General features: G+C 47.7%; 14 protein-coding genes and 4 pseudogenes across 26 annotated transcripts; 8 read left to right on the top strand and 10 right to left on the bottom strand.

Moving 5' to 3' along the window:
* Positions 1 to 372, top strand: part of LOC120645031 — a 6,759-nt pseudogene extending 6,387 nt beyond the window's left edge.
* A 94-nt stretch (positions 373 to 466) lies between these two features.
* LOC120645034 lies at positions 467 to 2,604 on the bottom strand. Of its 2 annotated transcripts, XM_039921794.1 has the most exons (3): positions 2,069 to 2,556; positions 1,061 to 1,143; positions 467 to 868 (listed from the first exon to the last, which is right to left on the bottom strand). In XM_039921794.1, exons 1-3 carry the CDS (start codon positions 2,103 to 2,105, stop codon positions 563 to 565), a joined length of 426 nt encoding a protein of 141 aa, XP_039777728.1. In that variant the 5' UTR covers positions 2,106 to 2,556; the 3' UTR covers positions 467 to 562. The 2 variants fall into 2 exon arrangements, with proteins under 2 accessions (XP_039777728.1, XP_039777721.1); XM_039921787.1 differs by having other exon boundaries at positions 1,061 to 2,604.
* A 4,649-nt stretch (positions 2,605 to 7,253) lies between these two features.
* LOC120645014 (probable CCR4-associated factor 1 homolog 7) lies at positions 7,254 to 8,468 on the bottom strand. The gene has a single exon (XM_039921760.1). It carries the CDS (start codon positions 8,315 to 8,317, stop codon positions 7,448 to 7,450), a length of 870 nt encoding a protein of 289 aa, XP_039777694.1. The 5' UTR covers positions 8,318 to 8,468; the 3' UTR covers positions 7,254 to 7,447.
* Positions 8,469 to 9,077: 609 nt separating this feature from the next.
* LOC120645007 (diphosphomevalonate decarboxylase MVD2, peroxisomal-like) lies at positions 9,078 to 12,865 on the bottom strand. The gene is made up of 10 exons (XM_039921751.1): positions 12,476 to 12,865; positions 12,133 to 12,331; positions 11,198 to 11,261; positions 10,972 to 11,035; positions 10,786 to 10,866; positions 10,604 to 10,690; positions 10,332 to 10,489; positions 10,200 to 10,248; positions 9,607 to 9,728; positions 9,078 to 9,518 (listed from the first exon to the last, which is right to left on the bottom strand). Exons 1-10 carry the CDS (start codon positions 12,689 to 12,691, stop codon positions 9,296 to 9,298), a joined length of 1,263 nt encoding a protein of 420 aa, XP_039777685.1. The 5' UTR covers positions 12,692 to 12,865; the 3' UTR covers positions 9,078 to 9,295.
* A 4,478-nt stretch (positions 12,866 to 17,343) lies between these two features.
* On the bottom strand, positions 17,344 to 18,837 carry LOC120644996 (annotated as a pseudogene).
* Positions 18,838 to 19,584: 747 nt separating this feature from the next.
* On the top strand, positions 19,585 to 25,020 carry LOC120644974 (DEAD-box ATP-dependent RNA helicase 1). 3 transcript variants are annotated; one of them, XR_005664033.1, is made up of 10 exons: positions 19,652 to 19,891; positions 20,350 to 20,584; positions 20,725 to 20,979; positions 21,516 to 21,667; positions 21,886 to 22,063; positions 22,193 to 22,380; positions 22,843 to 23,047; positions 23,490 to 23,595; positions 23,707 to 23,873; positions 24,569 to 25,020. XR_005664033.1 is itself a non-coding variant. In XM_039921719.1 (9 exons), the coding sequence occupies exons 1-9, from the start codon at positions 19,755 to 19,757 to the stop codon at positions 23,811 to 23,813; spliced, it is 1,563 nt and encodes a 520-aa protein (XP_039777653.1). In that variant the 5' UTR covers positions 19,585 to 19,754; the 3' UTR covers positions 23,814 to 24,112. The 3 variants fall into 3 exon arrangements, 2 of the variants coding, with proteins under 2 accessions (XP_039777653.1, XP_039777657.1); XM_039921719.1 differs by lacking the exon at positions 24,569 to 25,020 and having other exon boundaries at positions 19,585 to 19,891; positions 23,707 to 24,112; XM_039921723.1 differs by lacking the exons at positions 19,652 to 19,891; positions 24,569 to 25,020 and adding an exon at positions 20,151 to 20,270 and having other exon boundaries at positions 23,707 to 24,112.
* A 920-nt stretch (positions 25,021 to 25,940) lies between these two features.
* LOC120644989 (transcription factor LRL3-like) lies at positions 25,941 to 30,025 on the bottom strand. The gene is made up of 7 exons (XM_039921735.1): positions 29,477 to 30,025; positions 29,303 to 29,383; positions 28,963 to 29,142; positions 28,568 to 28,633; positions 27,619 to 27,684; positions 27,435 to 27,503; positions 25,941 to 26,665 (listed from the first exon to the last, which is right to left on the bottom strand). Exons 1-7 carry the CDS (start codon positions 29,846 to 29,848, stop codon positions 26,291 to 26,293), a joined length of 1,209 nt encoding a protein of 402 aa, XP_039777669.1. The 5' UTR covers positions 29,849 to 30,025; the 3' UTR covers positions 25,941 to 26,290.
* An 8,401-nt stretch (positions 30,026 to 38,426) lies between these two features.
* Positions 38,427 to 40,940, bottom strand: LOC120656474 (annotated as a pseudogene).
* Positions 40,941 to 56,211: 15,271 nt separating this feature from the next.
* Positions 56,212 to 57,845, bottom strand: LOC120644970 (protein POLAR LOCALIZATION DURING ASYMMETRIC DIVISION AND REDISTRIBUTION-like). Its single transcript, XM_039921710.1, has 3 exons — positions 57,436 to 57,845; positions 56,885 to 57,321; positions 56,212 to 56,803 (listed from the first exon to the last, which is right to left on the bottom strand). The coding sequence occupies exons 1-3, from the start codon at positions 57,791 to 57,793 to the stop codon at positions 56,423 to 56,425; spliced, it is 1,176 nt and encodes a 391-aa protein (XP_039777644.1). The 5' UTR covers positions 57,794 to 57,845; the 3' UTR covers positions 56,212 to 56,422.
* A 1,181-nt stretch (positions 57,846 to 59,026) lies between these two features.
* On the bottom strand, positions 59,027 to 65,432 carry LOC120644961 (ubiquitin carboxyl-terminal hydrolase 36-like). The gene is made up of 12 exons (XM_039921704.1): positions 65,000 to 65,432; positions 64,477 to 64,591; positions 63,917 to 64,027; positions 63,626 to 63,798; positions 63,199 to 63,525; positions 62,965 to 63,090; positions 61,216 to 62,313; positions 60,952 to 61,110; positions 60,731 to 60,826; positions 59,919 to 60,549; positions 59,707 to 59,800; positions 59,027 to 59,358 (listed from the first exon to the last, which is right to left on the bottom strand). Exons 1-12 carry the CDS (start codon positions 65,255 to 65,257, stop codon positions 59,196 to 59,198), a joined length of 3,351 nt encoding a protein of 1,116 aa, XP_039777638.1. The 5' UTR covers positions 65,258 to 65,432; the 3' UTR covers positions 59,027 to 59,195.
* Positions 65,433 to 65,951: 519 nt separating this feature from the next.
* Positions 65,952 to 66,305, top strand: LOC120656466 (classical arabinogalactan protein 4-like). Its single transcript, XM_039934563.1, has one exon. The coding sequence runs from the start codon at positions 65,952 to 65,954 to the stop codon at positions 66,303 to 66,305; it is 354 nt and encodes a 117-aa protein (XP_039790497.1).
* A 4,895-nt stretch (positions 66,306 to 71,200) lies between these two features.
* Positions 71,201 to 81,324, top strand: LOC120644893 (formin-like protein 7). Of its 9 annotated transcripts, XM_039921652.1 has the most exons (19): positions 71,254 to 72,493; positions 73,150 to 73,850; positions 74,026 to 74,244; positions 74,325 to 74,498; positions 74,532 to 76,414; positions 76,506 to 76,626; positions 76,723 to 76,794; positions 77,091 to 77,189; positions 77,321 to 77,362; positions 78,025 to 78,105; positions 78,222 to 78,272; positions 78,415 to 78,496; positions 79,047 to 79,141; positions 79,531 to 79,602; positions 79,675 to 79,791; positions 80,058 to 80,126; positions 80,216 to 80,282; positions 80,623 to 80,904; positions 81,020 to 81,324. In XM_039921652.1, exons 1-18 carry the CDS (start codon positions 72,421 to 72,423, stop codon positions 80,793 to 80,795), a joined length of 4,191 nt encoding a protein of 1,396 aa, XP_039777586.1. In that variant the 5' UTR covers positions 71,254 to 72,420; the 3' UTR covers positions 80,796 to 80,904; positions 81,020 to 81,324. The 9 variants fall into 9 exon arrangements, with proteins under 9 accessions (XP_039777611.1, XP_039777591.1, XP_039777573.1 ...); XM_039921677.1 differs by having other exon boundaries at positions 71,201 to 71,798; positions 74,030 to 74,244; positions 74,325 to 76,414; positions 81,020 to 81,205; XM_039921657.1 differs by having other exon boundaries at positions 71,201 to 71,798; positions 74,325 to 76,414; positions 81,020 to 81,205.
* A 368-nt stretch (positions 81,325 to 81,692) lies between these two features.
* On the top strand, positions 81,693 to 85,870 carry LOC120644951 (leucine aminopeptidase 2, chloroplastic-like). Its single transcript, XM_039921694.1, has 10 exons — positions 81,693 to 82,267; positions 82,583 to 83,000; positions 83,100 to 83,294; positions 83,383 to 83,608; positions 83,735 to 83,861; positions 83,955 to 84,050; positions 84,213 to 84,290; positions 84,814 to 84,874; positions 84,991 to 85,178; positions 85,372 to 85,870. Exons 1-10 carry the CDS (start codon positions 82,010 to 82,012, stop codon positions 85,498 to 85,500), a joined length of 1,776 nt encoding a protein of 591 aa, XP_039777628.1. The 5' UTR covers positions 81,693 to 82,009; the 3' UTR covers positions 85,501 to 85,870.
* A 438-nt stretch (positions 85,871 to 86,308) lies between these two features.
* On the top strand, positions 86,309 to 91,996 carry LOC120644882 (cytochrome c oxidase copper chaperone 1-like). Of its 2 annotated transcripts, none has more exons than XM_039921630.1 (2): positions 86,309 to 87,190; positions 88,249 to 91,985. In XM_039921630.1, the coding sequence occupies exon 2, from the start codon at positions 88,279 to 88,281 to the stop codon at positions 88,519 to 88,521; it is 243 nt and encodes an 80-aa protein (XP_039777564.1). In that variant the 5' UTR covers positions 86,309 to 87,190; positions 88,249 to 88,278; the 3' UTR covers positions 88,522 to 91,985. The 2 variants fall into 2 exon arrangements, 1 of the variants encoding a protein (XP_039777564.1); XR_005663973.1 differs by lacking the exon at positions 86,309 to 87,190 and having other exon boundaries at positions 88,249 to 88,651; positions 88,757 to 91,996.
* On the bottom strand, positions 91,961 to 98,676 carry LOC120644870 (serine carboxypeptidase 24-like). The gene is made up of 9 exons (XM_039921607.1): positions 97,901 to 98,676; positions 94,035 to 94,142; positions 93,861 to 93,956; positions 93,633 to 93,725; positions 93,416 to 93,501; positions 92,904 to 93,301; positions 92,679 to 92,774; positions 92,479 to 92,584; positions 91,961 to 92,384 (listed from the first exon to the last, which is right to left on the bottom strand). The coding sequence occupies exons 1-9, from the start codon at positions 98,193 to 98,195 to the stop codon at positions 92,241 to 92,243; spliced, it is 1,422 nt and encodes a 473-aa protein (XP_039777541.1). The 5' UTR covers positions 98,196 to 98,676; the 3' UTR covers positions 91,961 to 92,240.
* Positions 98,677 to 108,990: 10,314 nt separating this feature from the next.
* Positions 108,991 to 112,347, top strand: LOC120657993 (annotated as a pseudogene).
* A 4,935-nt stretch (positions 112,348 to 117,282) lies between these two features.
* Positions 117,283 to 118,519, bottom strand: LOC120644860 (protein CDI-like). Its single transcript, XM_039921596.1, has one exon. It carries the CDS (start codon positions 118,418 to 118,420, stop codon positions 117,605 to 117,607), a length of 816 nt encoding a protein of 271 aa, XP_039777530.1. The 5' UTR covers positions 118,421 to 118,519; the 3' UTR covers positions 117,283 to 117,604.
* Positions 118,520 to 119,297: 778 nt separating this feature from the next.
* On the top strand, positions 119,298 to 121,211 carry LOC120644850 (anthocyanin 5-aromatic acyltransferase-like). Its single transcript, XM_039921586.1, has one exon. It carries the CDS (start codon positions 119,562 to 119,564, stop codon positions 120,960 to 120,962), a length of 1,401 nt encoding a protein of 466 aa, XP_039777520.1. The 5' UTR covers positions 119,298 to 119,561; the 3' UTR covers positions 120,963 to 121,211.
* The last annotated feature ends 16,814 nt before the right edge of the window (positions 121,212 to 138,025 follow it).

Genomic DNA, 138,025 nt, shown 5'->3' with positions numbered 1-138,025 from the left:
GTTCTGTGATGCAAGAACACGGCTTGCTAACTTGTTTCTTACCCCCTCTATCCGCAAAAAGCTGGGCAGCTGCATTGCATGTAACATCTGCCGATAAAATGTTTGAGCTGTTCTGGTTCTGTTAGAATTTTCCACAGATCAGGCCCCAGAATCTTGCTCTCACTTTCAGGATGGCTTTGAGCAAAGTGAATAAGCAGATTTGTTGTTCCTTCTCAGAAGTACCTTACAAGTTTGTAGAGTTACAGGGAAAATAGATGAGGCAGAAAAGTATAAACGTTTTTTTATGTAGCATTTGTTTCATTTTTCAATGATGTATTTGGAAATCAACTTTGATACATAATTTTGCATGGATTTTATTTATCTGTTCTTTCATGCCTTAGTTTGGAGGATCGAAATTTAGCACTCCATGCCTTTAGTGATGCATCCAGGTAATTACATATATACAGGTGAGATTGCGCCAACTGAATTTTGCAAAGCCTGGGGAACAATCAAAGTTCCTGATAACCTGGTGTGAAGTACATAGGTTTTATGAATCTGGCGTTAATACCAATTTCATATTACATTAATTCAGGGACCACACGGTGCCCTGTACAAGCTGATCGATTGCCAAAGAGTGAGCATGAGAATCATGAGTTGTGCGCCGAGCGAATCCATGCTTTGATGAGGTGTGCTGGTGAAGAGTCTCTGCCGAACGATGGATGTGAGAATGCGGACAGTTTTGAGCTGATCGCAGGAGACTAGCACATTGAAGTTTAGCTGCCTTCCCAGTGAACTCTTTGCATAACTTGTCTTGACAGGCATAATAGTATGAACACCCAGAATGCATCCTCAAGAAAAATACATAAGACAGGTACACCGCCAGGCATACCTGCAAAACATGGAAGATCACACGATCCAAATATATGTTAGGTAAACTTCTAAGGTTTGAATAATTTACTTTGTAAGCTCTCTCGATAAGCTGGCAAAAGGCAGTGGCTAAGGGGAACAATATTAGCCACATCAGAATATATGGTGATCAACATAACAAGCTGAGGCTAAGCAAAAACTAAAATAATCTAACCTTTAAAGCCCACCAACTCCAGCCTGGATGCAAGCTAGTTTTAAGCTGAACCTGTTGTCTCCCAGAAAACGATGTACTGGAATCTGCAACATTTTAGGAACATGAAGAATATTTTCTCCACATGATAAAGATCCTCTATTGGACAATAACTATTTCAATGAGTAAAAGTAATAAACATGCTAAAGAACCAGGTGAAATCAGAGGGTATGAGGATCAATCTCAACAATCAATCCACAAGAGGGGCCTGTAAAAACCAAAGCAATTGACAGTCTAATATGAAACGAAAAAAGAAACAAAGTAGCAGGAATGCATCCAACAATGAAATTATCCTTAAGGTGATCTAATTATTCAGCCATTACCATTAGTAAAAAAATGAATCAAATGCAATACACATATCTACTGTCCCAATCGAAGTGAGTTTCTTTTTTTTTTTTTGCGATAAGGGAAACATCTCATTGAAAGGAACAAATCCCAGTACAAGTGCATCCCTTTTGCAGAAAGACCCCTACAGAATATAAAATTAGAACAAAGCCCTTCTTCTTCCTCAAATGAGGCAGCCTGTTCATCTCGTCGAGCTCCATCCCTGGGCTCCAGAGCTCACCACCACCATCGTCACCACAAATCCCGACGAAGAAGCTGACACCAACGGCCTTCAAGCTTCCCAATATCACCCCTTCTCTCCACTTCCTGTGAGGACCAGAACCCAGATCCAGCGCACGGAAGGAGATGAACAGCAGCTTGGGCACCTCCAGCAGACCCCACGGCCAGCCGAAGATGAAGCTGGCGCTCGCTCCACGGAGGAGCAGAAGCCCAGCAAGAAATCCGCCGCCGGCCCCGAAGACGCCGACCCGGAATAAAGAGCCCACGAGGGAGCACAGGAGATCGTTCCCCATCGCACAGAGGAAGACCACAAATCCGCCGCCAGTGACGAACGCACCGACGCGGAAGAAGAAGCCCCAAGGGGAGCACAAAAGTCCCTTCCCCATCGCACAGAGGAAGAACACTAACCTTCCCCTCCGCCCGTCGACGCCGTCGCCGTCGCCATCAACGGGGAAAGGAGGGAACAAAAGCCTCACCACATCGATGGTGGGGAACCTTATTCGCCGGCGAGCCGACGCCGTCGTCGACTCCGGCAACCCTAGCTCCGCCATCAAAAGACGGCGAGCACAACCTAGGCGTAGATACAAAGAAGCTACCCTATACACGTCCGGCGCCGATTCCGCGGCCTCCTCCCTCTCCGGCGCCTTCCGGGCCGCCGGAGACGAAGCAGGCCGGCGGAATCGCGCCAGAAGAGCTGCTCCGCCTCTCTGTCGCCGTTTCCCCTCACACTCGCCTTTTCCCCTCACACTTTACTGTAGACGGATAGGATAAGGCCGAGAGGAAGCAATTAGCTCGTTTCGCTGGGATGATGAGTTGGGGGAGGACGCCGAGTCGACGACAAAGGAGACGGACCGCAATCGAAGTGAGTTTCTGAAGAGCAAGTGAACATGCATCAGCATCTATAGCTCAGGACATTTTTATCATGATCCAGAGTATCATGGAGAAACGTGGCCAAGAAGAATATAAACTGCTGATACTTATGTTCTGCACATAGTTTCTTTTTTTCCCTTTCTTTTCTTTTCTTTTTATTTTATCGTTTCAATAAGGGCTTCTGCATATAGTTTGAAAGAATAGCTCCAAGAAATATGTACACTCAAACATTTGAAAAGTTCCCATAGTACTCATGGAAGGATACATTTACAGAGACAGAAAGTCCAACAGTCAATTGGCGGCACTAGGCACTAGCGTCAGATTTTACAAACAGATTCTACAAGGCCTCAGCAAACAATGGGACAAAATGATGTGTACAAGTGTGAGTTTTCAAGGCTGCTATTGGAATACCAAATTATGTTAGCTTCATCTGATGTGAAAACAGCGTTTGAAAGTAAGAAGGCGATTTTTGCTGTTTTGACCGCGAAACCGTTGGGCTTCTCTAAAATGATCACGATACGTTGGGCTTCTCTAAAATGACCACGAATCCATTGCCCCATACGCTAGAATGACCAAATTTAAGTTTTTCATTTTTTTAATGTTTTGTTAATTTTTCTCCACATGAACTGACCAAACTACCCTCCACTCAAATAAACGTTATCTCTCTGCTGCGAGACTCCTCTGCTGCCGACAAAAAAAAAACTCCTGCACCCCCGACGCCGCCGCCTTCCTCCGGATGGCGGCGTCTCCGGCGCCGGCGCCGCCAGGTCCCACGACGGCCGCCGCCCCTCCCGCAACGACAAGCGCCGCCGCCCCTCCCGCAACGACCGATTCCGCCGCCCCGCTCGCGACTACGGGCGCCGCCGCCCCGCTCGCCGCGACGGCCGGCGCTCCCGCGATGGCCGGAACCGGGCGGCGCGAGGAGGCCGCCGTGGAGGAGGAGCGGGAGCGGTGGGATCCGGCCTGCGATGGAGCGGAGGCCGATCCGGGCGCAGCTCCCGGCCCGCCCCCTGCTGCTTGGGGTACCGCCGCCCCCCTGCTGCTTGGGCAAGCACCGCCCCCCTGCTGCTTGGGCTGCTGCCGCCCCTCCTGGTTGGGCCGACGCCGCCCCTCCTGCTCGAGCAGCCCCTCCCGGCAGCAGGCGCTCCTGCTTCCGAGCAGCCTCCCATCTGTGAAAGGTAAAATTCTAGTATTGTTGTGTTTGGGCAGAGGAAGGGATCAGATGTCGAACCAATTACCTTATGCGACCATTATATTATTGTGCAGGCTTGCATTGTCAAGTGGATCAGATGTCGAACCAATTATTGAGAATGCCTTTGAGGTAATTGATTGGGATGCTTTAGAAATTATCGAATCCCTTGATGTGGAAGGGAGGTTGCAAGTTGCTAGTGATGAGCAATTGTACAATGCTTTGGGTTTCGAAGCTCAGGATGAAATGACAGGGAGGGGTAGGATGGCTGCGCCTACAATTCCACATATAGATATTGATGATGGTGCAGCCATTCCTGTGGATGATAACATACCAGATGACAGGGTGATTAACTATGACTCAGATAATCCTGAGTTCAAACTAGGTGCATTGTTTCCCTCAATGGAAAAGTTTAGGCTTGCAGTAAGGCAATATGCCATGAATCAGGAATTTGAGTTGCATGTAGCAAAAACCACTCCCGTCAGATATGATGGATACTGTATGGGCTCCGATGATTGTACTTGGCATGTGCATGGACGACCTGAAACAAAGGGTGGACAAACTATCATTGTAATGTTTTTTTCTTTAGCTTCTCCTTTGTTATATTACTTTGTCAAATATGATGGTCCTTTGTTATATTACTTTGTCAAATATGATGGTCCTTTGTTATATTACTTTGTCAAATATGATGGTCCTTGTAGTTACTGATGGTGATTGTTTTAATGTAGGTGGCGGGATGGCATGAGGGTCATAGTTGTACATCTAGCATGAGGAGGAAGACAACTACTCCTAGTGCGAAGTGGGTTGCTTCAAAGGCAATTATTATCCTTAAGCAAACTCCTGATATGGGACCACGGGACATGCAAATCAAGCTGCAGGACGATCATAACTGTGTCATTGGATATGACACAGTTTGGCGTGGTTTGCAAAAGGCTTTTAAGGACTTATATGGCAGCTGGGAAGAGAGTTTTGGGCTACTCTATAATTGGAAAGCTGAGGTAATGAAAAGGATGCCAGGCAGTGTCATTGAAGTTGATGTGGAGGTAAAAGATGGTCTACCTTACTTTCGTAGATTCTTTTGTGCACTTGCTCCTTGCATTGAGGGTTTCCTGGAAGGATGTAGGCCTTATCTTGCCATAGACTCTACTGCCCTATCAGGGAGATGGAGTGGACACTTAGCTTCAGCCTGTAGTGTGGATGGCCATAATTGGATGTATCCTGTTGCATATGGGTTCATTGATTCTGAAAATGAAGATAATTGGACGTGGTTCATGATACATTTGCACAAGGCTATAGGAGATCTTCCACTACTTGCTATCGCTAGTGATGCTTGCAAAAGTTTAGCAAATGCTATCAAGTATGTTTTCCCAATGGCTGAACATAGAGAGTGCTTCAAACATCTTATGGACAATTACAAGAAAAGGCCTTTTCCAAACAAAGAACATATGTATCCGGCCGCCCGGTCATATAGGAAAGAAGTGCATGACCATCACATTTCTATAGTGAAAGCTCATGCTGATGCAAAGGTCTTTCTGGAGACATATCACACCCTCAAATGGATGAGAAGTGCATTCAATCCGGCCATCAAGTGTGATTATGTCACCAGCAACATAGCTGAGGTTTTTAACAAGTGGATTAAAGGTATCAAAGATTTGCCACATGAGCTTGCTGACCAGTTGAGGGAGATGATAATGGTCCTATGGCATAAGAGGAGAAAGATTGCACAAAGGATACAAGGTAAGATACTACCAGCTGTCCTACATATCTTGAGGGCACAAACTAGGGGTCTTGCTCACTTGAATGTTGTACAAGGTGATCATTATGCTGCACAAGTAGTTGACATGACAAGTACTAATGTGAGACATGTTGTGAAAGCTTACTTACATGAGTGTTCATGTGAGGAATGGCAACACACTGGTAAACCATGTCAACATGCTTTAGCTCTTATAACACAACAACCCACTAGAGATGTGCAGATGGAGAACTTTGTGAATGAATACTACTCAGTGGAAAGGTTCAAGAATGCATACAAGAGATTAATAGAACCACTTCCTGACAGATCACAATGGGTGAAAGTTGACCTAGAACTTGAAATTGGTGCACCACTTGGTAGAAGAAGTGTTGGCCGGCAGAGGAAGAATAGAATCAAAGGTGCTCTTGAAGGTGGTAGTGGTGGTAAGAAGAAGACCGAGAAATTGGTATGTAATTATGAAGGAATGAAGACCGAGAAAGAAAAGAAACGGATTAAAGGCCCCACAACTTGCAGAAATTGTGGCCTGTTGGGACATAGAGCTAGTAGCTACAAATGTGAGCTAAATGGAACCAAGAAAAGGCAAGTGATTTTTATTTTGTATATTGGACCTAATAATTATTTACTTGGAGCTAAAACTTGTTGACTTGATGGCTGCAGGAAGAGACAACCGAGGAAGAACACTACTAAAAATTGGTTCCCTCCTCAACCTTCATCAACTAGGTAACAACCTAACATTGTTTTCTTCAAAAAAATGTTGTCATAAAAAATTGTTGTAACCGTATCATGTATATGTAGTACACTTGGTGTGGAGATGGGAGAAGGAAGTTCATCTCAGCTCCCAAACAGGAGGCCTGCTCGAAAATTGGCTCCAAAGAAGAACAAAAATGCATCAGTTCCATCAAGTGTTGAGTGTTGAATGTTAAATGTTGTTTGAAATGTTTTATGTTGAACCAAATGTTGGATGTTGAATGTATGAACTTGCTGTTGAATGTTGAACTACTTGTTGAATGTTGAATATGAGAATTGTTGTTTCAATATGAGAATTAACTGTTCAAATGAATCTACTTGTTGTTGAGTGTTTTTTTTTCTTTTTTCCTTGCTGCAACTCCCTGCTGAATTTTTTCGGGTGATTTTTTTCCGGTCCCAGGAGCGCCGGATAGGTTCCTGGCATTTTTTGCCGGTCGTGGGAGCCTACCAGAGCGCCGCGGCATTTTCCCCCGGTCCCTGGCGCGTACCAGGAGCGCCGGTCTGTTCCTGGGCTGCTCCTGGGCGCCTGGAGGTATAACAGGGATAGTTTGGTCTTTTCTCGTGGCTAAATACTTCCAAAAAACAGTAAATAATTTAAAACAGCAGCTGTGGTCATTTTAACAGACAAGGCAACGGATTCGTGGTCATTTTAGAGAAGCCCAACATATCATGGTCATTTTAGAGAAGCCCAACGGTTTCGCGGTCAAAACAGCAAAAATCTCAAGAAGGCGATACAGAATTACTGAAACCAGAAATTGATGCATTCATAGGGTCATCGAATTTACTATACTTTTATAAATGCTTAGATATAATGTAATATTACACTATCATTATTTTTAAGACCGCCAACTTCTCATGTAAAGGGTATATTGACAATAGAGCAACATGTTGATTATTTTCCCATTAAGATAAAGAAAACAAAATTGGACTAATGTGATTGTGGCAATGCAAGTGTCATGGCTTAAGTCTCAAAGGCGATCTTTTACTACTTTTCAGTTAGTATAGTACTATCTTGCTAGGAGAAAAAGAAAAAATGGAGAGCAAAAGCCGAAAGAGAAATAACTATTTCAACGAGCAACTTAAGAACACTACACTGGGATTACATCCAAATGAGGTGGAACTGAGTGAGACAGAATTGGTCTTAATTGAGCCCTCTTGCACACTTGCCACCTTTTCTGTCCTAAATCAATCCATTCACATAGCTAAAATTCAAACAGAATGCCATCCCTCAATGTGCACTAACACCATTCTCTGCATTGAGCCCATACAGCACGCCTGCGTATTTCTCTGTTGAACCAGCGAAGAATGAATCCCTGAGCTTCCAGAACGCACAGGACGTGACCAGGCTATCAGACCCGGCCTGGTGGGACTCCCCCACACGCTCCACGTCGAGCAGTTCCGCGAGCTTGTTCAGCCCCCCGTGCAGGCTGTTGCAGAACTTCATGAGGTGCTTGATGTCGTACACGGTTGGGAAATATATCTTCATGAGTTTGAAGAACCCGGCTTGCGTGTCTGGGAGACTGTTGCAAGTGAGGATCTTGAGGAGGTACCCAAAGTCGTATCCCGCGTGGAAGGTAACCCAGTATACCGAATCGTTGAGCACGACGCCGGATGACATGAGGAGCTCCGCGAACCGGCGCGCATCGACGCCGCGCTCGGCATTTCGGCGGAAGTCGATGCCGCTGCGACGGAGCAGCTCGATGGAGTCGGATGCGAAGATGTCGCGCGCGTCGTCGAACTCGCGGAAGTTGAACTGCCAGACGCAGCGGCGGCGGCCGGCACCGAGGGCCGGCAGCTCGCCGCGCGGGCCTGAGAAGGTGAGGCCGAGCTGGATGAGGTGGAGCATGTCGACGTTGGCCTTGAGGGTGGCGTAGTTGTAGTCCGCCGGGGAGCGGAAGGCGCCGACGGGGCGGCAGACAATGCCCGGGAACTCCGTGTCCATCGCGACGAAAGGGAACTCGTCGACGATGTCACGAATCAGGGCGAACTCCTCCTCGAGGTTGTCCGCCCACACCTCCCGGATCTCCACCGACTCGTCGTCGTCGCCGATGCCGTCGGGCTTGGGGATCACGGCGGCTGGGGGATCTGACATTGCCATGCCAAATCTCCGATCGAAAATCTATGGCTTCTAGGGTTTGGTCGGATTGGGGAATGGAATGGGTTGGGCGAAAGGCTCGAGAAGGAGGGTGCGAAGCCTCTGGATTTTTAGAGGGAGGTGGGTTGGTAGGTGTGGTAGCCAGGAGGCGACCATACGGCAATACTCCCTCCGTCCCGAAAGACCCTTTTTCTTTGACTCTCAGAAACAACTGCATTTGACAGCTCGCCTTATTCAAAAATTTTATGTATATTATAAAATAAATAAAATATTATTAAAATATCATTAGTGATGTAATAAGTCATAACAAAAGTGATAATATTTGTAAAAAAAATTAAATAAGACGAGCAGTCCAACGCAGTTTCTAAGAGTCAAAGAAGGACGGTCTTTTTGGGACGGAGAGAGTACCTCTATGACATGTCAACGGCTCAGATTAACATCCACATTAAATGTGCGATTCTCGACAGTTCTCACTCTTCCTCCCAAAATTCAAATTTTCCAACCCAGAATTCAAATTTTCCGACCCAGAATATTAAACTGTCCAAATAAGATGGCACCAAAATTGAAACCTGTTTATCGTGACCATGGCATGTCGAGTGGGAGCTGAGCTCCCGTAGATTTGTTACCACCACATCTGCCGGACGCCAGGAACCTGTTACTGCTGGCTGGCGGACGGCGCCGGACCTCATCGTCAAGCACCCAATGGATAGTACATGATACGATGTAGGCATTACCATTCTCTTAAAAAGATGTTTCAGCAACATTCTAGCTTAACAGGGAGACTTTATTCCACGTGTTATTGAAACTTGCTGAAAACAGCTAGTTATGCCCTTCACCTTACAGCAACAACAGACACCAGGGCCAAATGGATTGTACATGATGATACGATGTACAGTCTTACAAATTACAGTAGGATATGTCTAATTGACAGCATGAAAGCCGACCGATACACGAGGCTAATGCATCAAACACGTAATCTAATTACACCCCTTTTGGAAGTCCGGTGACTGAATCGATCAGTGCTTGGTTTTCATCGGCAATAACCTTTGGGCCAGATCCAAGCCTGCTACAGATGAAGTAGCTAACGTCGCCCTTGAATTTCTGATCCGGTATCTTCACCTCTGGAGGTGCAGGAAGGGCGTCTACGTCTTCAATGGAATGCAATCCAGCATCACCTAGAATTGATTTATCGCCAACCAAATAGCTGCAAGATCATGTTGATCAGACATACCCATAGAGCTCCACAATACGGTCAGTACCATCAGATTTTATCATGAGATTATCAAACATACCTGCTCAAATCCTTGTCTTGCGGAGGGAAATAGTACAGGAGCTTCTGGAGGAGAAGTGTTGCAGTTTTACGGTTTGGTGCAATAAGGACCGCATTAGGCCCAGCATCGAAGGTGTAGGCAACCTGCCATTGGAAATTCTCAACCGGAGTTAGAGGTCTACAGTTAAAAGGTCTTCTATGTCCACTCATAAAAAGTCTTGGTATCACATCAAATGCACCGGCCAAAAACCACTGTCTGGCAGAATGGATGAAATTCATTATCAGAAACCATAAGTACGATTTTTCAAACAAAAAAAAACACAAGTACTATAAATAGCCAGTACTCATCAAAAGGGCTGGAATGAAAAAAAAAACTGTCTTTGGGCTTAGGTACTTCCAACTTTAGATGACAAACTGGTAGATATCAAGTCCTAATTTCAAAAACTGTTGCCTTGCAAAGTTAATAACAACATAAGTGATACCAGCAACACATGTTTTAGACGATTTGTTCTACTCGAGCAATATCCACTAGGGTAGAATAGCAAAACCAGGTAGAACACATAAGTACTGAGAAGATAAGAGACAACAGATATTCAAGAATAATAAAAAAAAAACCTGTGGGGTTCCTTGTGAGTGGTTCCACTTCTCCACTAGGCTAATTATCCTGCAGTTGATTCGGACAAAAATTCTTACTTCTGGGATTTCAGTTGTAACAGAATTCCAAGCCAATACGCTGCTAAAACATACCGGTGAGATGTATCATTCATATAGAAGATGGGAGGGCTCGTGTCCAAGCATACAGCATGAAACTGGTTGCTATCTGCACAAGTTAATTTGGCAAAGGAATCAAAGTCTCGATTCTTAATAGCCTCTTCCATTTTCAACACCCGGCTTGGCACTACAGTCTGAAACACGTGAACAACCAGTACAGTGCACAGTGAGAACTGGAAAATAACTTACATCGAAATATCCAAACAATAAAAAGTTCAACCAAAATTCAGTTTAGAATGAAAAATCACCTGGGCCCTGTACTGCAAGAGGGGACTCGTTACAACACTATCTCGCATCCCACTGGTGCTACTGGTTTCCTTTTGCTTTGAACTGACCTAATGCCACAAATGAATGTGTCAGCAATTGAAGATAACAGATAGAGTACAATGAGGGGAAAATACACAGGTCATGTGGGATAGAGATCATATACCACTGCAATAATAATAACAAGATCATTCCAATGTGTTTCATCAGCAAGCTGCACGGCCAAACTGTCACTTCCATCATCTTTCTGCAAGCAAAGAATCAGGCCCCACTCAGTCATTATTGAATATTGAATAGGGAAAACATCCATTTAACCAGGGCAATTTTCTGGCAAAACCATATGATTACTCACCTTTCCCATACACCATTTCACAAATCCACCAAATAAACTGCGGCATGCACTCCCAGATCCCTGCCTGAATGAAGTTTGCCAAGGATAAGTACCGATTTGCAAGACCCACGAGTTATTAGCATACTGATTGGCAAACCAAATACAATCCTTGCAATATGTCATGAAAAGAACAAGTACGAGCAAGAAAATGGTGGATCTTGATGTTGTATCAATAACATGAACAGACCTTGCTATTGATGAAAGTTCTCCATAATCTTCTTTCACATTCATCAGCTTTCCAAGGGTGAAAACTGCAGCAGTAGTCCAATAACAAATGCTTATGCTACAATACATGATATGCAAAAACATGTGGAAATCTTTATGGGAAACTAAGAAATACTCCCTCCATCCCAAATTATTAGTTGTTTTGACTTTTATAGATTCATGAATTTTGCTATGCATCTAGACATAATATATATGTAGATGCATAGAAAAAGTTATGAACCTAGAGAAGCCAAAACGACTAATTATTTGGGACGGAGGGAGTAGTGTACTATTATTTGGCCTTGGATAGAACTACTGAATTTCAAGCTACAAACAACAGAACTGATCATTCCTAGCTTTTACCAGTAACAAAGAACAAGGCCAGGGACCAAGAATTAGTACTATTCAAATAGGACAATGTCCATGTGGGGCAGCATAACAGCACCCATAAATATAATTTACTAATTTTTCATACTTCTAATGAAAATAGAGAAAAAAACTACATTGATAATCCCAAATAAAAGCAGTGCATTAGACTATTGATAATCCAAACAAAAGTAACTTTGAAAGTTAACGGATCGATTTCAGTTATAAAGCCTGAAGATGGCACTAAAAAGAGAATAATATGTCAAAAAGAAATTTAAAGAAAAAACTCCATCCACTCCTAAATAGGTTGTTCTGAGGTCTCTGCAGTCACAATTGCCAACTTGAGCTCCAAATTCACAAAAAAACAATAGTCAGATCGGCCACATGACAACAGTACTGGTAAAATTGCAGTAAACATACTTTTCACAATTTACTGGTTTGAAGTTCCAATACAATACCCAACAAACAACCACTAAGAAATAGCCTTCAATGCGAACTTAATTTTGAGAACATGGAGAGGAGAGACTATCATGGTAGCAGAAGAGGCGTTACCGAGACAAGCGAAGCCAGCAGCCGAAGAGGCTAAACCAGCAGCGGTGGGGAAGTTGTTGTAGGAGGCTATGTGGACGTGCAAGTTCTCCCAGTCCTCTTTCTTGATCTTGATCCCCTTCTTCTCATCCTCAAACTCACAGGCCCGCTTTCTGATCTCTCTCAGGCAGCTCTGAAACCTTCCTCCTGACAGCGAGATCTCCTGCTCAATTCCAAACCAGAAGCCAAAGTAAGCAGGAAGGCTCCACTATTAGTAAGTGTCCAGAGTAGCACATACAACAAAAGACTGGACTGTTTTTTTTATGAATGAACAAACAACTGAGGAGGTGGACTCGCAGTGACACACCTTGCCGTTAAGCCACATGCGGTCGGAGGGGAATGAGGGGCTGACGGCGACGGTGGTGGTGGCGGAGAGGTGGTCGGGGTCGAGCGTGACGCTGATGCTGTCGTTGACGGGGAGAATGAGGGCCTCGTCGCGCTTCCCCCAGTACTTGATCACCGCGATGTTGGTCGGCGACCGCCCCGTTGCCATGAGCACCCACTGCCCCTCCGGCGCCGCCATTGGATCCCTTGCCTCGCGCCGCTACACCTGGGGCTCGATGGAGATGAGATCGGACCGGAGGGGTGTCCGCGCGTGGTCCCGGTCGGCGGAGTCTGCGAGGTGCGGAAGCGGATGGCACTGGGCTGTGCCTGTCAACGAGCCGCGCGCGATCTATAAAGAAAATTGCCTGTCGCCCCCTCAACTATATCCGAGTCTGATAGAAAATATAGAATATTGCCATAAAAAGAAAGAAAATATAGAATATTCTCGACAGTCGACCCGATCGGAGTCGAGCCTGAAGGCAGCAGGCTCAGGCTCAGATCTCAAGCTCAGCTCCAGAGAAAAAGGCTCGCGAAGGCTCAAGCTTGGCTCGATAGCAGTCAAGCTTCCCAAAGAAAACGCAAAATTCTAAAACAAGTTATCACCAGATGAGAATCATGGCATCTCCAAAGACACTGGACGCCTCCGGATTGTGATTGGGAGTGGCTTCAGACGCAAATAGCTTACGGGTATTGATCACTAAAGCTGACATTTTTTACTTCATGCCTGACAATTTTTATTATGAATCTTCATTGACTATGTTTGCAACTAACACCAGTGGTTTTCTCTCACAACAAATCAGCAACAGTCAATAATATTTGGGAAAATTGGTTTCATAGCATCAAAAGATCACCGTTTTCGAAAAATACCACTGAAAGAACGCCGTTACATAAAATACCACTGAAAGAATCATTCCGTTCCGAAAAATACCATTCCGTTAACTTTTGTAATGAACCAGTCATTTTGCTGTCCATAGGACTAAGTGAAATGTCTCTTTTACCCTCGTCTTCTTCCTCTGCTCTTCCTTCGTCCTCCCGCGAGCACACATCCGCCCGCACAGGGACTTCGCCCGTCCATGGAGGAGATGGTGTCCGCGCACGGGCTCCACAACTGGGCGGCGCCCGGCGTGGTACCTCAAGATCAACGGCAATGGCAAGCAGCAGCACCTATCGTGGATGGCTTTGTGGACCTGCTCCTGGGCCTTGCATCCTCCGATACTTCTGCGGAGACAAGCACAAGCAGCAGCAGTAGCAGGCTGGCAGCGCGTCCGCTGGCAGCCGCTGCACACCTGCACCACCAGCACGAGCACGAACACAGCGGCCACTACCACCAGTGCCGCTGGCGATGCCGCTTAGCCGCTATTGTTGCTGCTATAGCTAGCTGTGACGAGCACAGGCCAACGGTGCGTGGCGTGGGCAGGGGTGGGCGGAGCGGCGAGCGGAGCCGGGCAGGTTAGCAGGAGCGGGCGGATACGTGCTCGTGGAAGGAAGAAGGAAGAGTAAGGGAAGAAGATGAGGGTAAAACAGATATTTTAGTTTGTCCAATAAAAAGAATGGTGATCGGTTCATTGCAAAAGTTAACGGAATGGTATTTTTCGAAACGGAATGATTCTTTCAATGGTATTTTACGTAACAGAGATCTTTTGATGGTATTTTTCAGAAACGATGATCTTTCGATGCTATGAAACCAATTTTTCCATAATATTTTCTCTCATAGCAAAGCAAATCAACACCTGCAACCAAGCACAGCCAGCCAAATAAAGTAATTATGTTGCAAAATGCAATCAATACTGTCAGGTGTCATGTAAAATATGAAGATTCCTGATAAAACCTTCCATCAAACGATTTTCTCGGTTAGCTCTGTACACCTGCCTACTCTGAATAAAACCCTCCATCGAAATCTCCCATATCTTATAGTACATCATGTGACAACTTATTATATTGATGGTCAGGCCACTTGAACTATTGTAACATACAGGCTACTGTAGTAATGGAACCCAAAAGGCACCAGCATGTAAGTTTCACACCAATAATTGGCACAGAAATAAGAACATGTCCAAATAAGAATGTCATTCCAATTCCAGCCAAACTGAAAAGATTACAACATAAAGAGAGTTTTTCTGTAGGTTAAAATGAAACACACACAACTTTTCCCATAGGCTTTCTAATGAACATTCTCATCAGGACCGGACAAACTAACCACCTCCAGTGATTCTGACATGGAACAATCTCACAGCAAGACATGATTTGTGAAGAAACAAACAATCTAACAAAAAGGTAGCAGCTTTTGTGGCCTGACCCCAATCATTTAATCATACAAGGATAAAAACGAAACACGGAGCACCATAGAACTCCGCATGAAGCCATGAACAAGATACACCGCTGCACGTCTTAGCTCTCCCTGCCGCCGCCGGCGACGGTGAGGGTGACAGGCTCCTCTTCAGCACTGCGGCTGCTGAATATGGCGAATTCGGCAGACCTGGAGCCGCAGGATTGCAAGAACATTTTATAGCTCGGCTCCTCTTCAGCGCTGAGGCTGAATATTGCTTACCTGTTTGGCATCGTCATGTTTTGAAACATTTAGAGCCAAAATGCCAATGGTATCAGCGATCCCCCGTAATCTTGAGGTCGCTTGTTCATCTTACACGCGCGAGATCGTTGCAGAGTAGTTTGCAGCTTTCCCTCCTTGCTATACTTGAGACCAAACGTGGTCATGTCAAGCACACGGCGGCGGGGCTGGTCGCTGCGCGGATGGTCGTCGTCGTCCTTTTGAAACAGGAACTCGACGAGACAGAACTTGCTGCGACCCATGTAGACAAGCTTGGCACCCAGATGCAGCTCTGGATTCTTGCGGAACAGCTTCTCCTTGCCGATCTTCCAGGATGGCGGTCTAGTGAACTCAGCGGCGATGGGCGCGACGTCGCAGGAGCAGAGGTGCCCAGGGCTGCCCATCTCGCCGCAGAGGCCAACCCATGCTTCCAGCTCGGCGTCGAAGTAGGCCTGGCCACTGAAAGGCAGCAGCCAATCCCCGTGGCGTCTCCACTCGAGCCGCTCCGCATCCAAGGAGAAGGTCCCGGAGCGGTGGCTCCGGAGGGACGCGGCGGACACGAAGAGGGTGCGGCCGTCAGGATGCAGCGCGTAGCAGGTGACCTGGCTGGCGTAGAACGGGGACCGCGCCTCAATGGCAGCCCAGGACCACGGCGCCTTGCTGCCGCACGGCGGCTGGTCGCCGAGGTACACGGCATCGGTGTCTGTGAACGCCAGGAGCTTGCCGGCGGCGGAGGCGAAGGAGGGCAACCCGTACTGCCTGTAGGAGAAGGGCCACGGGCAGAGTGACAGGGCCAGCGTGCTGGCGTCGAAGGCCGGGATGGCAGGGCTGGCTTCTCCAGGCTGCATGGCGAAGATCTTGGCGCCGTGCGAAACGAAGTTGCGCTCGCTCGCGTACTCTGCGGCCTCCGCTTCGATGCGGGCGACCGGCGGCTCCGTGAAGCGCTCCGGCGGCAGGTCATCGTCAGCGCCTGCGTCGTCAGGTTCGAACGCGTCGACGTCCAGCCTGCGAACGCTGTAGCCCCTCTCCCAGTCGTCCAGCAGCAGGTAGAGGTGCTGCTTATTACTAGTACACTGCAGCGCCGGCCGCTTGGCGCCGCCGCCGCCGCCGCCGCGCTCATCCGAGCTCTTGCGCTTCGTCGGCGGCATACCGTGTCTACCTCTGATGTTCTCCTGATCCCTTTCTGTGCGGCGTGCGCCCGATGGATTCATCTTGCGTAATGGCTCCTCGTTATAAATAAATCGTATGTGAGGGCGATGAATTCATATCGGAATCGGAAGGTTAAAGCAAAAACATCCGATTCATAGAGTCCGACTCTGGAATCCCCTTGAACTCGGATAGACAAATCCGATTCGTAGTTGACCCCTCGTCGACTCCAAGGCCGCGGCGTTTGCTGGAGCTGCACGTGCCTTAGTTCATGTCCAGTGTGTGCACGTGCTCACGAACATCGAGCAGGCTTGGCTCGAGTGGAGCCTCCCTCGACTTCGATACAACAACGAGATCGAGCCGATCGCTCGAGTGGAGCCTGAAGCCAAGGCTCAAGCTCAGCTCCGCAGGAAACGCTCTTGTGGCTAGGCTTGGCTCGTTACTCGTTAGCAGTCGGATGGAGAAGATGGAGTTGCCCGTTGATTCCAACAACCACCAACTTGCCGTGAGGGTGGGAGCTGATGGGCACGTGCTCTAGGTGATGATGGGACTCGAGGCCAACAGAGGTGGTTGCGAGGAAAGACGGCAAGCGACACATGGGGGTGGTAAAAATTCAAGGGCCGAGCTCTATTTTATATAATTTTAAATTAAATAATTTAAAAAAAATTAGACTGTGAAGAGACCACTAGGATTGTGACTCATTACCACAACTAGCTACACATGGGTTCAGCGGAATTACCTCATGGTATATCCCAAGAACAAGCAGTTAATTTTTTTAAGGCTGATTGTGCACGTTATTACCATGGTAGCCTGTTACTCTTTTCTGCAAAGACAGTACTCCTACAGTCCTACTATCACCCCTTCTGCACTGAAATAAAAGTTCATGTTGCGGTTTCACGCAGATAGAACATGCACACACACTGACAGTAACTGAATACCTTGGATGTTTGAGACTCCCTATTGCTCCGAACCTCTGATTTATTAGCAATTAGCATCAGAAGATCAGATCAGTATCATCAAGACCATGCACTTGGTAAGTAGTATACTGATTAATTCAACAAAACTTGGCCGTAGTGAACCAATAATGTGGAATGCGCCACACTAATATCGACTACCAGTCTAGTGAACCAAAACTAGTAAGTGCTGCAGGATCTGAGCAGGGTTTCAGAAACCGTCCGGGAACCGCCGGTTTCCGGGATTTTTTCCCGTTTCCGGTCCGGTCCGAGACAGTAAACCGGGTCCGGTTTTTTATATTTTAGGCTTCTAAATCCAAAAATACAAAAGTAAATTTTTTGTGCTACTGTTCCGGTTCTGAACAATACCACCGGTTTTTTAAACCCTGGATCTGAGGCACTCAAGTATTAGAGGATGCGACACCAATCCACACAACTTCGTTCAACGTCCACGGGTGACCGGGAAGTCTTGCTCGTTCGGCCGGCACCACCGGAAACTTGCCGCCATGATCCAGCTCGGATCGACCAGGAACTTGCTGTTGTCCCGCGCCCACCGCGCCTTCTCAGTCCCTGGATCCTTGGCGACAACATGGGTAACCGTGGCGTCGGCGTTGGCTGCGCAGACGCCACCCAGCCGCTCGGTCAACTTCCACATGGGGTGGTCGCCAGCGAAGTCCTCGAGGGGGATCACCCGGCTGAACGCCACCGTGCAGCCGCGCAGCACCTCGCGCCGCACCGCCCTGATCACCTCCCTGACTTCCGAGCAGTGGCCGTCGAGGACCGAGTCGAAGAACCCCCGGTGGACGCGCTTCAGGACCTCCAGCATGACGGCCAGCGAGCCATCGCGTTCCCTCTCGTCCCGCCGTACCTCCGCCAGCGAGTTGACGTCGTAGCCGAACTGGCGGCAGGAGGAGGCGAAGTAGAGGTATCTGTTCACCAGGATCAGGTTCTCCTGGTGGTCCGGCCAGACATGATCCGAATCGTCGAGGATCACCACCGCGACGGCCTCGGCGCCCGGGACGACGTCGAGGCTCTTCATGTCCCGCCGGGTCGACTCCTCGCTCGACACGATCCTGGCGCCGAAGTAGACGCCGTCCGGGTCCAGCTGCTTGACGGCCGCCCTCGCGTACTCCTGGCCGCCGAGGGTGTAGACGTACATCTCGAACATGGCGCTCGCCTGCTCCAGGAAGCCTCGCGCGAACGGGCGCAGCTTGGTGAGCACGGGAACGCCATAGGTGTCCAATCGGAAGAGCCCCATGCCGGGGTCACCCGTGGTGTTCGACGCGAATCCGTTGCGCTCCTCCATGGGGGAGAAATCGTCGAGCCCCGTCGAGTTGAGCAGCGTGTGATCCAGGTCTAGGATGAGGGTCAGCTTCCTCGTGCGCAGGAGGGTCTCCAGGTTGGTCGCGCGCGGGATGCTCGTCGTCGCCGAAGCCGGAACCGCCGGGCCCTCCTGGATCTTCCCAATGACGCCTCCTCCCGCGCCCCCGTCCTTCACCCCGCCCAGGAAGGAGAGCCCGCGGCGACTCTGGGTCTGGGGGCGCCTCCTTCCGCGTCCTCCTCCTTGGCCCCGCACCGGGAGCAGAGCCCGCGGACGAATCCGGGGTGCGGGGGGCAGCGCGCGTCGCCGTTGTCGTTCCGCCCTTGCTTGATCTTGCTCTTGCGGCGGCGGCCGCGGGATCGTCGTCTTCCCATCGGGGCGGCGGCGGACGAGGAGGTGGGGATCCGGAAGGCGGTTGGTGGGGTCTGTTCGAAATCGAAACGCCAAAATGAAATGCAGCGGCCGTGCCGTTGCCCGTTGCCGCTGCCTTCTCCTCCCTCCCCGGACTCCAGTGGAAAGAAGCCGAAGCCGAAGCCGCAGGCCGCAGCCCATCAACTCTCTCAGTTTTGCAGCTGAGGCACAATATAATGCAGCCCAACCCACCCTAGTCCTTCCGCACGGTGGCCGCGATGCCGTTCAGTCAGTGGCCGCGCCGTGTACGTGCCCGAGCCCCGAGGAGTGTCTACTAATTGCCTGAATGCTTTACAAATTACTAGGAGCCCTGAAAGTCCGGAACCGGTTCCTCTACAGTACTGCAGAGGGACTCGGTGCCACCGACCCGTGGGTTCCATGGTTCAACCTTTCTGCTTTCACATGAAAGTCCTGAGTTTGGAAAAACCTTTTTTTAAGTGTCTAGGAGTACCGTTTGTATCTTTTTTTTTATCTCGTTCCGTTGTAAATTAGCATAACAGTTTTTTTGTAAAGGAGCCAACGACTGTTTGTAAATTCAGATTCAGAATAGTTTCTTTGTTCATCTAGGGCACAAAAAGGTAGGCCGCAGCAGGCAACGGCTGGGCCGGGGACGTGGGGGTCAAAGCTTTTAAAATGTACGGCTCAAATCTCATTGTGGCTGGCCCAACAAAATGCAGCCCAACCCCTAAAAAACCAGAATGCAGCCCAACCCATTCCACCTCCGTGACGCGCCCTAGTTTGCCGGGTCCTCGCCGTCGCAGCCACCCCCCCCCCCCCCCCCCCCCCCCCCCCCCGCGCCGCCTCGCATCACCAGTGCTCCTCGCCGGCTTCAGCTCCTCCGCGAATTTATCACATCACCTGAGGGCTGAGGCGACTTCTGTTGCTGATGGTGGCCATGGCGAGGAAGGATGACGAAGAGGGGCCCGCGGACCGCGTGCCGCACCTGCCGTGGATGCGGTGCCCCGTCGACATCGACGCCTTCTCCGGCTGCCCCGTCGCGCAGCTTCCCCGCCTCGACCCCAGGTGCGCTCTCGATGCCCCCTCGTTTTCCTTGTGATCACTTGAAACAGGCGATTCGTTAGTTTGGTTGCTTGCTGCTAGGAGTAGAACTAACTATGTGGTTTTAGTTTTGATTTTTGCTGTCTCTAAGTGGGTGGGGGCAGTTACAGTGCGGATGCTATTTAGTTTTCACTCTCGTGGAGTTAGGAGTAGGATTGTCTTGGAATTTAGCTTGCCTTGCTTGGTTGCTCGCAGAAACTGTTGAACTGGATGGTGGTTGCTGCTTCTGCAATTTGTTAGGCTCGAGGTTCTAGTTCCAACTAGGTTGTCTTAGCAAAGCTTGGTGTTAATCCGCCCAGTGGCTAGCTTGTGTCACTGTGCTTAGCATTTTGGTTCCTTCGATGTAAGTTGTCAAATGCATTTTCAGTGCAGTTAATTTATCAAGCTAGGGAAGTGTCTGACGGGTATGCTTACCATTGTAGATTAGCAGAGGCTTTGCGGAGAATGGGAATTGAATCATTTTTTCCAGTTCAAGAAGCAGCTTGGGTGGAAACGATTGGTCCTGGTGCTTTTGAGAGGGATATCTGTATTAACTCCCCAACTGGATCTGGCAAAACTCTAGCTTATGCCCTACCTATTGTGCAAATGCTCTCCACACGGAAAGTAAGGTGCCTACGTGCTTTGGTTGTGCTTCCTACACGGGATTTAGCCTTGCAGGTTGGTGCATTTTTTTTTGTTTACCTTTTTGGAATTTATTTCTCCTAATCCATAGCGCCCACATTTGAGTCTGACATTTATTCATTTCATATCAGGCCAAAACAAATGAAAGTTTTTTTCTGTTTTTAATTCAATTGCAGGTTAAAGAGGTTTTTGATGCTATTGCTCCTGTTGTGGGTTTGTCGGTAGGTTCAGCAGTTGGCCAATCGTCAATAGCGGATGAAGTTTCCAATCTTGTCATGAAGCCCAAACAAGAGCTTTACCCAACTATTGATGAAGAATATGTTAAAATGGAACCACAGACTAAAGTTGATATATTGGTGGCAACACCTGGAAGACTGATGGATCACATTAACATGACAAACGGTTTCAGCCTGGAGCATCTTCAGTACCTGGTAGGCTCATTGGTAACTTTGTCGCATAACTCTTTTTACATCTCCATAGTGCTTGGCATGCTTACGTTGTCGATAGTTTTTGTTTTCTCTGAATCTAATGTCCTTCTCCTTCATGGAATTGTCTTTTTAAGCCTTGAAAGGTCACTGTAGTTTGTGTGTGCTTTGTAGACTGTACACTAAAATATGTGAATGGAACACACCAGGTAGATGTTTAGTGAGATTATGCCTTGGAATTGAATTTCGACCAGAATGTTTGCAGTTTGCTTTGTGCCTGGTTTATATCCATGTATATGGTGATGTGTATGATATAATGGCATCGATGCATCATTATTCTGGGCCAATTTGTGGCAACACAGAACTACCAGATTCACCACTTTAGATCTTTACTACATAATTTGACATATGGAATTGTAGTGTTTGTGTCTAAACATACAAACTTTTGCTTAAGCGTTTTTAGACTGCTTTAGCCTTGTCATGTCTGTGTACTTTTCCAACTTTCTAGCACCTGATATTTCATTTATTATGTTGGGATTCAGGTCATTGATGAAACAGATAGGATGTTAAGAGAGGCTTACCAATCCTGGTTGCCAACAGTGATCCAACTTACACTCTCAATTGGCAAAGATCATTCCTGGCACGACACTGATGGGAAAACTCTACTTCATCCATTGACTACTATTAGAAGATCGTAATTCCTATTACTAATTACATTCTCGTGCAGTTTCCTCCTTTAGTAAAGGTCACATTGTATATTCATATTATCATTCCCCTCTTTTATTAAGGTTAACCAATTTGCCCATATTCTCCGTACTTTGCATTCTTGTCGTTCCCTACCATATTAACAGTTTAATACAGGGCTATATATTTTGTTTGAGGATTTAATTAATCTGCTCTGTACCCATGTAGAGGTGTTGAGCGTGGGTTTAAAGGTAAATGCTATCCAAGATTAGCAAAGATAGTTTTGTCTGCTACACTGACTCAAGATCCTAGCAAGCTTTCTCAACTCGAGTTGCACCACCCCTTATTGTTGAATAGTGGGAAGAAGCGTTACAGAATTCCTACAAAACTTGAATCCTACAAACTGGTCTCTCCCTCCCTCCCTCCCTCTGTAGCACCTTTTATCTTAGATCAACAGTTTTGTGTCGTTCAAGTGTAAAAGTACCATTGGAAACTCTTTGTGCATACTCATATTTGTTCAATGATGTAATTGCAGATTTGTACATCAAACTTAAAGCCACTATCACTCATTGTTCTTCTCCAAGAGCTGCAAGGGAACAAGTGCTTAGTTTTTACCTCATCTGTAGAATCAAGCCACAGGCTAAGCACGTTGCTGGGATTTTTTGAAGACTTGCCCTTTAAATTTAGTGAATATTCACGCTTGCAGCGAGAATCTACTCGAAGGTAAGCTATCTAAATTACAATTGTTTAACTTGGTAAATCAAAGTTCTTCTTTTGGTTGAGTTTTGGGTGATTAGCCATATCAAGATTAACAAGAAAAGAATGTCTCTACTTGGATCTGCCTTACTAAAGTGCTGAGGTCATAATCTTTGGTTTACATGAATGAGAATTTAGAAAACAGTTACTTTGAAAGTATGTGATCTAGTGATGATAGGATTAGAGAATGTTACAATGAAGTAGCTCATCCCCAACTTGAGACATTAATGGTTATGGGATTTTATGGCCATGGTCTATGCCTATGTGGTAGGTTAAATTAGGAATAGGTCATACAGTAGGAATAGGTGATGAGTTTTCTCTCTATATATAAATTAGGGTAGATATCAAGTTTGTTTCTATACTAGTCGAGATTGGTAACTTAAGTGACCGATATGATGCCATTATATTAATTGAATTTCTCTCTTGCAGGAAGACACTGGAGGCCTTCAAGGGAGGGGAAATCGATGTTCTAATAGGTACTGATAGAATGGCTCGTGGAATACATATTGATGGTTTAAGATATGTTATCAATTATGATATGCCACCATATGTGAAAACATACATACATCGAGCGGGTCGGACTGCAAGAGCAGGGGAGTCTGGTTCCTGCTTCACCTTTTTAAGAAAACATGAGGTATTGCTCTGCCTAGCGATAATAGGTAGCTTTCCCAATGCCTGTGTATGCATGATTGTATTGTGAAAAGGTTGCAATCTCATTAACTGTATGGCTGTACCGTTGGGGTTAAGACTCATGAACTGCGAGCTGAGTATTTGTTGTCTTGTTGAGCAGCTGGATGTTTGTTTGGCATATGATTTGGTGTGGAAAGTTGTTATAGGGACACTGCTTAGTACTGACTACTGAGCACTGAGGCCTCCTGACTTGTGTTAGAAATTAAGAATGCATAAAGCACTTTGATGTCCTTTCCAAAGTGAAATATAACTATGTGCACTACTAGATGCCTCCATTTTATTACCAGACATGCACCCAACTGGATCATACCCAGAGCAGTTGCAATATGAATATACTTTGTGAATTTTTAATTTCTATTCCAGTTGCTGAGCCAAATGTTTTGTAGGTTAAAACTTTTGACAAAATGCTGAAGAAGGCTGACAATGCTAGCTGCAGTCTTCATTCATTGCCTGAGGAATCAATAGAAACACTTCGTCCAGTTTTCTCCATAGGTGAGATAATGGTCCTGTAATTAGGATGTGCTGGTCTTTTGTTACTTCTCACCTATGATTTTAACACTCCATTCATTCTAACTATTGTCATCTTCTTGTTTGGTTCAAAAGCTCTGAAAAAACTGGAAGAGTCTCTGGAATCAGAAGCAGCAAAGAAATCTAATCCAGGAGATAAAATCCCAAGTGGTTCTAAACGAAAGAGAACAAACCAGAAGTGAAGCAATAGATTAGCTTAAGTTCTGAAGTATTGATGTCGCATCTGCATTTGCTACAGAGATGTGAGATCTACTCTCTGAGATGTCATGCAGTTTTTCTAAAGGACCATTATATTTGTTTTTCTATGTTCAGTGTAATGTTGGTGAATTGTCCTTACGGGGAAAAAGAGAGCCATGAGGCGATTTCCCAGTTAGAAGACAGGCTAGAATGGTGCATCATAAACCTGTAATTTGAAGTGCGCTTAACTTTGATTAATCAAATTTGAGACTGAGCCTTGGTAATTCTGAGTTGGACTTGAAAATTTGAGCCAAATCTTTATTCTACTATTCAACTTGTTAATATATCCAAACTTTACATCATATACGAGTCCTTTTCTGCTTCCTTGATTTCTATGCATCTCTTATGAGGTTACATTCCAGCCATTTTGTTCTCCACTAACAAGAGATGGTTATGTATGGTACTTACATTCCAGGTTGTGGCCATTATTGGCTGTAGACATTCGCTTGTGAATGTTCAAGGCTGGGATTTTCCTATATCTAAAAAAAAGGTTCCAGCCATTCTGATCAGAATTCAGAACAAAATAATATCCCACATCTTTATCATACTTATCTAGTAGTCTCCACTGCCATATTTTGTTATTCAGATTTGAGAATGAATTTTGAAGGATCCTCTGGGCAGAAGCTCTGATGTTCTTAAGAGTATAGTAGTAATTTCAGAAGCATATTTATTTACTGATTTACTACTTTTCTTTTGGCAGCCAGCAGGACTTCTTATAACTGGTTCGTCTATCATTATGGATACCCAAAGTAAGACGGATGATTTCATATGTTTGCTGTGCATTCCTCTGTCCTACCTCAGGGCAACTTTCGCCATGCCTTCAACTGGCCGATCCATTTTGATGAATGGTACAGTAAATTTCTCGGTCATGGACAGTTGGAAAAGCATCCTTCTTCCCTTCTGTGGTGTTCATCATTCACTGTGCATTTATGGCTGGAAGGAGGCCACCCCAAAGAAAAAGTTGGGTACCTTCACATCAATGTATCGGCACTCGTAACCTTTCAGTTATGCTTTACACTTGGAATATTCCTTTCTGTCTTTGTCGATAAAACGGTTTTTACTCAATTATTTAGTGCCATTGATCGGGAAATGTCAAACTAGCATATCACTCGGCTGAACACCCCATTTCCTTCTCTCCAACTTTCAACGTGATTTTTTTTGTCTGTCTTGGTAACAATGGGAGATCACATCTGCATCCCTTTTTTTTTTTTGCAATGTCTTTGTGGTCCAGTTTTAGACTGCCTACCCTTCGGTTGCCCTTGTTCCCTAGAGCTGTCAATGGGAGTTGTTGTAAAGCATGATCAAAGATGCTCTTCATTTACTTCACCAACGTGGGTGCATCTCCTTACCAGGATCCTGCTGTTATCAGGTAAATATATGCCCATGATCCTCTCGTCTCCATTTGTTTACTCGGAGCCAGCCCATCGCGGCGTGCGAATTGAAGGCAGGGAGGGAATATTGCCACTTAGTAGCCTGCACGCACGCCCTTCTCGGATCATCCAACCGTGTTTTCGCCTGCGCTGCAATCATTAACGCTGCATCATCACATTTGTAGGAGGTGGTTAGGGGAAAAACTAGCTGTGGATAGGATACAGGATGCTCCCCAGTCCCCAGAGAAATTTTAAGCTCGAGTTGTGCTTGGTTTCTTGGTGCCCGCAACTGATGCGTCTGTGTCTGCAGATAGAGGATTACGGTACATCCTTCGCAGAGTGCTATTTCATGAATATTTTCAGACTGTTCAGACCATTGGGCGCTCGCAAACACTTGCTTTGCACCGTTCCTCTGTAAATAGTCATGCGCTGCAAAATAAGCACCTTATCTGCCCTCCCATCTATACTATTACATCAGGGAAGACTTATAGTATGTGCTTAGCTTTAAGGTACACTCTCTATATCTAAGGTTATCTGGTGGTCCGAAAAGCGCCTAATTTCAGCAGTGGAGAGGAGACTTTGCAGCTCATCTGTAATGTCTCTGCCCTGTTCTATCTCATAATCTTTCATTTTGTTGACCAGCTTTGCACTTGATGCCGCCCGGACACCCAGTTGATAATTTTGTTCGCGGGATGGGATATGAATACGATCCTTTGGACCAATAATTTGGATTCCTCCTCACCTCCACCTAACAAGAGACACGACAGCTCCACGACAAATTTTGCAGAAAAAGAAAGCTAGGGATTAGAGGAGGAGCTCACAGCCCAGAAAAGGAGAGGTAAAGAGACCAGAAAAGCTATTTCGCAAGAACATGAAAAGACAGAGCTAAAGGTGGCATGATTCAACATCATTTCTTATAATATAAACAAACAAAAGGAGGGCAGGAAAGGTGGAGGGAAAAGGCCTGCTGCACCATTTCACAATTCCACCCCTACAAGACCACGCTTTTGAGCACACAACCTCCTGACAAGTCAAGAACACTGCCTCTGCCTTCACTGTTTACTGCCGGCACCAGCGTCCTTGACGGTCCGGGAGTCATCGCCGCCGGCGCCGTTCATCAATGGAGGCGACGCAGGGTTGCCGCCTTCATGCGCAGGGCCTCTAGCACTGCCCATTGAGCCAATGGAGGGGCGGGATAGGAGGGACGACGATGTGGCAGAGGAGATGGCCGAGGCTAGAGAGATGGGCATCAGGCAGAGCCCCTTGCCCTGCAGGTACTGCATGGCGGTGCCCATGTCCTCCTCCATCAACCTGGCAACTTGTTGCTCCGTCACCTTCAGGCTGCCGCCGCCATTTTCACCATTGCCACCGCCGTTAGCACCATTGCCATCTCCGCTGTCGCTCATACCGTTCCCATTCCCATTACCCTGCAACAAGGATTTGAATTTGATGCGATGGCAATTTGGCTGATGCACAAGATTATAAAAACTGACGGGCATTTCGTCAGTCAAGATGATAAAAATAACCATGGACATTTTGTCAAATTTCACTCGGTTGACCTTATAGCAGCCGGGAAATTTTTCAGGAGTTGGGGATTCTCCGAAGTGGGCTAGTAGCCTATGCGGCTTAAACGCCTGGTCAGTACCTTGTAATCACTTTTCAGGCGTGTTTTTCCTTTTTGGCTCGAGTCTATCAACAAAGATTCCAACATACCTTTTCCGATGTGTTGGCCACTAATGCTTGATCAGTTCCTTAAGCAAAGTTATGGCACACATTTCTTTTTGATTTTGTGCAATTCTGCAACCATGCTGTTTGGTTTTAGTACATCTTTTTCGTGACTTTTAGCCCTCGAATGCCAAAGGTAGGATTGGAAATTTTTATATTGATATCCTATTATTTAGACTTAATCATGGATCAACTTTAGACTGGCATAAACAATTTTCGATGGGTTAAACTATTCTCAAATGGTTCGGAATGCCAACTTTAAAGATGACGAAATATTTGGACCTAACCAACGGTCAAAAGGATAACACTTTCCCTGATTGCTTTATGCCCCAGTGAACATCATTAGAGCATTTCAGGGTTCAACATACATGTCCCACATTTATTAGTTAGCCTCTGGCTTTGTATCAATTGGGGCCGTTGCTGGCACTTTAGTTTTCAAAAAATAACAATATATGACAAAACCATAGGTACCTCTGATGACATGTTAGCAACTAGAGGGCCGACCCCTGCAGCTCCACCCAATCGGCTCATGCTAAGAACCTGCAGCAATGAGAAACATTTGGGGAGGACAAGTTTTGTCCAGTGCCCAGATTTTGAGCTGAATTTTGAAAGCCACCCCACAGTAACCTAGCTAGGTGTAGCAAAGCAGAAATACCTTGACTTGGAGCTGGAGGAACTTCACATAATCAATGATCTCATCAAGCATCGATGCCTTGTCGGTCTGCAAACAAAATTCCAAATGATCACTTCAGCGACAGTGATCTATGTCCATTCTGGTGTTTGTGCTGTCTGTGTAAGCTCTATCGACTAAGACACGACGAGTGATGTTTTTATTCCAAAGGGCAGCAAAAGAGAATTCGTCATGATACTCTAACAGTGACTGCAAGTTGTGCCGAAAAGGATCTCAGATGTGCCAATAGAAGCTCCATCGTGGCACGTGATGTTCGTGGGGAACAGGAGCTGGAGTGTTTAGACAATGCTTATGTCTCCAGCTTTGGTGTTTTGCAGCTGTCGCTTAGTTCAAGCAAGGTATGTCTCGGAGTTCATGTATATCTCTGCATTTTATACCAAAGCCTAGCTAGTTAACCTGCCATAACCCTCATAGGAATCTTGTGGCTTCCAGTGATCAACATTCCCCCAGATAATGTCATGTAATAGTTTTGCGGTCTTACTGGCAGTAGATTTTTACTACTGCTAGTGCTAGACCATCTTTTTTTTAAAAAAATAAAGTGCTAGACCATCTTTAGAAGCTACTAATTACTAAAACACATCCTCCAATGGAGGTCCGACACGTGTGGAATCAGCCAAGCAGTGAACGAAGTGGGCAAATGCACAATATGCCCCAACTACCAAGTTTTCTATTCTTTAATGCACTTTTTATTTTACCAATGTTACTATAACAAGTCAAGATAGTGTATCAGCTAAAGACTGAATTTAAGGAAAAAACGTACTCCTACTGTCCTACATCACACCACAGCGTAAAAAAGAAACGAGTGCAACCTCACCACATCTCAAGGAAAGTTTCCTGCTACTTTGTTCAAAATAAAGGGTAAAAGGAGAAAAAGAGGGGAGAAAAGAAAAGATAGGGAAAAAAATTGGTCTACCTTGTTGGCGTTAGGGACCAGCTCCTGCAGCGCCTTCATCCTCTCAGCTATCCTCTCCCTCCGGAGCTGCAACAAACGCATGGCGAGAATGAGCAAGAAGACACAAAGGAGATGCACAAGCTGAAGTATGAAAGTGATCGGCAGACCCATACAATTCATCCTACTGTTCATCTCTAATTCTCTTCTGTATCTCAGTATCTGAACACTGAAACCAAAATTTGTGGCCAAATTTCGCAGCTTAAATTGGAGCAAGCGACAGTGAAATTGAGGTCTGTGATAGGTCAAACTAGCGTCCGAGAATTGTGGAGCTCCAGGCACAACGCAGGAGTAGTACAGTGATGCAGGCATTAAAAAATGGAGAGGGAGAAGGGAAAGGTGGTGGGAGAGTGGCGTACACGTTCGGCGATGCTGTGAGGATCAGTCGCTTGTCCCCTCCTCGCCCGCAGGCGCTGCTGGCGCGGCGGCGCAGCCCCTCCGCCCGGCGACGCTCCAGCTGCCGGAGCGCCCGCCGGTGCCGACCCGCCGCCACCCGCGGCCGCGCCTCCTCCGAAGCTCTGCGCCGGCACTGATCCGCCCTTTGACCACACGAGGATAGAAGACACGGGTTTCTCAGTCCAATTGATCAGCCAAGAAAAAACAAACTTGCCAGCAAAATGAAGAACTGAAATTCTAGTAGCAGAAGCAAAGCGATTGTTGGATAATAGTATAATTGAGAGTGCAAACGTGCTGATGAACCTGCCCAAACTGCGGCTGCACGGCGGCGGCGCCATGCATCCCGGCGGCTCCGAATCCGTTGTACAGTGCCTGGTCGCCACCCTACAAAACATGAAAACCATGTCAGCGACGGGGCAAAACGAAAGTTCTCCAGGAGGCAATCAAGCAGAGCGGAGCAGAATAATAAAATTTTACAGCGGCATTGGGGGACTTGAAGGCGGCGTCCATGTCCTCCCTCCCCCGGTCGGTGAACAGCGGCAGCGGCAGGAACCCCGCGGCGCCGCCGTCCTCCCCGCCGGCGGCGAGGCCGTGCAGGTCGCTGAGGTGGAGCATGACGGGCTTGTCCACCCCGCCGCCGCCGATCTGGTGGTGGCGGAGCCGCGAGGCGAGGAGCGCGGACTCGTCGAACGCGGCGTCCTCGGAGGCCCCCGCGGCGGGGAGCTCCCAGGGGGACTTGCCGGAGCCGAGCTCGGACCACGCGGCCGGCAGCGTGGACAGCATCTGGTCGAAGAAGTCGTCCTGCCCGCCTCCACCTACGCCCTGCATTTCGCGGCCGCTCGGCTGCATGGGCAGGGGTGGCGAACCGGCGTCTGGTGAGGCGCGCGGTTCCTTACTTGGCAAGAGCTTGTTGCAGCGAGAGAGAGGATGGTAATGGCGGCGAGGAAGGGGAGCGAGCGAGCGAGAGGAAAGAAAGGCGTTCGTTGGGCTCGGAAAGGAGAGGGGGCGTGTAGCGTGCGGGGTTTTATAATCGCGCTTTACGTGGCCGGCCAAATAATGGTGTCCTGATGATGTTGCAAAACTGTGCGGGGAGATCCTTGGATTTCATGGGAATTCTGCAGTGGACAATTGTATACAGAATAGTAGCAAGCAATAGCAGAGATGTAACACCTCGGGTATTAATCATCTATAATTAAGACTAAGCCCAGCTATTAATTTTGAGAAAAATCTAAACGATAAAACTCACTGATCAAATTTCTTGGCTCAGTTCAGTCGGACCGGTTTGACCGGTCGGGGCGACCGGTCTGACCGGTTGAACCTGTTTTGTGGGTTTTGGGCTCACATCATTTAAACCACCCTTCTCTCTCAACAACTCACTCATCCTCAACACGCTCAGGCCACTCTTTCCCCGAGCTCTCTCCCTCTCATTCCCTACCCAAGCCCTAAACTCCTCAATCCTCCCTCTCCCTTGATTTCGAGGCCAAGGGAGCTTCGGATTTGTGTAGGTGATCATCTCCTCCACGTGCTCCTTTTCTGGGGTGCTGTGGATTCTAAGTTCTTCGTGGGGAAGAAGCCATTCAAGGTAATCAAGTTTGGTTGGATTGATCTCCTTTTCTAGGTGGTTCTAATTAATTTTCTTTGGTCAAACGTGTCCACTTACATCCCTGAACTAAAGCCTAGAAGGAATTTAGATTTGGTGGGCTAGATAACTCATTCAAGGTAATTCACCTAGGGTTGGGTGAATCCACCTTTTTGGAAGGTTTTAGTCGATTTTCTTGGGTCAAGATCATCTATAGGCATCTCTGAATTAGGGTCTAGAAGGATTTGAAAGTTGTGGGCTAGTTTAGCCGCGACTTAGATTCTAGTTTGTGGTCTGGGTAGGACCGGTCTGGCCGGTGGCGGGATTGATTTAATTGGGACCGGTCTGACCGGTCAAGTGGACCGGTCTGACCGGTGTGGCCCTGGCTGAGAGGAGGCAATGAGTGGGTGTTGGTGCAATTAGTTGTAATTTAATTTGGTATTGGTTATTTATAATTTTTATAAATCATGCATGCATTCTCATATCATATGCATATGCACACGTGCAGTAGTCGCCGCGGAGGAGGTGATATACGAGGTGGTTGCGGAGCCACCAGAGCCGCTAGAGCAGGCCCAGCGGGAGGAGAGGCGTGAGAACCAGGCCCAAGGCCCAACTCACTCCAGTTCTGAGCAGCAGCCAGAAGACAAGCCCCGGTGCACAATCTATTAATTTAAATTATGACACCTATATATGTATTTATTATTTGTGCATTAAGTTGTAGGAGTTATTTGGAACCTTAGTTGTATGATCCCTAGGTTTTCCTAGGCCTCTTACTAGTATGAATAGGTCGCTAGCACTGCTATGTTTAATAGGGCTCGATAGAAGTCGAGTGATAATTCTGTCACTCGCGAGATATAGGTTGTCTCTATATTACATTATATAAGTTACTATATCCAAGATGGAAGAGATGGGATGGGAGACCGGATGGGGGAATGTGTAGCCCTATCTGTGTCAATTAAGGACCGTTCCGTTGTCGGCTGTGCTGATCGGGGATTGAATTGTACTAACCGCATGCCGGGAGTAGGAGGTAGTCGAAACCGGTAAGCCGAGTACTGCTTTGCTTCGAAAGTACAGAACTTCTACCCACCCCTTAGGGCGAGTCGAGTGGCCGCGGAGAATTGGGATGCATGAGTTTACTTTTGGTGATCTCTCGTAGGGTTCGACTGACTATATGCAGGTGGGGCGGTTCTGTAGTTCGCGGCAGGGAGGGGAAAGGTTGGTACGTGGGGTCCGACGGGGCTTTTGCGTGCCGTGTTGGTTAGGTCCACCTTGCAAGGTTAAATCGGATCGATTCGCCGTGTCTCGCGGTTATGAGAGCCTTGATCTCTTGATCACATCGTAGAAATGAAATGGAATAAGAATGAGATGAGATGCAATGAAGGCTGATATTATTTAATTAATGGTTTGCTCACCTTGATTGTTATAGTTTTGCAATTCCTAGGTGGTTAGTAAGTCTATTAATATAAATGGAAGCTAAAACCTAGAAAATAAGGACTCACCTCTAGTGCCTTTTTTGCAAAATCAACCACCAGTCAAAATGTCTTGCATGTCTAGATATGTGGGCTAAGTTATACCCACTGGTCGGATAAGTCTTGCTGAGTATTAGTTGCTCAGGGTTTGTTGCCACATTTTTGTTTCCGGGCACCCGGACATTGACTTCTGTCCCTGCTGTGTCAAATTTATCCGCCGTGATGCAGAGGGGTGGGAAGTGGCGAAGCGAGACCCCTAGATTAGGGATTTGGCGAGTTGCACGCGTGTGAGCGATGTGTGCAGCTTCTCTGTCTGTTCAGACCGGTCTGACCGGTCGGTGGGACCGGTCTGATCGGTGTCTACGTAGAGTTCCCATGCAAACCGGTCTGACCGGTTGGATGAACTGGTCTGACCGGTTGAGAAGAGGCAGAACACTAGCGTAGTTGTAGGTTCTTTTTTATTTGAACTTGGCTACCCTATTGTATAGTTTGTAAACTAATTAGTTTATGTAGATTATGTAAACTATTGGTGTATTTGAACTCGGTTTGTAAAACTCTTTGTTAATATCGTATGTCACTCTTGTATATTTTCAAATATTTATTGTGTTTGTACCATCTGTGCCCGCCTTCGCGCGGGACTACCGGTGTTGTTTCGACCGGGCCGTGGGTTGAGAAATAATCGCCAAATTAAGCCATCAAGTTAATGCGCCGATGTGTTTAAATGATGGTCATTACGTTTAATTTGAAGTTTTAATTTGGCGATTCCGTCACAAGAGAGGTCTGTCACTCTCGATTCTAGGGCGGAAAACTTAGTAGTACGATTATTTGAAAAAAAAGTACAGAATACGTAACTAAAGATGGATCTAACTGCAAAGATCCAACAGTCACAGGCCACAGGAGGACTGAGAAATTTCGCAAAAAAAAAGGAGTGAGAAATTTGACTGCAACGGGAAGTAGAAGGAGCTGTTGCCTTGGCCTCGATCGATCACAATTCACGTCCATGAGGTGAGGTGGTTGTCGCGCGCTTGGGCGTGGCCAGCCGCATTTGACCGCGCGGGCAAAACAATCCCCCTTCTGTTTCGTTCCAGCCTCTGCACTAGCACTAGCTTGCCAAGAGGTTCTTATACGGTGAAATCGGACAACAACTACGGGTCTGAAGCGGCTGTAGGTTTCTTCTGGAGGTCAGGGATCAGACATTCAGAAATCGCGAGCGAGATTTCAGTTCAGCCTCGGGGCATCATCGGAACAAGAACAAAGCGGTGGTTTCACTCTCTGTTCGGCTGGACGTGGCTGGCGACTAATGCTGATTTATTGTGAGAGAAAAGTACTACTAGCTGGTTGGTGTTGGTGCTAGTGACTGGTGCTGATTTAGTGTAAAAGAAAAATAATGTTGGTTGATTGCAGCAGAATAGAGTGAAAGGCAAAAGCAGCAGCAGCTGTGTCTGTCTGGGTGCTGCGGAGCAAGGGCTCGGCACTTCGGCAGATACTACAGCCAAAGTCTGGGACAAGACAAAACACGAGCACCCTCTCTGCGCGCTGGCGCCTGGCGCTGCGGCTGCGCTTCTTTGCTCGCAGAGGAGAGAAGACCTGCGATGCGAGGCGGCGACTTCCTTTCTTTGCCCTCTCTTCCCCTCCAATTATCTGCTGACTCGTTCGTCACTACTGCCATTAATTAACAAAGCTGCTTGCTGTGCCTGTCACTCACGCCAACACGTCCTGGATCAAATGGATATGCTTATGTATCTGTCACAGTCTCATTACGCATACCTGCCTCGGAACCATGGCCTGATTTTCCTCGAGAGAGCGAGCGAGAGGGGATCAGAGGAAGAAACGTGCGTGTACGCTTCTGCCTCTGTTTTTCATAGTCGTATGCTAACTTAGCACTGATTCTTTCAATGGAGTAACATGTGTAATGGTTCTTATAAGCAAAGATCCGATGGTAATGCAGCTGAGGCATGGCAATTCTGGAATGGCCACGGAACTGATTCCAGATTGGTTCAAGGTGTGTATAGGCATGGAGGAAGAACTAAAACCCTTAGATGTTGATCCAATGGTTCAGATTGAAGTTTGCATAATTTGCACAGAGATGTTGGTTTGTACCTGATATGTTCATCGAGGAGGAAAAAAGAGCAAGTGACAAGAGAGAGAGAGAGAGTTGTATCTTTTGTTCCAGTGGGAAAATTGCGGTCAATTTTTTGTGATTTGTATGCAGAATAGGTATTTAATTCTTGCATTCTAATTCCTAAAACTGCTATCGTTATATATGTCGCTCCAAAGATAGAAGAAGCAAAGAGCAAGCTGGTCAAGTAATAGCCACATAAAAAGTAATCCGTAAAGCCACAATATTCAGGGCATCCCACGTCTCCTCCGGGAGTCATTCCCTTGACATTGTTTAAGACAGAATAACTATCTTCTTCATCAGCTAGCAATGCAAATTAAAGTGCGGTTCTAATGGGGTCCAAGGTTCTATAAGTATCTCTTATGAAGTGACAGAGTACTAATTACCGCATGCTTATCTATGACAACTTACAAGCAGTGACGATCAAAGAGGTTCTTATTATGCTTTATTTAGGGGGGACTGGCCCGACGACTCGACTCTAGATTATTCCTCGATGAAAAAAAACCATACTCACGATCAATAGCTAAGCTGAGCCAGAAAATAGACCTATTAATTACAGTATACCTCTCTAGCTAGCTAGCTAGCTAGCTTATTCCTTGTCAACTTTATATCTGATAAGAAAGAAGTTAAATAAATATAGTTACCAAATTAAAGGAAAAAAATTACTATGCCCTATCAAATGAAGTATAAATGCTAATATATACTAAAATTTAGCACTCAACTTTAAACCATCCAAACCATCCGAATAGGTTGTATGGCGCAAATACAACCAGAAGCCGTGACGGTTTGACACGTCACTGAAATTGATTGCCCTTCCGATGGAGACCTGGATGCTGCGAGGATAAAATAAAGATAAATACTCGAGAGACATCAGACATTGAACCGGGAGCAATCAAATAATCACGTCCACCCCTATAGGATTAGATATCATAGTAATGATGTGCTAATTATATAGGAGCCGAGAGGGAGTCGAAGCCGGGTCTGTTTGGATAGTCTAAAGTTGAGTGCTAAACATCAGCACCTGTTAGCACTCATATCTCGTGCTAAAGTTTTCAAGTCTAGACTAAAGTTTAGCTACCCCATTAATAACGCTCCTGTTTGGATGAGCAAGTGCTAAAGTTTAGCACCTTTAGATATTATTAGCATTTGGATCCCAATACCCTCAAGAAATATTATTTTTGGGCCATGCTGGAAGATGCAGCAACATATATTCTTCTTGTTGATGTTAACAGACGCGAGATGGAGAGGTTGAAGGACAAGGAGGTGCGGAAAGTAGTGGCTGTTTCTGAATTAGTTGCGTTCATGCGTACGTGTCTAATTTAGATCTTCTCGCGCCATGGATTAGTTTAATGCTCCAAGGCTGCTCACTGTTTTTCAGAAGGTCTTGCAAAGGTAAAGGTTATCTAGGAGCGATTCAAAAAAAAAAGCTTATCCAGGAGAAAATAGGCGAGATTTTTTTCCGGATCCTCATCACCATTCACCAGTCACAATCACACTTCATTCTTTTCTGTGTCAAGTAGTAGCACTTGGATTAAGCTGAACAAAGCTGCGCAAGTAGATCAGTATCCCAAACAAAAAGGTTACATAGCAAAGTACTATTACTAGTAGCCTTTGAGAAAGAAGTTTGACAGCGGCAAAAGAAGGTCGGACAAAAGAAAAGTTTTGCCCAAAGAACCGTTTGGGATTTCTCGAGAAAAAAATAGTATGCATGACAAAGACCTTACAACTAAAAGGATTTGAGCAGAAAGAGAGTTAGGTCAAAGTCAAAAATAGTATCATAGCAAAGACCTTATAACAATAAACATGGTTAAAGTTAGGTAATGTGACTTTTGAACAGAGGAGTATTGGAAAGGGAAAACAAATTTTGTTACCTCTTATCAAAGAATAGAAACAAAAGACGACGACAACAACAACATAGCCTTTTTTCCCAAGCAAATTGGGGTAGGCTTTTAAAGAAAGCTCACTGGAATATAAAATTAGAAAGGGTTCAGTTATCTGAATTTAAGATATGAAAATATTACGTTATCCAACTATTATCACTATTAAAAATACAGCAGTATGCAAAGGAGAATGGCTTAATAATTGTAGTTGGTAATAAAGAAAGAAAAAGAATGGCAAAAGAGAATAAACATTTTTTTTGAGAGTAGGGGTTCCTATTCATCTTGTGGAAGATGATTAGATTGTGTATTTATAATCCAGCAAAAGCCCAACATGTATATTAGTAAGTCCATAACGGCCCATAAACAACGCAAGCACAGTAGCAACGAAGCGGAGCGCAGTACTGCCGTGGGTAGTACTACCACCTTTTGTTATTTGTTTCTTTTCTTGCTCCGGTTGTACTTGAAGCTGGTAACTCCCAATTTTCCTTTTGAACCAAAAGAAAACATGAGTAAATGTTGAGCTAGTATATATTATTTCAATATTTTAGAATACTTTATTCAACATTACTTTAGATCTTGTTCAACATTTCATATAAACTGCCACAACATTTTATATAGTAATGTTGAAATAGTATATCTAAAATGTTGAAACTAAAAAACAGAAAATATGTAATCATGTCAGATCTCAATTTGTTAGAAAAATTCTAAGAAAGATGATGGTTGAATCAGAATTGAAAATAAATGAGGCGTTAGAGAGATAAAGAAGTTTAAAATTTGGAAAACAAACCTTGTGTGAGCTAATCAATTTCCTGCTATTTCCCATCTGTCCACCCGCTCCCTCCCGGGTCCGGCCCAGGAGTCGATGGTCCACCACACCTACGCCAGACCACGTCATCCTGGTTTGCCCACGCTCGCATCTAGTCCATTAGATTAGCTACGTGCACGCATTTTAAAGTGAAAGATGCGAAGATGTTTAAGAAACTTTCTTCTGGAAGATAGATAGAATTTCCCGGGAGTAAGCAATTGCTGTCATCGTCCGTCAAGACGGCTCAAGCGCATTGCGGCTCTGTTTACATGGGGCATGGCCAAACAGGCCGGAACATGGCCTGCTAAGGCATGGCCCAAGTACGACGGTGTATTGGGCCACTAGGCTCCCTGCAGCCCTACCCCTCCGCCGCTCCTCTTCGCCGAGCGCGACGGCGGTCGGCAGCCCCTCATCTCCCCTCCCGCCCCCGCCCTCGCCTTCACCGCGCGCGGCAACCTGCATTGCGCAGCCCCATCCTACTGGGAGTTTACGGTTCCGTTCCCTTCTCTCTGTCTCTCTAGTCTCTACTCTCCTGGTTTTCCTAGTTCCATTCCTGCTGGCAACGACTGGGGGAGCGTCGGCGCTATTCGGTCTTCGTCGGGCCCTTTGCCGACGAGCAGCACCCACGCGGCGACGCCCTTCCCTTCTTCGAAATGGAGCACCCGAAACCCTAATACTCCCCCTCAATCCACCAATCAGTTTCTTGATGTACTATAGTTACAGTGCCATCAACTGGCTTGTTCACACACAAGTGAGCATTATTATTGCCTGGACGAATTTACTGGTAGCAATCATTTTGTCATGATAACAGGAATTCTTTGACACTCCAATGACAGTGATCACCGGAAGTATCATTCAAACTAATCCCTCCTCCGCTCAACTCATAGTTGGCCATGGCCATGGACCGACCACGTCGTCCCGCAGGATCCGGGTCCATCAGAACGTAAGGGGATCAAGCCAGCCTGAGGAACGAGAAAAGAGTTCCCGGCGACCTGAAAGACGTCGGAGCTTGGACAGAGTTTACCTTCCAGACGACTTGCACACTTCAGATCATTAGTGTAATATCCAATCAGGCCGTATTTTGTCCGGAAAACAAATCAGACCAATGGTGTCGAGGTATATTACAGTTTTCGATCGGTGCCAACTGCCAGCTGATCCAGTGTTTTTCTATTCTTGTATGCGGAACTGTTCAGTCGTCAGTAACTTTGAAACAGGGTCTTCAGAAAATCCACATTCAGTTGTTGTCACTGACATTGGTGCTAAATAACTAAAAATAGTATAAAGACATTGGTGCTCCACTGTTCCAGGGAAGATTGCCTGCTCTCCTCTTGACAGTCGACACTATGTTAAGTCTAGAGGGATATATCAGTACTAGTTCATAGTAGAACAAACATGAATAGACTTCGTAAAATCGATCTAAAGGAGAAATATTAACAATATTGTATAAAAAAGCTACAATGATAAACTTAGTATAGATCAAGTGGTAAGTATTGATAAAGATACAAAGTAACAAATAAAAACATAAATATGACTACTTCATACCAACAATATTATGACTACATACATCTCTACTTCCTACGCGCTACTGACAGCGACGGACGGTAATTCCACCGAACCCATATAAAGGTTGCCGCCATCTCTTTCCACCACCTCCGTTGGTCTCACATTCTTAGGTCCTCTCATCACCCGGATCACTTTCCCTTCGCTATTGATCCACACAGCAAGCAAGTGACTATCTGGACCAAACCGCAGTTTCATCTTCTCGCGATGTAGCGCCACCTCAAGATGGGAATGGGCCGCCCCGGACCTGGCCTTGAACTTGGCCCCTATGGCCTCAAGGCCAATTTATAACGCCACGAGCCGACTCAATCTATCATCTATATATAGCCTCGTTGACCCAATGGGTATAATGGGTCGACCCATTCAAACATAACATATAGTATAAATGGAGTTATATGTGCATACAACAAATCAATCAGTGTAAATAAGAGCAAGGTAGAGTGCAAAATTATAAAAACTAATAAATATAGTATCATCTAGTGCTAGCTGAAAACTCTACAAACAACAATATTTTCAAAGCTGCGATAATGTCATGAACCGAATCATGCGATGCTGAGTATTAGCTGCACAAAATCAGTAGGTGAATTATTTGGAACTAGTGCACTAGTAAGCTAGCTAGGATCGAACAAAGGTGAAGATTCATGGCCGCCGGATGACAGCGAGATGCGCCGAGATGGCGCCGCCGCGGCTAGCTTGCTCGTCTCCATGTTTGTCTCTCTCACATTCGTCAAATAGAACTAGAGATTAGGTGGGATGCTACAATAGAACTAGGGATTAAGTGGGATGATAGAGTTGTTTTGGATCGACCCATCCGGCCCATTGGGTCGGTAGACTCCGGCTTCTATGGACTCTTATCAGACTTAAGGCCGGCCCATATGACCCATTGACCTTGCTTTTATGAGTCGGGTCAACTACCCGACGGGTCGACCCGACCCGTTCCCATCTTGAGCGCCGCCCAAAACCCGCCTTTGCCATCGGCCCTCACATTATCAGGATACCCCGGTAGATTGGCTAGCAGCTCTGAGGTGCCCGCTTTGGGACCCTTGATCCAGGGTCTCATCAACTTGCATGGTCCCGTAAGCGCGATGATAATGCGTGTCTGATCAGCGCTGATGGCGAGGCCGTTAGGATAGGTGATACCTGATTGCAAGACGGTGACACAGTTCATTTTTGGATCATACTCCCTCCATATAGTAAAAAAGAAGTCATTTAGGATAAGGTTTGAGTCAAACCTTGAAAATATAATTTATGAATAACTCTCAAGTTGTTGAATTAAAAAATATAAAAATTATATAAATAGATTTGTCTTGAAATATATATATATATATATTATTTTTTGGAATATATTAGGTGCAAACTAATTTCACTGTGCAAATTATGGAAACTACAATCTGGGTCATCGGATTAACATCCAAGGGGAGGGGGCAGGGTGGTGGGAGGAGTATTTGCAAAAGTGTGATTACACAATCCAAGTGTGGGTTCAGATTGTAAAATTATCTAATCCTCCATGCCCCTTGGATGTTGATCCGATGGCTCAGATTGTAGTTTCTATAGTTTGCACAGAGAGATCGGTTTGCACCCAATATGTTTTTTTACAAATATTTTTATAGAAACAAGAAGTCAAAATTGTTTTTTTATACCATGTCGCTGTCCAAAACAACTTCTTTTATTAGTATGGAGAGAGTACTTAATGAGGCGTCCAGTCGAGTCACCGGTGGCTGGGACCCTCTCGTGCTGCGATCGCCAGTAGTTCATGCTGCTGTCCGTAAAGAATAGTTCTCCGGTGACCTGGTCGACATCGACGCCATTGGTGAAGCGGAGCGGCACACCGTCGGCCTCGGTGACCAGCACCTTCGCCTCGCCGCCGCCTGGTCCGACACGCATCAGGCCCTTGTACGCGTCGGCGATGTAAAGGTTGCCAGAGTCGTAGTGGAAGTGCAGACCCAAGGGGCGGCCGCATTTGCTCTCCGTGACTTCCGCTGGTCGAGTCTGGACGCGATGCAGGCCTTGGCGCTGTACCCCGAGCTGTACGCATAAGAGCATGGCTTATAATTTCGACGACTCCTGGCAGCAGCGGGCACAGGACAGTGGCGGGCCCTAATACTATTTATTACCACGCTGGCTTCTCATCCAATAGGAGCATGCGTAGTCTCTCCCAGTCGGCATGGACGGGCGACTCGTGAGACATCCACCGTCTTCTCTCCCCGTTTCTCTCTACTTCACGTAGATATGAATTTGCTTGTAGCCCATCGTAATACTTGTTCTAAGTGGACCAGCTACGCACCTGCCCGTTCCACTTCAAGACACGGCCATCAGAGACGCCGCTGTAGGGTCCCGTGCCGTCACCATCGAACGCGACACTCTCCGGGTGCGCAACAGCGATCCGCGGAGCAGCAGGTGCAGGCTCCGGCGACTGTCAATAATGGAGGCCGTTCTCGGAACGGGGCGGGCTGTGCACGGCAGGAGCAGCGACAAGACGACGAGGCACGAGATGAGGAGCGTCAGGAGAAGCTTCGTCCCCGATCTCATCGCGAGAAAATTGTTATTATAAAATTCGAAACAAACAGCTTCGCTAAAATATGATTTTTAATGTTTGCTTTGCTAAACTAGGTATTGAAATATTTACACTTCGAAATATATGACATTATGATCATTTTAATTCATTTGATAATCCTAAATGCATGTTTGGAGGCCTTAAATGACTGTTTCGTCCTTGGTCTTAAAAGGCCGCTTGTCTGGGCGCCTCGCCGGCTTGCTGGGCTGGCCAGCCGCTCGCCTGGCCGCCTGGACGCCTCGCTCGTGCCTATGGGCACCACCGAGCTCGCTCGCCTGGCCGCCGCTCCAATCAGGGTGTGTTTAGTTGGTGAAAAAATTTGAATTTTGATACTATAGGATATTTCGTTGTTACTTGATAAATAATATCTAATTATAAACTAATTAGGCTTAAAAGATTCATCTCGTGCTAATCAGTTAGACTGTATAATTAGTTATTTTTTTTAACTATATTTAATATTTCATGCATGTGTCCGAAGATTCGATGTGACGGTTACTGTGCAAATTTTTTTGGGAACTAAACAGGTCCTCAATATGGCTAGGCAACCCCCAGGAAGCAGAGCTCCCGTGCTCTTCCCTCCTCTGTCCCTGGACGAACGGCCTGAAGCCCAGAGGGGCGGTCACATCACATCAGCTGCTTCGATTCCCTCCCTAATCCTCATCTCTGCGCGCGCGGATCACGCGAAGAAGCTCGCGATGTCCATGTCATCGATGTCGAGGAGCTCGTCGAGGCCGTCCACGGCGGGTGCCGGCGGCCACGAGCGCGGACACCAGTGGCAGATTTAGGGGGCTGCTGGGGGCTCGAGCCCCCTCCCCCTACTGCTGTGGGATGTATTGGACCCCCCTCAAAATTTTAGGTGCCATAGTTGAAGAATTGGGGGGGAGGGGGGTGCTCAAAATTGAAGACTCTCATCTTCACTGTTGGGCCAGCCAGAGCAGAGAGCCCATCCATTTTGAGTTTTGGCCCAAGTTGTTGAAGCCCAATACGAATACAACACTGAGCCCAATTCCCCCTCCAGGCCATCGATGCCATTACAGAGATGAAATATCGATTTAGTAAGATTAGTTCAGAGTTGTTTGTCACAGCCCGAAAAAAAAACAAAAGAAAATGAAAATTCCCCGCCGGGCCCACCTGTCAGCCCCTCACTCTCCTTCCCTTGCTCTGTTCCGCGCCGCGCCGCACGCGTCGCCCCGCCGCCGGCCATCCTCGGCTTTCCTGCCACGTGCCGGCCATCCTCGCGAGCCGTGCCAACCCCTCCCTCCTCTCATCGCCTCAAGAGCCGGCCCCGACCACGTTCCCCTCCAACCCTAACCCTAGCCCGATCCCCCTTCTCCTCCGCCGCCGAGCTCCGTCCTCGCCGCCGATTCACCCGCTCCGGTGAGCGCCGCCGCGATTCCCCGCTTGGGGAGCTCCCTTGCACTGTCATCCTCCGATTTTGGCCCTCACCCGGCCCTCTCTCCCTTCCTGCAGGGCCGGCGACGAGCGCCTCCGCCCGCCGCCGCCTCTGCTCGTCGCGCCGCTCCTCGCCCGCTCCGCCGCTGGTGAGCCACGCCGCCACCTCTGCTTCGCCGTGCGCACCTTCCCCGGCCCGCTCTGGCCCTGCTTCGCCGTGCCGCGTCGCGCCACCGCCGCCGTCGCCGCGCGTGCGCGTGCGCGTCGCGCCGCGCGTGTGCCGTGGCCGCGCTCCCGGGCGGGTCAAGGCCGCTGGCCTTGCCTTGACCCGGCCTGGTGGGCAGCTGGCCTGTGGGCCCCGCCTGTCGGCGCCTGGGCTGGCCGGCTGGGGGTGTACCTAGCAATTTTTGTTAGGTTTTCTTTAGGGTTTATTTGCCTGCAAACTTGTAAAATCCCTAGAAATTCATGTATAGCTCCAAAAGTCATGAAACTTGTTTTGTTGAGTTCCTCTAGCTGAGATCTACCTAGGAAAAATATTGTTTTGCATGTTACTTTGCTGTAGATTTATCTATAGATTTATCTTGCAAAAGTGAGTTTATTGCTTAGTTATTTGTGTACTGCTGGAAAAATGCCAAACCAAATTTTGTTAGACTCCTTGTGAGGTGTAGTTTTCAGTGGTGCAACTTGTTCACATGGTTCTTTGCTGTGTATCAAAGTTTTAGCTTGTTTCCTTATGCTTTGTCTGAAAATGGTTTTTTATAGAACTTTGTGCAGCAAAGTGAGAAAATGGCAAAACCAGTTTTGTTAGCTTTGTTTTCATGACTAATATCTAAGATAATTTTCTTGGATTTGTTTAGTTTAGTTTGAATTCCTTTTCTGTTTTACTTTGTTTAGAGTGCCTGAAAACTGTTATATTTATGGTTATTTATAGGAAAATGCTTTTACTGCATAATCAATTTTCATGAGTTCTTTGCATTGTCCTCTGCATGCTCAAATTATTTCATGATTTTTTATTGTTGTTTAGTTCATTTATTATTTCTTGCATCGCATTCATGCATTTTAGTGACCGAACGGTCGGAGAACGAACCCGTGGAGCCCGCCGAGTCCGTGGAGCCTGAACCCGGAGTCCCGTTCGTGGTCGAGTCCGAAGTTAACCTAGGCAAGCAGCTAAGCATGTTCCTTGCACCTATTTAATCTGATTTAGTTTAGCTAATTCACCGGGTAATGTTGGGTTATGTATATTATGTATGTATTGCATTTTTATACCTATCTTTATGCATAATCCATCCTTGATTTGTTATTCATATCCTTGGCACTAGTTAGATAGTTAATAACTTAATCTGACTAGATGCTTAGTCCTGCTTAGAATACTTATTTTGCTTGCTAGAAAGGAATGGTTTGGAGGATCGCACATACCTGATTATCCTTGATCGCACTTGAGCTTCTGGGGCAAGTGGAGTGCAGTATCGAGATTCGAGCGGAATGTTAGGGCCTAGAGAATGAAGTCACATGGGCATAGTCCGCTTGGATCGATTAAGGACCGAGTGGACGACGTCGGTTTTGAGCACCTTTCCGTGCTACCACATATCTAATATAATGGAACGGATAAGCCAATTACCTTCTTTGACTTGATCATTGATGTGCAGTCCTAGATACGTGGCTACGGGCTATGCAGAGAGGCTTAGTGTGTCCCCAGGTGGACCTATGTGTAGGAAAGTTTAGAGATGTCCCTGGTGGAACTAAGTCTCTAGTCGTAATCTAGGTGTGAGGTTCAATGATCGAGCCATGTTGGGAACGGTTGACGTGAGTACCCCCCTTGCCCGGCGTGATCGGTTGGGTGAGTCGCATGGCCCTCGTGTCGTGTGGGTAAAGTAGTACACCCTTGCAAGGTTTTAATCAATTCGAATTGCCACGCTCTCGGTTATGAGCACGCTCTTTAATCCATGAACTCCTCATAGATTATCGTTTATGATGAGAATGGTTCATGTTATAGCTATGAACAGTTATAGTTGTATTACTCTCTTAATCAACTAAAATTGTTTGGGGTTGGGCAACATTAATCAATTCTGATAGGTGTTAGTGTAGAGAGCTAATGCTTATGTAATAATTACTTAACCTTAATGCTTTTAATTGAGCCAATGCATGATCCTTGCTTATTTAATCGCGTAAGTCTTGCGGAGTACCTTTTGTACTCAGGGTGCTTTCTAAACCTAGTTGCAGGTGAGCCGGAAGTCGTGTTCGGCCACTTCTACCCCGTTGATCCAAACGCGGGGGAGGAGTAGGTCGTGGTGGCGGTAGTGATGTCCTTGAGCAAGGCATCATTACTTTAGTAAGTACTTATCGTATCTGAGCTTCGGGAGAGCATGTATTTTCAATAAGCTCTAAGTCTCTGTTTAATATGACTCGCATGAGCCCAAGGCTTGTAAAGTGAAGCTAGAAACCCACCTATATTGAACTTGTAATATTAAGTTTCGAACTCTGGTTCTATATAACTGCTCTTTGTGGATTGTTGGCTATGTATTCGATTGTAAACGGTATGTGCATATGCTGATTCTGGGCGTATATTGGAGCACATACCGGGACTACCGGATTTGATATTATTTTGGATGAATGACGTGTCGGTTATTCGTGTCTCTAGATGTGGGATAACACGTGGCACGTTCTCTGGCAAGCACGTGTTAACTCTCATCTGGATGATAATGACCGGCGGTTCGTTTAAAATAGTATCTATTTGGGCGGTTCTCACAACGGGTATCAGAGCTGAGTTTCCATGAAGTGAATCTAAAATTTGTTTAGCGGGTTGAGAGTAAAATAAAATTTGATCACTTGCACTAAGGTTTACTTTTGTTAAAAATTTGAACTTAAGGTGAAATGCTACCTTTCTTCCTTTGTCCTAGAGCTAATTCTCCCTTATTGCTTCACTCGTTTAATTAAGATATGCTTAACCTCTCTTGTCTACATGAGTGGCGGTAGCGTAGGAAAACCCCTTCACCATCTGGAAACCTTTTGAGCCTTTTACCAGAGTTGAGAAGGTGGGAATCACCCATGGTCCTAGGCGCTAGTAGGAGGGTTGTAGCATTGCTGGACAATGCGGTTGTTTCGGGTCGTAAGTGAGTGCTAGAACGTTAAGGCGTGCTCACGATGTGAGGAGACGTCATGTTGCATTCATACCTCGCATGCATGCATACTTTCTTTTGGTTTTCAAACCTGCATCTAACTAATCTGGTGTGTCGTGGCCTAGATTTCGCTGATATCGTTCTTGTTAATCTTAGTGGGCCAAATCTATCCTTTCTCTTAGATATGTTGTTCTAGTGTGGATATGTGTTAGATTTTTATCTACGCATTATCTTTCCACCCTGCGTTTGAGTATCATTCTCTATCTTTCATTCCTGACCGCTAATCGTTTTGTTTATTAACAGGATGGTGTTGCGTTTGGGAAATGAAAGGGATGGTGCCAGTGGTTCGGGTGGCAATAACCACCGCAACAACGAGGATCCCCTTCCTAATCCTCCAGTTCACCCAAATCTCGCGGACGTCTTGGCCCGGCAAACTGAACTCATGGCACACCTAGTCAATCAGTTGGCCAATGCCGGCAATAATGGTTCAAGAGTTGAGCCTCAAGTGAACAGGTTTGGGGATTCCTTCCGCACCAACCCGCCTATCTTCCGTGGTTCCAAGGATCCTCTGGATGCGGATTTCTGGCTCAATGTCATTGAAGAGAAGCTTGGTCTTATTGAGTGTGAGCCCCATGAGAAGGTTCTTTTTGCAGCTCACCAACTTCATGATGCCCCTGGGGTTTGGTGGCGGAACTTCAAGGCATCTCACACTGCCAACTACCGCTTCACATGGGAGGAGTTCCACACAGCTTTTCGCTCCTTCCATATTCCCAAGGGCATAATGGACATCAAGAAGAAGGAATTTCTGAATCTCACTCAAGGAAGTCGTGATGTGATGGCCTATGTCAATGCCTTCAACACCCTCTCCCAATATGCACCTGAAGAAGTGGCCACTGATGCTAAAAAGCAAGAACACATGTATGATGGGCTCTCCGCAGAGTTGCAAGACAAGCTCTCCACTACCAAGTTTGAAGACTTCAATGACTTGGTGAATATCGCTATCAGAGCTGAGCATAAGATGAAGAATCTTGAGGCAAAGAACAAGCGTCTTGCTCCTACCTCAGCAGGCGGTAGCTCCTCACGTCCACGTCTGGGGCCTTCTCCTTTTCTACCTCGGGCACCGGGTACTCAACCTCCCCGCCCTATGTGGATTGTGCGTCACCCTCAACCTCCTCAAGGACAAGCTCCTAGGCCGGTCAATGCTTATTGGAACAATCCAGGTGTTACCGCAAAGGGTCCGTGCTTCAATTGTGGTGGCCTAGGCCACATCTCTAGGGACTGCCCCTCTCCGAGGCGTGGCGGTGCCTTCAATGCACCTAGGCCCAATACTCCTCTGCCTCAAGTACAGCGCCAGGAAGCTAAGCCACAACAAGCTCCTAAACGTGGCCGCCTCAACTACACCACCGCCGAAGAAATTTCGGAGAATGCTGAAGTTTTTATGGGTACGCTCCTAATCAATTCTCACCCTGCTATGGTTCTTTTTGATTCTAGAGCAACTTTTTCTTTCATCAGCAAGAAATTTATGCTGCATAGTAAGCTTGAGATGCAAAACCTACAAGTGCCATACCATATAGAATCACCGGGTGGGGAAATTATTGCCGGACACTTTGCTAGTGAGGTTCCAATTCTCATTGGGGGAGTTACTTTTCGAGCCAATTTTCTCATTCTAGACAAGCTGGAGTTAGATGTGATTCTTGGGATGAATTGGTTGAGTAAGCATGATGGAGTTATCAAATGTGGGCCCCGTACCATTGATCTTTTGCACCCTTCTGGGAGTAGAGTTTTACTGTCTCTTGCCAAGGTGGAACCTTGTTTATGTGCCTTGGCGAGTACCAAAACCACGGCGTTGGAAGATATTCTCGTGGTTTGTGAGTATCCGGATGTCTTTCCAGAAGAATTACCGGGTATGCCTCCTGATCGTGAGGTGGAGTTCGTCATAGAGCTCAAGCCCGGAACAGCTCCCATCTCTAGACAACCTTATCGAATGCCTCCCAATGAGTTAAAGGAATTGAAGAAACAACTCACGATTCTGTTGGATAAGGGTTTTATTCGTCCGAGCTCCTCTCCTTGGGGATGCCCGGCTCTTTTTGTGAAGAAGAAAGATGATAGTTTACGGTTGTGTGTTGATTATCGTCCGTTGAACGAAGTCACTATCAAGAACAAATATCCTCTTCCACGGATTGATATCTTGTTTGATCAACTCTTCGGAGCTCGTTATTTCTCTAAGATTGATTTAAGGTTGGGTTATCATCAAATCAAGATTCGAACTGAAGATATTCCAAAAACAGCCTTCTCTACTAGATATGGTCTTTATGAGTTCACTGTCATGTCCTTCGGTCTCACCAATGCACCGGCTTATTTCATGTATCTGATGAATAGCATCTTCATGGAGGAACTTGATGTCTTTGTGATCATCTTTATCGATGATATTCTTATTTAGTCCAAGACCAAAGAAGATCATGCTCGTCATATTCATATCGTCCTCCAAAAGCTGAGAGAACATCATCTTTATGCCAAGTTCAGCAAATGTGAGTTTTGGCTTGAAGAAGTATCTTTTCTTGATCATGTCCTCTCCAAGGATGGTATTGCTGTAGATCCTAGTAAGGTACAAGATGTTCTGGATTGGAAGCAACCACAGAATGTTCATGAGATTCGGAGTTTTCTGGGACTTGCGGGATATTACCGCCGGTTCATAGAAAACTTCTCTAAAATTGCGAAGCCTATGACCGAGTTACTGAAGAATGGAGTCAAGTTTGAGTGGTCCTCAGCCTGTGAAGAAGCCTTTCAAGCCCTTAAGTATCGTCTCACTACTGCTCCAATTCTTTCTCAGCCAGATATTTCCAAGAGTTTTGATGTTTATTGCGACGCTTCTCGCATCGGTCTGGGCTGTGTTCTTATGCAAGAAGGCCGAGTGGTGGCCTATGCTTCTCGTCAACTCAAGCGACATGAAGAAAATTATCCTACCCATGATTTAGAGCTTGCGGCTGTTGTTCATGCTCTAAAAATATGGCGTCATTATCTGCTTGGTAATCACTGCAACATCTATACTGATAACAAAAGTCTCAAGTACATTTTCACTCAATCTGATCTAAACATGAGGCAACGTCGATGGCTTGAACTGATCAAGGATTATGATCTTGAGGTGCATTATCATCCTGGAAAGGCGAATGTCGTCGCCGATGCACTAAGCCGAAAGGCTCAATGCAACTGCTTGACCATAGCTTCTCCTGTGCATACTCTCTGTGATGATCTTCGGAAACTCGGAATTTCTATGGTCAAAGAAGGTTATCTTGCTACTCTTACAGTCAGATCTAATCTTTATGATCAAATTAAGGAAGTCCAAAAGAAGAATAAAGGTATGGCTCGAATTCGGGAATTAATGAGGGAGGGCAAAGCTCGGTGTTTCTCTACGGATGATCAAGGGGTTCTATTCTTTGGGAAGCGTATTGTGGTGGCTAAGGATCATAACCTCAGGCGAATTATCCTTGATGAAGCCCATAGTTCTCAATTCTCCATTCATCCGGGCAGTACCAAAATGTATCAAGATCTCAAGCAAAGATTTTAGTGGACTCGCATGAAGCGAGAAATCGCTCGGTACGTCTCTGAGTGTGATGTTTGTCAAAGGGTTAAAGCCGAGCATCTTAAACCAGCTGGTACTCTTCAGCCCTTGCCTATTCCATCATGGAAGTGGGAAGAAATTGGAATGGATTTCATCACTGGATTACCCAGGTCTTCTCAAGGGTATGATTCTATCTGGGTAATTGTGGATCGATTGACGAAGTCGGCTCATTTTCTTCCAGTGAAGACTACTTATCTTGTCAAGCAATATGCGGAGTTGTACCTTACCCGCATCGTTTGTCTTCATGGTGTTCCCAAGAATATTGTCTCTGATCACAGCCCTCAAATTGTCGCTCATTTTTGGAGGAGTCTTCATGAAGCCATGGGAACTGACCTCACCTACAGTACTGCTTATCATCCTCAAACCGACGGTCAAGCCGAGAGAGTCAATCAAGTCTTAGAAGACATGCTGCGAGCCTGTGCTCTAATCTATGAGAAGAAATGGGTTACTTGCTTACCGTTCGCAGAATTCTCTTATAACAATAGTTATCAAGCAAGTATCAAAATGTCACCTTTTGAAGCCCTTTATTGAAGACGGTGTAGAACTCCGATCAATTGGTCCGAATCCGGAGAAAGGCCTTTCTATGGTCCAGATTTGGTGAAAGATGCCGAGGATCAAGTCAGGATTATTCGTGAGAATCTTCGCATTGCTCAATCCCGTCAGAAGACTTATGCTGATCGTCGTCGCCGAGAACTTCATCTCAAAATTGGTGATTATGTCTATCTCAAGGTTTCTCCATTTAAGGGCACTCGTCGTTTTCGAGTCAGAGGAAAGTTAGCGCCACGCTATGTGGGACCCTTCCGGATCATCAAGAAAGTTGGAGCAGTGGCTTATCAGTTGGAACTCCCTCAATCACTCTCCGCAGTGCACAATGTCTTTCATATTTCCCAATTGAAGCAGTGCCATCGTGTTCCAGCTGACGCCGTCGACCTTGAGTCACTTGATCTTCAACCGGGTCTTACCTACGAAGAACACCCAATAGCAATTCTTGATCGAGATGAAAGAAAGGTGAAGCGTAACATGGTGAAGTTTGTGAAGGTTCAATGGAGTAATCATTCCGAAGATGAAGCCACGTGGGAGCGTGAGGATCGGTTACGTCAAGAATACCCGGATTTCTTTTCCGATGAGTAAGTTTTCTCCCTACACCACCCCACTTTCTTGATGAAGTTCCTAGTTCTAGATGTTATATATGTGGACACAGTCACCATCGAGAAAACCCTAGGAATGTCTCACACCACATCATCCCTGCCTTTGTGCATCATCTCTTAGATGTTTATCTTGTCTAGGTGAATATGGCCTCAACCTAGTCCAGGTTTTATCCTTCCCCTCTTGGCTACCTAAATCTCGGGACGAGATTTTCTTAAGGGGGGGAGAGTTGTCACAGCCCGAAAAAAACAAAAGAAAATGAAAATTTCCCACCGGGCCCACCCGTCAGCCCCTCACTCTCCTTCCCCTGCTCTGTTCCGCGCCGCGCCGCACGCGTCGCCTCGCCGCCGGCCATCCTCGGCTTTCGTGCCACGTGCCGGCCATCCTCGCGAGCCGTGCCAACCCCTCCCTCCTCTCATCGCCTCAAGAGCCGGCCCCGACCACGTTCCCCTCCAACCCTAACCCTAGCCCGATCCCCCTTCTCCTCCGCCGCCGAGCTCCATCCTCGCCGCCGATTCACCCGCTCCGGTGAGCGCCGCCGCGATTCCTCGCTTGGGGAGCTCCCTTGCGCCGTCATCCTCCGATTTTGGCCCTCACCCGGGCCTCTCTCCCTTCCTGCAGGGCCGGCGACGAGCGCCTCCGCCCGCCGCCGCCTCTGCTCGTCGCGCCGCTCCTCGCCCGCTCCGCCGCTGGTGAGCCGCGCCGCCACCTCTGCTTCGCTGTGCGCACCTTCCCCTGCCCGCTCTGGCCCTGCTTCGCCGTGCCGCGTCGCGTCGCGCCGCGCGTGTGCCGTGGCCGCGCTCCCGGGCGGGTCAAGGCCGCTGGCCTTGCCTTGACCCGGCCTGGTGGGCAGCTGGCCCGTGGGCCCCGCCTGTCGGTGCCTGGGCTGGCCGGCTGGGGGTGTACCTAGCAATTTTTGTTAGGTTTTCTTTAGGGTTTATTTGCCTGCAAACTTGTAAAATCCCTAGAAATTCATGTATAGCTCCAAAAGTCATGAAACTTGTTTTGTTGAGTTCCTCTAGCTGAGATCTACCTAGGAAAAATATTGTTTTGCATGTTACTTTGCTGTAGATTTATCTATAGATTTATCTTGCAAAAGTGAGTTTATTGCTTAGTTATTTGTGTACTGCTGGAAAAATGCCAAACCAAATTTTGTTAGACTCCTTGTGAGGTGTAGTTTTCAGTGGTGCAACTTGTTCACATGGTTCTTTGCTGTGTATCAAAGTTTTAGCTTGTTTCCTTATGCTTTGTCTGAAAATGGTTTTTTATAGAACTTTATGCAGGAAAGTGCGAAAATGGAAAAAACTAGTTTTGTTAGCTTTGTTTTCATGCCTAATATCTAAGATAATTTTCTTGGATTTGTTTAGTTTAGTTTGAATTCCTTTTCTGTTTTACTTTGTTTAGAGTGGCTGAAAACTGTTATATTTATGGTTATTTATAGGAAAATGCATTTACTGCATAATCAATTTTCATGAGTTCTTTGCATTGTCCTCTGCATGCTCAAATTATTTCATGATTTGTTATTGTTGTTTAGTTCATTTATTATTTCTTGCATCGCATTCATGCATTTTAGTGACCGAACGGTCGGAGAACGAACCCGTGGAGCCCGCCGAGTCCGTGGAGCCTGAACCCGGAGTCCCGTTCGTGGTCGAGTCCGAAGTTAACCCAGGCAAGCAGCTAAGCATGTTCCTTGCACCTATTTAATCTGATTTAGTTTAGCTAATTCACCGGGTAATGTTGGGTTATGTATATTATGTATGTATTGCATTTTTATACCTATCTTTATGCATAATCCATCCTTGATTTGTTATTCATATCCTTGGCACTAGTTAGATAGTTAATAACTTAATCTGACTAGATGCTTAGCCCTGCTTAGAATACTCATTTTGCTTGCTAGAAAGGAATGATTTGGAGGATCGCACATACCTGATTATCCTTGATCGCACTTGAGCTTCTGGGGCAAGTGGAGTGCAGTATCGAGATTCGAGCGGAATGTTAGGGCCTAGAGAATGAAGTCACATGGGCATAGTCCGCTTGGATTGATTAAGGACCGAGTGGACGACGTCGGTTTTGAGCACCTTTCCGTGCTACCACATATCCAATATAATGGAACGGATAAGCCAATTACCTTCTTTGACTTGATCATTGATGTGCAGTCCTAGATACGTGGCTACGGGCTATGCAGGGAGGCTTAGTGTGTCCCCAGGTGGACCTATGTGTAGGAAAGTTTAGAGATGTCCCTGGTGGAACTAAGTCTCTACTTGTAATTTAGGTGTGAGGTTCAATGATCGAGCCATGTTGGGAACGGTTGACGTGAGTACCCCCTTGCCCGGCGTGATCGGTTGGGTGAGTCGCATGGCCCTCGTGTCGTGTGGGTAAAGTAGCACACCCTTGCAAGGTTTTAATCAATTCGAATTGCCGCGCTCTCGGTTATGAGCACGCTCTTTAACCCATGAACTCATCATAGATTATCGTTTATGATGAGAATGGTTCATGTTACAGCTATGAACAGTTATAGTTGTATTACTCTCTTAATCAACTAAAATTGTTTGGGGTTGGGCAACATTAATCAATTCTGATAGGTGTTAGTGTAGAGAGCTAATGCTTATGTAATAATTACTTAACCTTAACGCTTTTAATTGAGACAATGCATGATCCTTGCTTATTTAATCGCGTAAGTCTTGCGGAGTACCTTTTGTACTCAGGGTGCTTTCTAAACCTAGTTGCAGGTGAGCCGGAAGTCGTGTTCGGCCACTTCTACCCCGCTGATCCAAACGCGGGGGAGGAGTAGGTCGTGGTGGCGGTAGTGATGTCCTTGAGCAAGGCATCATTACTTTAGTAAGTACTTATCGTATCTGAGCTTCGGGAGAGCATGTATTTTCAATAAGCTCTAAGTCTCTGTTTAATATGACTCGCATGAGCCCAAGGTTTGTAAAGTGAAGCTAGAAACCCACCTATATTGAACTTGTAATATTAAGTTTCGAACTCTGGTTCTATATAACTGCTCTTTGTGGATTATTGGCTATGTATTCGATTGTAAACGGTATGTGCATATGCTGATTCTGGGCGTATATTGGAGCACATACCGGGACTATCGGATTTTATATTATTTTGGATGAATGACGTGTCGGTTATTCGTATCTCTAGATGTGGGATAACACGTGGCACGTTCTCTGGCAAGCACGTGTTAACTCTCGTCTGGATGATAATGACCGGCGGTTCGTTTAAAATAGTATCAATTTGGGCGGTTCTCACATTGTTAGTATGCATAGCCGCACTTAACCCAAGGAACTCCTTCTCTAGCTTTGATGTGGATAAACTTGTGAGACTAGCGGAAATATATGCTGAAGATTTCGATGTCAGACATATTTTGCTGTTACCAAGTAAACTTAAAGAATTTCATATCTGTGTTAGAAACAACAAAAAATTTCTTGGATGCACAGAACTTTCAAAGGTTACTAAAATTATGATCAAGACCAATATGAATACATCTTACCCATTAGTATATCGGCTCATTGAACTAACATTGATACTTCCGGTGGCAACTGCTTCAGTTGAGAGGGTCTTTTCAGCCATGTCTCTTATAAAGACATATTTGCGCAACAAAATGGGGGATGAATGGCTTAATGATTTGATGATATGCTATGTGGAGAAGGAAATATTAAGAAGCATTACTAATGGAAAAAATCATACAACGGTTTGAAGCCATGAAAAAATGCCGTATGCTACTGCCTCAAAAGAATGTAGTGGTATGCTTAAATCTCTTCTAATTTCATAGTTTTGTGAAGATATTATTTACCTTGTGACTAATTTATTTTGCCTTCTGCAGGTCGCTGCTAATGAAGAAGAAGCATAATGGAGTTCGCATTATCTTTTGGATTCATAGTTTGGTATGGATAAAAAAAAACAGATTTGTCTTTCTGTTACATGTTACTGCCCATGATTTTAGATCAATATATTGTTGATATGGTCCGTGATATAGCATGTTAAGGTTCAAAAAAATTCCTTTAAACTTCAGCCTCCCCTATTTTTATTTCCTGGCTCCGCCACTGGGTCACTGGACACCACCTCCTTGAGCTCGTTCCGGCCCCGCCACCCAGCCACGAGAGCATGTGCTCGGTGGTGCCCACTGCCCAGCCATGTTGATTGTGGGAGCGGCCATGCGAGCGAGCTCGGTGGTGTCCATACGCACGAGCGAGGCGCGGCAAGGGAAGAAGGGTAAAACAGTCCTTTAAAACCTACATGTATTTAGGATTTTTACAACAACAACATAGTCTTTTTTCCCAAGCAAGTTGGAGTAGACTAGAGATGAAATCCTAAAGAAATAAGTGTAAGGTTCAGGCACATTGATAGCTAGTCTCCAAGTGCTTCTATCCAAAGCTATCTTTTTAGAGATATTCCAATCCTTAAAGTCTCTCTTAACCGACTCATCCCACGTCAGTTTAGGTCTACCTCTACCCCTCTTTACATTATCGACCCGCTCAAGAACCTCATTACGCACCGGCGCCTCAGGAGGCCTTCGTTGGACATGTCCAAACCATCTCAGTCGATGCTGGGTAAGTTTCTCCTCAATTGGTGCCACCCCGACCTCATCCCGAATAACTTCGTTCCGGACTCTATCCCTCCTTGAGTGCCCGCAAAACCACAGCAACATCCACATCTCTGCTACACTCAGTTGCTGGACATGTCGCCTTTTTGTAGGCCAACATTCAGCACTGTATAACATCGCCGGACGAATTGTTGTCCTATAGAATTTGCCTTTTAGCTTTTGTGGCACCCTCTTGTCACAAAGGATACAAGAAGCTTGCCGCCATTTCAACCAGCCAGCTGAAATTCTATGCCTAACATCTTCATCTATACCGCCATCCTTTTGTAGCACCGATCCTAAATACCGAAAAGTATCTTTCTGGACCACCACTTGCCCATCTAGACTAACGTCTCCCCCCTCACGCCTAGTCGCGCTGAAATCGCACATCATGTGCTCGGTCTTGCTCCTACTAAGTCTGAACCCTTTCAACTCTAACGTGCGTCTCCACAACTCTAACTTCCTATTAACTCCTGCCCTACTCTCGTCAACTAGCACCACATCATCAGCAAAGAGCATACACCAAAGAATCTCACCTTGTATATTCCTTGTGACCTCATCCATCACTAAAGCAAATAAATAAGGGCTCAATGCTGACCCCTGGTGTAGGCCTATGTTAATAGGAAAGTCAGTGGTGTTGCCATCACATGTGCGGACAAACGTCGTCGTATCCTTATACATATCCTTAATGAGGGTAATGTACTTAGTTGGGACTTTGCGCTTCTCCAAGGCCCACCACATGACATTTCTCGATACTTTGTCATATACCTTCTCAAGGTCAATGAAGACCATATGCAAGTCTTTCTTCTGCTCCCTATATCTCTCTATCAATTGTCGTATTAAGAAAATCGCCTCCATGGTTGACCTTCCAGGCATGAACCCAAATTGGTTTTGGGTCACATTTGTCACTCTTCTTAGGCGATGCTCGATAACCCTCTCCCAAAGCTTCATCGTATGACTCATCAGTTTAATCCCACGGTAGTTAGTACAACTTTAAACATCGCCCGTGTTTTTTTAAGATAGGTATTTATGATTATTAAATGAAATAAAATGGTCATAATATTATGTATTACGAACTTTAAATGTTTCAAGACCTATTTTAACGAAGCGAACGTTAGGAATTCTATTTTAGCGAAATCGTTTGTTTCAAATCCTATTGCTTGTTTGGTCTGGCTACTAGCTTGAACGTAGTATGCTTGATCTTCGATCGATGGAAAGAATCAAAAGTGGGTTTGCCTTTTATATTGGCATCGCTTCGTATCGGTTGTCCGACTCGGTGATACGGTCTCGCAGCCGGTTCGGAAGAGTCGTGTCGTTTGCTCGTTCGTGATCCTAGTGGTGAGTCGATTCACTGTCCCGTTCCGAATACGGATTGAATCGATTGATGGTTTAATGAAACCAACATTGGTGAAGGAAGTTTCATCTCGGTTCATGCTCATGCGTGATCAGATCGATAGTGAGTTTCTCGCGAGATGCGTTGGGAACTGGTACAGGCAACGAGAGAAGCGACATCATGGGATCGGATCGGTGAGGTTGAGGACCGCAAAATTAGCAGATGCATCCGTGCGCGATGGGGGGCAGGTTCTTCCTGCCATTCTTCTATCTGAGCCGCGCCTCGTCCGTGAAGCGGGTGGCGAGCTTGGCGGTGTCGCGCCACTGGCACGCCTCGCGCTCCGTCTCCCGGAGCTTCCGCCGCGCGCGCTCCAGCGCCGACTCCAGCTCCGCGATCCGCGCCTCGTGCCGCGACTGCAGGAGCTCGTGCAGCCTCCGCTCCAGCTCGCGGGCCGACACGCCGCCGTGAGGCGGGCTCTGCCCGTTACTCTCAGCGTCGCGCTCGTCCTCCTCCTCGTCTTCGTTGTCGTTGCCTTGGTTCCCGTCGTTGTCGCTGTCCGTCCCTCCGTCGTCGTTGACACCATCGTTGTCGGAGTCGGAGCAGATCGCCGAGCGGCTCCTCGAAGAGGCGCTGCTCTTGGCCTCCGTCTGCAATTGCCACGATCGATCAGAAGTCAGAACAGAGCATGAACGGAATGATGAAGCACAGCTCTAACGGCACAATTGTACCTCGAGTTCACGGTCGCGCCGAGGACTCGCGCGTTCCTCGTCGTCCTGATGCAAGCGCGACAGCTCCGCCTCAAGCTCAGCTTCCATCCGGTCCATGTCACGGCGCCCTGCGTTCTCGCTTGTCCCGCGGCTCGCCGGGGCAGCCGTGCGCGAACCATCATCGGATAGGGACAAGGCGGCGCCGTCCTCGCCGCCGGCGCGTGCAAAGGGCTCCGTGACGACACTAGCGCTGTCAGTATGGCCATCGGACCCGCTGGGGCGGCCGTTGCAGCTCCGCACGTCGGCCCTGACGTCCAGCATCAGGCGCTCCATCTGGGCGCGCAGCTCGGCCATCCTACTCAGCTCCGCGGCGCTCTTGGACAGCAGCAGCACCAGGCTCGCGCCCAGCCCCAGGCTCGCCGGCAGCGCGTGCTCCTCCGCCATCGTGGCCTTCTTCTCTGCACGCCACGAGCGTCCGCATGGTCATGAAACGTTGGCGACACACACGAATGGGCGATGCCAGCAGCTAGCTAGCAGTAGCACCGGTCACCATGGACACGAGCAGGACGTACCAAGAGAAGTCCGAGGGGACTCGCGAAGCGCCGCCGCCTGGCCTGCCACCACCACCTTGGGCGTGGCCGCCGCCTCGCTGGGTTCCTCCCCGTTCGCGGTGGCGGCGTGCTCCTTGGCCGCCGCGCCGCTGGTGCAGTACCGTGGGAGGAGGCGCAGGCGGCAGCCGAACCCGCCGCCGCGGCCCCTGTGGAGGATGCGCGACAGCAGCGACCGCGGCGAGGAGCACTCGCGGGCGCGGGGCGCGCCAGCCGCGGAGGCCCTGGTGAGGAGCGTCCCGACGGTGGGGGGCGACGACGAGGCCGAGAGGCGCGGTGGCAGCGCCGGCGCCGGCGCCGTGCTCGCACCCTCCACTGCCATCGCTGATGATTCGGGAGGTGTTAATTCTTGGGGAGGATCCGATGGGCCTGGGATTGAGGAATCGGTCGTCGTTCGTGTATTTATAGTGGGCGGCAATCATGGAGGAAGGCGCGGGGGTTTATGGTGGAATGGCCTTTGACGCCCTCGGAATTCAAACAGTTGGTCGCCGAGCCATTTGCGGCCGTGTAAATGAGGCCGCATGGATGGTAGGTTTTCCGTATAAATTGCGCCACCAACTGCCGTCGCCGACGTCGCCGCCGGGATCCTTCGAATTCTCGGCCCCGTTGGCTCCGACAATCCGGGCGGCGTCGCCGTGCATGTCGTTGCTGGACGCCGCCTTCGGTGGTTTGAATTGCCGCTAGTATTCCCTAACTGAAAGAGGTTATTTTTTTTCAACCTCACGTCCAAAGTATGCGAGGTGATTCGTCGATCTGAATTCCGCTGTGCAAGAAGGCTGTGATCTCCAAACGGAGTAAAATTTCAGGATGCTGAGTGGCGCGAGATGCGAGTCGAGAGAGCAGGGACAGACAGGGAGAGAATGGTGGGGGAGCTACGCTGGCTGGATCTGATGGCGGGGACGGAAGCCCCAGGCCAGCAAAGAGAGGTGGTTGGGTGCGCGCGCTCTTTGCTCCAACGGTCAGAGGGAACGCGTGAGCCACCTTAAATTGGTCCTCCGTCCCCTCTCTAAATACCGGTCGACGCGTTGTGTCGTTTAGTCCGCATTCGACATGTGATTTGTCTTCTCCTCGGATGCGCAACACCGTGTTGTGCAGCAGCTTGCTAGTAGTAAACTAGTACTGTAATACACTAGTAGTAGTGCTCCGTAGTAAAGTAGCTAGACTCAGGAACTCGCATGCATTCCAGTACATGTTTTTATCACCGTCGTGCACTCCGTAGTGGGATGACTGAATGAGCCATCATTTTCAGTTTCAGACACGGCAGGTTTCCCTTTACCTTGATCAACACATGTACGGATGCACCAACAGGCAGCTCAGCTAACCTCGCATATCCAAATGGAGACTTTTAAATTTCCAATCGATTTGGCTCGTATGGGCAACGCATCTCGATGCTACATACTGTTTGCCTGCCGACTACATCGAGCGTGTCGTCGATGCGAAACACATCAGTACGAACACGAGCGGAAAGCTCTCCATGGATGCTAGTACCACATGGCAGAGTTCCATTCCTCGGAGTAAAAAGAGATGAAAATACGTAAGCTGGCAGAATTGGAACAGAACAAAGAGTTGTCATTTCATTTCTCCACTGATCGATTGGAAATAAATACAAGGCAAATTGATCGGTCCAAACTCTATATAACACATCAGAAATCTTGAAAAACATACAAAGAAGAAAATCCGTTTCAAAACTGATGGACACAACAGCGAAATGCTTCTACAACGTGTCATATCCTTAGAGGCTCGTGCCCAGACCTGGCCTGGTCAGTTCGCAATCTCCTCCGCTGCCGTGATCTGATGTTTTCCATCTCTTGGAAAGGGTTCGGTCCACTGAAGTCTTGCTTGGATTTCCTCACCTTCTTCGTCCTCCCGCGGTCATACTCCTCGTCCCTACGAATGAGATGACATGAGTGTTTCATGGAAATAGTTTTGCAGTAAAAGAATCTTCAAGAAAGCATTTGAACCTCAATGGATAACAAAACTATAATTGGGGAACACAAATTTGTCCAACATAATACGGGGTTTATAACCATTCATATCATGGACCATAGCCACTTTGAAAAGCACAGCATATTCTGAAATTTTTAAACCTAATCAATTTAGAGCAAGGAGCCAGCCTGCTCCAGCTGGTGGTCGAGATAAAAAAGTGGGCAAGAGAACACATGCATCATTTTGCATCGTCATCAAAATGACATGAATCGCGAGACTCAATGGTAACTGCTAGTACATTTAACTTACCATTCATCTAAAACATAGCCAATGCTGGTGGCACTCGAACATTGCAGTTCTTCTGCCTTGGTATTTGGCATGTCGTCGTCATCCCATCGTGGAACTGCAATTAAAAAAAATGATAATATATACTGTTGATGGTAGGATAAGTGAAGAAAAAGCATGGTATTTACATTTCTGTGAGGCTGCACGTGTTAGTCAGGGAAGAGGTGCACACTAACCTCTCAAACCCCTTGTGAGGAGATCGAAATGCCAGGAGCCTTTCTTATCTGTATCCCCACATTTTCCTGAATCAGGATTTGACACAGAGCTCGGGAATGAGCTTCCTAGCTCAGCAACAGCAAGAGTTGCATCCTTGCTGCCCTTCTTGTCCATGGTAAGTTCGGCAGCACAGGAGTTTCCAAGATTTTGTTTCTTGTTATACATGTGGATAGCATCTTCAGAACCTGCAGTGTTACAAGAGCACTTTCGTCTATGGGATTTACATGATATGCCACTAGTAAGAACAATTTCCGATGTTGATGTCTGCTGATCATTGGCAATACTTTCAGGGTTTACATCTGATTTTGAACGCCTTCTAGTTCTCTTGTGTTTCCTTTTCTTGCGTGGTTTCAGTGACGCCAACAACAGTTGTTTAGACCCAAAATAAAAGTTGACAACTGGATAATTCACATGCTTCTTTGACTTGATTTTAATGTTTTTATGCTGACTGCCATGGCATGGACCCTTATCTACCACTTGCACAAAGTTTTCAGAGCACATCACATAATCTTCGGAGCTAGCCACATGCGCAGAGGTTTCAGAAGAGATTTTTTTCTCACAGTTGGCACCTCCAGTGTTCAGCGAGTTATACTGCAGAGGAATGCCAAGTATTTATATAACAAAATAAAACACATAATAATATCAATGAATAATCCTTTTACCATGAAATAGAGCAGCAGTGAATGCGTTATATTGTTACATGAGCTACAGCATGCACAATGCTCCATATAAACTACCAGAGATAAATGGGAGGAAACTAGTGGTTCCATACCTGGTACTCTGCGTCTGCCATATGGCCAGTTTCCATAAGAGAGACTTCCTTAACCATAGACTGCGCATCCCCCAGTGTATTGTTCTGCACAGTAGTCTGCAGAAGCAAGAGACACAAAAGCAAACTGTGTGTTCAGCAGATCTGTTTAGATGCACACCATTGAACATTGGACCACAGCATCGCATGGAAAAAGTGTAATTGGCAGGCCCTTTAAGATTTACCTGCTCCTCTGCTTTTACTTTATCATCAATTGTTTCTGCAGAAAGCTCCTTCACCACAATTAGTCCATCATATTGCTTAACAGGCTCTGTCCCTTTAGCTTCATTACCATTGGTTGAATCTTCATTGCCCGTTATTGCATCACTAGAAACAGCAGTATCCTACCATATTCACAAGAAAAAGCAATAAGTAAATATAAAATACTGAAAACTCAAAAGTATGCCAAAAGCGAAAAAGCAGCACAAACAGAAACATCACATGGTTACCTCAGTCAGGACGACTGCAATAATTGTTGCATCAGTATTAGGAGCTGGTTTCCAAAATGCATATGTTCGAGGTTCATTAGCCTGTTCGTTTGCCCTCAATAACCCATCAGCACCATTGCATGATTGAAATACAGAAGCAGGGATGTCTATGCCTGAATCAGTGAGTGCACCATCAGGTTCTAGTTGCAAATCCTGCAATGGCTTCTCATATGCCTTCTGATCAGAGCTTGCATCACAGAGACTACAAGCATCAGGCTGTGCAGAAGCAGGGAAGTCTTTGCCTGAATCAGTTAGTGCACCATCAGGTTCTAGTTGCAATTCCTGTAATGGCTTCTCATATACCTTCTGATCAGAGTTCGCATCACAGACAATACAAACATCAGGCTGTGCTGTAGACATTGTATCTCTTTGATTAATTAGTGCAGTTTGCTCTGTTTTGGTGGAGAATGTAGCAGTACCCGCAACATGTGAGCATGAGGCTTTCTGTACTTGCTCATTGTTTTGGGATGTTGAATCTTTAGTAAATTCAGTGTTTCCATGTTCATTTGAACACTGTTCCTGCGAACTGGCGCTAATATTGTTGGACTGACCATTATCTGGGTTCAGCTTCTGTGACTTCATCTCAAGAATACAAACATCAGGTTGTCCTCGGGACATTATCGCCCTCTGAACACCCAGTGCTATTTGCTCTGCTCTGGTGGACAAGGTATCAACACCTTCTGGGAGTGCATGTGGGGCTTTCTCTTCTGGTTCAATGTTTTTGGATGTTGAAGCATTGATAACTTCAGTGGTGCTATGCTCATTTGAACACTGGCCTTGTGAAGTGGCAGTAATATCACTAGGCTGACCATTATCCAGGCCATGCTTCTGCAACTTCATATCTTCTTTGGAAATTGGGGGAAAATACAAAGTTTTTTCCATTAAACCACTTCGAATTGCACCATTCATACATGCAATCTTTTTGGATATCATTTCCTTTTCTGAGAAACTGGTGGCACCACTACCTTTATGAATTACAGAGCTCCTTACTTCGTCACGCACATAAAATAACATGTATGCTTTCTGCCTTAGTACATCTGCCTCACGGACTTGGCGAACCTAGGTATCAATAAATAATCAACAGAATGGACAAAGAGCTTAAAGAAAAGAAAACACGAATAAAGCCCCTGGTGTACACTAGAAGATACTGAGATAACTTAAGCACACCAACAATTATCATTGGGAACAACTACCGTGCTAAGCTGAGCAAAAATCTCACCAACACTCCCTGTTTTGTCCATACAGATAATTCCCTTCCGAAGCCAGCCACCAACAACCCAAAATTCTTCAAACAGAGGCCCTTATACAATAATGCAATGAAACGAGCTCTCTACGTGTATAGTAAAACATACAAGATACATACAATAAGAAATGAGGCAAAACCATTGACACAAGCGCAGCATGGAACTACTATATGGATAAGCTAAATTATAATCAGTTCTAGCGAGCAGGACCCTAAATGTTGCATAGACATAGGAATAAACTTCGCCGCCGAAGTATATAAATCATGTGACATTTTTTCATTTTCTTTAATGACAGGACAAATACTGTTGATGGAGGTATGCAGAGGATGAATAAAGATGAGAGATCTGGGGGGAAGAAAGAACAAAGATGTATGAGTTGCCAGTGCCACTGGTAAAAACATTATAAAAAAGGCATGGATCAACACCAAGTCAAATAGGTTAAATCTAGAAGGATCAGAACTCCAACCTGGTTATCATCAAGATTGTGCCACAGACCACTGGATGTCCGAACGAAGCAATAATAGTGACCTGACTGTGTATTCCAACCAGCATGAACCAAAACACCATAGAGGCTATATTTCAAATCTGTACCCTACACATATAGAGTGCGAGCAATATGAAAAACTCACTAACAGAAATACAAAATATGAAAGGCTATTACACTGGTAATTTCCGAAAAATACTTAAAATAGTAACTCACTTCTGAATTGCTGACAAATGGCTTCAAGTTTAAAGTTGTTTGAAAATCCACCTTTTTGTTGATCTTTTGAAGAGGGTTGAAAGGACTAAAGCGTTTCAGATGAATTGTCAACACAGAAGGAGCCTTATCAATAAGAAACCTTTTCTTTGCCGCAACTTTCTGCTTGCACTTCTGGCAGCTGTAGTGCTTTTCCCCACCATCTAATAGCTCCTCCTCAGTAAAATTATAAAGTGCTTTCATCAATGTGGCAGCATTGCCTATTTCAAGACTGAGATCCAGGAAAGGATCAAATTTGTTTGAACAGTGTGAGCACCTTGTGCATCTCACCTGCAATGTATATGTACACATCAACCAGTGATCATATGATGAATATAGCTTCATTTGATATTACTCGTATGAAGGCAATTATGCAATTGACACAATGTACCTGACTTCTTAAGCGGCCACCAAATATTCTGTGAACTAGACTTTTCTCATAAGCGCTTGGAGACTCACTTGGTATACCAGATGGTAAACAACATTTGTGCATTGACTCAAGCAAGCTAACCATTAGTTCATGAGCATCTTCCTGCCTAGAGTTACGAAAACTACGAGAAATGCCTGCTTTGCAGTTAAGGATTGCACTATCTACGTTTAAATGAATGTAGATAGGTTTTCATACTTTAAAATATAAAAGAATAAGAACAGCTCAGTTAGGTTATAGCCCATGAGAGGATACATCTTAAGTTCTTGACAAACTGCACTGGTGTCAGAATTTTCCCAGTTGACCGTAGAGCAAACCTAACATGGTCTTGGAGAGCACATAATGCACAGAATCCAGCAGTCCGACCTATAAAAAGTCAAAAAAGGTAAACTAAAAGTAATAACTGAAACAAAATTTGCACCCTACAGAAAGTTTAGCAGTTGCCGAAAGAAAACACCAAGAGGGGCAAACTGTTAGTATATTGCAGTATACCACTGTCTATACAGCTGTGATGAATAAGGAGGCAGTAAAGAATATATGATATATTGATCATCAACAGGTCATCATAGGCATCGATCAGTGCATATATGTACCACAAAAACTATGTAAACAAGGGATAATAAATATTTTATTATCTGAAAATACAGAATGCTCAAGAGCAACAACAATGGCCACTTCACTTTGTACATCTGCAGGCAACACTAGTGCAGACATGAGGAATAGCTTTCTTCGACATGAGCCTCTGCATGAGTTTTGCACCCAACCATCGACATGAGGAATGTCTATGGTCTGATTTAGAGTGGCAGCAAACTTACATGAGGATCTGTGCTTGCTGCTCTGCAGGTAGGCAACGAATGGCTCGGTATACGTCAAGCATTGCAGAACTGAGTTGAGGTAGCATGTATTGCCGAGATTGTGCAAGCCAGCACCCTGCGTTGCATACACCAGCCCAACTCAGTGAATTAACTTGCATGACGTCGAATTGAATGGCCATAGCCAAAACGGAAGCGACAAAATAGAGCCGAGTTTCAAACACAAAAGGCCATAGCCAAAACTTTTGGCACCCGCGACTCCAATATTCTTTGTTTTCTTTTTGGCCAGATTATTCAAAATTTTGATTCATATGGTGCCAAAATCCGAAACAAAAATTGCAGGAAATCTAGAGTACATCATCACCCCTTAGGACCGAGGCAACGTTCAAAAAACGGCAGCTTCCTGAACAACAGAAGGGAAAACTTGAAACAAAATGAGGACTCATAAGCCAACTAAAACCCTTCCAGAATGCAGCTCCACTAGTGAACTGAAATCAACCGCGAGATCGCAACAAAAATCACTCACGATTCTCCGCAGGTAGAATCTCGCGGCGCTTAGCTCGCGCCCGCCCCCGCTGCTCTCCCCATTCTCGAACATCCTGCCCTCCGGCCCGCCCCGCGCCGCCCCCACGCGGTTATTAGCGCCCGCGAAGAGACTCTTCTCCATCCGAAACCCTCCCGGCACGGCCACAGCCGCCTTCGTCGGCGGACGGGGCTTGGTGGCGGCGTGGAACTCTATCCTCCGATGTAGCAGCTCCTCCGCCGCCGCCGCCGCCTCCCCCATTATCCTAGATTCCTAGGGTTCGCGCGAGAGAGGCGGATTGGATGGCTGCAAGCAGATATATATATTTCCTCTAATTTTGGGCTGATTTCCAGGGTTAAATCCTGGGGTTTTCGATGGATTTGGGGCCGCGGTGATTGTTGATTTGGGGGCGGGGCGCGAGAGGAAGAGGACTAGGGGGGCGGTGGGGTTTAGTCGAGGTGCCGTGACAAATGGACGGCTGCGATTAGGCGGGTGGGGGTTACAGGTCCATCCGAGCCGTTGGTAGTGGGGGCGGGGTGGTTTTGGGCGCTAGGTGCGGCGGTGGCGGCGGAACAAAGGCGCGGCACGGAATCGAAGCCGAAGCCGAAGCCGAACTATGAGCCTGGCAGGGCTCCGCTTATTGAAAAACGACTTCGGCTTCAGTTTCTGTAGTGTAGTGGCTTTTATGGTGAAGCTCAAGCTATTTTAGAAAAATATTTGACAAAATAGCTTCATCTATTTTTTAAAATACAAAAACTATGAAATAATCACAATACCCTCCTCTTATTTTTCCATTTTCATCCTATTTTTCTTCTACAATTCTCTATCCACCTTATTTTTCTTCTCTCTCCACCTTATCCTTCCTCACGGGGTCACGGTCACCGATTCCCTGCACCCCTGCCTCCCGAACTCGTCTCCATGCTCGTCTCCGGCCTTCGGAGCTGGCAAAGCTGTCATGGCGGCGGCTGCCCTCGCGCATGCCACAGCCGGCCTCACCTACAGCTGCCTGCCTCCCGCAACTGGCCTTGCTCGCCACAGCAAGCCTCCCACAGCTCGCCCACCCGCCATCGCGCGGCCTCCGGCCGTGCCGTCCCCCGCCTGGCCTCCTGCAGCTGTCTCGCCCGCCACCGCTCGCCTCCCGCTGGCTTCGCCCGCCGCTGCAAGCCTCCTGCGGCTCGCCCCGCCCGCCGCCACGCGGCCTCCGGCACTCGGTCGCGCCATCCTCCGCCCGGCCTCCCGCAGCCGCAGCGCCTCAAGGAAGCAGATCGCGCGAAACCGGAGCCGGAGCCCTACCAAAGAGGGCCTATAGCAGCTTGGCGGTATTTTTTCAGTTTGGACCTTAAGATTGTTCAAGTATTGCGTGCAGAGACCTAAATCACCCTGCCATGTGCGGCGTGCCATCAATCCCCGGCGTCGGTTCGGCCGGACGTCCACACACACGCACTGGCGTCCTGGATTGCACGCGCTCATTTTACCCATCTTAAGACCGTCCACAGCGATAGGAGGAAATGGAGGAATAAATCTACTGTTTGGCACTGTAGATGTACTGTTTGGCACTGTAGACAGAGAGGGCGTGGGAAACGAGGCAAGAGCAAATTTGCTCTTGCTCTTGCCATTGTGGACAGCCTAATAAAAGGCGATTTCACGACAAGTTTGCCAGGGATTCGCTGGAAATTGTCTTGACTTCGGCAGTTCGATCACGACGGCAGCGCTTGCGTGTCACTGAGAGCCAACAGTCAACAGACATGCGAGTGCAGTTCTTCCTCCAAACCACACAAACGTTTTATGTCTGCAGCGGGGATCAGAGCCTGCTATACTTCTCTTACCACTCATTACCATTGCAGGTTTCAGTTGCAAAGGCGGTGTTTGGATGGCCCTGAAAAAAATTTATTAAAATTTTTTGGTGCTTTGACCACTAATTAGGGGTACTAGTCTATTAACATGTGCTCCCGCACGAGCTAATTAGAGATATTTAATGATTATCTATCTCACACTCTCTTTTTAACCAATTACTGCAAGGATATATATTTATCACACCTCTATATATGTTTGATATGTGTTTAATTGAACACTTTATTTGAGCTATGTGAACAATATGAAAATTGATATTCTTATCTCTTCTCTTGTATATGAATATATGGTGACAAACACCTTATGATTAGTATATATGTTTATATAAATAATAATACAAATAATATAATAATAATGATAGAAATAGTAATTTAGAATTTTATATTGATGCGCTTTAAAATTTTATTATAATAACATAATTTTGTTTCAGATTTGGGGTTGATTTTAATTTTTATTATGTTATCATTGGATAATATATATGAAAATTTAGAGGGTTATTTGATATTTTTTATAATGGCATAAGTGGGTAATTTATATAAAGATTAGGGAGTTACTTTAGATTATTTTTAATAATGGTAGAGGTGGGTAATTCAAATACATATTTAGGGGGTTACTTTAGTCTATTTTTGTAATGGCAAAGGTGAGTAATCTATTAAAAAATATAACAGATCCAATGGTTATTATGATTAGAGTTGGCAAATTGATGGCTGAATGTTTCTGATTTTTGTGAGAATTTGTAGAATTTCTCTATTTTTTTAGACTGTCCACCTAGGATCCTAGGTGGCTTCACCTGGAGGCTTCAAAATGAGCCTCCAATTAGTAATAATAAGATTAAATAAAGCCTAATTACGAAACCAGCTCCACAACTATGGTACTATAGTAGTACTGTAGCTAACAAGGTCTTTGACCGTACGGTTAGGAGATAATTAGGTGCGGTTACTGTAGCATTACTGTTGCCAATCATGATGGAATTTGGCTCATTAGATTCGTCTCGAAAAATTATACTCATCCGTAAAAAAAATTCGCAAATAAACTTCATTTAGTATTTCATGCATGCATTTGTCTTTTTGTAAAAAAAATTCATGCTGTCAACCAAACACGGCCAAAATCAATGGCCGTGTTTGGTTACTTGGTGAAAAATTTTGAGGAAAACTTTTTGATGGTTTGACCACTAATTAAGGGTATTAAATAAAGTCTAATTATAAAATTACCTCCACAACTATGGTAATGTAGCAGTTGCTCTAGCTAATGAGGCCTTTGACCGCACGATTAGGGGATAATTGAGCGCGATCACTGTAGCATCACTATAGCCAATCATGATGGAACTTGAGTCATTAGATTCGTCTCGAAAAGTTACACCCATCCCTGAAAAAGTTTTGCAAATAGACTTTATTTAGTTCTTCATGCGGACATTCGTCTTTTTGTACAATTGTGATTTGACTCGTAACCAAACATGACCAATCTTACGGATTGAGATGTGGATCAGAATTCAGAAATGATGCCACTGACATTATCCAAGCCAATGATTGCGTCTCTCTGCGATGAATCACGCGTGTCGTTGTTGATGGCCGCCTGCGACCACCTGCTCACCACGAGAAGGCTTGCACGGTTTGAAGCAGAAGAGGTGGCCAGGTAGGAGACCCCACGATGCCGTTATCCACCGCAAAGAAAAGGCTACCAGGTGACGTGCTTCCAACCCCTTCGGGAGCAACAAGCTTGTGCCTTGTGGTGCAGGGCACATTAAACAACACATAAGCCAAACTCGGGGCAACCACTAGATTCAATAATAATCATCATCATCTCAGCCAACTACCAGGGCATGTTAACTTGGGCTTCCAATTCCAGCTGCCCTGATGGCAAAGAGAAAAATGATGGCTTCCCATAGGATCATCGTCAACTCTGCCTCTCAGGTAAAAACTTTGTTCGGAACTTGGCGGCAAATCCAACTACCAACTGCCGACCCTACCCTAGTAGATCCCCAAATCTCACGTCACTTTAATTTGCGTAGAAACTAGAAAGGGCGGGTTCGGGGAGAAAAATAACCGTGACAGCAATGGACACTTCTTCCCAATTAGAAGAAACCGGCATTATGTTTTATCTTGAGCTTTCATCATATATTTTTTTGTTGTAAAAAGTTGAAAAACAATTGAGAGAAAGATCTAATAAACCTCAAAAGTATGGTTTTACGAATCTGGAGTTGTAAACAAAGTTGTGAAATTAAGGAAAGCTCCGGAAATGTTATCGAATGGAGCATCAAATGTAAAAGTATTTCGAGTTTTTGTGGAGCATCTAGAAAAGAAATTAACAGCTGCGCCTGAAAAGAAAAATAATTAAACTAGAAAGGCGCCGCGGCACTGCCGCGCTGGCCAGTAGAGGACCCTTTAATTTTAGCAGTTGAGACTTCAGTTATATGTCAATGAAATTAGGAATCTAATTCATATAAGTGTGAGGCTTTGATGATGTCGGCAATGAATGTTTAACTGGAGATGCATTTTGTAACCACTTAAAGAAATAAAACTGTTAAATAAGCACGGAGTACTAATTTAAATATTATGGCGAACACGAAATACTAAGAATTATAAACTACACAGTCGCTACACTGACAACAGGTCGCAGGAGACAATAGTAGATGACAGCAACATCCATTAGTAGAGAGTACAGTGAGGTTTTCAGTTGAGATCCTCCTATGCAAAAGATCACCATATTGAGAGCCTATAACTATGAGGCTACTAAAATGGTGCTTGTACTTATAACATTGGTAGTCTAAATTATAGCTAGCTCCCACGTGGCTTTGCACTCCAAAATATTGCTCCCAGAACCTGTGAGTACGAAAAAAGGAAATTAATTTTAATGGGTCGTTAAAGTAATTAGTGTATAAAGCACTAAATAAAAGTTGTGTATATATAATTTAATTTTTAGAGAGTAATTGAATAATGAGTAGGAAATGGATATTATGTCATAAGTTATAGGTATCTTACAAGTGTCTTTGCTGACCAAAATGCTTCCCCCTGAACCTCTTGCGCTTCAAAGAAAAAACACAAACAAGCACAAATTATTATAGGTGGTTTGTTGAAGGAAAAAGTGTATGTAGCATTAGTTAAAAGTTTTGCACGCGCACAAACACACACACAGAGAAAACACATTTAAAATTACAGAAAGGGGTTGTTTTGGTACCTTGTCTTATTCTTGAAGCTTTAGCTTCTTTGTTTCCTCCTTATCGTCTTTCTCATCATCAATGTTGTTATGGTTCTCAGTCTCATCCCAAGCACTGCAAATTTATTTTCATATACGGAACTACTCATCTGTTATCTAAATTGTTGTTTCCTCTTCTTATATAAATCTTACTGTCGCGTCTGCGATATAGAGTAAACCCATCATCTGTAAATGTTGTTTCATGTCTAAAATCTTTAGGATAATATTTTGAGCATTTTAGGATAATGTTACGTTACGTGTTCAAAGTGCAAAAGACCTGACTCGTGATGTCATAAAGGTTAGGATGCATCCTGTTTACAATAAATCGTATGCTTATACGCAAGATTTATGACCATATGCCTAGCATAGGTAAATTAATGTTGCTTTAGTACTATATCTCAAGATTATTTGGCATTAACAACATGTTATCTCCTGTCAGGGAGTTCGAGTGACTATAGGCAGCAGGTAGGATTCGGAGGGTTGAATGTCAAATGTCGAAGTTGTTGCAGTGATCGATTAAGGGAACAGATCAGCTTACCTGTTGATTTGTTGCTTTGGTCTTCTTCAGTGGCGTTGAGTTTTAGATTTTGGGTTAGTGCACAAAGCGGAGAGAAGGAATAGTAGTAGAATGGAGTAGTGGTTGAAGACAATTAATAAGAATGCAACGTGTGTGTATATTTGTTGTTTCCCAGAGATTTGGTGACCTGTTTGGAACGGTGTGGAACATCCTTTTCACCGGACGCCTCCCCTGGTGTAACGGGCCGAGTAGACCAGGCTGCTCTAGAAGTTTCATTGCCCATGACAAATTGATTTTATATTTACTTAGCTTTCGGATTACGTGCAGTATATATATTGTTGTGTGTCCTTTTTAAAAAAATTATGCACCGTAACTACTTGAGAAACTATTTGTATTTGAATCAATCCAGACGACTGTATATCTTAGATACGGGGTATATGACTTAAATTAGGATATTGCCCCCCATTGTAAACTAGTATTATTTAACAAAAGGAATGGATATAGCACTGGTGTACAGAGTGCTTTAGGTTGGATGCACGGTGTCACTCTGCATTAATTAGATATCTTAATTTTTTACTTTTGTTCTTATTTTTTCTCTATGCTGGACGCTCCTTTTCTCACTCTTTGTCTGGGAATGTGTGAGCATTGTGGTCCACTCATTTTTTGGTCTCTTATTTTCATCTCCCCTGTGCCCCAAGGGCAGCGTTATCTGATTCTCTCTCCCCATTCACTCCTTCAAGACCATGGCGTCGCAGCTTGCTGCTGCTACTCCTTCGCTGCTTTGGCGCTTGCGGCTCTCCACACGGAGGCGAGGTCGGCTGTCCTGCCTCCCTTATCTTGCGCAGCAGGGAGCTCCTGTCCTCGGATCTGCGACTACAGTTCTACCTTCTCCCTGCTTTCCAACGCATGGCGTGGGGTAAGGGAGGTTGCTGCTGCAGCGGCGAAGCTTGAAGCTAAGCTTGGGGGTCGCGGTGGAAGAAGACGGTGGCTTCGGCGAGCTTCCTGAACTCGCCTCATTTGTCTCGACGTTTCTGGTGCGTTGGCCTACCCATCCTCCGGATCTCGGCTTGGCAGTGGCACATCTACCCAGACTGGGACCGGGTGTCGCCCTCTGAACGCCGGTGGAGGCAAGACGTGAGGTGCAGCAACGACGCGCCGGCGGCGGCGTGCACGCCCGAGAACCTGCACGGGCGCCCAGGTCTGGCTTAACGGGCCGATCTACGCGCCCGGGCCATTTACCAGGTAGGAGGCCCAATCCATTGCACGGTCCGGGTTTGCGGGTGAGACCCGATCCGACGGCTAATATTGTGTACTGTGGGAATCCGATGGTTACCGGGTTAACGGGTGACGTGGATCGGGTCTCTGCCCGTGGAATAGTACAGTTTTCGTAGGTAGAAGATTAAAGTTTAGTCAAACGCCAACGCTTCTCGTCTTCCTCCTGCCTTCTCTCGTTCTCCTCTTCGTCCTCGCCCAACTCAATCCCTCCTCTTTACCATTTGGCAAATCACCACCCGAATCTACTGAGAAAAAACTCCCGCTTTTTTTGCGCGCTTCGATCCGAACCTCCCCCCCCCCAGCTCGGAGTTCTCAACAAGATTTCACGGAACCGGAGCTGGAGCATCTCCTTCCTACTTTCCTGCAACCTTCCTGCGATGTCGCAGCAATTAGCGGCCCAAATCCGCACTTCATGAGCAGCTGTTGAGTTAGGTGGGATGGGATTCCCGGGTTAGCGTATCCTTCAGTTGTATCGCGACAGATTGAACCCAATCGATTGCTGGAGGCCAGGAGTTCAGCAGCTCTTGCCTCTTGGAGTACCTGCGAATAGAAGCGATCCAGAGATTGGAGCTGTTGGTCCTGTCGCGCCATGGCGCTGTTCCGAAAGTTTTTCTACAAGAAGCCGCCCGATGGGCTGCTCCTCATCACGGACAACATATACGGTAACTGGGTTCATGCTTTGCATTTCCCGTGCCTTTCTTTAGTTGCGTCCAGTAGACAAATTCTTGCTGTGCCTAGGCCCCTAGAAGCTTAGAGCAAAGAGTGGTTCAATTCGATTGATATGGTGTTATTTGCATTGTGTAAGTGTGATTTAGTTGAGCTGTAATGGGCTTAGCAAGATGCAATCAGAATAATCCGAGAATTCACCACATTTGCTCTCAAAGTTTCAGTTTTAGGTGTACCATGTATCAGGGAGTTAGAAAGTGTTAGGTTATCCTTTTAGTTATCATATTTATCTGCATAGGATTTAAAGAGGTCAATTGCTTCAATTTCCGTTGTCCCTTCAGAAAAAGGAAAACATACATTTCCTGTCCAGTTATTACCAAATTTATGTAAAAGCACTAGTATATGTAGTTACATGTATTATCATGGCCATGTAGATTCTAAAATGGCCTTAAGATTTGCATGACTGTACAAGGACTGAAAGATGGTTGATTGCTGAAATACCAAAAGTTTACATTACTCACGAGGCATGTTGATGGTACTAACAGTACATGTTAGGAACTAGTGTAAAGACAACTAAATAACTACTTGGGAAAATCAAAATGACACTTGACATTGGCATGTTTGACTCATAGATTATTATATTTTGTTTCAGTTTTTGATCATTGCTTCTCCATGAAAGAGATGGAAGATGACCATTTTGAAGCTCATATTAGAGGCATTGCAGCAGATCTCCTGGAAAATTTTCGTGATCACTCATTCATGATCTCAAATTTTGGGACTAGGAAGGAAGAAAGCCCTATATGCCACATTTTATCTGAATATGGTATGACTTTATTGGACTACCCTGGTCACTATGAGGGATGCCCACTCCTCACCATGGAAATGATTCACTGCATCTTGAAGTCCAGCGAAAGCTGGCTTTCCTTGGGTCAGCATAACTTACTGCTAATGCACTGTGAAAAAGGGAGTTGGTCTGTTCTGGCTTTCATGTTAGCTGCTCATCTAATATACCTGGGGCAGTATTCCGATGAGCAGAAAACACTGGATATGCTCTACAAACAATCATCTTTGGAACTTTTAGAAATGTTTTCACCTCTGAATCCCATGCCTTCTCAAATAAGATATTTGCGCTATATCTCAACGAGGAATGTCATGCCTGAGTGGCCTCCAGCTGATAGAGCCCTCACATTAGATTGTGTTATTTTGAGGATGATTCCAAATTTTCAAGGTCAAGGTGGTTTCCGTCCAATATTCAGGATATATGGCCCAGATCCACTCATGCCCCCTGATCAGACTCCAAAAGTTCTTTTTTCAACTCCAAAGAAAAGCAACCTTGTCCGTTTTTACTCACAGGTAAATCTTCATCGGGTCATTCATGTTATGCTTTTAAAATGTTAGCTACTGCAGTCTCTTATTTAATAGGTTTCCATGTCCTAATTTTTTGAAACATACAGTTTCAAATATTTTTTATATTATAATCTTCCTCAATATCCTTCACCAGAAAGAAACTGACTATTTCTGAACTTAGGCAGATGAACTGGTGAAAATAAACCTTCAATGTCATGTCCAAGGAGATGTTGTCCTAGAGTGTATCAATTTGTATGAGGATCTGGATCGTGAGGAGATGGTCTTCCGGATCATGTTCAATACAGCATTCATCCGGTCGAACATCTTGATGCTTAACCGTGATCATGTAGACATGTTATGGAATGCAAAAGACCAATTCCCTAAAGATTTTCGGTTTGAGGTAAGTGTTTGTGCCAAGTGGCAAACTAGACCATTCCTGTTATGTATGTATTTTTACATGCAGCTTCTGTTTGATGGTAGGTTATCTTTTCCGATATGGACGCAGTTACTTCACATGTCACAACTGAGCCTGTTATTCATCAAGAGAAACAAGGACTTGGGGTTGAAGAATTTGCTAAGGTCCTAGATATCTTTAACCATTTAGACTGGTTGGATGGGAAGAGAGATACTGTACCTCACACAACCCAGCTAAAGATCTCAGCCGTTACTGATGGCCCTGAGCTAAAGATCTCAGCCGTTACTGATGGCCCTGAGACTTTCTTTGATACTCGAGAAGAACTTGAGTCTGAAATTTTACCTGTTGAAATTAATTCTTCTACTGTTGTTCTGAAGCTCGGAAATGAATTGGCTACGCTTGTCAGCACGGAACCAAGACATATTCGCCTAGATTCAAGTTCAGCTAATGTTAAATCCGAATCAAATACTACAACACTATCTCCTTTGCGAACAGGACCTAAGACCAGTGCTCCATCAATGGAATTATCTTCAAGTGCAGTCATGCAACAACGATCATCTTCACCTATTCAGCCTCGGCGACTGATGTCTGACTCCGCAGTCCAAATATCAGAATCAGTATCAGCTGAGAAGTCTGGTTCACAAACTCCAGTTGAGCATTCAACTTCACCTCTGATGGCAAATAAATCAGCATCAACAGCATCGCTTATACCCTTATGCACACCTCCTCCTCTTCCTCCCCCTCCACCCACTGTCTCATTACTCCCTGTTCCCGCTAAGTTACCCAAAAATACTAGCACAAGTACCATCAATATCTCCCTTAGAGAAACCGTGTGCCCCTCTACACCTTCTTCAGAACCATCAGTCCCTCCTCAAGGTTTGTCAAGAACTGGACAGCTTGTTAAGTCACAAGAACCGTCTAATGAAATTCGTGGGAAGTTACAATCTGATAGTGCTTCAGGTCCTAGCATTTTCGTGTTGCCGTCCTCTTCTTCATTGTCACTGGATAAGGAATTAAGCAGTACAAGAGCATCTCTCCCAGTGGATTTGCCTGCATTACGTCAGACTTCAGACACTACACTTTTAGCAATACCAGAGACAAGATCAGATACTACGCTGCTGCCGCCGCCGCCGCCACCACCACCACCTCCACCTCTTCCAAAATCAGGCATGGTACTGTTTCCTATCTCACAGAGTGAAGAGGTAACAATCACTATAGAAAAAGTCGTACCACCACCTCCTCCACCTCCACCTCCACCACCACCACCACCACCATTTTCAAATTCAAACCCATATACAGTATCTCCAATTCCATCTTCACAAAAGAGAGCCCAACCTCCAATGCCCCAGGCCCCAGCATTGGCAAAAACATCGTTTTCGTCTCCACAGCCACCGCCACCGCCACCACCTCCGCCTACTCCGCTGCTTAATAACACTGACGGCTCATCTCAACTGCAGTTACTAGATAAAAAGGATAGTGCAACGTCAAAATATCCAGGCACACTATCTTCGACACCTAAGTTTTTACAAACACAAAGTGTTCCGCGGCTGCAAACACTGCCTGTTCCACCTCCACCACCTCCTCCATCTAAAACACGGCCTGTTCCACCTCCACCACCTCCTCCATCTCGAGCATCACATGTTCCACCTCCACCACCACCTCCTTCTCATACACCGCCTGTTCCACCTCCACCACCTCCCCCTTCACAAAGTTTTCCATCCATAAGTAAGAGAAATGATGTGGCAGCCACTCATCGACCTCCGCCTCCCCCACCATTGCCATCCCATGTTACTTCTTCACCGCCAGTGCCCCCTGCACCCCCATTACCTCCTCCTAAGCTAGCTGTGGCCAACAATGCTTCACAGAAGTCATCAACAATCCGACCACCACCACCTCCACCAGGCCCCAATCCTAAGGTTTCAGCACATTCTTTACCTAGTAAGGGAAGTGTTATCAGTTCTAACCCTCCCCCACCTCCGGCATTTTCATTTGGTGCAAAGGACCGTAGCACAGCTCGCTCAAAAAGCCCTAGAAGTTTACGTGCCAGCCAGTCATCTAAGAGGACTCCACTGAAACCATTGCACTGGGTGAAAGTATCAAGAGCGACACAGGGAAGTTTATGGGCTGAAACACAGAAGTCTGATGAAGCATCTAGGTTTGAAAACATTTTCTTGTGGAATTCTTTGTACTTGAATGATTATATGTGCGGGCACATTAACATACTAGGATATGTGTACCTTTATCAGGGCTCCAGAGATTGATATTTCTGAGCTTGAAAGTCTTTTCTCTGTAATGATGCCAAATATGGAGGCAAAACGACAGCGACAACATCCTTCTGTCACAACAAAACAAGAAAAAGTTCATCTGGTACTTATATCCATACCCATTCGTGCAACTATTTTCATAGTATGAAATAGCAACAAAAGTGTAAAGCAATTATCACGTTACACTTCTCTTGTGCAGATTGACCTTCAACGCTCAAAGAATTGTGAAATTATGCTGAGAAATATCAAGATGCCACTGCCTGATCTAATGGTAACTAAAAAATTACTTTAGTTGAAGTGATACTATCTGAAGATAGCAATATCTTTGTATAGTTATTAGGTTTAGTCTCATTTGATAGGAAAGAATTCAAGCATTATTGATATACAGCCTTGCTGAAATATTAACAAATAGATCAACTGAAGCACACATTAAGAATAAGTTATTTGACAAACTGATCATTTGGTATATCTTAATAAACCAGTCACACATGTTCTCGAAAATGAAGTCTCCAACAATATTTGCCAATTATAGGGATTATGTGGATGGTTAATCTCTCCTTTTTTCAGGGTTCAGTGCTTGGCCTTGATGATTCCATAGTTGATGGTGATCAAGTAGATTACTTGATAAAGTTCTGTCCAACTAAGGAAGAAATGGAACTTCTCAAGGTACATTTTTCTACCTGCTATTTTCCTCTATGAAATATCATTTGGTCCCTCATGATTTGTATTTTTGGTATATTAGCAGCATGTTTCATCAGTTTTCAATATATATTGAAGGGCAATTTTCAACTTTTCAGGGTTATACAGGCAAAAAGGAGAACCTAGGGAACTGTGAACAGGTCATCTTTTATTTTCCTCATATTATTCTATCCCCCTTAGGTGATGAATGGTGTTTGGCAAACAGTTGGAAAAAAAATAAAGTGCATATCTCATCATTAAGGGACAGGAAAAGAGCTTGTTTCTTACATGAGACGTTAATGTGAGGTCATATGTGACTAGTTCCTGTTTCTAAGTGCTTGGGACTTTTGGTCAAAACACAAACACCCCCCCAATTAAGTCATAAATTGAGAAATTGCAGCCTAAAAAGAAGCATGGAAACGAAGTGCAAAGTGGACGATGGTAAATGGTGACTAAGAGTTATTAGGCTTGTTCTGAAGATTCCACCCAAGAATTAAGAGAATGCCAACTTGCCAAGTATCTAGAGTTGGTATTGGTTTATATTGAGCATAACCAGGAAGCTTGCATTTGCACCATGCATCGCGAAAAAAATAAGCTGGACATGCACACAACTTAAATATTAATGTCTAATGTTTGGCTGTTCGTGTAAGTTGGCATGGTGAGATGGTCGTGTTCCACAATCTCTTTGCATTGCCGTATATAGCTACTTTACCTCTGGGCATATTTTATATAATTATATGGTCCGAACTCATCAATCCATTACATGCATCATAAATGTACTGCTAATCCCTGAAGCAATAACTTCATTCTTTTGTGTCTGTAGTTCTTCATGGAAATGATGAAAGTACCTAGGGTGGAGTCAAAACTGAGAATCTTATCATTTAAGATTAAGTTTGTTACACAGGTTAGAATATCATTGCATCCTTGTGAAATGCTTTCCCCTCATGGAGCTGTGTTACTGTTTTCGTATTAATATATGAACCTTGAACTATCACTGCATCATTCTTCATGTTCTTTCAGGTTGCAGACCTAAAAACTAGTTTGAATACCATCAATTCTGTTGCTGAAGAGGTATGTTGTAATAAAGGAATATCCACTCTTTTTCTCTGATATGTAATGAATGTTTATATATAATGTTTTATGGCCAGGTTAGGAGCTATGTCAAGCTTAAGCGAGTGATGCAAACTATTCTTTCTTAATGTTGTATGGACAGGTTAGGAGCTCTGTCAAGCTTAAGCGAGTGATGCAAACTATTCTTTCTTTGGGGAACGCATTAAACCAAGGAACTGCTAGGGGTGAGTCAGTGAGCCAACTGCAATATCAATGTTCACCGTACAAATAAATAATAACTAACATGCTGGAACCTATGCTAGATGTATTGGATTATCAGTTTCTTATTCAATTAATAAAATTATGCATTTATATGAAGAAACACATTGATTAAAGCAAATTTGGAGCCTTCCATTTCCAATGAGCGAAATATATAGCCAGGGTTCAAGAGCTGGAACAAGACTTTACAACTGAAATTACAATGTTCAAGTTTCCAATAGCATGGATAATTTCACTACACGTTCTTTTTGAGTCTCACCTCTTTTGCTAATGCTTTAATCAACTTGGAAAATAATTTAGAAATATCACTCAGGAAAAACTTTGCAATTGATACTTCTGTTATTTCTTTCTGGCAATACTTTCTAGTTGTGTGCCAGAACTAACTAGGTAATCAACAACAGACAAAAACTACAGGTATGCTAATTTACTTGTAAAACAGGACTCACCCTCATGAAAAATTGATAGCAGAATGTTGGCTTTATCATCTTAATTTTTACACGAGTGCGCATTTTTCAGGTGCAGCTGTTGGATTTAGACTGGATAGTCTTCTTAAGCTCAGTGATATACGGGCACGTAATAACAGGATGACTCTCATGCATTATTTATGCAAGGTGTGACTTGCCCTCTCTCTCCCGGTCCCTTAGAGATTCAGTCACGATATGGCATCATGGGTGATAGATCATCATTGAAGGACTACAAATCTAGTATTATAGTTACGAATTCTTCCATTCAGGAGCAGTACCTTGATTCATTAGCATGCTTGACACACACACAAAAAAAAAGCACAAAAACAATGAGTTCCACCTGATGTGGGCTCTTCTTCTTGTAAAAAAAAAGGCTGCCGTTGATCAATCTGTGTCATTTTGGACTAGTTTCCTTACTTCCAATATATTAGCATTGAGTTTCGCCACGAAGAGTATTTTGGTACTAATCTGTATAGGCATGTTTTGATGCAATTTTATGTTGACGAACTCTTTCTCAAAGTTTATTGTTTCTACAGATTCTTTCGGACAAGCTTCCTGAAGTTCTTGACTTCAACAGGGATCTTGCACACTTAGAACCTGCCTCAAAGGTAGCTTAGATCTAATTCTAGATAGCTCCATGGTGGTTTTATTCTCCTCGCTGACAGCTGAAGTAAAAACAGATACAACTTAAGGAGCTGGCAGAAGAAATGCAAGCAATAACTAAAGGATTGGAAAAAGTCGAGCAGGAGCTATCAATATCTGAAAAAGATCCTCCAGAGACAGAGATATTTTACAAGGTTGGTTTCCCAATGTTTTAGTGTACAAATGCTATTAGAGTACATAGTGATAGAGCTTGTGACTTGAAAAGGTCACCGAAGACACTTTATTATGCCTAACAAATGACACATTATTCCATTTCTAGAGTCCTGTCCCTTGTTATTTCATTTATATCACTAGTGTGCGTAATAGCTGATGTGTAAAGATGAAGATACCATTGTCACACTAGTAAAGTATATTCATAGCCACCCTCAGAAGAGTTATTCTTTTCTTTTTTCCATTTCAGAAATTGAAGGAATTCCTTGCTGATGCCCAAGCTGAAGGAAGGTCATTAGCTTTGCTTTACAGCACTGCGGTATGCCGAGATTCAACAGTGTCAACACCCAGATGCATGCCTTCTGATTGTTGCATGCCTTTTGTGCTAATATTTTATCTTACTTGCAGGGGAAAAGTGCTGATTCCCTAGCACATTATTTCGGTGAAGATCCTGTGCGGTGTCCTTTCGAGCAAGGTATTTTCTTTTGAGCTGAAAGGCATAATTATCCTGCTAATGTGCACAGCTATGCTTAATGGCCAACGCAAAAGCTAGATGGATGTTTATGGTTGGGAGTCATGTTTAAAGAAAGAAAAGCTAACTTAGATATTAAAATCCAATCAACATGTTTTTCAAGAGTCCTTGTTCCCTGGTCAATTTGACACGAAATTTTAACATCAAACCATCCTCTTCTTACAGCTTTGCTCTTAGCAAATTCGATCATTTACAAATCAGGGTGCACCAATTCTTCAAATCAATGCCAATCTACCTTTGGATTTTCTAAACAGTTCTGATTCCTTCCCTTTTGTGTGTACAGTTGTCTCAACATTGCTAAGCTTCGTGAGAACTTTTGAGCGTGCCCACGCTGAGAACGTTAAACAGATGGAGCTGGAGAAGAAACGAGCCCAAACGGAAGCAGAAAAAGAAAAGGCCAAGCTTGCTGCTCACAAGAAGGGGGAATCGCAGGAGCCTGGAAATTCAGATCGTTGACTCACCGTCTCGCATCTGGATAGCATGCGTTTCACTAATTCCCTGCCACTAGAACACCTAAGATCTGTGGCAGAAAGTTTTGTAGCACTCCTTCAGCTAGTATGACAAGGTACACAGCTACAGAAACGACGACTGTATGCGTTAAACTTTTTTTTTGTTTGACGGGAACCCTTTAAACTTTCTGTTGTGCTGACATTGGCTCTTACAGTTTTTTTCCTTTTCAGGGAGATAGGTGGAATTGATGCTGTGTAGTCCTAATACGAGAGTTCACTCAATTAGTGATCTGAGGTGCAGTAATCTTTTTGTTCTTAATGTAAATAGGAGTTCCAGATCTGTTGTCACTGTGTCACTGTAAATAAAGGTCCCTCAAACACCTTAAGTGTACAAAGGGAGGTGCACTTTCCTGGTTACCTTGGGCTAATCCCCCTGTTATAATAAATTGGTAATCATGTGTCCATACATGTAAAATGTGTACATTCTCCATGTCCTGATGCTTGTGTACAGAACGAAGCAACATTGTCACTAGAAACGATCACGGGATCAGACCCCTGTATAAGCTATTGCAGCACGATCAATCATCTTCCTGCAGTCGCCAGCAGGAGACTATTTTTGAACACTGTCCTTTCTTCTTGTCCAAACCTGAATAGACTGCTAGTAAAATGATGCCAACCTGTCATGTTCTGCCGCAAGGCATTACGATGGACGATCGAGCGAGGTGTGTGGTTTGGTGTAGCCGTAGAGCGCCGGCGGCTTCCCCGCCGTTGCGCCATGGATGATGATGGAGCTGTCTCGATCGTCTCCAGCAGTAGGCCCACATCGCAAGCAATCCCGCGCTTTTCCGTAAAACAAATCCAATAAATACCTGATCCACTTTCTGAGAGCCGGACTCCTCGAGCTGCACGCTTTTGCTTGCTCCAACGAACACACACGCCTCCCCCACCCCAACGCCCAGTAGAAAAAGCTCTCTCTCCCTCTCCCAACTTGTACAGTACACTGGCTGTATACCTGGAAACTGACATGTGGACCTGATTCAATATGGTCCCACCTGTCGGTGACTTGATAAACACCAGGGGGAGCCTCGGCGTGCGCGAAGCCGTTCCGCGGTGGCAGCCGTACCGTATCCGGAGTGGCTGACGCATACTAGGGGGGGTTCGGGATCGGACGGCTGCGGACGCAACCGCGGTGGATATATACCTCCGCCTCCGCCTGCTCCCATGGCCACCGCCGCATCCACCTCCGCCGCCGCCGCCGTCCTCGCGTCCCGCCTCCTCCGACGCTCGCCGTGCCTGCTGCGGCGCCTCAGCCTCTCTCGCGCGCTGCCCGCGGCGCTCTCTTCGTCTAGCCGATCCCTCGCGCCCCTCGCCCGCCACCCGCTCGGTCGCCGCTCTCGGATGGGGCACACCGCCGCAGCGGCCGCGGCCGCCGGACCCGCGCTCGGACTTACCAAGCCCAACGCCGTCGAGCCTCCTCAGGTGTGTGTGTGTGTGTAATCGCGTGGGGGCGCATATCTGTGACTCTGAGTGATTTCTATCTGCTGCTTCGAATCGTCGTGGATTCGTCTGCTTGATCACTAGCGAGCATCCAGAAAAAAAAGGCTGCTACTGTCTTAGGTTGACTTGATCACGACTTACTGGTCACACGCTAAAACAAGTGCTAGATCGAGATCAAAATTAGCGTTTTCCTAACCAAAACCGCATCATCTTTAAGATTTACCGATTTGATCCAAGTCGCTTCTTTTTCCCCCCCTGAAGTTAGCTTCAACTTGTGCTCTCCTCTGGTTCTTCCAGATCACTTTTTCCGCTAAAGACATCGAATTCTCCGAGTGGAAGGGCGATATTCTCGCCGTCGCGGTCACAGAGAAGGATCTGTCCAAGGATTCCGACTCCAAATTCGAGAATGCCGTCTTGAAGAAGCTGGACAGCCAGCTCAGCGGTCTCCTGTCGGAGGCGGCCGCGGAGGAAGATTTCACGGGGAAAGCCGGGCAATCAGTGGTTCTCCGCCTCGCGGGGCAGGGTTTCAAGAGGGTGGGTCTGATTGGTCTTGGCCAGAACGCCCCTTCCACTGCCGCCGCTAGCCGGGGCCTTGGCGAATCTGTCGCATCAGTTGCCAAGTCTGCTCAAGCTAGCAGCGCTGCTATTGTTATTGCCTCCCCCAGTGGGATCCAGGAGGAGTTCAAGCTAACTGCTGCAGCAGCAATTGCTTCTGGTACTTGATGCTCCTGCACGCGTTTCTTTTCCTTTTCTGATATGATGGTTACTGAGTGCATTAGGTTGATGCTGAATTATCTGTTGGTTTGAATCGCAGGAACTGTGCTCGGGTTGTATGAGGACAACAGATACAAGTCTGAATCAAAAAAGGTGCACCTGAAACAGGTTGATATTATTGGACTTGGTTCTGGTCCGGAGGTGGATCAGAAACTTAAGTATGCCACCGATCTTTCTTCGGGCGTGATATTTGGTAGAGAGCTTGTGAACTCTCCTGCCAATGTCCTTACCCCTGGTCAGTAGATTTTCTTTAGACTTCTAGAGAATTTTGCACTTTTAGGTTTCTCCTCAGTATAATTACCCCAATCATTCTGTCCTTCCAGCTGTGCTTGCAGAGGAGGCATCGAAGATCGCTTCTACATACAGTGATGTGTTCACTGCCACAATATTAGATGTGGAGAAATGCAAAGAGTTGAAGATGGGCTCCTACTTGGCAGTTGCTGCTGCTTCTTCTAACCCTCCTCACTTTATCCACTTGTGCTACAAACCAACTAATGGGAATGTCAAGAGAAAGCTGGCTATTGTTGGGAAGGGTCTAACTTTTGACAGGTTTGTAATACATGCAGCACATCGCATGGATTTTATAAAAAGGAAATGATTAGAAGTAGACATGAAGATTGAGCTTTTTCTTAATAACTTTCCTTGCTCTTATACTTGATTCACCTATGAATCCAGTGGTGGCTACAACATTAAGACTGGGCCAGGCTGCAGCATCGAGCTGATGAAATTTGACATGGGAGGCTCTGCAGCTGTGTTTGGTGCAGCTAAAGCGTTGGGTCAAATCAAACCTCCTGGCGTAGAGGTACTTCAGTTGCAGATACTAATATGAGTAGCATCTAGGTTTTGCCTGTTTTAGTGTATTTGCTAAATCCCAGTGATATTTCTCTTCTCACAGGTTCACTTTATAGTTGCTGCCTGTGAAAATATGATTAGTGGCACAGGCATGAGACCTGGTGACATTGTGACTGCTTCTAATGGGAAGACAATTGAGGTTTGTTTCTCCAACACATAAAAGACAAGAATCTGCATAACCCATGAAGGCAATGGTGGATGATTACCCTGCTTGTTTGAAATGTAGTCTTGAGCAGGTCATAGGATCATAGTTGTGGTTCATGTTGTTTACTGGATTTTATTAAATTGTGAATGCCTTCAGGTAAATAATACTGATGCAGAGGGAAGGCTTACCCTTGCTGACGCTTTGGTCTATGCTTGCAACCAAGGTGTTGAAAAGGTAATGAAACATCATCTTTTTTTCCCTCTACATGCTACCATCATGGTTGTTCCTACTCGTTGACCTGAATTCCTCACTGTAGCTTTAGATTTATATTAGCTCTATTTTGTTAAGATAAAAAAAAGTAAAAACTTGGCCAACCTAGAAGGAACTAGGTGGTCCAAACCTGTGTCGTGGGGGTGCACACCCACACCTACCAGTACCACCAATTCATCTATTCCATTAGGGCAGAAAACATATGCACTAAAATGAAATATTTATGTAATATGTCAGTGGTGCTGGTCAGTTTATAGTGATAAAATGCTGAAGTGCATAAGTACAGAAATTTTGCTGTGCATTGGTTTTGCGGAATTCAGCTTAGCTTTACTAGTCTTTTTCAAATAGCTTTACTAGTCTTTTTTAAACTTTTAGATAATGTCTTTTGAAGGCTATGCAGGTAGGCAATATAATTTTTCAAAAGACCCAGTAGGCGATATAATGCTGGTGTTGTGCTTGTTGACTCATCCGTAATCATCAATTGCAGATTGTTGATCTGGCAACACTAACTGGTGCGTGCGTTGTTGCACTTGGGCCTAGCATTGCTGGTAAGATCAACAGAAATTTCTCTCTCATACTCCCTCATCTCACCTGCCCTAACGGTGATCTGAACGTGGAGCATCAGATTATGCTGTTTTTGCATACTTAAATATGATCTCTTCAGGGATTTTCACACCAAGCGATGAGCTAGCCAAGGAGGTTACCGCTGCTTCTGAGGTATCAGGCGAGAAGTTTTGGAGACTGCCACTGGAAGACAGCTACTGGGAATCGATGAAGTCTGGTGTTGCTGATATGGTCAACACTGGCGGTAGGCAGGGCGGTTCTATTACCGCTGCTTTGTTCCTGAAGCAGGTAAATCTTTTTATCATGCATGCTTTCGCCGCCTGAATGAAATTTTAGTAAGCATTACTTTGTGTATCATATTTCTCCAGTGATGTTTATTCCTTCCTGTCTGCTTGGGTGAATGCTTCATTCATGGTAGAATTCCTTGCGTTAGTGTCGGTTTGTTGTACTAATGGTCCGTCGCGCTTCTCGTTTGTTGCAGTTTGTTGATGAGAAAGTCCAGTGGATGCACATCGACATGGCAGGGCCAGTGTGGAACGACAAGAAGCGCGCTGCCACCGGTTTCGGAGTCTCCACCCTGGTGGAGTGGGTCCTCAAGAACTCATCCTGAACAGCCACAAACTCATATGCTTTCCGTTTTCCAAGCTGGGACCGGTGAATGGAGGTGTACCATGTTTTTTTTTTCCCTTTGTGCTACTACCATTTTATAGTTGCCACTTGTAAACTGCGAGCAAAGCGGACGGCGCTCGTGGCATACCATGTGGGTGTGTGTGATACTGTGATAGAATAAGCAGAAGGGCTGGAACGCCTTGTGTGTCATGGGTGACGAGTGTGCTGGGGTCCTGTCCATGAAAGCGGCGTCGCAGTCGAGCCGTGCTGCCGCCGCCGTGTAGCATTCTCCGTCTAGTGAAATAACGTTTATTCCTTTTTGTCTGTGCCCATGAAAGGCATGAAGCACCCCATAGAAAATTGCATCGGAACACCTGTGCCATCTTATCTGCTGCTAATGCTAGTGATTGTCTTCGGAGATGTGGTTGCCTCTTGCTTGCACTGCGTGGTTTGCTTCCACCATAGGGCACGAGTTGGAGTCGACCGGCTGAACCCACGAAATTTACAGGGTGACGGAGGACTAAATCACCATGTTCGGCTGGTATGGTTTAGGCTGCTATCGGCTACTGGGCTGAATCTTGTTCGTCCAGCCGTTCGGATGGTCTGCAGCAGCCGTTCGGCTGCTCTACTTCGCACTGGTCGCCCTCCCCTGCCTTCCTCCCTCAGTGCTTTCCCAATCGCACTAATCTGCAGCTGCTACAGTTGCCTACTGCAAGCAGCAGCCGGTCTGATGCACTGCTGCCGCTAGCTACTAGCGCTCCAGCTGGGATCAGCCCAAAAAGTACTAGCCGAACATGGTGAATATCTGATCCAAACTAGAGTATTATATGTATGTAAATTAACAGGATGCACAGTTTGCAAAGGCAAAATAGCAATTTTGGCCCCTCAACTTTATTATAAGGGTTAAATTCATCTCTCAATTTTTAAATTCCAACATGATCCCTCAACTTTCAATTTAGGGTCATATTCATCCTTATGATGATATTATACTCCATAACAACATATGCAAAAAGTCTTTTTTTATTCATGTTTTCTTCTCCTCCTTGATTTTCACTCTTCATGCGTCTGTAATATATTGCGATGCATTGATAAATAAATTTTATGTTCTAAATTTAATACTTGTGTGATGTTCAGCTTCTAAATGTATTGATGCTCATGTCACTATATTGATATTGATGCTCATGTCACTATATTGATTTGCTTGCAATGGCTAAATATTTTTTTAGTAATAATAAATTGTTGAGGAATTTAGAATGGAAAAAAGACAAAAGTAAAGAGGATTTTTTGCATAAGTCTCATATTATTATGTAGTAGTATAATATAGTATAAGAATGAGTTTGGAATATATTGGTCTATACGAAAGTTAAGAGACCCTAAAATCGAAGTTGAGTTGAGGACGAGAACGGCTATTTTGCCGTTTGCAAATAACCGGATCGGCGACCGCGATCCAATGGAGGGGCTTCTTTCTGCCGAATTCGGAATTCCCGATAACGATCTGGTTCCCTCCTCCGCGGGTCGCCGCCTCGCCGGAGCGTCCCTTACCTTAGGTGTCTCTTCTTCCTCCTGCCCTGTGTCGCGGTCTCAGGCTCTCGGCACCCGCAGCTTGCGCGGAGTAAAGGGTTCCCGGAAACCCTTGCCGCAGCGACACGCACGGCGGCGGAGCACCACATGTCGCGGCGGGTTTCCTCAAGGCAAGCGTCCCCTTTCTCTCCCTCTCTTCTTGCCCCGCCCTCTTAAGTTCCGAGATGCTTGGTAGGATCGATTTTGTTGCGCCTGCTTGTTTTCGTCCTTTCTGTTGATGGATGAGATTACAATACTCTGTTGGAGGACATAGTTGTAATATTATGACTGCAAACATTGACCACTCGTGATTTTGTCACTCCCGGTGAATGACTTCTGGGTTCTATGAACGTGATTGATCTAGTCGTGACACAGCGGCTCAATTACTTAGCTTGTTTGGTAAATGGAGTGCCATGGGAGCTCGTTAGGTTTGAGAGCGAATTCAATTTTAAGATATTGATTCTGTCGTGGTGAAGTGCAACGGGAATAGGGATGAAAACGGATCGGATATGGACGGATATCACTGATATCGTATTTGTTTTCATATTTGTGTTCGAATACGGAGTCGGATACGGATAGTGTTAGTTTTTGTCGGATAAGATTGTAATGGATATCGACATCATAAAAATGTAACTTTTGAGCATTCGGATACGGATCGGTTACGGATATTGGATACTCGGAATCGGATACGGACGGATCAAAACTCTTCCAGACCGTTCGAATCGAATTCGAATACGGTCGGGAAATATCCGTACCATTTACATCCCTAAACGGGATCCAAAACAACGGTTGAGTGTAAGGTCATATAATCATACTATTTAGCCTCTTCTTGCTATTTTTCTGTTCGTGATTTGTGATCAGCCACCAAATGTTCAGACTACCTGAATTTGGTGATAGTTCTGAACACATCTTTCACTGAGTAGGGTGGAAGTGATGAGTGAGGGGTCTCCAATCTTGGAGAGCAGGTGAGATCTGCTGAAATTTTACTCATCAGCTATTACTCCAACTTGAAATCATGTGAAGGCAGGGCTCAATAAGCAATCTACATGTCATCATTAATTCAGATATATATGCCATTTCTTGCCAGAGCTCTATTCTTTCTGTAGACCCCCGAATTCAGAGATAAGATTTTGGAAATTTGATCCTGGTAATGCCCAGAATGATGTTTCCTTTTCCTCTTATTGGGCAGATAACAATACTTGAAGCGCTGCTGCTGGAAATGGGAAGCACTGGAGTCCCACTACCTATGGCTGTGTCGTCACCTGAAATACCAGCTGTGAAAGAAGGATCAGCTCCTGCACCACCTGCTATTGGCTCCAAGCCAAAAAAGAAGATATGCTGCGCGTGCCCTGACACCAAGAGGCTGAGAGATGACTGTGTCGTTGAGCATGGGGAGTCTGCTTGCACGAAATGGATCGAAGCTCACAAGCGATGCCTCCATGCCGAGGGGTTTAATGTGTGATTCTTCTCTAGTCTGCTGCAGATGTTAAGTTCACTTTCATGGATATCAGAGAGCGAGCGAGGTGAAACCGGAGCCCTGTATGATCAGCGGACCAGTTGCCCATTTTCACTCAAAATAAGGTTACTGACAGGTGATGACGGTGCGGTCTTGAAGAGCAATTTACTTAATGTGTTTTTTGTGCTTAGAATGGGATGAAACAGAAAACTTGATTTGATGATTTCAATCTCATCTACAGGGCGTGTGATAAGAGCAATAACCGCATCAATGTCAGGCTAATTAATGGGTTCAAGGCAGTCCTTGATCAGCTAGAACTGAAGGAATTACACCTCAATGGCCAATGGTTTACATGGTCAAGTGAAACTGAGTCTCCAACTTTCACTAAGATCGACCATATTTTCATCACCAAGGATTGGGAACTGCAATACCCAACCTGCTCCCTGCAAGCACTTGCTTCTTCCATGTCTGATCACTGTCCTCTACTGGTTACTCAACTACCGTCAGGTCCTAGGCGAAAACCTTTTCGCTTTGAGTCATTCTGGCCCAAACTACCGGGATTCTTGGAGGTGGTTCAGCAGAGTTGGAACAAGCCCTGCCACTCAGGAAACAAAGTTCGCCTACTACATGTCAAACTATCGCGACTAAGCAAGGCCTTACGCCGCTGGAGTCGGGAGCAAATCCACCCGCTGAAGCTAGCGGCAGATATTGCCGCTGAGATCGTACGGCTCCTTGATCAAGTGCAAGAAAATCGTCCACTCACAGCCGCTGAGTTAGCCTTACGCAAAAAGGCTAAGGCGAGAACCTTGGGCTTTGCGACAATACGGAAGATCAAGATCAGGCAACGAGCACGACTGACCTGGATCAAGCTGTCTGATGCTAACACAAAAATTTTTCAGCTTCGAGCTAATGGCCGAAGATATCGCTACAAGGCGGTGACCGGGTGCTAACTGATCACCAAGACAAAGCAGCTGCCATTTTCAACCACTTCTCGCTACTATTGGGCGCCAACACGCCTAGGACTGCCTCACTCAACTGGAGCCTGCTGGATATACCTTCTCATGACCTACAACACCTTGATGTACCAATCAACCAACAAGAGATCAAAACAGCAGTATTCCAGGCACACTCTGAGAAGGCACCTGGCCCGGATGGGTACACAGGACTGTTCTACAAGTTAACTTGGGAGATCATCAAGGAAGATCTCACGTCGGCCGTCCAACAAATATTCAATTTGTGTGGAAACTCCCTGCAATTACTGAACACAGCCAACATCGTGCTCCTGCCAAAGAAGGATTCTGCACTCACGCCTGCAGATTTTAGGCCGATCAGCCTCATGCACAGTGTTGCGAAGCTGGTCACCAAATTACTGGCCAACAGATTGGCGCCAGTGCTACACCAGATAGTTTCTCCCTGCCAGTCCGCATTCATCAAAGGCCGCAGCATTCAGGATAATTTTCAGTATGTGCAAGGGGCTGTTAACCACTTTCACAATTCCAACACTCCAATGCTCTTCCTCAAGTTGGATATTCAAAAGGCATTTGACAGCGTTCGGTGGGAATACATGCTAGAACTTTTACAGCGTCTTGGGTTTGGTCAGCGCTGGCGAGATCTCCTATCCATCCTGTGGGGAACCACATCTTCCAGAATCTTACTCAATGGAGTGCCAGGAAGACCAATTCATCACCGCCGAGGGCTGCGACAGGGGGATCCTTTATCACCAATGTTATTCATTTTAGCCATGGATCCACTTCAGCGTCTCTTCGACAAAGCAACACAACAAGGCTTACTGTGCCCAATAGGTGCTGATCCAATCCGGATGCGCACCAGCCTCTATGCTGATGCTGCTGCCTTATTTGTGAGGCCTAAGGTGGATGATCTCATCACTGTCCGACAGCTCTTACAGGCCTTTGGGGATGCGACAGGACTACACACCAATCTGCACAAATCCGAGATTTATCACATCTCTTGCAATGAACTGGAGTTGGATGACATTGCAGCAACCTTTCCTGCCAACAGTGCCTCTTTTCCATGCAATTACCTTGGCCTGCCACTACACATTGGAAGGACGAGAAGAGTAGATGAACAACTTCTGATTGATAAGATTGGTGCCCGGTTACCAGGCTGGAAAGGAAGGCTCCTCACTCGTGCAGGAAGGCTGACACTAATCAACTCAGTGCTCACCTCCATTCCAGTTTATCACATGACAGTTTTTCCTCTTTCCAAATGGGCAATCAAACGCACAGATCGTATAAGGTGGAATTTTCTTTGGAAAGGTGCTGATGATTTCCGCCACGGGAGCTGTTTGATAAACTGGCGATGAGTGAATCGTGCCAAAAAGTTGGGGGGCCTGGGCATCAAGTATCTGTCCTGTTTCAATCATGCACTACACCTCCGCTGGCCCTGGTACAAATGGACAGAACCTACCAAACCTTGGACAAGCATGCCACTGAAACTTTCGGTGGAGGAACAAGAACTATTCAAACTTTGCACTGCAATTACTATAGGCAATGGAGCAAAAACTCAGTTTTGGAAGGACCGCTGGTTACAAGGAGAAGCACCCATGTACATTGCACCAGACTGCTTTCGTCTGGCCTGGCGCAAAAACATTACTGTCCAGCAGGCGTTCATTGACCGGAAATGGATGCGAGGCCTCCGACGCATCTCCACTACTGCTGCTATCAACCAATTTGTGGACCTTTGGGGCAGATTGCAACAAATTCACCTCAGTGACTCGGAAGACACAATCACTTGGCGCCTAACTGCAGATGGTTCTTACTCAGCGGCATCCGCTTATGATGTCCAATTCGTCGGCTCCTTTGCAGACAACCGCTGGGAACAAGTTTGGCAAATGAAAGTTGAAAACAAGTGTCGTGTATTCATGTGGCTACTTCTCCAATGCAAACTACCCACAGCAAACAGGATAATTCAATGCGGCGGCACGGCTGATGCAATTTGCAAACTGTGCCATTGTCGAGAAGAGACAACCTTGCACATGGTAGCAAACTGCTCCTACGCTAAGGAGGTATGGCGTATCTTAGCACAACGAGCCTCCATCACTTTTGTGCAGATCTCCACGCCACTTTCCAATGTTAAAGATTGGTGGGAGCACCTCAGTAAGGCTACTGGACTTGATTTTGTTCACCTCCAACAAGTCCTCACCTACGGCACTTGGAACATATGGAAGGAACGATGCCGGCGAGTGTTTGAGAACAAGGCAATACTTGCAGATCAGTTGGCTCAAGTAATTTTGCAGGACGTCGCAGCTTACCGCCAAGCTCATGCAAATCCGGTTGTCTAGTTTAAATACGCACACACTGTGTGCCGAGTTGTAACCCTTTGGCCTTTTCCTTTTAGCTACTATTTTTTCTTGTAAACTTTTTGGACTTCTCCTACTTTAATGCAAAAGCAGAGCACCTGCTATATTTCCTCAAAAAAGATAATGTAGTGATGAAACATATTTAGAGTGAGATTCTTGCAATTTATTTGCTCATCATCGCAATGCGCATGGTTTCCATGGCATGACCATCCTTAATTCCTTATTATCCCCCTCATCCTTTTTTCCAACATCAATCAATTACTCAGCTATGAACTGCACGCCTATCAACTACTAATTATTTTCTACTTGCAAACACTCTCCCATCACCTTCTCATCCATCTTTTACAATTTTTTCTTCAGACTGTAGCTAGACATCAGATACACACATCAGTTTTGGCAGGAACCTTCAGGATTTGGGCAATGGCTCCCCAGCCAAGAACGACTGGAACATCCTGAACGCTCTCCTGGGTCGAAACAACGGCACTTCGTGCCCTGCACCCCTCACCGAAGCGAACGTGAGCCCTTCATACACCTCTGACCATCCTCCTACCTGCACAGACACAGAATGCACCTTAAAGATGTTACTGTGCCAGCAAGATGATTGCTTAAGCTTCAAGTGAACAGGACAAGAAAATTCAGTATACCTGTCCAGCCGAGTACCATGGGTACCAGCGGATCTTGATCTTCAGACCAAGATGACTGATCGCGAACCTTGTAGCGGTAACTGGGACGACTGAATCTGTATCGCCGCTGCAGTTTTATCAAGTGTGGAGGTGTTATGATCACTAAAAACTTCTCTGCTGCATCTAAGTATAGTTTGCTCACTTCAGATTCCTCAGCTTACCTAAACACCCATATCCTCAATCCAGCTTTCATCAGCATCTTGTATGTGGGCAGCATGGAGAACTCTGAATCTTGCCATGTCTTGATCAGCACATCACTGTCAAGTTAACAAAATTATTCGTCGATGTTCGGAAACCCAACACAAATTCAATTGTCTCTGTCCAACAGCTGAATCAATCATAACAATAAACTGAAAAGATGCCACGGAAGGGGAAGCTATGAAAACCTGCAGGCAGTCCATCTGTACGGGATCCTCGTGGTATTTGCATGCATTGCCTTCTGCACATCCAGCCTGTTGTAGTACTTCTCGGCGTATGTCTCCGTGCAGGGGTCGTAGCCGAAGGATCGCCGTCGGATGAGGGTGTTCTTGAACCTGAGAACGGTGGCATTGGACCTGGCCGCGGCGCAGGACGGAGTGTAGATACTGTACTGGTCAATGTCTCCGAACTCTTGGTTCATGGCGTAGTTCATGGCGCGGTTGCAGAAGCGGGGGATATTGGTGCTGCTGAAGTTGCACGACTTGAGGATGGCCTTGTAAGTGCGGTCAGAGATCATGGCGTGCGTCCACCAGTAGGTGACTGTGCCGATGTTGTCGTAGTAGTTGTCGGTGACTGCATTGCCTACCTGGGGACAGGAGAAGCATATTTTAACTTGTTTCAGGGAAATTCACATTTGGATGAGAACAGGAGGTTAAGTGGAGCATAGTTTCAGAGTCTGCTCATGTTTCATTATACTCACAAGGATTCCCTTCAGGTTGATGAAGGGGTATGGCGAAGCCTTGTTGTACTCAACAATCTTCCTTGCCAGTTGGGGGACGTAGTGACCTGGAATCAAAGGTGGAAATAAGAACAAGTTGTACTCACAATGATTTTTTTTACTTTTCTTCACTACGTGCGGTCAAACTTGAACAGTGAATGAATATGTTATCCCATGCATGGATCAGTGAAAGACTCACCAGCATAACTTTCTCCAGCTATGTAGAAATCCCGGTGCCGATACTGCAGGAACCGTGACATCCAACTGATCAAGAACTGCAGTGCATCTTGAGCTGCACAGAATAATTCACATTGATGTCAACTGAGACTGAGTTAGTAACAACTACTGATATGGTGGTTTCAAGACTCAGTCAACAAAATTTTACAGCTACTAAAAGGACAAGCGCTGATATGAATTACCACTTTACCAGTTCTCTCGTCGCCCATTGTCTTGAGATCCGAGGTGGTGTTCGTGTAGGAGAAGCCCACCCCGGCCGGCGATTCAAGGAAGAGAAGGTTTGCTTCTGCAACAACAATTGTTGCCGTTGTTTGCATCAGTTGTTAACATTGGAACGGTTTCCTTTCAGGTCAGGTCACCTTACCTCTGTTCCATGAGTACTTGTTCAGAAAGAGGCCTGTCCCGTTTGGTTTAATCCGGAACGGACCTATTTCTTCAGATGCTCCATATGCCACCGAAGAGCATCCAGGACCTGCCAAAGGATCAGCATTGGTTTTCTTAAAACTGCTCGACAGTGTTCTTCTCCCATCAATGAGAAATGCAGATGCAGCAAAGAGTGATCTGATGGCAAACAGAACAGCCGTGATGTTTCCTTCTTGGAGACAAAAATTCAAGAGTCTGTTGGCATATCAAATCGGAAATGATTAGCTCATCTGCTCAGCAAAAAAAAGTATCGCTACTGCATCATGATTCATGGCATGACCAGCAGAGGCTCAAAGTTGACCTCCATAATGATGCTGAGAGCAGGTGGTAGCTTTAACATCTAGGTTCAGGTTCAGTATCACAGTAGCATCACTGTGCAAGTTCCAAATCCCCCGAGACAGTGCTAGCGATATTCTAGGAAAAAGGTAGAGAAATTGGAGCACCCATGAAAGAAAGGGTCCAGGTCGCAGCAGAAGCGTGCACCGCCCGTTCTGCCCCTCGCTGCACTGCACTGCACCACCCCGGCCGCATTTCCCAAGGCAAGGCACCACCAAGTCAAAGAAAACAAGCCAGCCATCCATGGTGGCGGTGGAGCCCCAGATTTCCAGCGTGCCGTGCCTGTGACTCTGTGCGTGGCGTGGCTATCGGTCCTCCCATCGCACTGTGCTCCCATTTGTTTTTCCCATTTCCTTTTATGTGCAAGCCTACCCAGGCTCAGGAAAAGGCCACAGCCCCCGCGAGTGGCTGCGGCTGTAGTTCTGCATGTGGACAGGGAGGCAGGCACACACAGGCACAGCACACAACACACACAAGATTGCTGTGCCTGGCGATGACGATGCCACAGGCCATGGCCGGATGGCCCTGTGCGTGGGGCAAGGGCACTTGGTGGTGTTTAGCCCGTGGCTTTACCCGGCGCGTGATGATGACAGGAGACGAAGCAAAGGGAATAAGAATAAGGTAAGCAGGGGGTGGGGTGGGGTGGGCGAGCCCGAGCCCGGGCCCGGGCCAGCAGCAGCGGACGATTACGATAGGATAAAACTACAGGGACAGGTGGTGCCGCCCTGCACTGCATGCACGCAGCTTTCGGGACGGTGGTCTCTGCGGCGGCGTTGGGGTCACCACGCGGCCTCATCATTTCGTCTCCGCAGTCTTGGGCCCGGCCTTCCTTGCTCGCAGGCGGCAGGCACAGGCAGGCTCGCGGTCACATGACCTGAGGATCGGAGAGGGGTGGTGAGTCACGGCCGCCGGCCGGACCTGTGGCCAAGATTGCGTCGATCTCGAAAGGACGGGTTCATTCATTCATCAGGAGGACGCAGAGGACGCAGAGGCTGCCGCTGCTTCCGGCCTTCAGCAAGCAGGTTCAGTCATTCAGAGCGAGGCTCTGAATACAATCTGGGGAGCCGGCGATGATGAGTGAGTGCGCTGCTGCATCATCGCGACATGGGATCCGATCCGGGGAATTTCTCGCTACTGTTGCTGGCATCAGGCAAAGGGTAACGAGGACGACGCTGCTGCCAGCACAGTCGACGTGCAGTAGCAGCAGCAGCTAGCAGAGGCCATTTGAATAATGGCCGTGTTTGGATGGCCCTGAAAAAAATTTTATGAAAATTTTCCGACCCTTTGACTACTAATTTGAGGTATTAAATAAAGTCTAATTACGAAACCACATCCACAATAATGACACTGTACCAGTCCAATGTAGCAGTTGTGAGTTTTTCTTTTTACTGGTAGGCAATTGAGGCCCCGTTTGGTTGGTTTGTGCTATGAACAGTATTCAAAGAATCTTTCATGCATGAATGCCTAAATGAAGTCTATTTGCAAAACTTTTTCACAGATGTGTGCAACTTTGCGCGACGAATCTAATGAGCCAAAAAAATCTGCGATTGGCTACAGTGATGCTACAGTAACCATCCCCTAATCGTGCGGTCAAAGACCTCATTAGATTCCTCTCGTGAGGTAGCACAGGATTGTGAAGTTAGTTTTGCAAACTGCCTTCATTTAATACTAAAAATTAATGGTCAAAATTCTCTAGCACAATTTATGCTATGGAACCAAACAGGGCCTGATCAGACTGGATGGGATCCAAGAAACCCTGGTTGATTGGTGCTTAGCAATTAGAAACCATGGATAAAAGAATGACCTCGGCATGCAGCATATATGCAGGGCAGGAGAAGAGATTGGAAGAAGCTGGGGAATTGTTTCCAACGAGTCCAAAATCTGGGATAACAGTTCGTCAGCGAGATCAACGGACGTGCATGCATGCCACGCCCGCAGCCGGAGTCAACTGCAAAGATCTGTCTATCATATACTGACAGGTCAAGGTCGCCGTGGAGAAAGTTTAAGGCACTCAAGTACAACAGCTATAACCGAATAGATCTTGTGGTAAGACTAGGCGACCCTAATTGCCAATTAGTGGCAAGACGCGGGAGAAAGGGACAGAATTATATTAATTATTATATACTGTACTAGCTAAAGCCGATGATGCCACAGCATGGATGAGGGATTTAACTTCTGTGTCACATGTATGTAGTAGTACAGCATGCAGCAAACAAACACTGCAGAAGGCGACACCATTACGAGTGCTGCTGTCTGCTGATAAATATGAAAAAGCTCGACAGTGCTTTTGTCATAGGACCTACTAATGCAGACAGTGTACTTAGGTATGTCAGTAGTTTATTGGTATGATAGTGCTGCCATACTGGCTGGTAGCACTGTAAGCATGCATGAATTCGGCCAAAGATTTCAGTTACCAAACATGAAGTTTCCTGGCCCTAATCCATGGTTTTATCCCCCTCTCTCTCACACACACTAGTGTGTCCCCTATAGCTTTCATGCCAAAAGGCCAAACAAAAAGGGCAAAACACTACTTGCACGTACTCCCTCCGGCTCTAAATAATTGTCGCTTTCGCTTTTCGAGAAACAATTTTAACCAAATATATATAAAAATATATTAATATTTATTGTACAAATTTAATATTATTAGATAGATATTTGAATCTAGTTTTTTATAAAATTTATTTGGAGATATACATGTTGCACATATTTTCTACAAATATAATTAAATTTGTGGCACGAAAACAAAAAACACTCTTATTTAGGGATTGAGGGAGTAGGCAGCAGCTGATGTTTTGTTCAGGCAGGCAGTGGTCACGTCTCTTCACACATTTACTCCCGGCATTTACTACTACTGCGCCGCACCCTGTACCCGGTCCCGTACGTAAACAGCGACCACAGTACACTATACTACGTACTAGCACTCTGATCAAAATACACACGCATTATCTCATCGCTGATGCTGTTTTCCCTTCACTTTTGTTTTGTAAATCACGTGCAATTAGACGCTCATCAGGATCGTGTTAGACTACTTAGTACAAGTAGAAAAGGGATAGAATGGCGCTTTCCGTTAGCTAGTCGTTGTGTGGCAAGAAGTTTGAACTTTGAAGTGTGTGTCAAAAGCGTTGGAAAGTTGCTTTGCCTATGATCCCTTTTAAACTACTCCAAAACACCAGCAAAGGTAAGAGCTCCCCTGAAAAGACTCGTGCCAGGTTTGCCTGGTCAACAGTCAACCCGACTGGGGACAGTAAGGTGCTAGCTAGTATGATGGTAGGATCATACAGTGCGTGCCAGTGAAAACCAACACTACCCTGATTGCATGAAAACTACCAATCTGTCACCTGCAAACTAGCATGATTGCATGAAAAGAAGATCGTTGCAGCGAGATGGAAACATTTGCAGTTCAGAGGAAGAAGCACATGACGACGAAAATGAGGAGAAGAGCTATAGGTATGCAAAAGAAAGATCACTGACCTCCGTTGAGCCAGAGCACCAGGGGCTTGGTGGCCGCGTCGCCGTCGGCCTCGGTGAGCCAGTAGAAGAGCGCGCGGCCGCGCTCCTGATTCACCGTCACGTACCCGGAGAACTGCGCGAACGCCACGGGCGGCTGCCCCGGCAGCGCCTCGACGCGGTCGCGTCCCGCCCTCTCCTCGCACTCCTCCACTCCGGCTGCGCCGGCGCCGGCAGCCAGCAGCACGCAGCAGCTGGTGATCGCTACCAGCAGAACGCTCGCCGCGGCCGCCCAGCGCCGCCGTGCCGTCGTCGCCATTCAGACGACGCACCTCGGAGGCCGATGTGTGTGGCGTGCAAAATAGCTATGTGGATGAAGGCGAAGCACACGAGGTCTCTCCGGCCGTATTTATCCTGGGGAGCTGAGATTGCCGCGCGCTTTCAGCTCGCTAGTGGCGGCCGGGGTGGTCGTCGTGGTAATAATGGGGCATTGGATCGGGCGAGCTGGTGCGCGGGCGGGGGCATTTACGCTCGCTGCGGCGGAAAGCGGAGGGCCGGGGAGGGGACGGAGGGAGGGCAGGTGAGCTACGCTATCGCTACGCCGCCATTAATAGTCCTCCGACCTTGGCAGCTCGATCGGCAGAGGAGGAGGAGGAGGAGGAGAGAGAGAGAGAGAGAGAGAGAGAGAGAGAGAGAGAGAGAGAGAGAGAGAAGGAAGACGACTCGAAGGAGAAGAGCGCCGGGCCGAGCCGCCTGCCTGCTGTGCTGGGCTGCTGGGGCCGTAGGGATGAGATGACCAAGGCCATAAATGCGACGCAGAGGGAGAGCGCTCGGCTCTCTCCTCTCCTCTGGGGTCTGGCTACTGGCCACATTCGGTTTCCCCCGTCCTCACGCCACCACATATTGTTGGGTTCGGTCAAAACAAAAGCTGCACAAATGTCAAAGGGCATCTCCCTGCGATGCTCACACTGATGGCCTCACTCACTGTGGAAGCTTCAAATAATGCTTCATTTGCTCGTCATTTGCGCACCTTCTCCTGCAGATTACGTATGTATTGGTTAAGCCATTTGTGGAAAGCGTGTACCACTATCATTGACCCCAAAAGAAGAAGCCATCTGCTCCATGTGAGTCAGTACATATGCCAGTCACTCACTACTGTAATGAGCACTAGTAAAAGACAAGATCAGATCGAGTAACAGTTCCAGCAAGCGTACATGCTTAGGATAAACAAAGGCGCCCAATGCAAACTGAACCTTTGACCTTTTGTTCGTTTTCTGAGCTGAGGGCCCTTGCTACGAGTGTAATGCTGCACAGGGTAGCGTAGTTGTTTCTTTCGATCGGTACGGTACAGCTAGCAAAAGTAGATGGCAGTGGTACGTCGCAAGCAACGTTGACAAGCGTGAGATGAGATGGATCATGGATCGCCATGCCTTGCCTTGCCTTGGTAAGGAGCAAGAAATAGTAGCTCCGACGATCCTAGTCGGATTGATAGATAGAGTCCAGATGCAGCCAGCCGCAGAGCCTGCAATTGGCTTAGCTACCAGCTCAGGGTAGCCATTACAGGCAGTATCCGAGTATTGTATAGAGTTTATTTGCTCCATTATATGGCCGGCCGGGTCCGGGTGTGCGCTAGCTGTCCCGATCGAAAACATTTATACGTGGAGATCGCTGCGAGCCCATACCAGCCATGCCATAGTGTCATCCCGGCTAACAGGTCCTGTCGTCACGCTCAATCAAACTACGTACGTAGCCCCTCGCTCCTGCAGGAGAATTTCTTGGAAGCCATGAAGGTTCACATGCAAGAAATTAGTATGCATGGCTGATGGCGTAACCGTGTAGCAACGACAGCTCGACTAGGTAGGAAACTCCCAATCCTCAGACCGGGGAAAATTCTTTCTTTTCTTTTTTTACTTTCACCATGAACACGGCAGGTTCTATTACAGTAATTTAATTGCTAGTAGTAATGGTGACGGTGAAGAAGGCTGTGACTGTGCAGCAACAAGAACTGACGCAGGCGGCGTTACCATGCATACAACAAGATCGGCACGGCGGCGCCCGGGGGCGGGATTAAAAACGATTCCCCACGTCGCCGTCGCGGCTCTGCGACAACGCTGCTGCGTCCGACCTTGACAATTTGACCCGATAAAGAAAATCAAGCCCCTGCCGGCCGCCACGGGGGCCCAGTAATTTCTTCCAAGCCTGTACTTAAGCTCTGCTCCAGAGTTATTAGGGTTAGTCCCTGGCCCGGATGCTCTCCTCAGCGGCATCGCCTCGCGCTGTCGTGTCTCCTCGCGAGGAGCAGACGAGAATGATGCCGCGGACACCCGTTGCGTCTCTTCAATGGAGTAACTATTGCTGATATGATATTGTTGTCAATGTCCTTCTGCTGCTGTGATGAGATTATAGATTAATCGTACTAGGTGTTATGCTCTGTCATTAACGGCCTAACAGTTTCCTGCGTGGAAGTACTCGCTCACTCACCTGCTGTACTGAGCATCTCTCTCTGCTCAGAAGCCAGCCTTGTCGGGGTGCCATGCCTGCTAGATTAATGGTACTATAGGCTAGAAAGAGCGCAGAGGGTTCTCCCCCTCCGAGATCATGCCATTGCCACTGAACTCTGCACTGTCCTCGCTTATCTCTTTTGCCATTCGCCAAACGCAAGGCTACAAGGGTAAACAGACATGCATCATCTCCTCTAAACTCTCTCTTAACCTGAATAGATAGATACTGCTCTCTCTCTCTCTCTCTCTCTCTCTCTCTCTCTCTCTCTCTCTCTCTCTCTCTCTCTCTCTCTCGGGGTCGATCCTCCCAGCCAGGAACAGGAACACCTATGCTTTGTTTTGTTCTCTGAGCAATGCCATGCACGGTGTTCCTGTCTCACTGTGAGCATCAGGGTTCAGGGACCAACAAAACTGGGTACTGCAGCAGTGCAGCTACACCAAAACATATGTCGTTTTCTCCATGCATGGCTCATGCTCGTCTCACTTGGCGACTGAAAAGGCCCCTACCTAGGATACCTGCAATGGGCATATATATATATATATATATATATATATATATATATATATATATATATATATATATATATATATATATATATATATATATAATTACCAGAGGCACCAAGCTACAAAACATAAACAGCTACTAATAAGCACGTACTACAAGCTAACTATACTACAGCTAGTCAGCTGCTAGGTTAATACCAGTGTCATTTAGACTTGTACAAGACAAAATGAGCCAGGCTCTACCAGCATCCGGTGGATGGATAATGAAACCCCTGTAAATACAGAAAAGGCTTTGCATGACAGTTTATGATGCGCCGTATGCTACGGCAGTAGCTGCTGGGGTGGATTGCTTTCGAGGGTGCAGCGCTGAAATTGGGTGCATGGAATTGATGGCGAGGATAGGAAGTAGCTAGCTAGTAGGGGAGCCCTGCAGATATCTCTGAACCCTGAACTTTTTTGGATAGCTGAGGCCTGCTTTCTGCTTGCCAAGGCCAAGCGGGGAGTAAAGGGGACCTCCATTTCAAGTAGGTCCTTCAGTACTTTCGTGCCCGATGTTCGGCGCAAAAATTTAATGCAAATTTCCTTGCGATATTTTCAGTGTGTGCTGGCGCGACGACGCTGCTACGGCAAGGGTTTCATGGTAATGTTTGTGGTTAGGGGGTGAAAATGTTTTCATGAAAACTTTTAATCCCTTTGACCATTAATTAGAAGTATTAAATGAAGTTTAATTACAAAATAACCTTCATAATTATGATACTGTAGCATGTGATGTAGCTAATAAGACATTTGACCGCATGATCAGAGGATGATCATGGGGGGTTACTGTAGCATCACTGTACCAAATTATGGGGGATCTTGATTTGTTAGATTCGGCTCGAAAAATTACACCCATTCGTAAAAAAGTTTCGCAAATAAACTTCGTTTAGTATTTCGTGCATGCATTCGTTTGTTTTTGAAAAAAATTTCACGGGAAATCAAACATGGCCCATGTCGCAAAGAAATTCAAGTGTGGTTCCCGGCCACCGACACACAGATCGTCCAAACTTGATCTCTCCGTGGTCCCGGGCCCACCTGTCAACGGTCTGGTTGTCACTGTAGCACTGACGAGGCCCATGGGTCATGGAATCCGGGAACCCAATTGATTTGCTCGCGTCGATGGGGCCTACAGCTAGATGAACAGTACCTTGTGTACTCAGATTATTCTGTTGAGACTTGCTTCAGATATGAAAACTAGACAATGGAACAAGCCTTCAGTTGAGGCAATGCAAAGAGATGCCAGATCAGAAAACCTGAAAGCACCGAAACAGCAAGAGATACAAATCACTGCTAGCTGCTGGCTCGCTGAAGCTGATTACCATCAGTTCTATGCTAAGACAGGTAGCTTGCACTGCTTGCTCCGGCCAAGCCGGTACGTGTGGCACGACCTTTAGCACCGTGGAGGCTCATCGTCCATGAAGGTGGACAGAGGACACAGATGAATGTATGGGAGCTCGATGGGACGTGCAGTGGGTGGAAGTACGCCCGGCCCGGTTGTTACCACGACTTGAATGCCTGAAAGGTGCTCGACACGACACATGCGCATTCATCTCCGATCCCCTCCCGTCGCAGGCACGTCCACATGCGTGCGCGGGCGGCGGATCCTGAAAAGGAGGCTTTTTTCCTTTCATCCTCTCGCAACGACGGCGCACTACAGCGCTCCGGACGTGGAAGCAGAGGAGCCTCCACTGCTCCGGACTGGGTCATCGTCGCCGCCGTCGGCGCCATACATGAGCTAGTGACCGTTGGTGGAGCGAGAGATCTCGGATCCACAGGGCCGGGGCGGAAGGAACACGCGTGTGGCCGAGGGACAGATAGAGAGAGACAGCTTGCTGTGGACCTGTGGTATCTGTCCGGCCGGCCGGGGCAGCCCGCGCCGACTGATCGATCGAGATGGGTGACCGGACACCGGGGTTTCTGCGACCGACCGACCGATCGGTCGTTCGACCAGAACTGTTGAACCAGCAGAGTGCTAGCAACTGCCAAGTAGTCTGCCTGGGAGTTTGAGATGATTGACTGATTTTTTTTTCACAGCATGCATGGACATGGTGCGTGCGTTGCAGCAGGATCCGATAGACAGGCTGGTGCACGTTGCCGGGCATCCGCACGTCGCGTGCACATGTATTCCTGGCAGCATCTTCCGCGCGTACATACGTACGCACGTATACGTGCCGGACCAGAACGAGCGGCAACGTATACGTGCCGTGTCACGACCCCAAATGTAAAAACATGCTTAACATGTTAACCACATCATCATGAGCATCATTAGTGCATAATAAAGCATCATGTGCACGTGTGTTTGGTTTTAAAATTTAATTTCGGGTACGTTTGCTTTTGTGTTTGTTATGAAAGTTCAAATTTTACTATGCAACTTGGCCTCCAAAAATTTTATTTAAATACTAGATTTCAAATGTTGATTTAAAAATATTTTTGCAAGATTTTATGACTTTTGAACCGAGGCACAAAATTCAAGGAAATTTCAAAAATAGACTCATTGTTCTTTTTGTTGTGACCAAATTACAAAATATTTTTGAGTGATTCTTGTTCCATTGTGTTCTTGGTGATTTTATCTATCTCCAGTAAAAATTTGGTAAATTTTTTAGCTCAGAAAAATCTCCGTTTTGAATTTCAAACTTGTCTCCTTTCTTTTCCTCGCCCGGGCCCACCGGCCTCTTCTTCTCCTCCAACTCTCTGTTTTCCGCTCGGCGTGCCGCGGCACGCGTCGCCACACTGCCGGCGTCGATCCTCATTCCACGCGTCGACGATCCTTGATCCGCGCGCGTCCTTATCCGTGCTGAGCCGCCCCCTCCCCTTATCCGCGCTCGCCCGGCTCTCGTTCCCCTCAAACCCTAACCCTAGCCCGCCATGGACGCCGCGGTCCGAGCTCCGTCGCCGCCGCGGTTTGTCGCCGTCGGTGAGTCTCCCATCGATTCTTCGCGGGGGAAGCATCTCCTACCCCTCCTCCTCCGATTCCGGCGCTAACCCGGCCTTCTCCCTCACCGCACAGCGCCGCCGCCGCCATCGCCGCGCGCGACGTGCGCGCGCGCGTGACGCGCCACGCGCGACGTGGCCGCGTCCCCGCCGCGCCGCGTTCGCCGTGGGCGCGTTCACGCCCGGGTCAAGGCCACCCGGCTGCCTTGACTTGGCCCGGGGGAGCCGCTGACCCGTGGGGCCCGCCTGTCAGCGCCTGGGCTGGCCCTGCGGGGTGCATCTAGCAATTTCTAGCGTATTTCTTTGTGCAGCAATCTTTAAAAATTTGTAGAAATTCATGTATAGCTCCAAAAATTATGAACCTTATTTTGTTGGATTCCTCTAGCTGAGATCTACTTAGTAAAAATATTGTTTTGCATGTTACTTTGTGGTAGATGTATTTATAGTTTTATCTTACAAAAGTGAGTTTAATGCTTATTTATTTGTGTACTGCTAGAAAAATCTCAAACTAAATTTTTTTAGACTCCTTGTGAGGTGTGGTTTTCAGTGGTATAACTTGTTCACATGCTTCCTTGCTGTGTATCAAAGTTTTAGTTTGTTTTCTTGTCCTTGGTCTGAAAATGGTTTAATATAGAAATTTTTTCTGGAAAGTGAGAAAATAGTAAAACCAGTTTTGTTAGCTTTTTTTTCATGCCTAGTATCTAAGGTAATTTTCTTGGTTTTATTTAGATAAGTTTGCATGTCTTTTCCGATTTATCTTGTTTTGAATTGCTGAAAACTAATATATTTATGATTAATTATAGGAAAATGCTTTTGCTGCAAAACCAATTTTCATGAGTTCCTTGTAATGTTCTTTGCTTGCTCAATTTAATTTGTGATTTATGCTTGCAGTATAAGTTTATTTGCTAATTCTTGATCTAGCTTTTCTGTTCGCGTGTACGATAGTGATTGTTTGTCGTCGCGTGTATTACGTTTGTGCATCGTCGCATATGTGCCATTTATTATGCATGTCTTATCACCCTTGCATAATCTAGGGTATCACACTAATGCATGCATCTCATTTCGTGCATAGCATTTCTTGCACAATTATGGCATCATACTAATTCTGGCATCTCATTCATGCATTTTAGTGACTGAACCGTCGGAGAACGAACCCGTTGAGCCCGAGCCTGGAGTCCCATTCGTGGTCGAGTCGGAAGTTAACCAAGGCAAGCAGCTAGGCATTTTCCTTGCACCTATTTAATCTGATTTAGTTAGCTATCTCACCGGGTACTGTTGGGTTATATATTATGTATGTATTGCATGCTTGTACCTACTTTGATGCATTCTCCTTCCTTGATTCATTTATTCATATCCTTGGCACTAGTTAGACAGTTAATAACTTAATCTGACTAGATGCTTAGCCCTGCTTAGAATACTCATTTTGCTTGCTAGAAAGGATTGGTTTGGAGTATCACACTTACCCGTTTATCCTTGATCGCACTTGAGCATCTGGGGCAAGTGGAGTGCAGTATCGAGATTCGAGCGGAATGTTAGGGCCTAGAGAATGAAGTCACATGGGCATAGTCCGCTTGGATCGATTAAGGACCGAGTGGACGACGTCGGTTTTGATCACCTTTCCGTGCTACCACATATCCAATATAATGAAACGGATAAGCCAATTACCTTCCTTGACTTGATCATTGATGTGCAGTCCTACATACGTGGCTACGGGCTATGCAGAGAGGCTTAGTGTGTCCCCAGGTGGACCTTTGTGTAGGAAAGTTTAGAGATGTCTCTGGTGGAACTAAGTCTCTACTCGTAATCTAGATGTGAGGTTCAATGATCGGGCCATGTTGGGAACGGTTGTCGCGGGTGCCCCCCTTATCCAACTTTGGCCGGTTGGATGAGTCGCATGGTCCTTGCGTCGTGTCGGTAAAGTAGTACACCCTTGCAAGGTTTTAATCAATTCGAATTGCCGCGCTCTCGGTTATGACCAAGCTCATTATCCCATGAACTCCTCGTAGAATTTCGTTTATGGTAAGAATGGTTCATGTTGTAGTTATGATCAGTTATAGATTATATTACTCTCTTAATCAACTAAAAGTGTTTGGGGTTGGGCAAGATTAATTAATTCTGATAGGTGATAGTGTAGAGAACAAATGCTTATGTAATAAATACTTAACCTTAAAGCTTTTACTTGAGCCTTTGCATGATCCTTGCTTATTTTTGCGTAAGTCTTGCGAGTACCTTTTGTACTCAGGTTGCTTTCTAAACCTAGTTGCAGGTGAGCCGAAAGTGGTGTTCGGCCACTTCTACCCCGCTGATCTAAATGCGGGGGAGGAGTAGGTTGTTGTGGCTGTGATGATGTCCTTGAGCAAGGCATCATTATCTTAGGTATGTTTTATCGTAATCGAACTCCGTGAGAGTATGTAAATATAATAATCTCTAAGTTTCTTTATTTAGAAGATGACTTCCGTGAGCCCAAGGCTTGTAGTGGAAGTTAGCTGAACCCTCCTATATCAAACTTGTAATTTTAAGTGTGTAAAATTGCTCTTTGTGGATCATCGGCAATGTACGCGCTTGTATAACGGTACATGTGCTTAATCCTGGGCATGTGACAAACACGTACCAGGACTACCGGGTTTGCTCTCGTTCTAGGTGATTTGTGATGATTAAGTGCCTCTAAGGTGTGGATTAGCACGTGGTGGGTCGAGAGACGGACACGTGCTAACCCTCAACTTAAAAAATTAATTAATAATTTCACCTAAACCGAGTACAAATTGGACGGTTCTCACATCCCGGACCAGAACGAGCGGCAAGCGAGGCTGTGTCCCCGCACAGACGCACTGTGTAGTGATCGAGTAACAAGGTCTGACATGGCAGCGCGTTGCGCGCGTGAAATACATGCATGCGGCCAACCAAGCCAGGCCGCGCGCAGTGGTGGGCTACGACTCCGAGCAATAATGAGCGCTGGCCACGGGCGGATCGGAGCTGCACGCCTAGGTAGCAGGGGCGGGCCCACTTGGTATGCATGGGTATACCCATCATTTTTGCTGATCTATAATATTTAAAGGTATAATCAAATATATATATACTAATAATAGGTATAAAACAACTATTTTGCTTTGCATTTTGAATTTTTGAATACCCAACATTTAAATCCTAGGCCCGCAATTGCTAGCTACAGCCTACAGCTAGCTAGCAACAGCGCGCACCACTGTTCCCGTGGCGCTGGTCCCAGCTCCCGCCATGCATCAGAGACCATCTGCACCTCCAGCCCCGGCCGTGCTCGCAATGTTCGTAGAGCAGCGCACCGTGGGGTGCCGCTTGGTCCCGACACGAGCGACACAGTCACCGCATACAACTGCCAGCCACAGCCAGTATGAGTCTGCTCTGCAGATGCAATCAAAAAAAAAGTAAGAGGCCGTGTTTAGTTCTCTGTAAATTTTTTTGATAAGACATCTTTTCATATTTGAAGTAGTAAATGTAGACTAATTATAAAATTAATTACAGAACGCATCTGTAAACTATGAGACAAATCTAATAAGTCTAATTAATCTATCATTAGAATATGTTTACTGTAGCTTTACTGTAGCAATTTAGTGTCCAATCACGGGCTAATTAGGTTCATTAGATTCGTCTCGCGATTTACAGTCTATTTGTGTAATACAATTTTTTCGACTATATTTAATATACTATGCAGGCGATTTATAAAAAATTTAAAATTTTGACGTTTGGATCTATAAACACAGCCTGAGTCTGCAGTAGACCTGGGCATGGGCTGCCCGACCCGACGGACCCGACCCAACCCGCCCGAAAATAGCCCGACCCGACCCGACCCGAAGAGTTTGATGGGCGGGCTCGGGTCAAAAATTTTGACCCGGTATGACTGACGGGCCGGGCACGGGCTAAAAATTTTGACCCGAAACCCGAAAAACCCGAAGAAACCCGACATTTTACATAGGCCCGGCCCGACCCGACCCGAACCCGACCCGACCCGACTGGCTGTCGGGTCGGGTGCGGGCTCAATTTTACGGCCCAGCCACCGGGTCGGGTCGGGCACGGGCCGCTAGAAAAAACACCGGGCTTTTTTTGGCCCGACCCAAACCCGACTCGCCCGGAGAATGCCCAGGTCTAGTCTGCAGATCCCGCATCGCGCGCCGGGGACGGACGGCCACCGCCGGAGCAAGTTGATCTAAGGACGATCGGTACGTGCAGATAGATAAATGTGGTGTGCGTTTGTGGCACGCGTGAGACCGGGACGGCGCCCGTGTTGCGTCCACATCACCTGCATCCGCTGCGTTGCCGCCGTACCGTACGGCTGCAAACCTGCAACTGTAACCGAACACGATCCGGGGGGGGGGGGGGGGGGGGGAGCGCGGCAGCGCCGTCGGTTTGGACTTGGAGCCCAATAGGCTTTCTGTTTCGGGAAGCTGGCCCAATCAATAGGATAGGACCGCAGTTAAGGGTTGGGCCGAATTCGAGATCACGTGGCTAGCTCGCTCACGGCGCGCGCTCATCCTGACGACCCAACCCAATATGGCTGGATTGATTGGTTTAGGTTAATGGGCCGGCTTCGGGCCTGCGGCGGTGTCAGGAGCGGACGAACGACCGATCGGGTAGGAGACAGGCAGGCATCTTTAGACCCACAATAAGGACCCAGATCGTCGTGTGTGAAGGCTTAGCCCTTCGTACATCCTTTTTTTTTTAGCAATAGCCCTTCGTACATCTTTGGAGTATCGTATGTCCTAGGGGTGAGTCGGCGTGGACCTAGAATGTGACAGAATGATGCGACTTTTTTTTCCTCAAAAAAGCAGCAGACCTGTGTTTTATTGTACTAAGAGGATGGTAGAATAAAGTTTCTTATAACAATGCGGAGGACTAGCACTCTCGCAACATATTAGAGCACGCAGTTGTAATTTACAGAAAAAGATAAGATAATATAAGAGGGGTAGAGAAAGGACCAAAAGACTCAACCAGCTGCTTCGCATCAGCACGCAACCTCAGAGGGGACAATATGATGTGTCATGTTGTACGATGAAACCTGTACCAGAATTATTTCATGCGAGGTTCGAATTACAATTATTTATGTTAAATTATATTATGCGGTTAGTGACTAGATGGCGGTGTGGACCTGACATCTCGGGTCGACATGTCAGCCCCGTCTCTCTTCTTCGCTTTCTCTCTCTCATTTACTTCACCGGCAGAGCTCGCCCGCGGCAGCTCTTGCTCGCCTACCCGGGGCAAAGCGGCCCCTTGGCGGTGGAGCTCGCCTATGGCGGCGGGGCAGCAACGCGCGCTGCCACTCACGTTCTTCGACCTCGTTTTCTGGGGCTTCCCGCCCGTGCAACGTCTCATCTTCTACGACAACGCCGACCTCCTCAGCGTCTCCGACTTCACGCTCGGCGAGCTGCCACGGTTCAAGAAGTCCCTCACCGCCGCGCTGCACCACTTCTACCCGTTGGCCGGGAAGCTGACGTGCGAAATGGCCGAGGGCATGGCACCCGAGGTCGTGTTCTCGGACGGCGACACTGTCCCGCTCACCGTGGCCGTCAGCAGCGACGACTTCGAAGACCTCGCCGGCGACCACCCTCGCGACACCACGAGGCTCCATCCGCTGCTGCCCGCGCTGCGGAAACACGGTGGCTCCCGGTCGCAGGACGTCCTCGCCGTCCAGGTCACCGTGTTCCCTCGCGCCGGCATTTGCATCGGCACGACGCTGCACCACGCCGTGGCCGACGGCTCCAGCTACGCGCACTTCCTCAGGACGTGGGCCGAGATCCACCGCCTCGGCCCCGAGTGCAGGAAGGTGTTGGAGATGGACGTGCCCCCGCTGTTCGACCGCGGCGTCGTGCGCGACGATGCCGGGCTCCGGGAGGCGTTTCTACGCGACCACCGAGCCCTCGCAGCAGCCGGCGACAGGCGCCTCAGCTCGACGGCTGGGACCTCAGCCGGCGCCCTGGAGTCTTGCTCGCGACGTTCCGGTTCACGGACAGGCAACTCCGTGCGCTCGGGGGGCACGTCGAGTCCCAAACCTCGGCGCGGTGCTCGCCCAACGCGTTGGCATGCGGCGCCGCGTGGGCGGGCATCGTGCACGCGCGCCGCAGCGGCAGCGGCCGGAACGTGGACAGGGAGGCCGCGTCCCGCGCACACTTCGGGTTCGTGACCGGGTGCAGTTGGAACCGAGGATCGACGAACCATCACAAGAACACGAGGAACACACGCATTTGGCGACGAACGCCTCGGCCGCCGAACGTTTTGTATGTTGGCCTCTCTTATTCCACTCGGCTCGACTCTTACACAGGGATTACATGGCCATTTAAAGGCCTCCCGGCGACGCAGCGCCCACGCAACGCCCTCCGGCGAACTTGGCGCGCACGTACGTGCTCTCCCTGGCGACCCGGCCTTCTCCACGTTCTGAGCAACGAACTCCCGTCCGTGAGACCGTGAGAATCGGTCTCCAGCGCCTTGACGTGCTCCTTCCCAGCTGCCGCCAACTAACTCGCCTTGTCCTACGCGCAGCGCTCCTGCACGACTTGAACTTGACGCACGAACACACCACACAGCTAGCCCGCTTGACCGACCCACACGCTAACTATCTACGCATAGATTAGCACAAGCTATTCTACATGCAAGCATGCAAGCACATGCACGCATCTACCAGACACACCAACGCACACACACGATCAATCAGGTTTATTCCTAACAATCACCCCCTAAACCTGACTTGCCGTTGCCGGAGTTGCCGCAGCTGCCGTTGTCTTTATCGCCACGGCCGCCGCTACGGCCTCGACTAGACGCGACCACCTCTGCATGCACCATCTCCGCGCTAACCTGTATGCTTGCAGCCGGAGCTGATGCTGCTGCTCTTCTCGTCGTCGTCGCCACGGCCGCAACTACGGCCTCCACGCTCGACGCGAACCACGCAGCATACGTCGCCTCCGCAGGCACCCGACGACCTTCGTCATCTTCCTCAGCGACGCACGCCGAGCTCCTTCTCTACCAGCGACACACGCCATCATCTACGGCACCGGCGACACACGCCGCTGAACACATCACGCTGGGCAGGATTGACACCCAATCCACTGCCGCAGTGCCACCATTAGCGACCACGCACAGGCCGACACATGGCCTGACGACCTCGCCGCGCCTCCGCCAACGCCATCACGCCGCCGGCCACTGGCGACCACGCACGGCCGCACACGCCGCTGGCCCGCGCGCGTGCCGCACCCGCGCACATCACGCGCACGCCATGTCGCGGTCCTCCACGCCGCCTCACGCCGTGCCTGCGCCCACGTGCCGCCACCGGCGACTAGCAGCACTTCGCGCGCCCCGCGCCGCGCAGCCCGCGGCTCCGCTGGCCGCCGCCACGCGGTCTGGCCGCTGCGCCACCGGCCGCCTCCCCTCTTCTCAACCAAGCTCCTTATACCAATTGTTGGAACCGAGGATCGACGAACGATCACAAGAACACGAGGAACACATGCATTTGGCGACGAACGCCCCGGCCGCCGAACGGCCTGTATGTTGGCTTCTCTTATTCCACTCGGCTCGACTCTTACACAAGGATTACATGGCCATTTAAAAGCCTCCCGGCGACGCAGCGCCCACGCAACGCCCTCCGGCGAACTCGGCGCGCACGTACGCGCTCTCCCTGGCGACCCGGCCTTCTCCACGTTCTGAGCAACGAACTCCCGTCCGTGAGAATCGGTCTTCAGCGCCTTGACGTGCTCCTTCCCAGCTGCCGCCAACTAACTCGCCTTGTCCTACGCGCAGCGCTCCTGCACGACTTGAACTTGACGCACGAACACACCGCACAGCTAGCCCGCTTGACCGACCCACGCGCTAACTATCTACGCATGGATTAGCACAAGCTAATCTACATGCAAGCATGCAACACATGCACGCATCTACCAGACACACCAACGCACACACACCATCAGTCAGGTTTATTCCTAACAGGTGCAAGCCCCGCGCGAGCCCGCCGATACCGGCGAACTACTTCGGCAATTGCCTGGGTGTCTGCCGCGTCGAGGCCGGAGAGCGCGGCCTCACCGCGGCGGCGATATGGCGTGTGATCGAGGGGCTCGCGGAGGAAGGGCGGGCGTTCCGGGACGCGCGCGGATGGGTGCGCTCCGTGCGGGAGTACGCGTCTGCGCGCGCAGTGACCGTGGCCGGGTCGCCGAAGCTGCGGCTGTACGCGGCGGCGGATTTCGGCGGGGCGTGGGGGCGGCCGAAGAAGGTGGAGATCGCGTCGGTGGAACGGACGGGCGCGCTGGCGCTGGCGGAGAGCGGCCGCGACGGGGACGGCGGCGGCATCGAGGTCGGGTTGGCGCTGCCGCGCGGGGAGATGGAGGCGTTCCGCCCGTTTTTCCTCGACCTGTTCGCCAGCCTCTCTGCTAGCTAGCTGAACCTAGTCGACGGAGTGTGGCGACGTTGTGTAAAGACTGTACTATTATCGTTTAGCTGCGTAAGATTTCCGTTATATGCAGTTCTACTATAGTGAAAATATGTTCACAATATTTAATAGCTCTCACTGTATAGACAATACCTCTCCGTTCGAAATTACAAGACATCCCAAGAATTTTGGAGAGTCAAAGCAATCTGAAGTTTAATTAAAATTATAGAGAAAAATATAAAAATTTATGATATTAAATTGATGTACTAGTACTATGAAAATATAACTAATAAAAAATTTAATGATAGTCATTATTCTATTATATAAATTTGGTCAAACATAAAATTTTTTAACTCTCCAAGATTATTGGAACGTCTTATAATTTGGAACGGAGAGAGTAGCTTAATTTGTTTTGTGAAAAAAATTGCAAGCAAAACCAGTATATTGGACAAATAAATACCCATTACGTTGAAAAAACAGCTGAAGTAGTAGATTGTGATATCCATGCATCCATGATGTCTCCCTCTAGCATCGTGATGCTTTCTTGTCAAGCAGCGGCAGCGGTGGGTAGCAATGATACCATGCCGCGCCCACGCGGTGGGGCCTGAACCCGACATGTACCCCGATAGCAAGCAAGGTCTCAACTAAGAACCAACCAGATACCACCCGCCGTGACAAATAAGGATGGGATTCATATATTAAATCACTTACCTCACAATTAAATGTTGTGGCCAATCTATTAAATTGTAAAAATAAAACTTTGTAATTTATGAATTTAAATGTCTTTAGGTGACGCGGCATTCTATAAAATCGAGTAATAAAATTCTTCACCGGAAACAGCCTTAACGAGCTAGAGTGCGCGCGTGATTATGCGTGCTTTAGTTAAAACGGGATTAAGTGGATCCAAAGTTGAGTGAGAGGATGTTTAGTTTCTGGCCACACTTTGTCACACTTAATCTTAGGCAAGTTTGACCAAATTGATAGATGTTTGCTTGTTAACTAAGCTTAAGCAAGATTGTTTTGGTCTTCACATGTCAAAAAACTAAAAGTGTGGAGGATTTTCTCAGGTAAGAAAAAGTGTGGTTTTCAAATTCTTTGCCACACTTGCCTAGCTTTTTTTTCGACGCATCCTCATTTCCATTGCATCCAACGGAAATTCCGCAACGTTCACAGAGTTTTGGGAGGTAGAGAGGGGGGGGGGAGGGGAGAAAGACAGAAACTTTGGGGGGGGGGGGGGATCTAGCCCCTGATTCATGCTAGAACACCGCTGCAGATAGGGTTGGACGAAAAACTCATAACTCGCTAGCTCGCTCGACTCGCTTGTTAATGGCTCGGCTCGAGCTCGAGCTCGTTTTATAATGAGTCAGGTCGTTTTATAACAAGCCAGCTCGATTTATATCGAGCCAGCCTGAACTCGCTCGCGAGCCATAACGGGCCAAGTTAACATCCTTTGATAGTTCATCCCAATCCAATTTTGAAATTGTGGACTTATTGTCATGTGTAAACTAGGAATTGTAGATCAATTGATGGATGGATTTATGTTCTATAGTGTTAAAATTATAAGTACTTTGTGTTTGTTGCTCACTTACTTTTATAATATCTCTATATGTGTTTTTATGATTTGGCTCGCGAGCCAAACGTGCTGGCTCAAGCTTTTTAGCGAGCCGAGCCGAGCTAGTCTGTTGGTTTGTTTGTATAACGAGCCAAGCCGAGCTGTAACGAGCCGAGCTGTAACGAGCCGAGCTAGCTCGTTATCCAGCCTTAGCTGCAGAGATGTGACCCAGGTTCCCAGGTCGCAACACCCTCCGAATAGTTTTACAGACAAGTTTAAACACACTTGCCTAGCTTTAATAATGGCAGTGTAGCTAGCAACTAAACATGCAGATTTCCTTGGGAGATTTATTTTCAGTGTGTGCTGGTGCTACACTGCTACTGCGAGTGTTTCATGTCGCAAAGAAGAAATTCAAGTGTGGTTCCCGGCCACCGACACACAGATCGTCCAAATTGGTCTCTTCGTGGTCCCGGGTCCACTTGTCAACCGTCTGTTGGTTACCACTGTCCCACTGACGAGGCCCATGGGTCATGGGATCCGCCGGGAACCCAATTGATTCGCTCGCGTCGATGGGCTTTCATAGAAGAAAAGTACGTGCCCAATGGGCTTTCTATTTCGGGAAGACGGCCCAATCATCCTATAGGGATCGCGGTTAAGGGTTGGGTCGAATTCGAGATCGCGTGGCTCATCCTGACCACCCAACGTGGGCTGGATTAATTGGCTTATGTGTGTTAGAAGCATTATGGGTGTCGTATAGCCGATTGAGAATCTACATGGACCAAAAGAGAGAAGCAGTCATCTCACCATACGCTTGCTGAAGCTGGCGAAGAGGTTCTGTATCCGCAGCTATTGGCTGAGCAAGCGGGGCACGTCACCATCACGACAGTGGGCGCTACTATTAGCCATACTCATAGAGTGGCTGAGTGAATGCGTGGTTGTTAGGGGTCATGGGTGCAACTGTGAGAGCGAGCACACAGCCGTTTACGAGTAGCTCGCCCCACTGCCTCCGGCACTAATCGCTCCCGCCGCCGAAACCACCGCCAACCAACCATCTCTACCGACTTCTTATGATCTCCCGTTTGGTACCTAACCCGCCGATTATCTTTCCGACCAGCGGTGGCCGCAACATCACCGCTGGCCCTGTACCTCCCCCTCCCGCCCCAACCCCACACCTTGACCTCCTTCAAACCTCAATTAGTTCGGGCTGTTCCGGGCCTGGAATAGTTCAGGCCAGGAAGGCCTTCACACCTAGAATAAGAGAAGCCTGAAACTGTTCTAGTCCATAGCCGAACAGGCCCTCGTTGTTGGGCGATGTCGGATTCCATTCCACGTTACCACGTTAGCCTCCCTTCCGGAACCCGGTGAATGTCTTTTTTTTGGGGGGGGGGGGGGGGGGGGGGGGGGTAGAACCCGGAGATGAACAGTAGTGTGGAGCTCACTTGCAGCGTCGGACGGACAGCGATCTACGACGAGTTCGCTGGCACCCACGTCATTCGCGGTGTTTGTGGAGGCGAACGATTTCGGGTAGGAGACAGGCATGTCCATTGCTCCGCCCGGGTGGGCGGTCGAACGATTTCCAGAATACTCTCTCAGTTCTTTTCTCTGGTTTGCCTTGGCTTCTTTGGACCCACGACGCGACAATGACCTGATCGTCGGCAGTCTCCCTTGCCTCCGATGGCCGTTTCGACGTCGCGAGGTGCGGGAGACCGTCGGCCTCCGTCCGGCGTGGTAGTCTAGGTCCTAGGTTTTCTAGGTTTTGGTTTCCGAGCGGCAGTGGCAAGGCGGTGGCGTCGCCGGTGCTGTGGAATAAGTCCCTCCGACCCGTTCCCATCTTGACGGCGTGTTCTCCGGCGTCGGCAAGGGGTCTGTGAGGGAGGGGTTCTCTAGTTCTGGAGCCTCGTCGGGTTTTCCAGGGCTGAGATCCCCTTGTACAGGGGTTCAGCGGCGCTGGCTCTCTTGGTTGCGTCGGCGAGCGGCGCAGGCGGTGGAGCTGGCGGCGTGTTTCTCAGTCAAGGGCGGAGCAGCTGCGGGTTTTGTGGAAGCCAGGCGGTTGGATCGGGCTCGTCTTCCCCGCGGCGGCGGTCGTCGTCGTCGTCGGAGAGCCTGCATCCAAGGTCGAGGAAGCTTGGGGCGTGGCCCCGACCGACGGGCGTTCAGCGCGACAGCTTCTGCTCGTCCGCGAGGACGGGCATCTATTGCGGTCCACTTCAAAGCCGACGTGCGATGGAGCTTCTTTCGGCCTCGGGTTGGGCGGCGGCGGCAGGAGCCGGTGCTCGTCAGCGACGACGATGACGACTTCTGAAGTCTTTCGCCTCTGCTGGGTCCAAGGACCAGTTTGCTATTTTGTTTTTCTTTGAGGTCCTTTGTGTTAGTTGGGCGGGACAGCTGTCCTTCGTATCCTTCTACAGCATATTTGTATTTGTACAGTCTTTGTTCGCTTTCCTTATCTCATAATACAGGTATGTTTTATCAAAAAAAAAAAGAAGGCCAACCGAGCCCTTCGTAGATCTTTGGACCCGGAATGTGATGTGTCCTGTTGTACGATCAAAGTTGTACCGGGGCGGAGCATAAATAAATCTTTTTTATTAGGTCTTGTTTAGTTCTCAAAAAAATTACTACAGTGTCCGTCACATAAAATCTTCAGATATATACATGGAGCATTAAATGCAGTTAGAAAAAATAATTAATTCTACATTACAACTATTTTATACGAGATGAATCTTCTAAATCTAATTAGTCCATGATTAGACATTAATTATTAAATAACAACAAACTTTTTCGCGAACTAAACAAGCCTTAGTAAGAGCGTAAATAGGTCTAGCGTACCGCGTACGCATCAGACTGGGGTCGTCAGATGCCGAGTCCAGGCATCATTATATTATAGATCTGTGGGTGTGGTTGGCGGTTTCGGTGGCTGAGCCAGCCATCAGAGCATGTTAATAGTAGAGCCAAGTGCTTGGCTATAAGTCAAGTGCTAAGAGCCAAGTCATACAATAGTTATCTCATATTTGTCTTTTATGAAAAAAATTTATTATTATATAATATCATGTCTTATTTTTTTTTCTTACTCTTCCTCGCATACACTTTTATTTGGTCCCACAAATGCATATGCTTTCGTGCCAAGTTTGGTGCTATAACAAGAGCCAAACTTTTTTCTCCCCTCCACATCAGCAAAACTGCCGACTAACTTAGCTTTAAGCTCATTATTATACTTGCTCTCAGCCAAGGTCACAGGTTGCCCGCAAGAACTGAATGAAAAGCATACAACTCTGCAAGACCTCCCTAGAATCTAAGATGGTCAGCAACAGAAACTCTAAAGTAGACATGCATTACCGTGAACTGTCAAACTAGTCATATGCTGGATGCTGTTCTTTAAGCGTCACCGATCCATTTTGCGCATCAATACAAGACAGCTACGTTGCGCTAGAAACAGGGTCTCCGTCCACGGTCGTGACTTGACGTGCAATAGCTACCACATCCATTCAATATAGTCAGTGACATGTTTAGCACAGAGTTGCACACACGTCCATTTATTTCTTGAAATACAGTACTTCCTTCCACAAATGCTTGCACAACTATTTCCACCACAAGTAATAAACGATTAACGTGCCGACAGATTGGACACATCGCCTGCACGACTATTATAGCTAATAACATACGCAGGATCATGTCAAACCTAGAGGTTTGATTCCTAATAAGCACGAGGTACAGACACCTCCGCTCACTTTATAGCACACTACACGTATCGGCGAGAAAATATAATAGCACCAAATAAATTAAACGCGCGCGGCCTCAGCTCAGCGACTATGATGGGATCGTCTCGATCATGCGTCCACCGACACGGCGGGTGCCATTTGTATGGCGCCGGCCTTGACGTCATCCTCGTCGGCGGCCTGCTTCTCCTTCTCCTCCTCGGCCTCGTAGGCGTCGCGCTCCTGGACCCAGAGGTCGGCGAACTCGCAGTCCTTGTACCTCTCGAACCAGGGGCCCCCGGACGTGTAGTGTATCGCGCGCGGCGCCGTCCCGGCCTCGTCGGCGGGGTCGACCTTGTTGTGCCCCACGAGGAAGTTCCAGACGAACGGGACCTCGCCGACCTCGCCGTCGTCGAGCCACATGAAGCGGTGGAGGTAGGCGCCGGTCTGCGTGCTGACGGCCTCAGGCGTGAGCGCGGCGCGGTTCTTGGGGTGGCCGCAGTTGAAGAGCACCATGGACGACCAGTTCTTGCGCGGGTACACCGTCTGCGCGGCGCCGTCCATCTTGGTGGCCTCCCTGGGCACGTAGTCGTGGTGCACGCACAGCACGGCGTAGCGCGGGTCGGCGAGGCGCGCCAGCTCCGCGACGTCGGCGACGAAGAGGAAGTCGCAGTCCACGAAGAGCGCCCACCCGCGGTAGCCCGCGAGGTGCGGCGTGAGGAAGCGGGTGAAGGAGAACTCGGTGCTCTCCGTCGGCCCGCGCTCCCGCCAGTAGAGCCCGGCCTCGCGGAGCTCCTGCTGCACGATGGGGATCACGTCCAGCGGGATGGAGGAGCGGCGCAGCAGGGAGCGCCGGCACACGCGGTACGCGATGTCCTCGCGGGAGTCGTACCCCACGAACACGCGGAACGGCTCTCCGCCGGCGAGCTGGGAAGCTGTGGGCGACATTGTCACGTTCCGGCAGAGCGAGCGTTTGCTCCTGCTCTGTGCGCTGTGCTGTGCTGGCCTAAGGAAGGTGGAGTGCGAGCTATCAGCTGCAAGGGGTGGCGAGTTTTAATAAGGTCTTGGGCTCTTGGCCGCTCGCCTATTGGCCTGTTACTGCTCAGTGTTCACTTGCCATTGCTGCAAGTCTTTCCTTTTTTTTTGTTTGGGAAATCAACATTATTACCACTTAGAGCAAGTATTATAGTGGGCTGTAAGTTGGCTAAATGCTGAGGTGGAGGAGAGAGAAGAGGAAAGAGAAGAGAGATGGGCTGTAAGCTTACAGCCCGTTTATGCACAAGTACCAAGAAAAATTGTGAGAGGGACAAGTGGGTCATGCATTAATGGTTAAGGGCTCAACCACTATATGAATGGGCTAAGAGAAGACTACAAAGAACCCATATAGCCAGCTGGCTATATTATTAGCCATGCTCTTAGGCCTGGATCGGTTTGGAGGGGATTGGCCCCTTCAATCCCCTCTAATCCCCTTGCAGAAGGGATTAACCAAACAAGGCTTTAAGGGGCAAATTAAAAAATACAATTCAATACTAAAATGGGCTTATGGCTTTTCTAACAGCATCTCCGATGGTTTCTTATGAAATCCTACCAAACAGGTGGAAAAATATAATCGACTTCACACATAAGCCCCAAAATAGCTTATATACTAAAATGAAGGAGAAAAAAATAGCTTCATCGGATTCTCCTCTCTCCTCAAGTATTAATTGTTCATAAAATTACCTAATTTGCCGTCGAGGAGCCGCTTCACCAAACATTTTGAAAAATAGTTTCAGCTCCACTGAAAAAGCTGCTTCACCATTGAAACTGGAGCTGAAACTATTTTAGCAAGAGCCCTACGCTCCTACCGAACAAACCCAAAAAATTGTTTCGAGTTCCCTGCTGCCAAGTCCACAATAAGCTCCCCCCCTTCAACCGCCTCGTCACCGCGAGCTCTGATAGGCCATCCTCCACCTTCTCTACCATCACCAACACAGACCCGGCGTGCTGCGTCCCTCTAGTAATATTGGAGAGAATCGAGAGTAACCCCTGCGACAGAGCCAGAGGGAAAACACCATTGCACCCAAAGAAAAGACTTTGCCGGCCGGCCACGATGGCGCCTCAAGCACTTCACCCCGTGACCGTCCTGGAGCAGTGCCACGTCTCGTCGTCGCCGGCGCCGGCGGCGGGGCAGCCACGCGCGCTGCCGCTCACGTTCTTCGACCTCGTTTTCTGGGGCTTCCCGCCCGTGCAACGTCTCATCTTCTACGACAACGCCGACCTCCTCAGCGTCTCCGACTTCACGCTCGGCGAGCTGCCACGGTTCAAGAAGTCCCTCGCCGCCGCGCTGCACCACTTCTACCCGTTGGCCGGGAAGCTGACGTGCGAATTGGCCGAGGGCGTGGCGCCGGAGGTCGTATTCTCGGACGGCGACTCTGTCCCGCTCACCGTGGCCGTAAGCGGCGACGACTTTGAAGACCTCGCCGGCGACCACTCGCGCGACACCACGAGGCTCCATCCGCTGCTGCCCGCGCTGCGGACACTCGGTGGCTCCCGGTCGCAGGACGTCTTCGCCGTCCAGATCACCGTGTTCCCTCGCGCCGGCATTTGCATCGGCACGACGCTGCACCACGCCGTGGCCGACGGCTCCAGCTACGCGCACTTCCTCAGGACGTGGGCTGAGTTCCACCGCCTCGGCCCCGAGTGCAGGAAGCAGGTGCTGGAGATGGACGTGCCCCCGCTGTTCGACCGCAGCGTCGTGCGCGACGACGCCGGGCTCCGGGAGGCGTTTCTGAGCGACCACCGAGCTCTTGCAGCAGCCGTCGACAGGCGCCTCGACGGCTGGGACCTGAGCCTTCGTCCTGGCGTAGTGCTTGCGACGTTCCGGTTCACGGACAAGCAACTCCGTGCGCTCGGGGGGCACGTCGAGTCCGAGACGTCGGCGCGGTGCTCGCCCTACGCGCTGGCGTGCGGCGCCGCGTGGGCGGGCATCGTGCACGCGCGCCGCGGCCGGAACGTGGACGGGGAGGCCGCGTCCCGCGCGCACTTCGGGTTCGTGACCGGGTGCAAGCCCCGCGCGAGCCCGCCGATACCGGCGAACTACTTCGGCAACTGCCTGGGTATCTGCCGCGTTGAGGCCGGAGAGCGCGGCCTCACCGCGGCGGCCGCGGCGGCGGCCATATGGCGTGTGATCGAGGGGCTCGCGGAGGAAGGGCGGGCGTTCCGGGAAGCGCGCGGGTGGGTGCGCTCCGTGCGGGAGTACGCGTCGGCGCGGGCAGTGACCGTGGCCGGGTCGCCGAAGCTGCGGCTGTACGCGGCGGCGGATTTCGGCGGGGCGTGGGGGCGGCCGAAGAAGGTGGAGATCGCGTCGGTGGAACGGACGGGCGCGCTGGCGCTGGCGGAGAGCGGCCGCGACGGGGACGGCGGCGGCATCGAGCTCGGGCTGGCGCTGCCGCGCGCGGAGATGGAGGCGTTCCGCACGTTTTACCTCGACCTGTTCGCCAGCCTCTGCTAGCTGAATCGACGGGGAGTGTGGCGGCGCCGTGTAAACACTGTACCATATCGTTTAGCTGCGTGAGATTTCCATCGAGTGGCGACCTTTTTTTTTTTAATGGCTGACGCCGCAGCCTTGAGCTAGATAGAGGATCCAAGCCCTGGCGTAGCAGCTCGCTCGCATCCTACTTTGCATATTAATTAATGGCTTTCTTGTCGGTATTTATTATATTTTTGGAATAATTGGTGGGAGGGGGAGTATCCCCACCTATACTTAGTTAATCGAAGAAGCAAAACGTCCTCAAAATAAGTAAGCTCCGGCATATAGGGGTGGTACAAAGTGAGAGAAAGAGCAGGGAGAGAAAGGAGAAAACTAAAATAGAGGGGAGAGGAACAAGATTACATTTTAGATTGGATATGAATTTTCCAAATCTCAAAATCAGCGCGTCATTTTTTGTAGCGATGTCTCCACAACTCGATATCGTTCCAAGACAACCACAGTCGCCGAGAAAGAATGAGCACCATGTCCAGCCAAATGGAGGAGGGGAAGCACCGCGGGCAGCCGTTCACTAGTGGTATCTTATTATATTTTTATTTTTTATTTATTTTTAAAGAGCGGACCGATTCTGCTATTGTTTGATTCTTAATACATCATCATAGTATCATTGGCTTATGGGCCCGGACGGGTCCCCATCTCAGTCCGTGACCACCTCTCCCTCCGCCTCCGCGGGCCGTGGCTCTCAATGCCCTTAGCTGCTCGGCTCTCCCTACTCCGCCGGTAGCTACGCCCCCACCCGGATTTTTTTCATTTTTGTATTTAAAAAAAATTAAAATTTCAAAAATATATGGCGGTTTCGAAAAATTTCAAAACTATACCCCTGTCGCCCTCTGGCTGGGCAACAGGACCTAAATGTAAAAAAAATTACATTTAGGTCCTTGCGCCCGGGATGCATTAAACAGCGAACTTGTAAAATAGATATAAAATCGTAGAAAAATCGGAAAAATACAAACTTAACTGTTATGGATTCTATGAAACAAGATCTACAACTTTTGTTGTATAAAGTTTTTCATTTGATCAATGTATCTTGCTCTATTTTAAATACTAGTTTAATGCACTTTTATTTAAATCTCAAGATCCATCATTTGGATGCAGGTCACCTTTGGCTAGAGTGTTGCATATGGTGAGCATAGCCTTGCACAAAATTGGTAGATCCAGAAAACATTTCTAGAATAAGTTTTTAAATTAAATCTTGCAATATGTCTAGTTTAAATGAGTTATTTATCCATACTGCTATACTGAGTTTTAGAAGCCATAACTTTTACAGTACCATTATTTTATTTCCTAAGAGCTAAAAAAAAAATTGGTAAATTTTGACGGTAGCTACGCCCCCACCCCACCCCACCACGCACCCAACGCCCGATTGGGCCTACTACGACCACCGTGGCTCATAGCATGGCAATTAGCAGCACTTCAGCGTTCCTGGCGCAATCAATTTTGTGTATTCTGAGTTCTCACAGATTTAGTTCTTTATCCGTCCATTGATGACCAAGCCGGACTTGAATTGCGTCGCTACATTGCCTCAACCTGAAATATCCGCCGGAGCCTGTCCTCCTGCTCGAGTTTCCGGCGGTACTCACTGTGTCGGTCCTCCCTGCTCAGGCCGAGCTGCACCCGGGCTGCGCGGCGCGGCTGCGTCCCTGCGGGAGCCCTCTAGCATTATTGTGATACAAGCAACCTAATATTTTACTATATTGGACAAATAAAATACTACCCATCATTACGTGGAAACATGAGCTGAAATAGTAACAGATTGTGATATCCATGCATCCCCAAAATATGTCCCCCTCCAGTATTATTGTGATGACGCTTTCTTGTCCGGCAGCGCGCGCTGGGCCGGCAGAGGCGACAATTAATGATGCCATTGCCGCGCCCAACACCAACACGTGATTGCTTGTAGTGGCACCACCACGGGGAGGGGCCCGTCGGCCCGAGCCCGACATGTACCCTGATAGCAAGGCTTCAACAAACCACAGATCAGATGCCGCCCGCCGTGATAAATGCTTGGTTGATAGGTATTCTTGCCTATCTTATTGGGTCTCGGCCACATAAACCGTACCCTCCTTCAAAAGCGACTGGATAGACAAACTCAAGAAGAAGCAGGCCCGTGTTCAGTTGCAAAATGCAAAATTCCAAAAAAAAATTCCGGCACCTGCATGGAGACTTAAATCTAGACGAAATAAAAAACGCATTGCGACTGCTGTCTGTAAATGGCGAGACGAATCTAATGAACCTAATTAGGCTATAATCAGACGCTAAATTGCTACAGTAATACTACAGTAAACAACCTATAATGCCGGATTAATTAGGCTCATTGGATTCGTCTCACGATTTACATACGAGTTCTGTAAACCCTTTTGTAATTAGTCTATATTTAGTACTTCAAATGTAAAAAGATGTTTTTTCAAAAATTTTACAACGCGCAACCAAACAGGACCCAGATTACATTACGTGTGCTTCAGTTAAAACGGGGATCCGAGGTTGGTAATCAATAAATCACCGTACCCCGGCCCCCTTGATTTGGAGTGGCTGCAGCATGAGAAATTTTGTCCATACATTCCAAATAAATCACCGTACCCCGGCCCCGTACCTCGACCTGTTCGCCTGCCTCTCTGCTAGCTAGCTGAACCTAGTCGACGGAGTGTGGCGACGTTGTGTAAAGACTGTACTATTATCGTTTAACTGCGTAAGATTTCCGTTATATGCAGTTCTACTATAGTGAAAATATGTTCATAATATTTACTAGCTCTCACTGTATAGACAATACCTCTCCGTTCCAAATTATAAGATATCCTAAGAATTTTGGAGAGTCAAAGTAATCTGAAGTTTGACCAAAATTATAAAGAGAAATATAAAAATTTATGATATTAAATTGATGTACTATGAAAATATAACTAATAAAAAAATCTAATGATAGTCATTATTCTATTATATAAATTTGGTCAAATATAAAAAACTTTAACTCTTCAAGATTGTTGGAACGTCTTATAATTTGAAACGGAAAGAGTAGCTTAATTTGTTTTGTGAAAAAAATTGCAAGCAAAACTAGTATATTGGACAAATAAATATCCATTACGTTGAAAAAACAGCTGAAGTAGTAGATTGTGATATCCATGCATCCATGATGTCTCCCTCTAGCATCGTGATGCTTTCTTGTCAAGCAGCGGCAGCGGTGGGTAGCAATGATACCATGCCGCGCCCACGCGGTGGGGCCTGAACCCGACATGTACCCCGATAGCAAGGTCTCAACCAAGAACCAACCAGATACCACACGCCGTGACAAATAAGGATGGGATTCATATATTAAATCACTTACCTCACAGTTAAATGTTGTGGCCAAACTACTAAATTGTAAAAATAAAACTTTGTAATTTATGAATTTAAATGTCTTTAGGTGACGCGGCATTCTATAAAATCAAGTAATAAAACTCTTCACCGGAAACAGCCTTAACGAGCTAGAGTGCGCGCGTGATTATGCGTTAACAGACTTAAAGCAGCAGTGTCTCAGCGCCGCGCGCGTGGGCGACGAGTTATGATGACCGGCTACTAACTGTGGCAACAGTACACGCTGCTACAGCGGACTGAGTCAGTAGTTCGGCGCTTCATCATGACTCCGACGCGCGGCTGCAGATGCTAGACTCTACTCCGATATGACAGCTCAAGACCATCTCTGGTCAGAAGCTACGCACGAAGGCCGACGACAAGATCTCTGGATCTGGGGCATTGAAGGCCAAAGAGTAGTTTATAATACATCGCCGGGTCCACATGTCGGGCACACACGATAGATATAGGACAAGGTCAAAAGCTCACGAAGCTCACACATCCTCCCTCTCGGGCTCAGAGAGCACACTCTAAGCACTGGCAATACAACTCACAGTGGACGTAGGGTATTACGCTCCGGCGGCCCGAACCACTCTAAATCTTTGTGTGCTTCTCGCATTCATTCACCTCTAGATCGAGCACTCTTTGACTGCCCTCAATCTCATCCTACACTTGGGATTAGGCGGGTGCAATCTGCCACCCGGCTGGAGTCTCCGACATTTGGCGCGCCAGGTAGGGGGCTAGCTTGGTTTCCGCTTGATCGCCCATTTGGCATCACCATGGCTCGGATTGTCGAGTTCCATGTCCACCCGATGGGGGAGGACGCGGCGACACCCGCGCTGCAGGCCTTTCGCCGTCCAACACCGAGGGCTGCTGCCCACGGCGCGCAGCAGCGTGCAGCGGAGCACGCCCCCAGAGCCCCCGCCCAGGCCGCGCGGCCAGGGAGCTGCTCCGCAACCCGCCAGATCTGGCGGCCTCGCTGGACGTAATGAGGCAATGGCGCGACGACATCGACCGCATCATCATCCTGGCCCAGCCCACCCCCGGCTCCACGGGGACTGGGTCGGGACAGCGTCGACGACAGGGCGGCGCACCAACTTCTGCGCGCTTTCCTACAGTGGGAAGCGTGCAGACAGCTGATCTGAGGGCAGAACTCAACCACAGGCATGCGGGAGAGGACGCCCGCGTCTCCATGGAGCGGGCACGTGAACGCCAGCTCAACATCGAGAAGCCGACTCTGGTCGCACCTCCGACTCTACATCTCTGTAAGTCCTACGCTTAGAGGCCCAGCAGGGAATAAAACCTTTTCCTTTGTAACTAGGTAGTACTTCCGTGCGGTCCAGTCCGGTGAGCCTCCTCCGTGGACGGGTCCGTGAGCAGCGTCGGCAGACTCAGGAGCTGCGCACTGCACTCGAGCAACAGCACACGTTGCCCACGACCAGCGGAAGACTCGCGCACACGACCAACAACTCCGCGCCGCTTGCGAACCATGACGGAATATTCCTTTTGGGGGCTCTTCACCCTCGAGGGAACCTTATTCCGAGGCCTTACTGATCACGGGTTCGAAACCTGGCCCGTCGAGGATTCGACAGGCGCCCCAGATCGCCAGAGTCAGGGAATGCATGGATGTGCCGTACAAGCTACCCTCGAACACGGAGTTCGAGACATCCTACGCAGTGTTCAAGGCCAGTCGAGGGTGCCTAGCAGGGGGATCCCATCGAGGGAGAGCATCGAGCCCTCGGACCCTATTGAATGGGTCCGAGCCCCGCCTAGCGAACCTTTGCGAGCGCTTTATGTGACGTGTCCGCGGACCACGAGCCGACCCTTATCGAACGGGGCACGAACGTCCACTTGAACTACGCGATAACAGCTCACTGAAGCAGCCATAGCTCGCGGCCCGGGCATGGGTAGCATGGTGCGCATCACCCCTCCTCCCTGCGGAAGGGCGACGAGGGCCGTAATAAAAGTCGAGGGTTCCCCGAACGCCTTTACGTAGGCTGGGGCTCGGGGGCTCCTCGCACACAGCGGCTCAGGCCTGTGGCAGAACCGCCTAAATTATCCCGGCTCAAGTGCGTTTAAGCTAATGTTGCCTTTATGGTGATGGTTTACGAACTTGAGCCGGGATAATTTAGGCGGTTCTGCCACACAGAGTAATAAGAGCAACAATATTCTTATTAATCTTGATGTTTGCTTAGGAGTTCCACCATGATTGGATAGTAGATGCTTACATAGAATGGTTAATCAACTAGAATCTTGAAGCTAAAACTTGAAAGTAAGGACCTACTCTTTATTGCTTTTCAGCAAAGTAAAACCAGAGCCTTACAAAGCCTTGCATTGTCTAGCTAAGGTGGGCTACTTATACCCGTTGTCGGTTAAGTCTTGCTGAGTATTAGAATACTCAGCCTTGCTGTTGAAACCCTTTTTCAGGTATGAGTTTTGAGGATCAGATCGCTAGCTTGACCTATCCTTGCTCGTTGCCTCCTGGCTGGTCTGTAGAATGGGATACGTCTTCGGCCGGCAATGACTATGACGAGTGATACCATGCTTGGGCTAGCTTGGTATACTTTTGCGACGTGATGTAGTCGTCGTGTTTCATCTTCCGCTGTTTAGACTCTGAACTTATAATCATAACTTGTATAATTGTTTTATTTAAGTTGGCTTTGTAATAATGTTTTTAACTGGTATGTAACCGTTATTATGCCTGAGTTGTAAAATTGTGGTTGTAATATCTCTGAACTCGCCTTCGGGAGGGGTATGCTTGTTCGATCCGTGAATCGGTGGTTGTATCGGGACGTTACCCGACAGACCAAAAATTGTTCCGTTTGAAGTGCGTTTAAGCTAATGTTGCCTTTATGGTGATGGTTTACGCACTTGAGCCGGGATAATTTAGGCGGTTCTGCCACAAGGCCGCACCCTCGAATGGATCGACGACCGTCGATTATGAAGTTCCATGTGTTTAACCAAAACCCCCACTCTTGACGCGCGCCTGCCAGATGGTTCAGACGGACACTGGGTCGCTGTGCCAGCACGAAAAACGCCGTGGTCGGCTGAAGGGAGTGCCGATGCCGGTTGAAAAAGACGCTGGACGGCCACCTCAGTGAAGCAACAAAGCAGGACGATGTTTATAGCCCTTGGACGAGTGCAAACACTCCTCCAAGGCCTCGGCGGCTACACCCGCGGGTGCGCTGACGTGCCCCCACGGAGGAAACTTCACACATTCGAGGACCAAAATCCCCTGCAGGGGTGGTGCCCACCCATACACTTTCAGTGGTCCTCTCCGCGAAGGAGAAGGAAACTTCATTGATCTTTGCGAACAAAGATTACAAAGGGTTAATGGCTTAAAGCCGTCGAAAAGTACAAACGCATTGCCACCTGTGTGGCAATTTTTCCTGTCTTGGGGAGGAGTGAGCACCGATGAAGAGCACCGAGTCCTTGGCCGGCGCGACAGCCAGGCTGCTCGGGATTGCGAGGAGTAGCCCCCAGACCGCACGGGTCCAGCGGGATTCCCTTCTCGCAAGCTTTCTTCTAGCATCTCCTCCACCGAAGACCCTGCGGGGGGTCAAGCTGGCGGACAGCACCCTCCACACCATCTCCCCGAGAGCGACATTGTCGCCAGGAGGGACGATGCGAAGAACGGCCACCAAACCTGGCACCAACGCCATGTTCAGGCGTCTCAACCCCCCTTCAGGCTAAGGGACATCACAGAAGCAGGACCCCACGGGCCCAATGCTCTTTTGCTAATCCCACTGAAGTTAAGGGATGGCGCGCACGCCCTCTCCAGCTTTCCCCCGCCGCTCGCAAGCATTCTTCTAGCATCAAAGCCTAAAAAAGCCAGGCCACCCCATCTGGGGGCCGGTCGTGAAAGGCAAAGGAAGTTGGAGATGCTAGAAGTTAGAGCAAGGAAGTTGGAGAGGAAAGGGAGTCCCACGACCCCTATTTATAGTTGCGTCGGGCACCAAGCTTGAAGCCTGTCGAAGGGCGAAGGCTTGGACCGCCCATGACGGCGCGGCTCCCCACGAGCGAAAGATACCCTCGGTTACCGTGCTGAGACATGACGGGACAAAGCAAAGCTGAGCCCTTGGACGCTGAGCGGCGCAGCATCGGTGCTGGCCGACTGCCCTCGAACGGTGCATCGCAAGGCGACCAGGGAAAGCGAGGCCGAGACCCTGAGCGCTGGACAGCGCGGCAAAAGCACCAGCTGCAGAGCAGCATGCGCCATCGTGGCCCTAGCCCGATCAGCACACTGACGCGTCTCGTCCCCAGAACAAAACAAAAAGGGGCACGCGCCTCGGAGTATTCTCTCCGCAGGCGCACTGCCCCGACCGACGAGTTGTCACATCCGCCGGGCCGGCACCCGGGTGCGCCTGGCGGGAGCGCAGCACCGATCGATCACGTCAAGGGGTAAAATCGCCAAAATACCCTTTTGCCGAATCCCCTGACTCCACCAAAGCCTCGGGGGCTACTGTCGGGACCACGATTAGGGGCACCCTAATCGGGGTACTAAAATCACTCTAAAAACGCAAACACATATTAGGCAACTGAGCCCACGAAGACCTACAGCCTCCTTCCAATCTGGAAGAAAGGAAAAGACTCAAAGAAGCCCAGCACGCGGCCCATCCGAACCCCCCTCGGACCCGCGGGGTGATCTCCGTCTCGCTCGAGGTCTCCCATCGAGACCCTTGACCGCGCCCCGCATCTCCGCCTCGCTCGAGGCTACCCCTCGACGAAAAGGACAAACGGCCCTTCCGCTCACCCGCCCGTCGTACGGAGGCATTAAATGCCAACCACTCCTCCACAGCGCCCAGGTCAGACGGCGTCAGGCCGCCATTCCCCACAGTGGCTGTGACCGAACTCCTGCTGTCCGGACTTGTAACATCCCGAAAATTTACCTAAATAAATCGTGCGCTAAAATTTTGCTTCGTCGTTGAGCTCGAGATCCCTCCTTGAAACCCTAACCCCAGTTTTCCGGAATCTTCCCTGTTCTGCCAGATCTCCCGATTCCCCAAGGACCCGACACCCGTACCCAGCACCCTGTTTCCCCTCGACTTGCGCGTCGCGCTCTCACGCGCCCGGGCGCCAAGCGTGGCCGACCGGCTCCGCGATCAGCGCCGTGATCCCGGCGCGGATCTCTCTCTCCCTCTCTCCTTTTTCCCTTCTCTTTCCCCTCCTCTTTTTCTTTTTCTTTTTCTTTTCTTTTTCCCATTTTCTTTTTTCTTTCCCCTTCCCTCTCCTTCTCCCTCCTTCCTCCTACCCTGCGTGCCTGGCCCCTCCTCCCTCTCTGCTCCCGCTCACCCCGACTCCTCCTCCCCCGCACGGCTCGGCCGCGCCACCCACCTTCGCCCCCCTGCTCGCCCGACCGTGCCCCCAACCGAGCACGCCTTTTCCCCTGAGCACGCGCGCGCCCTGCTCCGCACACCCGGCCCCGAGCGCCGCTCGTGCCCGCTCACCTCGCCTGCCCGAACGCGCCACGCCGCTCCGCTCGGCCGTGCGCCCGCCTGCTCAGCCCGTGCGCGCGCCCAAACTATGCGCACGCGACCACGCCGCGACCAGAACGCCCGCACACGCCACGCCCTGCCCCCCCCCCCCCGTGCCCCACGCCGCTGCTGCCGCCGTTGACGCCGTACTGGCGGCGGCGACCTCGGCACAGGGACGCCGCAGCGGTCGCCGCCTGGCCGAGGCGTCATGTCGCCCCGCCGTGCGCGCCTGCCCACCATTGACGCCCAGCTCTGAGCCGGCCCCCACGCCATTAACACCGCCGAGGAGTCGCATCACAGGTCTCGCCGGCCTCCGCCCGTGTCCCGCCGAATCCCACCGCCTCTCACGCCTATAAAAGGCCCCGACGCCGCTCCTCCGCCCCACACCCCCAGTTCCGAGCTCCACAGCCACCCCACGCCCTCTCCTCAGCCCTGCAGCGCCGCCGCCGCTCACCACTCCCACCATTACCGCCGCCGCGAGCACAGGTCACCGCGGAGCCCCCATTCCGCAGCACCGCAGCTAGAGCCGAGGTAGGCAACGGGGTTCCCGAGCTCCTCATCCCCTTTTCCCCTCGAATCCGGGCCGAAAGCAGGCGCTGCAGCGCCGCCTCATGTCCGCCGCCGCTCGCCGCCGCACCCCGTCGCGGCCAGGCCAACTCAGGCCGTCTCCGCCCGAGCCGTGGCTGGGAATCAACCTCACGGCTCCCTCTCTCCCTTTTCCCCCACTCCGGAGCCACCCCCGAGCCTCTGGCCGCCGGGATTGGCGCCGCCGGCGCCCCTCCATCCCCTTCCTCTGTTCTGAACGGGAGGAAGGAGGGGGAAGAGAGGGCTTTTTGCCCCTAGGCCCTTCCTTTCCCTTCTATTTACTAAAGAACCCTTCCACTCTTTGGGGTTTTTCAAATAAAGCCTCACCCCTTATTGGATTTCCAAAACAAACCCCCCACCTTATAAACCTAATTACAAATAAAACCCTGACCCTTTTTAATTAACCCAAGAAACTTTTAAAATATAAACCAAGCCCCTGCTTACTTAATCTTAATTACAATTAGGTCCCTGGACCCCTGTTTAGGGCCTAAACGCTCCCCTGACCTATCATTTTATGTGCCTAACGACCCCAGCTTAACCTAAAATTTTACCCCGCCTCTCCTAACTCAGTTCTGGCCATACCATTCAGAAACCATTCAAAAATAACAATCTATGCTCTATATTTCATGTGTTCCCGTTTCGAGCTCGACGACAAATCTTTATTTTCTGTGTTTTGATTGTATGCCTGTTTGTGTGCGCTGTAGACCACGGAGTGAACGAAGGAGAACCCGTTGACGAGCAGTGCTGTGAGCAGGTGAACGAGGACCCATTCCGCGACCCCGAGCCCGAAGGACAGGACTTCCCCGAAGGCTTTGAAGACGGCAAGTTCAATCCCATCCTTTGATGCATGTTTCTGTCCTAGTTTTTATGAACACAACCCAATGGCCTGTTTTATAAAGTTGCATATGTTTTACTTGCATGAAAACACGGTTGGATAGCCACCCCTTGATTTGTGATGACCATTCCTTGACCACCTAGATTAATGTCTGATTTTGCTTGGACGTTAATCGATATTAGAAACGCTTAGGACTTTACCCTTAATATGATTTATTTGATAAAGAAAATGTGTGCGTGTGGGAAGGGATAAAATGTGGATTTTCGAAAGATGAGTATGGGCGAGATGGATGGCATTTCTGTGTGATTTGCCGATTGGTGTGCTTGTGCCTGTGTGGCAGAGCGAGAAGGGAGACATCCATCTTGTCGTGTCTAAGGACCGAGTTGGTGTGTCATCTCACCTAACTCCACTATCGTGCAAACCACTCGACCGTTGAATGGGCAACGGCGTAGCATAAATCCCACTAGTTGGTGTGATAGCCATCAGGAGAGCTGAGAGCAACGGGTGACTAAGGAAAAGGGATAAGCCCAGAGTGACTTATGCCCGGTTATACCTAAGTGAACGGTCGATGACCCCTTGGTGCATCCCGTGATGGCTAATCAGGCTTAGCTATGGTGGGTAATGGCTATGTTGGGATCTACACCGACACGACGGTGTTCGAGTTGTGGTATCCTACTTGTGGGTAAAGTTGCACACCTCTGCAGAGTTAAGAATCTATTCGAATAGTCCGTGCCCACGGTATTGGGCGAGTTACGGTGTGGTCACATAACTAGTGTTTCATTGGGATGGGCTGGTGTGAGTTGTTTTGGAGTTGGTTCCGGCAGTTGTGCCGTGTGCTACGACGGACGGGGAGTCCGGTAGCAGTTTTAAGACCTGATCTCTGTGTTACTGCAAAAACTGATTTCTAAAAGGTTTTTCGTAAAATAAACCCCTGCATAAAATGTCATTTTTTCTGCAAATTAAACCGTAACCTTATCCTTGATTTACCTATGCATATTATTCTGTTATAACCCCCCTCCGTGGGTGTGGTTGGACTTGCTGAGTACGTTTGTACTCACCCCACTCTTACTTTTTACAGAAGAAGACCCGGACTTCGTACCAGACGACGCCGAGTAGGGTTATCGTTCTACACCCAACCTTGCCTGTGGAACCGGCCCTGTTGAGATGCCTCCGCTGTCGCAGTACTCTGAGCCCGTAGTAGACCCTATGTGGTTCGCGGTCTGGTGTTATGTCGTAGCTTGGTTAATTATTATTATCATCTGTATCGAGTGTCCGCCAAGGTTTGTAAGGTTTTGAACCATCTGATGTAATAAATGTGGCATCAGCCTCCTGGGACTAATGTTTTGTATCACATTTAAGTCTTCTCTTATGAGGGGACGCTTCAGGTGGTATCAGAGCCGTAGGTTGGCCGTAGGACATGACCCTAGGAGCGAAACCCGTTTTCAGGACCCTTCACCTTAGGACTTTTCTATCCTTAATCCTTTCCTCACACAAACACTTACCCTTGGTTCTTGCCCTGTTCCAGATGGCTGACGATGGATGGATCGGTGGAATCTGTTTCGCAGAGCCCGGCCTTCCTAAGTTGTTAATACTCAGCGTGGAACGCATTGGAGTTGTGGATCCGCCAGAGTTTCTCTACCGGGAGTATGACTCCAAGGGCACTCTTCGGTGCGACCTGATGATCTTCATAGCAAGGAGCACCCGCTATCCTGATGTGGACCCTTGGTTCATCTCCACCACTGGATTCCGTTTCCCGGATACCTATCGGAAAGCCGCCCGCAAAGCCCTGCGGCGTCTGCGTGTGATCTACAGGCATCACCTCCAGCGTACTCCTATGGGATTTTTCCCGCCGACCGAAGGAAGAGGACGCACATGGATTGCCAGGATGAGAGGACTTGGAAGAGAAGAAGAAGACCTAGAAGACACGGTCTCTCACCTATCCATCTATCTCACCGGCCTGGATGAGCTCTATCGCGAGCAAGCAGCACAACTGAAACAGCAGGTCCACAGAGCAGAAAAAGCAACCCAGGAAATGGAGGAACAACGGTCGAGGACTTTCCATGCCGAGTATTCCCTAGCCGCCCTCCAAGTCCAAATGGATGGAAAAGAGGAGGAACTGGAAGAACAGCGGGCAAGAGCCACACGCGCCGAGGACTCGCTAGCCGCTCTCCAAGCTCGTATGCGGAGGTATGAGGCTCGCTGGGGAATAGGAGGATGGATAGAGGAAGATGAAGAAGAAGAACCCATGGAAACTCATTGGGACGTAGGTACTCAGACAGAGGAAGAAGAGCCCGAGGAAACCCATTGGGATAAGGGTACTCAGACCGATGACACCACGGAGCAGTATCTCCCACTGAAGAAGCGCTCTCTTAGGATCGAGGAAGAGTCCCCATGATAGGAGTAGTCCCTAAGCTTGAACCCTTGCTCTAATAATCATGTACCCATGAAGTTGTACCCCCACCGTGATGCCATAAATAAAAATAATCTCCCCTTTTCTGTACCCCAAATAATCGTGCAAGTTTTTCACCCTATCTTAGTTTTCAGATGGCTGAGGAAGGATGGACCCAGGGCGATTGCCAAGCTGCGCCTGGCTTCCCCAGCCTCTTGATCAACGCCCTGGAGAGCCTTGGCGTCACGGAACGCCCAAGGTACTACAGCAGAGAGTACGAGCATCATGGCACTCTCCGCTGCAGGGTGATCCTAGTCGTCGCCAGAAGTGACCGCTACCCCGACATCCTGTCATGGCGAGTGACTGCTACAGGGTTTAGGCACCAGGACACCTATCCCCTAGCCGTCAGGAAAGCACTTCGTTATCTGTGCCGGATTTTCGAAAGACACCTCACCCCCACACCAATGAGGTTCTTCCCACCAGCCATCAGGACACCAGTTTGGGAAGCTCGAATGAGAAGCCTGGAACGGCGCCGCCATGAAGAAGTCCTCCTGTACCAAGTAGCTACCTACCTAGCCTCCTTGGATCAGCTCTTTGACGAGCAAGCCAACTTGCTGAGGGAACAGACCCATCGAGCCGAGCAAGCAGAGCTCGCGCTAAGACTGCAGCAGATCCGAGCAGTCCAAGCCGAGGCAAGAGCCGCAGCCGCGGTCAGCAGTGAAGCAGTTGCTCAGGAAAGCCTCAGGCAAGCCCGAGACCAGCGTATGCAAGAATGGACTAACAGTGGAACCCCAGTCCCAGCAATAGGAGAAGACCATGTTCTGCTCGGAACGCCCGTTATAGGATGGGGACCACTCGTTGGAAACCCACTAGCCCCACCCGAGAATCCTGGAAGGTCTACGGCCGCCGCCGCAAGAGAAGCCGCAGCGCAACCCCGGGAAAACGGAGGTCTAGAGGATGGCGAATCGGGACCACTCATTTCCCCGGAGGTCGTGTGTTCCTTTCCGAGGGAGGAACCCACTCAAGCCGATGAGTCAGCCTAAAGTGTTAGCGATCATCAAGGGATGAAGCCGTGTGGTCCGAAGAAGATCAGTGCCCCTTTTCTTTTGTAGTTGTGTACCCGGTCGTGTAGTACGCGTTTGACCTTGCCCCTTGTTGTACCACCCTTGCCGTAATAAAGTTGCTTGTGCTTGTTGTTTGTGATGATTGCTTGTTGATTGTGTGCTTGCCGGCAGTAAATAGATACTGCCTTTTCAAAAATACGACTTAACCACTTAAACATCACCTAATCTTAGTCCCAATCCACTCGTTCTGCAGATGGTTTCCCGAAGCATCACAAGGGCCTCCCGAGTCAGGGACCCTGCAGCCGCTGATGCAGGAATACACCCTGACGGGCAAAACCATCCTCAGGAAGAACAAGAAGTGAGTCAGGGCAGAGGAGAAAATCATGGTGCACAGCTGCCACCACCACCACCACCACCTTTCGTGGACCTGGCACAAGTAATCCATAACCAGACTCTCATACTGGAGACACTGGCCAATGCTCTAGTGAACAGGCAGCCACGAGAGCAGACCTTTAATGACAAACTGACAGCTTTTCTGAGGGCCAAGCCACCCACTTTTGCCGGATCCAGCAACCCCTTGGATGCAGATGACTGGCTCCGCGTGATCCAGAGGAAGCTCGAGCCATTTGGGTGCCAGGATCGAGATAAAGTTCTTCTGGCTGCACATCAACTCACCGGGACTGCCTTAGCCTGGTGGGAGAATTACTGCGCTGCTGCCAGAGATGCTTCCACCATCACCTGGAATGAATTCGTAAGGGAGTTCCGCCGATATCACATCCCCTCGGCCACCATGAAGCGCAAGGCGGATGAATTCCGCGCACTTCAGCAGGGGAGTATGTCGGCGGAAGAATATACTCACCAGTTTATGGAGCTGTCTCGATATACGCCAGATGAAGTGAACGACGACGAGAAGAAGCAGGACATGTTCAAGAAGGGACTAAACCCAGAACTCAGGACCCTGCTCACTCCTCAGATCTATCCTGATTTCAACACCTTGATGAATAAGGCAATCCTCACCGAGAAGGCTAAGATTGATGAAAGGAAAGAGAACAAGCGCAAGTTTCTGGAGAGTAAGTCTCGCCAGCAGGATCGTTTTCAGAAGACCAGAAGTCTCAGCTACAACGCACCAAGGTCCCAAGCCCCAATGCAGTACAAAACTCAGTCTCAAGTGACAGGACCACGGGCCCCTAACACACAGCCCAGAAGCCAGAACACCATGAGGGCCTCACAGAATAATGCGAGCCAGATCACCAACAACAACAGCAATGTGAGGGCCTGTTTCAACTGCCGAGAGACAGGGCATTTCATCGCCGACTGCCCTTATGCCAAGAACAAGCCAGCTACTTCAGCTTTCTCCAACACAGTGAACGGACCCAAGCCAGTTCTGACCGGTGCCAACCGAGTGCCCCTCCGTGGCAACAGCAACAACAACAACCAGCAGAGGCAACCCCAGCAGTCTTTTGGACGAGCCCGCGTCAACCACATCGACGCACAGGAAGCTCAAGGAGCTCAGGGCGTAGTACTCGGTGAGTACCTAGTCAGCTCAACTCTTGCAACAGTACTGTTTGATTCTGGAGCATCACACTCGTTTATATCCTCAAGTTTTGTGGAGAAGCATAAAATACCTACGGTACTACTAAAAACACCCCTATTAACCCGGACGCCCGGCGGAGACATCAGGTGTCAACTGGGTTGTCTACGGGTAAGGATCAATTTAAGTGGGGTAGAGTTTTTAGCAGACCTAGTAGTACTTAAGTCAGAGGGGATAGATGTGATCCTCGGAATGGACTGGCTAAGCAAACACAATGGCCTCATAGGTTGTACGGACAAAGTAGTACATCTGACAAACCCAGAGGGAGTCCAAGTGACCTGTCATACCCGGGAATGTGGAGCAAACCCGATGGTATTCAGCATGGAAGCCAAGTCCTTGGAAGAAGTCCCAGTAGTGAATGAATATCCCGATGTCTTTCCCGAAGAACTTCCCGGTATGCCCCCAGATAGGGACATAGAGTTTGTCATTGATCTTGTTCCTGGAACCGCCCCCATAGCCAAAAGACCCTATAGGATGGCAGCCTCTGAGTTGGCAGAGTTAAAGAAACAGCTAGAGGAGTTACAGCGAATTGGCTTCATCAGGCCAAGTTCGTCACCTTGGGGAGCCCCGGTCCTATTTGTCAAGAAGAAAGATGGAAGTATGAGGTTGTGCGTTGATTATCGAGCACTGAACAAGGTCACTATCAAAAACAAGTACCCCCTTCCCAGGATCGATGATCTTTTCGATCAATTAAAAGGAGCCAAGTACTTTTCCAAGATTGACCTAAGGTCCGGATATTTTCAGCTCAAGATTAGGGAAAGCGACATCCCGAAGACAGCCTTTGTCACCCGATACGGACAGTTTGAGTTCACCGTGATGTCTTTTGGACTGACAAATGCACCTGCCTATTTCATGAACCTCATGAACAAAGTGTTTATGGACGAGCTAGATAAGTTTGTCGTAGTCTTCATTGACGACATACTTATTTACTCGAAGAGCATTCAGGAGCACGAGCAGCACCTGAGGGTAGTTTTGGAAAAACTGAGAGTGCATAGGCTATACGCCAAATTCAGCAAGTGTGAATTTTGGCTGGAGAAAGTAGCCTTCCTTGGTCATATTTTGACCGCAGAAGGAGTGGCAGTAGACCCCGAGAAGGTCGAAGCAGTATCCAACTGGCAGCCGCCGACCAATGTGAGTGAGATCAGGAGTTTCCTTGGATTAGCTGGGTATTATCGGAGATTCATTGAAGGGTTTTCTAAAATAGCCCGGCCCATGACAGAGCTGCTCAAGAAAGAAAAGAAGTTCACCTGGACGGAATCGTGTGAGAGGAGCTTCCAGGAGTTGAAGCGAAGATTGACGACAGCCCCAGTGCTAACCCTGCCGGATATTCATCGGGATTTTGTCATCTATTGTGATGCGTCCCGACAAGGATTGGGTTGTGTACTGATGCAAGATGGGAAAGTCGTTGCATATGCTTCCCGTCAGCTCAGGACTCATGAGCAAAATTACCCGACCCATGACTTGGAACTTGCAGCCGTAGTGCACGCACTTAAGATCTGGAGGCATTATTTGATTGGGAATAAGTGTGAAATCTTCACCGACCATAAAAGCCTGAAGTATATCTTCACCCAGCCGGACTTGAACTTGAGGCAAAGAAGATGGCTAGAATTAGTCAAAGATTATAATTTGGAAATTCATTACCACCCAGGGAAAGCAAATGTAGTAGCTGATGCTCTAAGTCGGAAGGCTTACGGGCCTAAGAATGACCATTTACAAGAAGAAATGGCACGATTAAATGTGCACATTGTCCCTCGAGGTTGCAGCCAAG

Source organism: Panicum virgatum, chromosome 1K (assembly GCF_016808335.1).
Source record: "Panicum virgatum strain AP13 chromosome 1K, P.virgatum_v5, whole genome shotgun sequence".
Classification (NCBI taxonomy): domain Eukaryota; kingdom Viridiplantae; phylum Streptophyta; class Magnoliopsida; order Poales; family Poaceae; genus Panicum; species Panicum virgatum.
This window is presented reverse-complemented; position numbering and strand designations above follow the sequence as displayed.

Coding starts and splice junctions, on each gene's coding strand:
- LOC120645007 (XM_039921751.1), bottom strand. CDS start 12,691: ATGGCGGCGCCGGAGGGGCAGTGGGTGCTCATGGCAACGGGGCGGTCG. Junction 12,332..12,475: donor GCATGTGGCTTAACGGCAAG/GTGTGTCACTGC, acceptor GGAATTGAGCAG/GAGATCTCGCTGTCAGGAGG. Junction 9,519..9,606: donor CAAGACAAGGATTTGAGCAG/GTATGTTTGATA, acceptor ATGATCTTGCAG/CTATTTGGTTGGCGATAAAT.
- LOC120644951 (XM_039921694.1), top strand. CDS start 82,010: ATGGCCACCGCCGCATCCACCTCCGCCGCCGCCGCCGTCCTCGCGTCC. Junction 83,001..83,099: donor TGCAGCAGCAATTGCTTCTG/GTACTTGATGCT, acceptor TTTGAATCGCAG/GAACTGTGCTCGGGTTGTAT. Junction 84,051..84,212: donor CTAATGGGAAGACAATTGAG/GTTTGTTTCTCC, acceptor GAATGCCTTCAG/GTAAATAATACTGATGCAGA.
- LOC120644882 (XM_039921630.1), top strand. CDS start 88,279: ATGGGAAGCACTGGAGTCCCACTACCTATGGCTGTGTCGTCACCTGAA.
- LOC120644860 (XM_039921596.1), bottom strand. CDS start 118,420: ATGTCGCCCACAGCTTCCCAGCTCGCCGGCGGAGAGCCGTTCCGCGTG.
- LOC120656466 (XM_039934563.1), top strand. CDS start 65,952: ATGGCGGCGGCTGCCCTCGCGCATGCCACAGCCGGCCTCACCTACAGC.
- LOC120644893 (XM_039921639.1), top strand. CDS start 72,421: ATGGCGCTGTTCCGAAAGTTTTTCTACAAGAAGCCGCCCGATGGGCTG. Junction 79,142..79,530: donor TCATGCATTATTTATGCAAG/GTGTGACTTGCC, acceptor TTGTTTCTACAG/ATTCTTTCGGACAAGCTTCC. Junction 79,792..80,057: donor AGACAGAGATATTTTACAAG/GTTGGTTTCCCA, acceptor TTTCCATTTCAG/AAATTGAAGGAATTCCTTGC.
- LOC120644961 (XM_039921704.1), bottom strand. CDS start 65,257: ATGGGGGAGGCGGCGGCGGCGGCGGAGGAGCTGCTACATCGGAGGATA. Junction 63,799..63,916: donor GTTTGTCAAGAACTTAAGAT/GTATCCTCTCAT, acceptor ACTGCAAAGCAG/GCATTTCTCGTAGTTTTCGT. Junction 60,827..60,951: donor AAGTAAAAGCAGAGGAGCAG/GTAAATCTTAAA, acceptor TTGCTTCTGCAG/ACTACTGTGCAGAACAATAC.
- LOC120644870 (XM_039921607.1), bottom strand. CDS start 98,195: ATGGCGACGACGGCACGGCGGCGCTGGGCGGCCGCGGCGAGCGTTCTG. Junction 94,143..97,900: donor GGTGCTCTGGCTCAACGGAG/GTCAGTGATCTT, acceptor ATCCTTTGGCAG/GTCCTGGATGCTCTTCGGTG. Junction 92,385..92,478: donor CATGGTACTCGGCTGGACAG/GTATACTGAATT, acceptor GTGTCTGTGCAG/GTAGGAGGATGGTCAGAGGT.
- LOC120644989 (XM_039921735.1), bottom strand. CDS start 29,848: ATGCAGCCGAGCGGCCGCGAAATGCAGGGCGTAGGTGGAGGCGGGCAG. Junction 27,685..28,567: donor TGGTCCCTAACGCCAACAAG/GTAGACCAATTT, acceptor TTTTGTTTGCAG/ACCGACAAGGCATCGATGCT. Junction 26,666..27,434: donor TTGCTAACATGTCATCAGAG/GTACCTATGGTT, acceptor TCCTTGTTGCAG/GGTAATGGGAATGGGAACGG.
- LOC120645034 (XM_039921787.1), bottom strand. CDS start 2,211: ATGGCGGAGCTAGGGTTGCCGGAGTCGACGACGGCGTCGGCTCGCCGG.
- LOC120644974 (XM_039921719.1), top strand. CDS start 19,755: ATGGTGGCCATGGCGAGGAAGGATGACGAAGAGGGGCCCGCGGACCGC. Junction 22,064..22,192: donor AACTTGAATCCTACAAACTG/GTCTCTCCCTCC, acceptor ATGTAATTGCAG/ATTTGTACATCAAACTTAAA. Junction 23,596..23,706: donor TCGTCCAGTTTTCTCCATAG/GTGAGATAATGG, acceptor TTGGTTCAAAAG/CTCTGAAAAAACTGGAAGAG.
- LOC120644970 (XM_039921710.1), bottom strand. CDS start 57,793: ATGGCAGTGGAGGGTGCGAGCACGGCGCCGGCGCCGGCGCTGCCACCG. Junction 57,322..57,435: donor GTCCCCTCGGACTTCTCTTG/GTACGTCCTGCT, acceptor CGTGGCGTGCAG/AGAAGAAGGCCACGATGGCG. Junction 56,804..56,884: donor GGCGCGACCGTGAACTCGAG/GTACAATTGTGC, acceptor TGGCAATTGCAG/ACGGAGGCCAAGAGCAGCGC.
- LOC120644850 (XM_039921586.1), top strand. CDS start 119,562: ATGGCGCCTCAAGCACTTCACCCCGTGACCGTCCTGGAGCAGTGCCAC.
- LOC120645014 (XM_039921760.1), bottom strand. CDS start 8,317: ATGGCAATGTCAGATCCCCCAGCCGCCGTGATCCCCAAGCCCGACGGC.